The sequence below is a fragment of the Heterodontus francisci genome, chromosome 27 (genome assembly GCF_036365525.1).
Source record: "Heterodontus francisci isolate sHetFra1 chromosome 27, sHetFra1.hap1, whole genome shotgun sequence".
NCBI lineage: Eukaryota > Metazoa > Chordata > Chondrichthyes > Heterodontiformes > Heterodontidae > Heterodontus > Heterodontus francisci.
The window spans coordinates 23,981,013-24,125,191 of NC_090397.1; positions in this window are offsets into that span (position 1 = coordinate 23,981,013).

The following is a 144,179-nucleotide window of genomic DNA, read 5'->3' on the forward strand; positions in this document are numbered from 1 at the left end:
AAAGTGCGTCTGGGAAATTAATAAGGGAAAATAAAGAGATGGCAGATGAACTGAACATGTATTTTGCATTGGTCTTCACCATAGAGGATACAAGTAACATCCAAGAAATAGCTGTAAATCAGGAAATGGAAAGGAGGAAGGAATTCAGGAAAATTACAATCACCGAGGAAGTGGTACTGAGGGAAGTTTCGGAGCTGGGGGCTGACAAGTCCCCAGGTCCTAATGGACTTCATCCTAAGGTCTTAAAAGAAGTGGCTAGTGAGATAGTTGATGCGTTGGTTTTAACTTTCCAAAATTCCCTAGATGTGGGGAAGGTTCCATTAAATTGGAAAATGGCCAATGTAACTCCTTTATTCAAAAAGGGAGGGAGACAGAAAGTAGGAAACTACAGGCCAGTTAGCTTAACATCTGTCTTGGGGAAAATGTTAGAAGCTATTATTAAAAACGTTATAGCAGGGCACTTAGAAAAATTCAAGATAATCAGAGTCAACATGGTTTTGTGAAAGGGAAATCGTTTAACCAATTTATTGGAATGCTGTGAAGAAGTAATATCTGCTGTGGATAAAAGGGAACTGGGTCGATGTACTTTACTTACATTTCCAGAAGGCATTTGATAAGTTACCACATCAAAGGTTATTGTGGAAAATAAAAGCTCATTGTTTAGGGGGTAACATTTTGGCATGGATGGAAGATTGGTTAGCTAACAGGAAACAGAGAATAGGCATAAATGAGTCACTTTCTGGTTGACAAGATGTAATGAGTGGTGTGCCACAGGGATCAGTGCTGGGGCCTCAACTTTTTACAATTTATATAAATCATTTGGAGTTTAGAATGGTAAGAGGTGACTTGATTGAAACATATAAGATCCTGAGGGGTCTTGAGAGGGTGGATGTGGAAAGGATGTTTCCTCTTGTGGGAGATTCTCGAACTAGGGGTCACTGTTTAAAAATAAGGGGTCACCCTTTTAAGACAGAGATGAAGAGAATTTCTTTTTTCTTTCAGAGGACCGTGAGTCTTTGGAACTCTCTTCCTCAAAAGGTGGTGGAAGCAGAATCTTTGAATATTTTTAAGGCAGAGTTAGATAGATTCTTGATAAGCAAGGGGGTAAAATGTTATTGGGGGTAGGCGGGAATCTGGAGTTGAGGTTACAATCAGATCAGCCATGATCTTATTGAATGGCGGAGCAGACACGAGGGGCCAAGTGGCCTACTCCTGCTCCTTAATTTGCATGTTTGTATGTTTAAATCTGTGCCCTCTTGTTCTTGATCCTTTCATGAGTGGGAACAGATTCTCCTTGTACACTCTGCCAGACCTCTCATGATTTTGAATACCTCTATCAAGTTTCCTCTTAGCCTTCTTTTCTCCAAGGACAACAGTCCCAACTTCTCCAATCTATCTTCATCACTGAAGTTCCACATCCCTGGAACCTCTCTCATGAATCTTTTCTGTAATCTCTCCAATGCCTGCACATCTTTCCTAAAGTGCAGCGCCCAAAACCGGACGCAATACTCCGGCTGAGACCGAGCTAGTGTCTTATACAAGTTCAACATAACCTCCTTGCTCTGTACTCATGCCGCTATTAATAAAGTCTAGGATATTGTATGCTTTATTAACCGCGCTCTCAACCTGTCCTGCTACTTTCAATTACTTATACACATATACCCTCAGGTCCCTCTGCTACTGCACCCCCTTTAGAGTTGTACCCTTTATTTTATATTGACTCTCCATGTTCCTACCAAAATTAATCACTTCTCATTTCCCCGCATTGAGCTTCATCTGCCACTTGTTCGCCCATTCCACCAAATTGTCTATGTCCTTCTGAAGTTCTACACTATCCTCCTCACAGTTTACAATTGTTCAAAGTTTCATATCATCTGCAAATTTTGAAATAGTGCACTTTACACCAAGATCGAGGTCATTAATATATATGACCTCTGGGGAACTCCACTACAAACCTTTCTCCAGCCTGAAGAGGTTTGTAGGTGTTGTGGCTGCTTCCCAGGAAGTGGGCACACTCATGCAGGAAACTCTTTTGGTGGTCACAGAAGTCCCTCCTGTTGATTAAGGCAGCTGGCTGGTCCGTTGGAGTCTTGATGGCCACGTGCATGCAATTTATCACACCTTGCACCTGGAGATATTCAGCTATGGTACTGAAACCAATGGCCCTCTCGGCCTGATTGTCATGATCTGTCCGGTAGCACACATAGTTACTGGCGCTGTTGAACAGGGCATTGGTCACCTCCTTGAAGCAGCAGTGCACTGTTGCCTGGGAGACCCTACACATGTTCCCCGTGGATCCTTGGAATGATCCAGACATGTAAAAATTAAGTGTCACTGTGATCTTCAGGGCCAGTTAGCAGTATTTCTCTGCTTGCTGAAAAGAACAGGTAGTTCCTTTAAACTTCCTGGGTCTTGGTTCTTGCTGGGAAATGCACAGACATTTTGTCTCTCTCCTCACAGTCCCTTGCAATGTAGGTTACAGTGTTGCAAAATAGGCAATCATCTTAAGCTGCCAGCAGTTATCCCTTTTTTAAATGTTCTTTTTAAATTTCTTCAAAAAATATATAAATTCAGATCTCCTGTAAGTGGACCAAAGAAAATTATCATTCAACAAAACACATTGGCTTAACAATACTTAAAGCTGATAAAACACCAAGGCTGGATGAGATGCGTCCAAGGATACTGAGGGAAGTGAGAGTGGAAATTGTGGAGGCACTGGCCATAATTTTCCAGTCTTCCTTAGACTCAGGGGTTGTGCCTGATGGCTGGAGAATTGTAAATTTTACACCCTTGTTCAAAAAAGGATGAAAAGATAAGCCCAGCAACTACAGGCCAGTCAATTTAACTTCTGTGGTGGGAAAACTTCTAGAAATGATAATTCAGGATAAAATTAAGAGTCACATGGATAAATGTGGGTTAATTATGGAAAGCTAGCATGGATTTGTTAAGGGAAATCATATTTGATTAACTTGTTGGAGTTTTTTCAAGAGGTAACAGAGGGTTGATGAGGTCAGTGCTGTTGATGTGGTGTACATAGACTTGCAAAGGCATTTGATACAGTGCCACACAACAGATTTGTGAGCAAAATTATAGCTCATGAAATACAAGGGACAGTAGCAACATGGATACGAAGTAGGCTGAGTGACAGGAAACAGAGCATAGTCATTAATGTGCCACAGCTTTTCAGACCCCTCCCCACCCCCACTCGTTTTCAGGGATGGATTCTCAGGAACAAAGGCTACCCATTGAAGACATGGCTATTGACAGCTATGAGGAACCCTTGCATTGCAGTGGAGGAGAGGTACAACACTTGCCACGGCTTCACCCAAGTGACTATCGAGCAGGCCATTGGGCTGCTGAAGATGAGATTCCGTTGCCTGGATCGATCTGGTGGAGCTCTGCAGTGTGTTCCAGTGAGGGTTTTGCGTATCGTTGTGGTCTGCTGTGCTCTGCACAATCTACCACTGCATAAGCAGAGGGAAGCTTTGTATGATGAGGACATGACTGAGCACCACTCCTCCACCGATGAGGAGGATGCAGAGGAGGGAGATGAGCAAGCACTACTGGATGTCGAAGCCCTTGCACAGGAGGCCAGGCCATAAACTTTATTTTAAAGCTCCATTGTTCCATCCTCCCCATTTTTGCCTGCCACCTGCCAAGTATATATATTCGTATGGCTTAGCTGGGGAAGTAGTTATAGTGGCCTTCTGTCTTGTGCAAAATGGTATGACAAGAGTAAAAGACAAACAATATGTGTCAGTGAGAGAGATGGATTGTTGCTTATGGGACTGCTTTGATCTAGGGGCACAGTAGGCACAGAATTGGTGTGCCAGTTGGGTGCACTGCCTCAGATTAGCTGAAGCGTGCCTGCATCTATCCATCCTGGGCACTTGAATGAGGGGCTTCAGGTGCCCTCACTACATAAGGGTCTGCCTTCTCCTTCTGTCCCTCCTCCTTCAAAGATGCAAACAGCTCATCACCTTCCCCTCTTCAACTCCAGTCCTTGCCGCAGCACAATGCTGTTCAAGGCATAGACAGCACTATTACTCTGGAAACCCTGGCTGGTGCACACTGAAGAGTGCCCCAGATCTGTACAAGTACCTGAAGCACATCTTCAGCGTCCCAATTGCTTGCTCAATGACCGCTTTTGTGCTCATGTGGCTTCAGCTGTACCTCTCCTGGGTGTAAGTCAGAGAGCCCCTCGTCATCAGTTATGTCCTTGGAGGATAGCCCTTGTCTTCCAGTTGCCATCTATTAACCTAACTCTGCTTGGAGGTGCGAATATCTGTGGGAGACTTGACTGGAATAGGATGAAAGCATCCTTGCAGACATGCATGGTGATCTTTTGGTGGTTGAACACTAGCTGAACTTTGATGGAGCAGAATCCCTTTTGGTTGATGAATACTCCTGGGTGATCTGAGGGCGCCTTGATTACCACATGTGTGTAATCTTTAATTTCCTCTGCATCCTGAGGGAATCCAGCCAGAGAAGCAAATCAGAGGACCTTCTCATTCTGACTGGTCTCATCAGTGGCAAAGTGCACAAAAGTACCGACCCTGGCAAACATGGCATCCGTCACCTGGGAGATGCACTTTAGGTAGTAAATTATAGGATTCTAGAAATATCTCCTGCAGATTCCTGGAAGGAGACGGAGGCCAAGAAATTAACTGCTGTGATGTGACCTTGACCGCCACTGGAAATGCGTGCCCCCTTGGTTCACTTATCAGGAGGTCTTCTTCCAGGAGGCTGCAAATGTTAGCAACCACCTGACATCAGAGATGAGCCTCCTGTGGCACTGGTGCTGAGTCATGGCCAGAAAGCTAATCCTGTGCCTATGTACCATGTGTAGGGGGTATCGCCTCCTGCGAGCTGGATCGATGTGTTCATCCCCTCTGTCCTGTGGATTGGAAGATGGCTAAAGAGAAGGCTGCTGCTGGTGTTGCTGGTGCGGCTCCTCTTGTCCCTCATCAGAGGTCCAAGTTAGAGCTGTGTAAGTGACTCCCATGCTGCCTGAAGGCTGGTAGCAGAGAAGTGCAGATCAAAGGTAAAGAAACTTAAAGGTAGCAGAAATCACCTCCAAAGCAGTGAAAGCACACTCTCAGAACAAGTCTTCTGAGCAAAAGCCTTTCACTTAGGCAAGGAAGCAGCTCTTGTATCTCAGTATTTAAAGGCTTTTTTTTCCTGTCACTTGGTCAGCCCCTTCAATCCCCGTTTTCCTCTTGCCTTGTTCAGCCTGGTGACATTTCCAGGAAGCCTTAGAAACCCATGTGCTCAGAGTTAAAGACTGAATCCAGGGTTAAAACTCCAATCAATTGCCTCTTAACATATGTAAATGTCAGACCCATCCATCCCACGGGGGTTTCTCGTGTGCTAACAAACGCGCTTGAGGTAACTGCAGAAGTCAGCAGGTTCCTGCCAGCTTTCTGACACGCCGGCAGTTTCTGGTGTTTTAACATGCCACTTGCACAGACACCTACCCGCCCTGGCAGGTTAAAATTTAGCCCACTATCTTTCTATTTTTCAGATGTTAAACCACTCTCAGACACTCTTGGAAGAAGAGCAGGGGTGTTCCACGCAATGTCCTGGCCAATAATTATCCCTCAACCAAAATCACTGAAACAGATTATCTGGTCATGTATCTCTTTGCTGTTTGTGGGACCTTGCTGCATGAAAATTGACTGCTGCATTTCTCTACACTACAACCTTGATTACATTTCAAAAGTATTATCTTGGCTGTAAAGTGCTTTGGGGTATCATGAAAGGTGCTATATAAATGCAAGTACTTCCTTTCCTTTATTGTTGCAGTGTGCCAGCTGGAAGCCTTTCCTGCTAAAGACATTATTGCATGCCATGGGCTTAAGTTACTTTACATCATTAATTTTTTTGCACTTATTCACAGCATTTACTGCCCATCCTAAATTGCACTTGAATAGGCGTCAGTGAACCACTTTCTTCAACGTCTGCAGACCGTGTAGTGAAGGTACTCCCACAGTACATTTAGGTAGGGAGTTCTAAGACTTTGACCCAGTGACAATGAAGGAACAGTGATATATTTCCAAGTCAGGATGGTGTGTCATTTGGTGGGGATCTTGGAGATCATCTTGTTCTCATAAGCCTGCTGACCTTCTTCTTCTAGGTGGCAGAGTTTGCGGGTTTGGAAGGTGCTTCGAAAAAGCCTTGGTGAGATGGTACACTCTGCAGTCATGTTCTGCCGGTGATGGAGGGATGAATGTTTACGGTGATTGATGGAACGCTGATAAGACAGGCTCAATTGTTCTGGATGGTGTTGAGCGTCTTCAGTGTTTTTGGAGCTGCATTCATGAGCTGATGGTGAGTGACTCTATCACACTCTTGACTTGTGCCATTTAGATGGTGGATAGGCTCTGGAGAGTCAGGTGAGTCACTCGCCACAGAATACCCAGCCTCTGACCTGCCCTTATAGCCACAATATTTATGCGATAGTCCAGTTAAAATTCTGGTCAATGGTAACCCCCAGAACGTAAATAATGGGGAATTCAACGATGGTAATGCTGTTGCATGTCGAGGGGCGTGGTTAGACTCTATCTTATTGGAGCTGGTCATTGCCTCATACTTGCAAAAATAAAGAATTTGATAAGGTGGTATTTCCTCTGGTGGAAGAGTCCAGAAAAGGTATGCGTGTGGTGGTGGTTAGGTGTGGGGGTGGGGGGGGGAGCAGGGGGGTTGGGGTGGGGTATAACCTTAAAATTATAGTTAAGACATTCAAGTGTGTTGTCAGGAAGAACTTCTTCACATAAAGAGCAGTGGAAATTTGGTACTCTCACACTCTTTCCTCCATAATGCTGTTGATTCTAGGTCAATTAAAAAAATTCATACTGAAATTGATGGATTTGTGTTAGACCAGGGTATTAAGGGTTACAGAACCAAGTTAGGCAGATGGAGTTATGATACAGATGGTGGAGTAAGCTTGAGGGGACGAATGGTCGACTCCTGTTCTATGTTTCAAAGAATCAATTTTTGGACCCTTACTGTTTCAAATTTACAATAGTATCTTGGATTCTGAAATTCTGTGCAAAATGGTCAAATCCCAGAAGGGGAAAGGTGAGCAATCAAGTTTCGGGAAGTCGCTAAGCACTCCAGAATGAGTTAGATAAAATCTGTAAGTGGACAGAACTCTCTCAGATAAAATTCAATATGGGCATTTGTGAGATATTACACATTGGAAGAAGAGATGGGCAACATAAGTACCCTGTCAGTGGTGTTGACAGAGCTAAAGGTAACATTTTAAAAAATGTTTAGGGGAATTAGATGGTACTTAATGTGTCCTTTCTCTGGATCAACAAGCAACAAACCAAATAGAATGCTAAAGTATAAGCAAAATACTGCAGATGCTGGAAACCTGAAATAAAAACAGAAAGCGCTGGAAATACTCAGCAGGTCTGACAGCATATGTAAAGCAAAAACATGAAAAACAAGTTTAAGAACAGCTCATTAAAAAAATCAATCAAAATGGGGGTTATGGTCTGAAATTGTTGAACTCAATGTTGAGTCCGCAAGGCTGTAAAGTACCTATCAGAAGATGAGGTGGTGTTCCTCGAGCTTGCATTGAGCTTCACTGCAGCAGGCCGAGGACAGAAATGTGAATGTGAGAGCAGGGTGGTGAATTAAAATTGCAAGCAACCGGAAACTCGGGATCACGCTTGCAGACTGAGTGGAGGTGTTTCACAAAGTGGTCACCCAATCTGTGTTTGGTCTTCCCATTGTCGAGGCAACCGCATTGTCAGTAGCGAATACAATATACTAAATTGTTAGAAGTACAAGTAAATCGCCGCTTCACCTGGAAGGTGTGTTTAAGGCTTTGGATGGTGAGGAACAAGGAGGTAAAGCGGCAGGTATAACGCCTCCTGCAAGGGAAGGTGCCGTGGGAAGGGGACAAGGAGGAGTGGACCAGGGTTTGTGGAGGGAATGGTCCTTTCGGAATGCTGACAGGGGAGGGGAGGGGAAGATATGTTTGGTGGTGGCATCACACTGGAGATGGTGGAAATGGCAGAGGATGGTCTTTTGGATGTGGAGGCTGGTGGGGTGGAAAGTGAGGACAAGGAGAACCCAGTTGCAGGAAGGGATGAGAGCCAAAGTGTGGGAAATGGGTCGGACATGGTCAAGGGCCCTGCCAACCACAGTCAGGGGGAATCCTCGGTTGAGAAAAAAGGAAGACGTATTAGAAGTGCTGTTATGGAAGGTTGCATCATCAGAGCAGATACGACAGAGACAAAGAAACTACGAGAATGGAATGGAGTTCATACAGGAGGCAGGGGTGAGGAAGTGTAGTCGAAGTAGCTGTGGGAGTCGTTGGGCTTATCATGAATATTAGTAGACAACCTATCCCCATAAATGGAGACAGGGAAGTCAAGGAAGGAAAGGGAAGTGTCAGAGATGGACCAAGTGAAGGTGAGAGAAGGGTGGAAATTGGAAGCAAAGTTGATAAAGTTTTCCAGTTCCAGGCGAGAGCAGGAAATGGCACCAACACAATCATCAGTGTACAGGGAAAAGAGTTGGGGGAATGCTAAAGTATATTGCTAAATCAGTAGAGTGTAAGTGCTGAATGATCTGCTAAAACCCCTTCCTTAAATTTCTTTCTCTTGCAACATCTGCCCCCACATATAAAATCTTCCTTAAAGCCTACCTCTTTGATAGTGCTTTTGACTTTCTGACCTAGTCCCGGTCATCCTCATGTATTTGATCTTTACCCTGTGTACCCACTGAGGCCACTTTTCTGCATTAATCTCACTGTACTGGCTATTCGTGTTGTAAAACCATATAATACACTGGTGAAACAGCTGTGTCCAGTTTTGGTCGTGATGATCAAAGGTAATATTCAAGTATTGTTGGAGGTGCTCAGGAGAACCAATGGACTGATCTCTAGTGCCAGCAGAGTGTTTGAGAAAAGACTGGAAAAGTTGTGCTTTTTAACCTTCAAATATGGTGAATGAGAGGGAACCTTATTGAGTATTAATATGCTAGTATCACACAGTCAGATTTCACCCCAATTATTTCACTTTTATCTTCCTTTCATATGATTAATGATTTCCAAACATCATGTGAAACTACAGAGCCAAAGTAACAACTTTCATACTGAAGGGAAAATGGACCACGTATATGAAAGACCATTGGTATGTAATAAACTTTTAACTTTCAGTGTGGGTTACAGTTAGTTAAGGTGCTGGATATGGCAGCATGGATATAACTGCAGCACCCAACAGTGATAGATGCTGTCGTAATCTAACCAACACAGCAAGTCAAAACATTGTGAAGTTTGATGAACGCGAGAAAATAGCTTGACCTAGTTCACTACACATGTAAGTGCAAGAAATCTTCATATGCAGGTAATCAAACAATGGTTCCTGTCAATTTATTTTTATTTAGAGATACAGCACTGAAACAGGCCCTTCGGCCCACCAAGTTTGTGCTGACCATCAACCACCCATTTATACTAATCCTATATTCCTAACACATTCCCACCTGTCCCGATATTCCCCACCACCTCCCTATACTAGGGGCAATTTATAATGGCCAATTTACCTATTAACCTGCAAATCTTTGGCTGTGGGAGGAAACCGGAGTACCCGGCGAAAACCCACGCGGTCACAGGGAGAACTTGCAAACTCCGCACAGGCAGTACCCAGAATCGGACCCAGGTCGCTGGGGCTGTGAGAATGTAGTGCTAACCACTGTGCCACTATAAATATTAGGCTATAAACGGTCTAATGAATAAGTTCCCTCAGGGATTCTGAGCTCTTCACCTGTTGAAATCTATACGATATGGTCAGGGTGATGAATGCTTTTACTTTGTTTATATTTCAAAGTTAATCTATTTCTGATGTTTATCCAAGGGCTATTCTTTTCCATTTTGTTATTTTTCCAATAGCTTATCCTCACTTAATAATCTATTTATCATCTTTTAATGCTTGTTCGTGCATGCAATGAAAGATCAAACAAAACTGGAGATCAGAAGAGAAAATCACATCATTACTAGTATTCAGTCACTGAACTATATATATTTGCTTTTTAAGTTGCCTATTTTGTACCCTAAATCCAATGTTGTTATTTTTGTATAAACTGCCAATTTGTGAGCAGACTTATTCTGACTAACTGATGCAGATTAAGTCACAATAATGGGGCAGCAGTGATTTATTCACCATACCAGAGAAGAATGGCTATGGAGATAACATATCCTGTCCCAAAAATCCCAAAGAGTCCCTCTAAAGTAAATTAGTTCAATATTATGAATGTAAGTAGAGCCTCCCTCAAATGGCTCGGAACGCATACTGTCCATCTGACTGCTCACCACCTCTGGTCCAGTACACCTACTCAGCATCTATGCTCCAACACTCTGCTCCCCACCTGAAGCTAAAGACCAGTTCTACAAGGAACTCCATAACATCATTAGCAGCATCCCCAACGCCGAACACCTGTTCCTGCTGGGGGACTTTAATGCCAGGGTTCGGGCCGACCATGACTCATATCCTGCCTTGGGCGCTATGGCGTTGGAAGGATGAATGAGAACGGGCAGAGACTGCTTGAGTTGTGTACCTATCATAACCTCTGCATCACCAACTCGTTCTTTCACACGAAACCCTGTCACCAGGTTTCATGGAGGCAGCCAAGATCGCGTCGTTGGCACCAGCTAGACCTCATTGTCACAAGGCGAGCCTCCTTAAACAGTGTTCAAATCACACGCAGCTTCCACAGTGCAGACTGCGACACCGACCACTCCCTGGTGTGCAGCAAGGTTAGACTCAGACCAAAGAAGTTGCATCATTCCAAGCAGAAGGGTCACCCGCGCATCAACACGAGCCGAATTTCTCACCCACAGCTGTTACAAAAATTTCTAAATTCACTTGTAACAGCCCTTCAAAACACTCCCACAGGGGATGCTGAGACCAAGTGGGCCCACATCAGAGACGCCATCTATGAGTCAGCTTTGACCACCTACGGCAAACGTGCGAAGAGAAATGCAGACTGCTTTCAATCTCATAATGAAGAGCTGGAACCTATCATAGCCGCTAAGCGCATTGCACTGTTGAACTACAAGAAAGCCACCAGCGATTTAACATCCGCAGCACTTAAAGCAGCCAGAAGTACTGCACAAAGAACAGCTAGGCGTTGCGCAAATGACTACTGGCAGCACCTATGCAGTCATATTCAGCTGGCCTCAGACACCGGAAACATCAGAGGAATGTATGATGGCATTAAGAGAGCTTTTGGGCCAACCATCAAGAAGATCACCCCCCTCAAATCTAAATCAGGGGACATAATCACTGACCAACGCAAACAAATGGACCGCTGGGCTGAGCACTACCTAGAACTGTACTCCAGGGAGAATGTTGTCACTGAGACTGCCCTCAATGCAGCCCAGCCTCTACCAGTCATGGATGAGCTGGACATACAGCCAACAAAATCCAAACTCAGTGATGCCATTGATTCTCTAGCCAGCGGAAAAGCCCCTGGGAAGGACAGCATTACCCTTGAAATAATCAAGAGTGCCAAGCCTGCTATACTCTCAGCACTACATGAACTGCTATGCCTGTGCTGGGACGAGGGAGCAGTACCTCAGGACATGGGCGATGCCAATATCATCACCCTCTATAAAAACAAAGGTGACTGCTGTGACTGCAACAACTACCGTGGAATCTCCCTGCTCAGCATAGTGGGGAAAGTCTTTGCTCGAGTTGTGCTTAACAGGCTCCAGAAGCTGGCCGAGCGCGTCTACCCTGAGGCACAGTGTGGCTTTCGTGCAGAGAGATCGACCATTGACATGCTGTTCTCCCTCCGTCAGATACAGGAGAAATGCGGAGAACAACAGATGCCCCTCTACATTGCTTTCATTGATCTCACCAAAGCTTTTGACCTCATCAGCAGACGTGGTATCTTCAGACTACCAGAAAAGATTGGATGTCCACCAAAGCTACTAAGTATCATCACCTCATTCCATGACAATATGAAAGGCACAATTCAGCATGGCGGCACCTCATCAGACCCCTTTCCTATCCTGAGTGGTGTGAAACAGGGCTGTGTTCTCGCATCCACACGTTTTGGGATTTTCTTCTCCCTGCTGCTTTCACATGCGTTCAAGTCATCTGAAGAAGGAATTTTCCTCCACACAAGATCAGGGGGCAGGTTGTTCAACCTTGCCCATCTAAGAGCGAAGTCCAAAGTACGGAAAGTCCTCATCAGGGAACTCCTCTTTGCTGACGATGCTGCTTTAACATCTCACACTGAAGAGTGCCTGCAGTGTCTCATCAACAGGTTTGCGGCTGCCTGCAATGAATTTGGCCTAACCATCAGCCTCAAGAAAATGAACATCATGGGGCAGGACGTCAGAAATGCTCCATCCATCAATATTGGCGACCACGCTCTGGAAGTGGTTCAAGAGTTCACCTACCTAGGCTCAACTAGCACCAGTGACCTGTCTCTAGATGCAGAAATCAACAGCGCATGGGAAAGGCTTCCACTGCTATGTCCAGACTGGCCAAGAGAGTGTGGGAAAATGGCGCACTGACACGGAACACAAAAGTCCGAGTGTATCAAGCCTGTGTCCTCAGTACCTTGCTCTATGGCAGTGAGGCCTGGACAACGTATGCCAGCCAAGAGCGACGTCTCAATTCATTCCATCTTCGCTGCCTCCGGAGAATACTTGGCATCAGGTGGCAGGACCGTATCTCCAACACAGAAGTCCTCGAGGCGGCCAACATCCCCAGCTTATACACACTACTGAGTCAGCGGCGCTTGAGATGGCTTAGCCATGTGAGCCGCATGGAAGATGGCAGGATCCCCAAAGACACATTGTACAGCGAGCTCGCCACTGATATCAGACCCACCGGCCGTCCATGTCTCTGCTTCAAAGACGTCTGCAAATGCGACATGAAGTCCTGTGACATTGATCACAAGTCGTGGGAGTCAGTTGCCAGCGTTCGCCAGAGCTGGCGGGCAGCCATAAAGGCGGGGCTAAAGTGTGGTGAGTCGAAGAGACGTAGCAGTTGGCAGGAAAAAAAGACAAAAGCGCAAGTGGAGAGCCAACTGTGTAACAGCCCCGACAAACAAATTTTTCTGCAGCACCTGCGGAACAGCCTGTCACTCTATAGCCACTCCAGGCGCTGCTCCACACACCACTGACCACCTCCAGGCGCGTATCCCTTGTCTCTCGAGATAAGGAGGCCAAAGAAAGAAGCTTTTAAATAACTGCAAATAATCAAAATTTAGTAATTCCTAACTCTGTGTCTTGCAGACGGCAGAGTGAACTTAATTGCTACCCTCATAATGAAAATCCAAGTTAGTCATGGTAACCACATAAATAAAAACACTGAGCAAACAGATGCTGACTTTACTTCAATGTTTTGGAATTCTAACTATTCACACAGAATTTAATTCAATGTAGCCCTTCCTTCTCATCATTCTCTTTTATATGAAGCAGTTCCAATATACTGAGAAAATGCATCTGCCAATTTAGGTACTCCAACAATGGTGGTTGCATAATAGACAATCCTTTGCAACTACCCAATCCATAACAAAATCTGTGTATCTTCTAATATCATCAGCCACTCCGGATGGAGATATCTATGCTATAATTTTATAAGTGGTAAACCTATGCCAGAGAAACACTGGATATGCAGAAGCTGCTTCCCATGCGCTGTCTCACAGAGCAGGAGGAACACCTAAACTTGAAAAGGAGGATTGTGACAATGACTCCATGTATAATGGAATGGGAACCAGGATAGGAGAGCAGAAGAAAGAAGAAGTGGGGCACAAGGAGTAGGGGAAGGAGAAGAAAGGAAAGAATCAAGAGAATGAGGCGGAGGAGGAAGATTAACTGGAAGGATTGGAGACTCTCAACAAAAGGAGAAAAATGACCGTTAAGGAACCTGACCACACCAGATCATATCAATTACAGCAACTAAATTCATGGTTCACCAAGTACCAAACACTATAAGGGTTATTTTGGCCAAAGAGGGAAACTGATGCTATATGGGTGCAGTAATAAGGCACGCCTGTTTGAAAGTCCAGATTTAGCACACACATTTGGTCCTAATTGCTGATTACCATAATTTAAACTTGCCTGGAGGTGCTATTCAGAAACCTGCAGGCATGTGCTGTTTACATGCAATTTTCATGGAGCAGTCTATATGGGCTCCTAGCATTCACTTCCACTGAAGGTGTGGCGTGCTCTGACTGGCACATGTTGCAGGATTGCTCAGGGACAGGGGGAGAGGGTGCACAGCTTCTCAGACATGGTACTGGTGACTGGTGCTCCTGGTGGAGGAGGCTCAGGAGAGGAGGCCACCTTGCTCTCCTCACCCTCCTGTCCCTCTCTCCAGCAGCAGCTAGTGCTGCTCTGCCTAGCCTCATGTGCTCCTCCCATTTCTCCTCCAGTCAAGGGGGCCCCTTAGCAAGATGCTGATGACCAAACACTCCCTTTCCCCTATAAGGTGTCCAATAAGATGCAGTAGCGTAGCACTTACTCTTTTTAGGTAAGTCCTCTGAGAAATTTGGGAATAAACGTTGTTTGAGTGTTAGTGAAGGCTTAACAAAGTGTTCCAGAAAGTCTCCCGATGTGTTTCAGAGGTCCTGTTTACAATTAAAGCAGTAATGACCATGAAATGGTGAGTATGCTTTTAAGTAGCATCTGAAATCAACATCAATGCTGTTTATTCACAAACAGATGGTCATTATTAGGACAGGCCGTTATTTGAAGTGTTAGCCACCAAAAAGCAGTGCAGTCTCTTTAATGAATACTACACGGCATTTCAATTTGGAGTTAGCTGTTTGTCACTCAAAATAGCAAACAGCTGATGACCATTTAAAATGCTTGAGAGCCGCCGGGCAGCCATTCCTGATGTTGCCTTCAACTCCTTTACCAAGATAGGGTCTTGTGCTAATTGCGTGCTAAAGCTTAAGACCCCAATTTCACTATCTCTTTAGAACCTAAAGTATTTGGCAATAATCACTCTCTATAATCCCACCTATCTCAGACAATCACAGCATGATTTTGTTTTTGTGTTCACTTTTCTGGTATCCATCAGTATTTAACAGGGCAAGGATAACTTCACCGTTTGGTGAATCATCAATTCACTTCCTTTAAATATATGGTGTGAACTTGACATTGACACAGAGCCATCTTAACTCAAGGAGAAATATGAGGTCTCGATCATTTCTCCTTTCCAACTGGAAGATGTTATTTAATAATTCAAATTTTTACATCCAAAAGGAAATGAATCATACATGAAATCCTGAATTTCAAATCCTTTCACTATGCTGAACTTGATCACTTGCTTGTTTGAGTTATAGCTGAGTTAAACAAAAATTGTTTGAGTTATAGATGCTTTCAGAAAGCAATGAGAAAGATGACAGCTACCTTTAGGCATTCTAGTCTGCACAACCCAAGTCTGTGTGATGCACATTCCAAACATTTTCTCACAAGGAAGTCATTCTGTCCATTGTTTCCAAGTTGGCTTTTTGCAGGAGGAATTGATTGCTAATCTTACTGCCCATAGCTCTGTATCGTTGTTTGGATTTTAAGGAGTGAATGATTATGATGGAAATAATATTGAAGGAAAGCTGGACAAGGTTACCTCCAGACTGAATCATATTGCCAAAAGATTGGGCCTGGAATTGGGGTAAAGGCTTGTGAGCTGGAAACCATTATCTAACACTTGTAAGTTAAGCAATATAACAGAATCATAGAAACGTATAGCACAGCAGCACGCTATTACACCAGTCATGCTTGTGCTGCATCTTTGAAAGAGCAGTTGAACTTAGTCCCACGTCCCCGCTTTCTGTCCATCACCCTGTAAGTCCTCATCCTCAAGTACCTGTCCAACTGACTTTTAAAATTATTTATGGAATCAACTTCCACCACCTTTTCAGGTAGATTGTTCCAGATCCCGACAACTATCTGAGTGAAGAAATTTCTCCCCATCTCGCCTCTAGATCTTTTGCCAATGATTTTGAGTCTATGACCTTTGGTTATTCATTCACAACAGGGAATAGTTTTTCTCTATTTGAACAAAACCTCTCGTCATCTTGAAAACCTCTATTAGGTCATCTCTTAACTTTCTCTGTTCCAAGGAAAACAATCCTAATTTTTCCAACCACTCCTCATAACTGAAGTCCCTCAACCCTGGTAAACCTTCTGAATACCCTTTCTGAGGCCTTTATATCTTTCCTGAAATGTGGTGCCCAGAATTGTTCGCACTGCTCCAGATGAGCCCTAACCAGTGATTTATAAAGTTCTAGCATGGAATATTTTGCTTTTTGTTTATAAACCCAGGTGACCATCTTATCAACTTGCTCTGCCACCTTTGAGGATTTGTGTAGATAGACACCAAGTTCTCTCTGCTTATATACACTTTTCAAAACTGTGTCATTTATAGTATACTATCTTTGCAAATTAATCCTCCCAAAGTGCATGACTTCACACTTCGCCACATTGAACTCCATCTGCCATGCTTCAGCCCATTTCACCATCCTCTCTATGTTGTCCTGATACCTATAACTATCATCATCACTATTTACTACATTGCCAAGTTTCATTCATCTGCATACTTTATAATGCTGCTCCCGACATCCGAATCTAGTTCATTTATAAAAATGAAAAAGAGTAATGAACCCAAAACTGAAACTTGGGGAACACCACCACAAACTCCTCCCAGTCTGAAAAACATCCATCCACCACCAAACTTTGCTTCCTGCCACTGAGCCAATATGATCAAGAAAATCATAATCTAACCAAATGAAACATTTTCTGGAGATTTTAGATGCTCCAGAAGAAGCTGACGCATTTTTGACAGCACAACAGATGCATTTTCAGGATCTGTAATAACGATAATTATTTCTTCTTCTTCTTTGGCCTCCTTGTCTCGAGAGACAAGGGGTAAGTGCCTGGAGATGATCAGTGGTTTGTGAAGCAGCACATGGACTGGCTATAAAGGCCAATTCTAGACTGACAGGCTCTTCCACAGGTGCTGCAGATAAAATTGGTTGTCGGGGCTGTTACACAGTTGGCTCTCCCCTTGCGCTTATGTCTTTTTTCCTGCCAACTGCTAAGTCTCTTCGACTCGCCACACTTTTGCCCCGCCTTTATGGCTGCCCGCCAGTGCTGGCGATCGCTGGCAACTGACTCCCACGACTTGTGGTCAATGTCACAGAACTTCATGTCGCGTTTGCAGATGTCTTTAAAGCAGAGACATGGACGGCCGGTGGGTCTGATACCAGTGACGAACTCGCTGTACAATGTGTCCTTGAGGATCCTGCTATCTTCCATGCAGTCACATGGCCAAGCCATCTCAAGCGCCGCTAGCTCAGTAGGGTGTATATGCTGGGGATGTTGGCTGCCTTAAGGACTTCTGTGTTGGAGATATGGTCCTGCCACCTGATGCCAAGGATTCTCCGGAGGCAGCGAAGATGGAATGAATTGAGATGTCGCTCTTGGCTGACATACATTGTTCAGGCCTCACTGCTGTAGAGCAAGGTACTGAGGACACAGGCCTGATACACTCGGACTTTTGTGTTCCGTGTCAGTGCGCCATTTTCCCACACTGTCTTGGCCAGTCTGGACATAGCAGCGGAAGCCTTTCACATGCACTTGTTGATTTCTGCATCAAGAGACAGGTTACTGGTGATAGTTGAGCCTAAGTAGATGAACTCTTGAACCACTTCCAAAGCGTGGTCGCCGATATTGATGGATGGAGCATTTCTGATGTCCTGTCCCATGATGTTCGTTTTCTTGAGGCTGATGGTTAGGCCAAATTCGTTGCAGGCAGCCGCAAACCTGTCGATGAGTCTCTGCAGACATTCTTCAGTGCGAGATGTTAAAGCAGCATCGTCAGCAAAGAGGAGTTCCCTGATGAGGACTTTCCATACTTTGGTCTTCATTCTTAGACGGGCAAGGTTGAACAACCTGCCTCCTGATCTTGTGTGGAGGAAAATTCCTTCTTCTGAAGACTTGAACGCATGTGAGAGCAGCAGTGAGAAGAAGATTCCAAACAGTGTAGGTGCGAGAACACAGCCCTGTTTCACGCCACTCAGGATAGGAAAGCGATCTGATGAGGCACCGCTATGCTGAATTGTGCCTTTCATATTGTCATGGAATGAAGTGATGATATTTAGTAGCTTTGGTGGACATCCGATCTTTTCTAGTAATCTGAAAAGACCACGTCTGCTGATGACGTCAAAGGCTTTGGTGAGATCAATGAAAGCAACGTAGAGGGGCATCTGTTGTTCACGGCATTTCTCCTGTAGCTGGCAAAGGGAGAACAGCATGTCAACGGTCGATCTCTCTGCTCGAAAGCCACACTGTACCTTTGTTGCTGCTTTCGAAAAATTACAAAGCTGTAGCCTAATTTACAGTTATATCGGTTACTGTTGCATTTATATCAAGGTATATTTGTTTTTAATTGACAGCGAGTGTTAAGATTATTCATCTGTCACTGCACATATTGGAAAATAATTTGAGGGACATTGTTTACTTTGTTGAAATTGCTTGAAGGTAATTACAGTGCCTCTGGGGAAAAGCATAACATTTTAAGTTGAGATGGAGTTGAACTCGGATTTTTAAACCTGTCCTTAAAGGAGTTTCTCCATGTGATGCTCCTCCTTCCTGTTGCCCACAGCCACCCCCTCCAAACATGCAGTCGTGATTTCTGAAGTGACCTTTGGCACTGCATCAGAAGCAGGTGATGGAATGTAAATAGTTGTTCCAGCTCCAATCACAGGTCATATGTAAGCTGCCCTCATAAAAAGTGAGCACAGGAGATAACCTAAGAGCTGTTTGAGCATTTTGTGATCTGATACTGCAAGACTGGATAGTTGCATATGTTGGGATACTGGATTCTAATGTTCTTATGTTTAGTTTAGAGATACAGCACTGAAACAGGCCCTTCAGCCCACCGAGTCTGTGCCGGCCATGTCAACCACCCATTTATACTAATCCTACACTAATCCCATATTCCTACCACATCCCCACCTGTTCCTATATTTCCCTACCATCTACCTATACTAGGGGCAATTTATAATGGCCAATTTACCTACCAACCTGCAAGTCTTTTGGCTGTGGGAGGAAACCGGAGCACCCGGAGAAAACCCACGCAGACACAGGGAGAACTTGCAAACTCCACACAGGCAGTACCCAGAATTGAACCCGGGTCGCTGGAGCTGTGAGGCTGCGGTGCTAACCACTGCGCCACTGTGCCGCCCACATGTTTCTACATCTAAGTTCTCATATTGCTGCAGTATTGGGATAGTGAAATTTGTAACATGTTTAACCGTTACTTGGATTCGGACTCGAATGATGACACTAACGAAAAGTATAATGCTACAAAATTCTTGGACTAACTTTATTGAACTACGCTCCAAAACTTCAAGGATAAGAATAGCACACTGATAGCTGATGAACAGGCGAATGTCACTGCTCAGAACTTATCAATGATACAGACTGATCTGTCTCACCCAGTCTGTGTCTTTATTACTATCCCACGAAACTGACCTCCTTATGCAGCCCATGTGCTTACTGTAACTCAACCACAGAATACCAGTGTCTCTTTCTCACCCAACTCTGTATTTACTGATTAATCCACAGAGACTAAAAGTTGCCTGGTCTGATTCCACAAGCTTTTCTCTTTATCCAGTCCAGCTGAAGCCTTTTAATCTTTCTTCTGATTCCGACTCCATGCACTGATCTGATGCTGGGGGTGGGAGTATTGTTGCTTGATGCATTGGTCAGGCTGCACAACAATGAAAGAAAGGGATAAGGCTGCTTTATCCACTTATGTGCACAGCTTTCCTCGTGCTCAGACCTTGTGGTGATCAATAATTGTTTTTTCCCCCCCTGCATGATTGGCTCCATGAATGGTTAAATATGATCTCGCCCTTCATGCTAAGGGCCCCTTTCCCGGGCTGACACTTTACACAATAGGACAAGACCCCCGCCTGCCGGCTGTTACAAAAACTCAAAATGGGGCCCATCCTGTAATTGTTTTGGTGGGCATGCAGCCAGGATGGCTGTGATCAGGTCAAATACTTTAACAATTACTGGTCGACATTTTAATCATAAGTGTCTGGGAGACTGGTAGAATGCTTGGTGGTAAAACACATCGCCTGCCTCCACATACTGAGAACAAATATCCAAACAAAGGATTTCCTGTGACTGAGAGGGTTTGGTCAGACATGGTGTCTCATCACCTTTGGATACACAAATTCCACAATATGGAAGGCATAGTTCAGAGAGAGAACAGCTGATTACTTTAAGACACTTTAACATGTACAGTAACTCAGCTAATCGATCCTCCATGTGCACATTAATCAGTTCATCTATGTAAGAGATCACAACAGGTTGATTTTCCACTTGCTGTCCGACGTATAACAGGCATTACGGATTGGCCACCCATTGTAAAAACTACCCGATTTTCATTTCTATTCATTTCAATAGATTCAATGGCCGGTTGATTCACAATAGCAGTTTTATACTGAGCAGCACAGATTCTATTTCAGGAAGGAAGTAGTCATCTCCTAAGAGAGGACCTAAAACCTCATTAAAGAGAAGACACCAATGAAGATCACATAAGCACTAAATTTGGATACGATTGGAGATTTCCAGGGGCCACCAGGAATGTCTGCCATATATCCAGCAGTGTATGGATGCTTTGTTTGCTCGGGCAAAGCACGATTGTTTTCCTTATAGATTACCATGGAGCAACAAGTATGCCTTTCACAAACTTTCAGGCTTTAGGGAATTATAGAAAGAACCTATGTAAAGCTTACTTCGAGGGAGAAGTGGGTCCCTGAAACAAAGAGAATGGAGTACGATTATATAAATCTGCAGCTTGAGTGTGACCACTTGTATAAAATAATGTCAGGTTCACAGGCAGCTTGCACTATTTCTTTTTTCTTGGCAATCTACCTATTCACTACTGTTCGAAGAATGACAAAAATCAAAGCACAATTGCTGAACGATATTCCAGGAAATACTAGTTTCACTATAACGTGCTGCTTTACTAAATCAAATGATTCAATCTTAGCCAAATATACACTGTTATATTTTTCCTTTAATCATTGCTTTTCATCGTTCGTCACTGGAGTGCTATAAACCACAACAATAAGTTGCATTTTGTGCCTTTAACAAAGCAAAATTTCCCAAGGCACATGACTGATCCAGCTTAATCACTTTTTAAATTGGTAAATTTGAATAATAATCATAGAGTTATACTGCACAGAAACAGGCCATTTGGCCCATCGTGTCTGATGCCAAATAACTAACTACATTTCCTTTGGATGTCTTAAAATAATGCTGCCAATTGTAATGTAAGAGGCACTGGAACTGAATATTCCACTTGTTTACTGTTAACTGATCTCGTGAATATTGAATAATCAAGCTGTCAAAGTTTTTCATTCTGTCTACATCACTTCTTGTTGCTTCTTGGGGCTGCCATGTGGAATGTGGTGGTAGGCCCTGAGAAAAAGGAAGGAGATCATTTTGTAACAGCCTCCACTAGCTTCAGTTGGCCATAAACGCTTGCCTGCTGAAGGCCTTCAGTGAAAGACTTGATTTGGTCTTCTAGCTGCTCCTGGCCCTTTACCATCCATCGCTGCCAATTCTGATGTTGCAACACCACAAGACCTTGCGCTGGCTGGTCCCCTATTATGCCAGGAATCCCGACGGGAGCCCCCTATTTCATACAAGGTGGCCCATGGTGCAGGAACATAGATTGGGGATGGGATTGGGGGTGGAGCTGGAGGGGCAGGTCAAATTCCTACCCTGCACCTCAAAGTGTGGAATCTTGACAAATGAATTGATTCAACCTTGTTGCACGACCAATAAGGTACTGGGGATAGGTCATTTGTTCACCTTCTTCCCCAAAAACGGGTCTGATATTTCATGGTGTGGTCCAAAGGAGAAAAAAAATGAAATAACTTACAACTGGTTAAAGTAAATAATCTTCTTCTTCTTTGGCCTCCTTGTCTCGAGAGACAATGGGTAAGCGCCTGGAAGTGGTCGGTGGTTTGTGAAGCAGGCCTGGAGTGGCTATAAAGGCCAATTCTAGAGTGACAGACTCTTCCACAGGTGCTGCAGATAAAATTGGTTGTCGGGGCTGTTGCACAGTTGGCTCTCCCCTTGCGCTTCTGTCTTTTTTCCTGCCAACTGCTAAGTCTCTTCCACTCGCCACTCTTTAGCCCCGCCTTTATGGCTGTCCGCCAGCTCTGGCGATCACTGGCAACTGACTCCCACGACTTGTGATCAATGTCACAGAACTTCATAAAAGCAAAATACTGCGGATGCTGGAAATCTGAAACAAAAACAAGAAATGCTGGATTCACTCAACAGGTCTGGCAGCATCTGTGGAAAGAGAAGCAGAGTTAACGTTTCGGGTCAGTGACCCTTCTTCGGAACTCAGAAGGGTCAGAAGAAGGGTCACTGACCCGAAACGTTAACTCTGCTTCTCTTTCCACAGATGCTGCCAGACCTGCTGAGTGAATCCAGCATTTCTTGTTTTTCTCACAGAACTTCATGTCGCGTTTGCAGATGTCTTTAAAGCGGAGACATGGACAGCCGGTGGGTCTGATACCAGTGACGAGCTCGCTGTACAATGTGTCCTTGAGGATCCTGCCATCTTCCATGCGGCTCACATGGCCAAGCCATCTCAAGCGCCGCTGGCTCAGTAGGGTATAAATGCTGGGGATGTTGGCCACCTCAAGGACTTTTGCGTTGGAGATACTGTCCTGCCACCTGATGCCAAGGATTCTCTGGAGGCAGCGAAGATGGAATGAATTGAGACTTTGCTCTTGGCTGACATACATTGTCCAGGCCTCGCTGCCGTAGAGCAAGGTACTGAGGATATAGGCTTGATACACTTGGACTTTTGTGTTCCGTGTCAGTGCGCCATTTTCCCACAATCTCTTGGCCAATCTGGACATAACAGTGGAAGCCTTTCCCATGCGCTTGATTTCTGCATCGAGAGACAGGTTACTGTTGATAGTTGAGCCTAGGTAGGTGAACTCTTCCAGAGCGTGGTCGCCGATACTGATGGATGGAGCATTTCTGACGTCCTGTCCCGTGATGTTCATTTTCTTGAGGCTGATGGTTAGGCCAAATTCATTGCAGGCAGCCGCAATCCTTTCGATGAGTCTCTGCAGACACTCTTCTGTTGGGATGTTAATGCAGCATCGTCAGCAAAGAGGAGTTCCCTGAGGACCTTCTATACTTTGGTCTTCGCTCTTAGATGGGCAAGGTTGAACAACCTGCCATCTGATCTTGTGTGGAGGAAAATTCCTTCTTCTGAAGACTTGAACGCATGTGAGAGCAGCAGGGAGAAGAAGATCCTAAACAGTGTAGGTGCGAGAACACAGCCCTGTTTCACACCACTCAGGATAGGAAAGCGATCTGATGAGGCGCCACTATGCTGAATTGTGCCTTTCATATTGTCATGGAATGAGGTGATGATATTTAGTAGCTTTGGTGGACATCCGATCTTTGCTAGTAGTCTGAAGAGACCATGTTTGCTGACGAGGTCAAAGGCTCTGGTGAGATCAATGAAAGCAATGTAGAGGGGCATCTGTTGTTCGCGTAAAAGTAAATAATATTCTTATTTATTTCCCTGACTAGTGTTTTCTTTATTATCAAAGATAAGTTTATTATTTTAAAGAACAGATATTAGGTGATAAACCCAGTAGGTGATAAACCCAGAATATAGGCCCTTTCTACTCAATCTCTCCTCATAGGAGAGCCCTCTTATCCTAGGAATCAATCTAGTGGACCTTTTTTGCACCCTGTCTAAGGAAAATGCATTGTTCCTTAGGTAAGGAGAACAAAACTGCATATAATACTTCAGGTGTGATCTCACCAAAGCCCTATATAACTGTCGGAAGATTTCCTTATGCTAATATGTCAACCCCTTGCAATAAAAGCTAACATGCCATTTACCTTGCTAATTGCTTGCTGCACCTGCCTTTCTGTGATTCATGTACAAGGACCTCCAAATCCTCTGAATACCAGCAATTACCTGTCTCCCACCTTTTAAAAATAAATTCTGCTTTTCTGTTCTTCCTACTAAAGTGGATAATTTCACATTTCCCCACATTATGTTCCATCTACCACCTTCTTGCCCAATCACTTAAGCAGTCTATCTCCCTTCTTTGCATCCTCCTCACAGCTTACTTTCCTATATGCTTTGTGTCATCAGCAAACTTGGATATATTATGCTCAATCCCCAAAGCTAAGTCATTATCTTCATGATTTATGAGAAAAAGTTACACCTGTGCACACTTTTTTGTCAACTTTTCCCGTTATAACATCTTATGTCTGCAGTTATAAAACCAGTGAGCAAGAATTTAGAGTGCCCCTGTTTTTGGGAGAAGGGATAATGATTTGTGACCCACCAACATCGGTTCCAAATGAGGTGGACAGCATGTAAATTTGGTGCACCCACCTTATCCACAATGATTGTAGCTTCTGGCTGAGCAGGTCCTGCATTGCTTCCTTCCTCTTCATGCTGCCAGCTGCCTCTGCGCACAGCAGGGGGCTGAACAGCATTGTGCAAAAATTGTGTGGTGCAGCCAGCCTGCTATTTTTAAAGGCAGGCTGTCCCTCTAATTGCTAGATTTAAATGATGGAAAATTGAACACCGGAGCAGAGAGAGGATTCAAGCATGACGGATGCCATGTTGAATGCATTAGTGGTGGAAGTGGACATGAGAAGAGACACTGTGGTCCTGCTGGAGGCCAGAGGCCCTCAAGGACCATCCTTAGAAGGGTATGGAAGCAAGTGGCCAGGGAGGTTAATTCCCAGAGTCTGCACCCAGTGACATGAGGGCTGTGCAGCAAGAAGTCTAATGACCTCGTGCAGGTGGTCAAGTTAAATGAAAGCATTTTCACATGACATAAGCAGTGCTTCACCAACCTCTCATGCTGCCCAATATACCAGACACCATCACTCATTCATCAGCACTCACTGTTACTCAGGATACATCCAGATACTGCACCTCAGCCTCATATACCTACAAATGCTGCCAGTCTCACACCCACCTTTCACTGCCTCCACATGCCTCCAACTATTCAGCAATAGCAGGAACATCACCCAAACACAACCACTGACATTTTGCTCTCTCTCTTGCCAAACAAGAGAAAGGAAAAGAGCAGAACTAGTGGGTGGGGGGAACAAGGATGCCTGAAATCCCTCCGATGGAGGAGATGGCTCTCAGCATCATGGGGCAGGCAGCGACTGGGACCGTGGCATCTAACATCACTGAGAATGTTGAGGATGATGGTATGTTCCTGCCTAATGACACTTCTCAACTCTCAGCTCACGCTCATCCTGCTCTTTGGCATGATGTACAAGCTGCATGGGCATCTTGCTTCCATTACCACCACCTCCCCCCATCCCACTTCCCCTTCTGATTTCCTGCTTTCAGAAACCAAGAATTGCTGCTGGCCCAGCCACAGCAGGCCAGGAGAAAAACAGAGCAATGGCACTGCACTAATGAAGAGGCCCCATCACTTGATCTGACACTTGCAGCCACCAGCTTAGATACTTTCACTTCACGTAACTTGGAGGCTAGTATAGAGTTGGAATCAGTACGTGGTGAGATATCCAGGGCTGCAATTAGGCCAGGGTAAGGGATGGTTCATTTGCTGGGTCTCTGGAGTTTGAGGTGGCAGATGAGTTCTGCTGCAGGAGACTCAGATGAGGACCTGGATGGGGTGGCATACAGAAGAGTGCTAATGGGCCTGCATACCAAGATGCTGAGTGCATTGGCAAGCTTGTCAGGCAGCCTCCTGTGCCTGTCAAGGAGCATGGAGGAGTCCAGCCCCAACTTGACAGAGGGCATCATGCAGAGCTGCTCTACTCCCTGTCATGCTGCAGATTCAGGGAAACTGCCACTGCTTCCCCCATACCTGTTGTAGCCTTTGTGTGGACAGATCACCTACTCCTCTGCCATCCCTGTGAGAATGCAGGTACACTCTTTGACAACTCCAAGAACTCATCACAACACCTTGAGAAACACTCCAGAATACTTCCAGATAAGCTGCAAGCGGAAGTTCTTAAAAAATTACCTTACATGCAATTTGGATCCCTGGCCCTTTAAGGACTGCTAGTGCACCTTGCAGCTTCACGCTTGCTGTTTGCTGGGCAATTGACAAATCTGTTGCCTGAACCTGTGTGGTGCAAATTTGACATGCTGGTGTCACATCAGCCAGTTTTCCTGAGAGAATGCTGCACAGGCTTCACAGGAAGTGCCCAGCACTGCCTCATGCCCCAGCAAAATGGCACCAGACCTTCGTAGCAGCACCTTCAGTGGTGAAGGCAACTTATTTTGCACCCTGTGGGTTGGATTTTTAAGAGCCCGCTGCCGATCTCGGTGGCGAGATCAAAAAGTGGCGGCCCGCAAGCATGGGTCACACACCGAAGAGCCACCGCAATCTCCCAGACATGTGGAAGGGGTGGGCTGTGCGTGCCAGAAACAGCATCTGCTGACAAGTCAGCAGGTGCTGGCACATATTTAAATGGCAGTCAGCCCTGCATGCAACTTCTTGCACATTTAACCCTTTGATGCTGGAGCTGACCAGCCAGCAGTGAAGTTTGAAGAGCCCCATCTGCTAAGGAACTACCCCTGCAAGGCACCGGAGATGGCAGAGGTGCAAGGAAGGGTAGCCCCACAGTACAGCGATGCCTCCCTGCTGATTCTCTTCCAGGCTGCAAGGGAAAGGAGGGAGGACCTTTTCCCCAGCGATGGTAAGAAGAGGTCCTCCCGCCTGACCAAGCAAGCCTGGACAGAGATTGCAGAGGAGGTAAGCTGACGTCGGGTCATCCTCCGAGACTGGGTCCCGTGCCACAAGAAGGTGAACGAAGAAGGTACGCTTGAGGCCTTCCGCGACCGGTGGGCATCGCAGGGGCTGGAATGCATCATCGATGCCAAAAATTTAATTTTAATTTGAGTTTTGTATTATGTTTAATAAAGTTATTTACTAAAAAAAAAGTGGAAAATCTCGTGCTTGGCAAAGGTAAGTGGCACTTTTTGTATGATCCATTTGACCTGGGTGTCTCCACACAGAATGGCACATGGGTACCATTACCATGTCAAAGACAGGGAGGACAGGCAAGGACGATTGATGCCACATGAGTAGCTGCATGTGTGAAAGAACTCACCCTTGTTTGCTGCTCAGAGCATGGCACCTACATGTTAGGCTGAGTCCGTATAACAGACTGAGCTTCCCCCACCTTTAGTTTTAGTGCCCCTGTTGTGACAGGCGTCATGTTGTTGTTTGGCAATGTTGATTATCTGCATCCTTACTCTTCCAGACAAAGAGGGCCCACAATGTGCGGGAGGCCTCCAGGACCAGTGGAGGGGTGCGAGACCACGAACACAGGTTGAGCCACATAGGTCACCAGTGGGTTCCTGAAATGATGCGGAGGTGTAGAAGCTAAGAGTCGCTGTCACTTTGAGGGCCACAGGCATAGGGTGTCCACCAAAGCCCATCGGCTGCAGGTCATCAATCAGCGGTTCACAGAGATGTGTCACCGCCTCTCTGGACATCCACAGTCACCTCTGACACTGGCGCTCTGACATCTGCTGGTATGTCATGAAGGGCCTGTAGACCTGCTGTCTTCTGCGGCCTCAAATGTGCCTTGGTGGCTGCCGCTCCTCATGTCTGGGAGCTTCCACATGGGCTGCACCTGCCTCTTGGCTCCACATCTGGTGGATATGGCTCCTCACGGCATGTGGATCAAGAAAGAAAGGGTGGGCCAGCCCCATCTCCATGCTGCAGGTGAACTCGGTTCATTTAGTAGGACAATGGCACTTATCAGGGCAGAGAGTGATGTAAATTGGTGCTTCAGCTGCGTTCTGGCATCACCTATATGGTATGGCAAGACATTGCCCGTCCCAGCTTTAAATAACCGTAGGGCAGCAGGACCACAGTCATATTACTGCAGTTGCCTGGATTGGCCCACCGGTGACATAACCTTAAACCTGCTACCATTTGTGGACCCCATTCCACATAAAGGAGTCATGGGCTGCCATTGTTCCTCCCCTCCCCCAAACATTCACTAGCGCAGAGTGGCCCCTTTACAGAATAAGGGTATGGGGTACCTCCTTTCAACACTGCAGAGTTGAGACCCTCTTCAAAACACACACCCACCCACCTTCACAGGCTCCAAAGACCTCAGTGCCACCAGCTTTTCGCAGACATGAAAGTGAAGGCACGTGAGTGCCGCATGTCCAGATGAAGACCGTGAACTGATGGTTGAATCGCAGCGGCATGCATAATAAGGTATAATAAGCAGCTTTTTACATACTCAAATCCAAGTCCCATCGCCGAGCAGTGGGGTGCTGCCATGGAGCCTCACCACCACCAGGAGGATCGGGCTGGGCCCTTCCTGTATCGAGCTCTGTGGTAAGCCTCTGCCGCAACAATCTTCCGGCCCTCCCACCGCACCCCCCACCACCCCCCATGCCCCCCGCTACAGAGCCCAACGTCATGGGTTTGATAAATTCCAGCCCAGTGTATCTAAACATGTCACACTGCAATTATACTCTCATACCATGGAAGCACTGCATCCCCAACATTGGTGATAGAGTGACAAATTTATATAGGCAATTTCCATGTTAAATGTGGACATAGGACCTTATAATGGAAATATAAAAATAAGGACAGGATGCATGGCTTTAGAATGGGATTGAATAATGCCTAATTTTCCCCACCCTCTAGCTCCACTTCAATTCAGACTACACATAGCCTTGTGCAATACCATAGGAGATTGATCAGTAGCCAATCTATTACAACACAGCATGAAAAGTAACATGAAACCACAATTCAGACTGCCAACGAGTCCTCACTATCCCAGACACTCCCAATGAAACTGAGCTGTGGTTTCCTTTTTACAGGCATCGTCTGCCACATGGATTCATTTCCAAACTTTGTTGAAGCAGCAATGACTGAATGTCAATGAAAGCAAAACTGGAATCCATGAGACTGGGATTTCCTCAGGGCTGTTCCCGCTCCACTGCTCCAATCTTACTGGAAATGAGGTGGAAACTCTGGTTACACATGTAAATAGGGTTTCTACTACAATTCCGACAAAGTTACGATGGCAAAGAGGGACTGTAAGGAAATTCTGGGCCCTTGTAAACACTATGACAACTCTAATGAAATGCCATAACACATTAGTGTTATATGATATTTAAACTACACACTGACCTTGCAGCCTGAATCCAGTTCCTCAGTTCACCTTCATCGAGCGACCCTTAATTTGAGTGGTGGAAGAAGCCTCACTCTACTTAACTGGTTGGTGTCGGTTCAGGTCTTCACATCTGATTTACTCCCCGCAGCTTTGAAATTCCTAAGGCTCATTCTGCCAACTCAAGTACACCAGAGCAGAGCTCCCATCCACCCAACCTGATGCGGAGAACCCATTCTGAGGGCTGGATTTTACCAGCCCTTTGGAGATGGGCTGGGAGATGGGAGGGCTGGTAATATGGTGGGGGAAGCCATCAGGAGGGGAGGCCAACATCTTCCTGCTGCTATGGCATATTACCAGCGGCCTGGCCATCCACAGCACTGGTGTCAGGAGGGGCCGCAGATGCGTGTGGAGACCGCCAGGCTCCCAGCAGGATCTTGGGAGTTGGGTGCCCTCTTTGATGGTTGCTTCATAGCCCATGGAGCAGCCCCCCGGTGGCTAAGATGCTGCTGCTGAAATATTTGATTGGGCCGGCAGCTCTGAGAGGCACGTCGCCATCCTCTATTGGATGGCGGTCCCGGCAACGGCCTCTTAATTGGCTGCCACTGGTAAAATGTCACCCAAGGGTCCTGCTGCTTGCTAGCATGGGACCAGCCCCTACTTTCAGTCCCAGTGGCAAGACTTTTTCGCTCGTGGCAAAATTCAGCCCCATATCTAAGGAATGGGAATGGATACATTTGGCTGAAATTTATGAGTGGTCTTCAGGTGCGGATGCGCAGTCACTGTCCCCGCAATATTTCGCGTGGGGGCTCATTGAGCAGCCGCCCCTGTTGACGTAGAAGAAATTTTAATTGAAAAGCTTGATGGTGCTGCATTGTTTTTAAAAATGTAAATAAATGCTGGTGGCCCTTTCCCACCGCCACCCTCTCACCACCCCTTGCCCCTACAATGTTCACTTTTGGCCCTATATCACAGATTCGTTACAGTGCAGAAGGAGGCCATTTGGCCCATCGTGTCCGCACTGGCTCTCCGAAACAGCAATTCACTCAGTTCCATTCCCCTGCCTTCTCCCCATAACCCTGCATGTTCTTCCTTTTCATATTACTGTCTGATTTCCTTTTGAATGCTTCAATTGAACCTGCCTCCACCACATTCTCAGGCAACGCATTCCAGACCTTAACCACTTGCTGCGTGAAAAAGTTTTTCCTCATGTCACTTTTGCTTCTCTTACCAAATAATTTAAATCTGTGACCTCTCGTTCTCGATCCTTTCATGATTGGGAACAGTTTCTCTCTATCTACTCTGTCCAGAACCCCTCATGATTTTGAATACCTCTACCAAATCACCTCTCAGCCTTCTCTTCTCCAAGGAAAACAGTCCTAACTTCTCCAATCTATCTTCATAACTGAAATTCCTCATCCCTGGAACCATTCTCTTGAATCTTTTCTGCACTCTCTCTCATGCCGTCACATTGTTCCTCAAGTGCGGCGCCCAGAACTGGACGCAATACTCCAGCTAAGGCCGAAATAGTGCCTTATACAAGTTCAACATAACTTTCTTGCTCTTGTACTCTATGTCCCAATTAATAAAGCCCAGGGCACTGTATGCTTTATTGACCGCTCTCTCAACCTTTCCTGCCACCTTCAATGAGGTATGCACATATATACCCAGGTCCCTCTGCTCTTGCACCCCCTTTAGAAATGTACCTTTTATTCTATATTGTTTTTCCATGTTCTTCCTACCAAAATGAATCACTTCACATTTCTCTGCATTGAACTTCATTTGCCACCTGTCTGCCCATTCCATCAACTTGTCTATGCCCTTTTTAAGTTCTAAACTATCCTCCTCACAGTTCACAATGCTTCCAAGTTTCGTACCATCTGTAAACTTTAAAATTGTGCCCTGTACACCAAGGTCTAGGTCATTAATCTTCTTCTTCTTTTGGGCCTCCTTATCTCGAGAGACAATGGATACGCACCTGGAGGTGGTCAGTGGTTTGTGAAGCAGCGCCTGGAGTGGCTATAAAGGCCAATTCTGGAGTGACAGGCTCTTCCACAGGTGCTGCAGAGAAATTTGTTTGTCGGGGCTGTTGCACAGTTGGCTCTCCCCTTGCGCCTCTGTCTTTTTTCCTGCCAACTACTAAGTCTCTTCGACTCGCCACAATTTAGCCCTGTCTTTATGGCTGCCCGCCAGCTCTGGCGAATGCTGGCAACTGACTCCCACGACTTGTGATCAATGTCACACGATTTCATGTCGCGTTTGCAGACGTCTTTATAGCGGAGACATGGACGGCCGGTGGGTCTGATACCAGTGGCGAGCTCGCTGTACAATGTGTCTTTGGGGATCCTGCCATCTTCCATGCGGCTCACATGGCCAAGCCATCTCAAGCGCCGCTGACTCAGTAGTGTGTATAAACTGGGGGTGTTGGCCGCTTCAAGGACTTCTGTGTTGGAGATATAGTCCTGCCACCTGATGCCAAGTATTCTCCTTTTTTGAACAAGGGTGTAACATTTGCAATTCTCCATTTCTCTGTAACCACCCCCGTGTCTAAGGAAAACTGAAAAATTATGCCAGTGTCTCTGCAATTTCCACCATCACTTCCCTCAGTATCCTTGGATGCATCTCATCTAGTCCTGGTGCTTTATCCACTTTAAGTACAGACACCCTATCTAATACTTCCTCTTTATCAATTTTAAACCCCTCTAGGTTCTTACTTACCTCCTCTTTCAACATTGCCTGGGTTGCATCTTCTTCCTTGGTAAAGACAGATGCAAATTATTCATTTACTATCTCAGCTATGCCCTCTGCCTCCATGTGTAAATCCCCTTTCTGGTTCATAATCAGCCCCACTCCTCCTTTTACCACCTTTTAACTAATTATATGCCTACAGAAAACTTTGGGATTTCCTTTAATGCTAGCTGCTGGTCTCTTTTCATGCTCTCTCTTTGCTTCTCTTATTTGCTTTTTCACTTCCCCTCTGGACCTTCTATATTCAGTCTGCTTCTCGGTAGTATTTTCTACCTGGCATCTGTCATAAGCACATTTTTTCTTCTTTATCTTAATCCCTACCTCTTTTGTCATCCAGGGAGCTCTGGATTTGTTTGCCCTACTTTTCCCCTTTGAGGGAACATACCTTGACTGTGCCAGAACTATCTCTTCTTTGAAGTTGGCCCATTGTTCATCTACTGGTTTTCCTGCCAACTTTTGACTCCAATTTATTCACCCCAGCTCCATTCTGACCCCATTGAAGTTGGCCTTCCCCCAGTTAATTATTCTTACCCAGGATTTCTCTTTGTCCTTTTTCAAAGTCAGCCTAAACCTTATGATACAATGATCACTATCCCCTAAATGCTCTCTTAATGATACTTGATCCACTTGGCCCACATCATTCCCAAGAACCAGGTCTAGCAGTGCCTCCTTTCTCATTGGATTAGCAACATACTGTTGTAGAAAATTTTCCTGAACACATTCTAGGAACTCTTGCCCCTCACTGCCCTTTACACTATTATTATCCCAGTCTATGTTTGGATAATTAAAGTCCCCAATTATAACTACCCTATAATTATTGCACCTCATTGTAATTTCCTTGCAAATTTGTTCCTCCACGTCCTTCCCACCAGCTGGTTTCCTGTAGATAACACTGAACAATGTAACAGCACCTTTTTTCTTCCCTATGTCGTACTAGACCCCCACCTGTCAAGAATTTGACATATGCATTTTGTCATATGAACATTAATTTGAAAACTGATGCTGAATTGAAGAAAGGACTTGTTCAAAAAATCACCAGGCCCCTGGCTCGAAAGACATTTGCATATTAACAGACAGTGCTTGTGGAGACAAAGGGGTTACTTCCCTTATCCAATTTGACCCACAATGGACTTTGAGCACCAGGTATTGTGTGTAAGAAGAAATGTTCCAGGGTCGGCTAAGACCAGAGAATCCTCAAACAGACGTGGTCAGACCAGCTGGTCACGTGACTAGCCTGCTTGGCAAATTGTTTTTTTCAGAATTCCACAAACAGTTTGAACTGAGAGTGTTTGCTCCTGGACTGAAAAGACCTCTCCTGGCTGGCTTAACACAGCCTCCTGTTGTCGGCTCCCACTCTTTCCCACAGAACTCCTAATCCACTGAAGACACATGAAGCCCAAAGGAGAAAAGCCTCCTACAGTGAACAAGGTTTAAGAAGAATACTGGGCCCCAACGAAAAGCAAGATCTACCTACAATCAAGGACTCTACAGTGAGCTCAAAGATCCATAACAAAAACCCTCTTCAGAGATTGCCTCAAACTTTTTCACTTGATTTCTTCTGCTCTGTTCTATCTCTATCTGCATGTGTGTATCGCGTATATATGCTAGCGTGGGTGTGTCGTGTATCCGAGGTGTTAACCGAATTGGAGTTTAAGTTTAAGTTGAATAAATTTCAACCTTTCTTCTTCAAACCTAAGAAAACCTGTTTGGCTAGTTTCTTTGCCTCATAATAGTCAAGAGGAAGAAGGAAGCTTACTTAAGGTTAAGGAAGCAAGGATCAGACAAGGCTCTAGAGGGTTACAAGGTAGCCAGGAAGGAACTGAAGAATGGACTTAGGAGAGCTAGAAGGGGACATGAAAAAGTCTTGGCGGGTAGGATTAAGGAAAATCCCAAGGCGTTCTACACTTATGTGAGGAACAAGAGGATGGCCAGAGTGAGGGTAGGGCCGATCAGGGATAGTGGAGGGAACTTGTGCCTGGAGTTGGAGGAGGTAGGGGAGGTCCTAAATGAATACTTTGCTTCAGTATTCACTAGTGAGAGGAACCTGGTCGTTTGTGAGGACAGCGTGGAACAGGCTGATATGCTTGAACAGGTTGAGGTTAAGAGGGAGGATGTGCTGGAAATGTTGAATGATATGAGGACAGATAAGTCCCCGGGGCCAGACGGGATATACCCAAGGATATTACGGGAAGAGAGGGAAGAGATTGCTGCGCCTTTGGCAATGATCTTTGCGTCTTCACTGTCCACTGGAGTAGTACCAGATGATTGGAGGGTGGCAAATGTTGTTCCCTTGTTCAAGAAAGGGAATAGGGATAACCCTGGGAATTATAGACCAGTCAGTCTTATGTCGGTAGTGGGCAAATTATTGGAGAGGATTCTGAGAGACAGGATTTATGATTACTTGGAAAAGTGTGGTTTGATTAGAGACAGTCAGCATGGCTTTGTGAGGGGCAGGTCATGCCTCACAAGCCTTATTGAATTCTTTGAAGATGTGACAAAACACATTGATGAAGGAAGAGCAGTGGATGTGGTGTATATGGATTTTAGCAAGGCGTTTGATAAGGTTCCCCATGGTAGGCTCATTCAGAAAGTGAGGAGGCATGGGATTCAGGGAAAGTTGGCTGTCTGGATACAAAATTGGCTGGCCCATAGAAGTCAGAGGGTGGTAGTAGATGGAAAGTATTCAGCCTGGAGCTCGGTGACCAGTGGTGTTCCACAAGGGTCTGTTCTGGGACCTCTGCTCTTTGTGATTTTTATAAATGACTTGGATGAGGAAGTGGAAGGCTGGGTTAGCAAGTTTGCCGATGACACGAAGGTTGCTGGAGTTGTGGATAGTGTGGAAGGTGTTGTAGGTTGCAACGGGACATTGACAGGATGCAGAGCTCGGCTGAGAAGTGGCAGATGGAGTTCAACCTGGAAAAGTGTGAAGTGATTCATTTTGGAAGGTCGAATTTGAATGCGGAATACAGGCTTAAAGACAGGATTCTTGGTAGTGTGGAGGAACAGAGGGATCTTGGGGTCCATGTCCATAGATCGCTCAAAGTTGCCACCCAAGTTGATAGGGTTGTTAAGAAGGCGTATGGTATGTTGGCTTTCATTAACAGGGGGATTGAGTTTAAGAGCTGCGAGGTTATGCTGCAGCTCTATAAGGCCCAGGTTAGACCACACTTGGAATATTGTGTTCAGTTCTGGTCGCCTCATTATAGGAAGGATGTGGAAGCTTTAGAGAGGGTGCAGAGGAGATTTACCAGGATGCTGCCTGGACTGGAGGGCATGTCCTACGAAGAAAGATTGAGGGAGCTAAGGCTTTTCTCATTGGAGCGAAGAAGGATGAGAGGTGACTTGATAGAGGGGTACAAGATGATGAGAGGCAAAGATAGAGTGGATAGTCAGAGACTTTTTCCCAGGGTGGAAAGGGCTATCACCAGGGGGCATAATTTTAGGGTGATTGGAAGAAGGTTTCAGGGAGATGTCAGAGGTAGGTTCTTTACACAGAGAGTGGTGGGTGCATGGAATGCGCTGCCAGCGGTGGCAGTAGAAGCAGATACATTAGGGGCATTTAAGCGACTCTTGGATAGGTACATGGATGAGAGTAGAATGAAGGGTAGGTAGTTACTTAGATCTTAGAGTAGGTTAAAGGTTCGGCACAACATCGTGGGCCGAAGGGCCTGTACTGTGCTGTACTGTTCTATGTTCTATGTTCTATAATTGGAAGTTAGTGAACAAGGATTCACTAAGGGGGAGCTAAAAACACGGTGTGTTTAAAATTAAACCCTGTTATGGTAAGACTAGGTGAAGTTCTGAGAGGGACCCCTAGAGCCCTTTCTCACCTGGTCGTAACACTTAGCTCTAGCCAAATTGATTCTGTCCTCGACCCCTCTGGGACATCCTTTTTCTCCAGCACTGCATTGTTCTCCTTAATCAATATTGCCGCCCCTCCCCCTTTTTTCTCTTCCCTATCTTTCCTGAATGGCTTGTATCCAGGAATATTTAACACCCAGTCCTGCCCGTCTTTGAGCCAGGTCTCTGTTATAGCCACATCATCATATTTCCACATGGCAATTTGTGCCTGTACCTCACCAGTCTTATTAACGACACTCCATGCATTCACAAACATGCACATTAACCCTGATTCAGACTTTATTATTTTCTCCCTTACTCTGACCCCATGTAATAATGTATTATTCCCTACTCCTGTGCTATTTATCTCACCCAGTATTCTGCGCTCCTTGGTATTCTTCTCTGATGCTTGCTCCTGGTTCCCACACCCCTGACAAGTTACCAGTTTTGGTTCCCTCCAACCTGAGCTTCCTCACATGCTCCCATCCCCTGCCAATCTTGTTAAAACCCTCCCCAACAATACTAGCAAATCTCCCTGCGAGGATATTCGTTCCAGTCCTGCTAAGATGCAACCTGTCCATCTTGTACAGGTCCCACCTGCCCCAGAACTGGTCCCAATCTCTCAGAAATCTGATGATCTCCCTCCTACACCAGTTCTCCAGCCATGTGTTCAATCGCTCAATTCTCCTACTCCTTTCTTCCCTAGCACGTGGGACTGGGAGTAATCCTGAGATTACTGCTCTTGAGGTCCTGTTTTTTAATCTTCTTCCCAGCTCCCTAAAATCTGCTTTCAGGACCTCATCCCCCTTCTTACCTATGTGACTGGTACCAATGTGGACCACGACCTCTGGCTGTTCACCCTCCCCCAGAAGAATGTCCTGCAGCCGCTCCGTGACATTCTTGACCTTGGCACCAGGGAGGCAACACAACATCCCGGAGTCACGCTTACTGCCGCAGAAATGCCTATCTGATCCCCTAACTAATGAATCTCCTATCACTACTGCTCTTCTACTGTTCTTCCTCCCCTCCTGTGCAGTTGAGCCACAAACTTGGCTCTGACTGCACTCCTCTGAGGAACCATCACCCTCACCAGTATCCAAAATGGAAAACCGATTAGTGAGTGAGATCATATCAGGGGACTCCTACACAACATGCCTGGTTCTCTTAGACTGCCTGGCGGTCACCCATTCCCTATCTGCCTACATGCTCCTAACCTGCGATGTGACCACCTCCCTAAATGCGCTATTCACGTAGTCCTTCGCCTCACGGATGCACAACAGTGACTCCAGCCACCGCTTGAGTTCCGAAACCTGGAGCTCAAGCTTCTGTAGCCAGTGACACTTTCTGCAGATGTGTCTGTCCAGGACACAGGCTGTACATTCCACTTGGCAAAGCTGCCCTGCCATACCTTAACTTTACAGACTATATATTATAAGTAGAATAGCTTACCAGGTACTCACCAAACAGCTCCTTCCACTGCACCGAAGTAAGAATCAAATATTGGAGGATTAAAGAAGTAGAAAAGAAAGTAGAAAATGGAGCACCTCCTCCCCACTTCACTGAACTTTCTACTCACCAAAATTGAATCTCCATACTCAGCTTGCATTTGGCACTCCGTTTAACCCGAACTTTCCCCCCCAACCTCGTAACATTTGCCCATCAACCCCTTCCCAGCATCCCCACAGCCAATACAAAGTGTTTTCCCCGCTCCCCCTCCCGCACTGATAATTTCACTCCTCCACCCGCCCCCAACCAGTGTCACACCTCAGAACTCCGAACAGAGCTCCAAAGGCGCAGGAGCTCCAGCTGCCGGCCGGAATATCGGCATGGGATAGCCCCCGGGACAAGGTAAGTTAATTTGCATCTTTTAAACTTAATTTCAATATTAAAATGAAGGCCCCGCCACCGAGCGGCAGGGGAGCCGCACTGAGGCCTCGCTTCCACCAGTAAATTCTTGGCGTCAGACGTCGTGGTGGGCCTCTCCTGGAAGAATTTTCCGGGCCCCCCTGCCACGACTCTGAACCCAGTAGGGCTCATAAAATTCAGCCCATTGTGTCTACAAGGGATTTTCAACAGCACCTGCCTCTAACCACCTGCCAGAAGGTCACAGCACCTCTGTCTGAAGTGTCAAAGGCCAAAGATAAAAGTTGTCCAGAAACTTTTAAGCTCCCATTGGCCTGAATTTTACGTTGGGCAGGAGGCCCCGCCCACTGGTCAAAAAGTCGGGGGCAAGCCTGCCTCCGCCAGCTCTGGAACCCACACCAGGAATTTATGGCCCCCAGGCCCTTAATGGGTGTTGGGCAGGACATCTGCCCCTCTGTAACAGGAAATCCACCTCCAAGAGCTGCCGGCCAGCAGCTCTCAGTCCCAGCACTGCCACTGATCCCGGTGGCCACTGCTGGGACTGCACCCAGCCACTGCAGCAAGAGGGACGCCGGCCTGGAAACAAGGTAAGCGTCTGGGGCCTCGCTGGGGACAATCGGCCAGGCCCTGGTGAGGCAAGCGGTGTCAGTTGGGGGGTGGTGGGGTGGATGTGTTGTCTAGTGGGGGCAGTTGGGCCATGGGCGCCCATCTGTGGGGAACAGGGTGCCTAATCAGGAGGGCAGCCCCCCCCAGTCCATAAGGAGGCCGCCCAGTTTTACTGGGCAGCCTCCTGGGGGACCTCAGCTGCCCACCGGTCACTAGTTAAATACCAGCGGCGGTGGGAGAAGACCCTTAAATGGCAGCTAATTGGCCACTTAAGGGCCTTGATCGGCCTTGGATGGGCAGGCCATTTGTTGCCGTCACTGACCCGTATAAAATTGCAGTGGAGGCGGGAAGACATCTGGAAGGGCACCCCCCTGCCTTCCAATCAATTTTACAACGCCCACCCCCCACCCCCGCCATCAGCCTGCTCCTGTGGCAGGGGTGGCAAAAATTCCAGTCTTTGTCTCTGCAGACAAAGGTAATCAGTCTCGTAAAATTTTGGGGCATTTTTATAAATATCTCAGCAGCACCCACACCAGCTCTCTGCTGGTATGAATTCCACTGTGGTCTGCCAAGAGTGGAATGAGCAGAATTCCAGGACAGTCCTGGCACTTTTCCTCAGACATGCCACAGCAATTTTTTTATTTCCAAAATATACTTGATTCATAAAAATCTGTAAGAACTACATTACAAAACAGTTCCAAACAGCACCAAGTTAAAAACTCCAAACAGTGCAAAGGAGGGCAGTTTCCTTCAATACAGGAGTGAGTTGCCTCACCACCCTTCCATTTCATTTTTCATGCCATATACATTTTACAGCAAACAAAGATTTTCCGGATACAGTTCAAGGGGTTTTCCATGGATCCAGCCCCTCAGTTCAACTTGGTGGGGGGACCTTACACAGTGGTCTTTCCCCATTGAGCCTTTGCTGCAGCTGCCCCAAGTTTTAGTGCGTCCCTCAGCACGCAGTCCTGGACCTTGGAATGTGCCAGTCTGCAACATTCGGTGGTGGACAACTCTTTGCGCTGGAAGACCAGCAAGTTTCGGGCAGACCAAAGGGCGTCTTTCACCAAATTGATCGTCCTCCAGCAGCAGTTGATGTTTATCTCGGTGTGCGTCCCTGGGAACAGCCCGTAGAGCACAGACTCCTGTGTTACAGAGCTGCTTGGGATGAACCTCAAAAAAAAACACTTCATCTCTTTCCACACCTGCTTTGCAAAGACACATTCCAGAAAGAGGTGGGCAACCGTCTCTTCCCCACCACAGCCACCTCGAGGGCATTGTGCAGAGGGGTGAGACTTCGGGTGTGCGGGAAGGATCTGACGGGGAGGGCTCTTCTCACCACCAGCCAAGCTACATCTTGGTGCTTGTTTGAAAGTTCTGGTGATGAGGCATTCCACCAAATTACTTTGGCAGTCTGCTCGGGGAACCATCCAACGGGATCCACCATCTCCTTTTCCCGTAGAGCCTTGAGGACATTCGTGCAGATCACTGCCTGATGGATTGGTGGTCAAAGGTGTTTTTCCGCAGAAACTTTTCCACATGCCACAGCAGCATGGAAGAAGCAGGGGCTAGAAATTAGATAGCCATTTTATTTTGGGTTGGGTGGAGGGTCGCAATTTATGACCTGCCTGTGTCCATGCAGATCAAGGTGGGTAACATGCAAATTTGGTGTACGCACCTCATCAGCTTGACTGTAGCGTGTGTCCAAGCAAGTCCTGCATGGCATCCGAATCCCTCCACACGCTGCTTATAGCCTTTTCCATTTGGGGGAGGTGTGGGGATGGGGAAGGTATAAGGATTGATTCAGTTAATGTGCGGAGCATTAAATCCACTACGCAATGTGTTTCAACCTTGGATTACCTCGCCAAGGTCAAAGCCGACCTACTGTTTCTGTAGGAGTATGGAATACCACACCTCAGCACCTACAGGCAATGGTTGTGATGGTGGTACCACGGGCCATCGATCTGGTTAGGGGGTAATGATTCCCGTTCCTCTGGCCTGGGTATTCTGCTGCGGGAAGGTAAGTTCACCATCTCTGAAGTTAAGGAGGTGGTGGGCGGTTGCCTCCTCGTAGCAGATGTAATGGTGTGTTAGCTTTTATTAGTAGGGGGATCGAGTTTCGGAGCCATGAGGTCATGCTGCAGCTGTACAAAACTCTGGTGAGACCGCACCTGGAGTATTGCGTGCAGTTCTGGTCACCGCATTATAGGAAGGATGTGGAAGCTTTGGAAAGGGTGCAGAGGAGATTTACTCGGATAATGCCTGGTATGGAGGGAAGGTCTTACGAGGAAAGGCTGAGGGACTTGAGGTTGTTTTCGTTGGAGAGAAGGAGGAGGAGAGGTGATTTAATAGAGACATATAAGATAATCAGAGGGTTAGATAGGGTGGATAGTGAGAGTCTTTTTCCTCGGATGGTGATGGCAAACACGAGGGGACATAGCTTTAAGTTGGGGGGTGATAGATATAGGACAGATGTTAGAGGTAGTTTCTTTACTCAGAGAGTAGTAGGGGCGTGGAACGCCCTGCCTGCAACAGTAGTAGACTCGCCAACTTTAAGGGCATTTAAGTGGCCATTGGATAGACATATGGATGAAAATGGAATAGTGTAGGTCAGATGGTTTCACAGGTCGGCGCAACATCGAGGGCCGAAGGGCCTGTACTGCGCTGTAATGTTCTAATTCTAATTCTAAAATTCTAATGTCCAACAATACTCCGCTCCAGTTGATCAACGTATACGCCCCGGTTCAATGCAGCGAGCGGCTGACCGTCTTCCAGCAGCTCCCACTGCTGCTGGCGACGTCCAGGCCGGTCGTCCTAGGCGGTGACTTCAACTGCATCATCGATGCAGCTGGACGATCCGGCAGAGATGACAGTAAAGTGGACGCTACGTCCAGATTCCTAATGGAAATAGTAAAAGATGCCAAACTGCACAATATCTTCAGGAAACCTGCAGACGGAGCGCAGCGCAGATACACATGGTCAAGATCGGACGGGTCTGCCCGTTCCAGGATTGACTTCCTGTTTGTGTCCCGTGCTGTCACGGTCAGATCCACCAACGTCAAGCCGGTGTTCTTCTCCGACCACTGCCTCTTACTGGCTGTCACTGACAGGACGACCAGCGGGTTGGCAGGGGGATATGGAAGCTCAGTGCTACACTGCTAACCCCAGAGAACGTTGAGGAACTCAAAAGGGATTACAAAGGTTGGAGAACCATGAAACCCCTCTTTGAGTCTCCAGTTCACTGATGGGAGGCGATCAAGGAGAACATCAAGAGGTTCTTTATCTTCAAAGGTGTTCAGAGAGTGAGAGAGAGACAGAGGGAAATGTCCCAACTCCAGAAAAGTATGCAAAATCTGCTCCGGCTGCAGACGATGGGGGTCGAGGTCAAGGAGGACCTCCATGAGGTGAAGAGCCAGCAGGCCTCGCTGTTTGCCTTGGAGGCCTCCAAGATCATCTTCCGGTCCAGAATCCGCTCCATTGAGCAGGATGAGACGTGCTCGTGTTACTTCTTCCAAAAGGTACACAGAGAGAGCTCTGTTATCAGCAGCCTGAAGGAAGAGGATGGCTTGGTAACGTCTTTGCAGTCCGACATACTAAGGATCAGCAAATCCTTTTATGCTGGGCTGTATGACGCGAAGACAGCAGAGCCTGCCATTCCTTCTTGTCATCTATCACTGAGGTCTTAGATGACAGCATGAGGGAGAGACTGGACAAGCCGCTAACTCTGGACGAGCTGACAAAGGTCGTCAAGTCCTTCGAGACGAGTAAAACTCCCGGAAGCGATGGCTTACCGGTTGAGTTGTATTTGGCCCTGTGGGACTGGGTTGGCCCGGACCTGCTGGAAGTATACGAGAGTATGCTCCTGGCCGGCAGCATGTCAGAATCCTTGAGGAAAGGCATCAATCACCCTCATCTACAAGTGGAAGGGCGAGAGGGCAGAAATCAGAAATTGGCGGCCCATCTCACTGCTTAATGTTGACTACAAGATTCTATCAAAAGTCATAGCCAGTCAAGTCAAGTCTGCTCTGGAGTTGGTAATTCACCCTGATCAGACCTGTACTGTACCCGGCAGGAAGATCTCTGATAGTCTCACGCTACTCAGGGATATGATCGCCTATGTACGGGACAGGAGGGTGGACACCTGCCTCATCAGCCTGGACCAGGAGAAGGCTTTTGATAGGATATCGCACACCTACATGATGGACGTTCTCTCCAAAATGGGGTTTGGGGAGGGAATCTGCAATTGGATCAAACTGCTCTACACAAACATCAGTCGCGCAGCCTCAATCAATGGGTGGGAATTGGAAAGTTTCCCGATCCAATCTGGAGTCAATCTCTCCCCTGTCTTGTTTGTTTGCTGTATTGAACCCTTTGCTGAGTCTATTAGGAAGGATGCGAGCATAAGAGGAGTGACAATCCCAGGCAGTGGAGGCACTCAGGTTAAAACCTCCCTGTACATGGATGACGTCGCCGTCTTCTGCTCAGATCCACTGTCTGTGCGCAGACTGATGAGCATCTGCGACCAGTTCGAACTGGCCTCGGGAGCCAAAGTTAACCACGGCAAGAGCGAGGCCATGTTCTTTGGGAACTGGGCTGACCGATCCTTTGTCCCCTTCACCGTCAGGTCAGACTACCTGAAGGTGCTGGGGATATGGTTCGGAAGGGCCGGGGCATGCACCAAAACCTGGAAGGAGCGAGTAGCCAGGATAATGCCATAAACTGAGCAAGTGGGAGCAGCGATCTCTCTCCATTGTGGGTAAGAACCTGGTCATCAGGTGCGAGGCGCTCACGTTGTTGCTGTACGTGGCGCAGGTCTGGCCCATACCCCATTCCTGCGCTGTGGCGGTCACCCGAGCCATTTTCCGCTTCAGCTGGGGATCCAAAATGGACCGGGTCCGGAGGGACACAATGTTCAAACCTCTGGATAAGGGCGGGAAAAATGTACCCAACATCGCCCTCATCCTGATGACTACCTTCATGTGCGGCTGCATCAAGCTGTGTGTAGACCTCCAGTACACAAACTCCAAGTGTCACTACGTGCTGAGGTTTTATCTGTCCCCGGTGTTGCGAAGGATGGGCCTGGTCACATTGCCGCGGAATGCTCCGTGCAGTTGGACTGTGCCACTTATCCTTCGTGTTTTTCTGCGGAAAAACACCTTTGACCACCATCAGGCAGTGGTCTGCACGGAATGTCCTCAAGGCCCTACGGGAAAAGGAAACGGTGGATCCTGTCGGATGGTTCCCCGAGCAGACCGTCAAAGTCATTTAGTGGAATGCCTCATCACCAGAACTTTCAAATAAGCACCAAAATGTAGCTTGGCTGGTGGTGAGAAGAGCCCTCCCCGTCAGATCCTTCCTGCACGCCCAAAGTCTCACCCACTCCGCACAATGCCCTTGAGGTGGTTGTGGTGGGGAAGAGACGGTTGCCCACCTCCTTCTGGAATGTGTCTTTGCAAAGCAGGTGTGGAAAGAGATGCAGTGGTTTTTGTCAAGGTTCATCCCAAGCAGCTCTGTAACACAGGAGTCTGTGCTCTGCGGGCTGTTCCCAGGGACACACACCGAGATAAATATCAACTGCTGCTGGAGGACTATCAATTCAGTGAAAGACGCCCTTTGGTCTGCCTGAAACTTGCTGGTCCTCCAGCGAAAGGAGTTGTCCACGACTGAATGTTGCAGACTGGCACATTTCAAAGTCCAGGGCTACGTGCTGAGGGACGCACTAAAGCTTGGGGCAGCCACAGCAAAGGCTCAATGGGGAAAGACCACAGTGTAAGGTCCCCCCACCAAGCTGAACGGAGGGGCTGGATCCATGGAAAACCCCTCGAACTGTATCCGGAAAATTTTTGTTTGTTGTAAAATGTATATGGCATGTAAAATGAAATGGAAGGGTTGTGAGGCAACTCACTCCTGTATTAAATGAAACTGAGCTCATTTGAACTGTTTGTATTTTTTGACTTGGTGCTGTTTGGAACTGTTTTGTAATGTATTTCTTACAGATTTTTTTGAATCAAGTATATTTTGGCAGAATAAAAAGATGAGGAAGGCAGGCTAGCAGCATTGTTTGCAGATCATGTTGTGCTGCAGTCTGCTCTTCTTAAAGGTTGGCTGTCCCTCTTAAAGGGAAATTGCACTGAATAACATTGCTGCAATTTAAATTCTGACAAAGTGAACACCAAGGCACAGAGAAGGTTGCAGAGTGTCAAATGTGGCAGTAGAGGCATTAATGGTTGAGATGAACAGGAGGAGAAAGTCTGTGATTCCACAGGGGGCCATGAGACCCTCAAGGACCACACTCACAAGGGAGTGGGAGCAGGTGGTCAGGAAGGTTGCCTTCTGGAGTCTGGACCTGAGAGCCTAGCAGCAGTGCCACAAGAGGTATGATGACTTCATGCAAGTGATCATTGTAAGTAAAAGCATTTTCACATGATATCTCCTATCCAACATACAACCAACCTCTCCAGCTGATAAATGCATCACACCATCATCGCTCACCCAGCAGCACTCCCTGGCACTCAAGACTCATGTCCAACAGTCAGACCTATAAATGCTGCCAGCTCAAACCCACCTTTTGCTGCCTCCACATATCTCCAGTTATTCAGCTTTGGCAGGCATATCAGCAAACTCAGTGCTACACAACCACCGACATTCTGCCCTCTCTCTTGCAGGACAAAGTGATACATAATAGAAGGGAGCAGAGTAAAAACCAATGGGAAACAAAGAATTCCGCATCTTGTGAGCCCTCTCATTCTCAGCGGCTGTGATGGGGCCCGCGGCATCCGGCTTCACTGAGAACATTGAGGATGACGGCATCTTCCTGCCTTATTTCCTTCTCAACACTCAGCATACCCTCATCCCTCATCCTGCTATCTAGCATGATGAGCAACATGCTGATAGTGCGACCATGAACCTTTTGCTTCCCACCTCACCCCTCACCCTTCCCACCTCACCTCACCTTCCCCTTCTGAGTTCCTGCTTTCAGACACCCAAAAACTGCTGCCTGCTCAGCCACAGCAGCCCCAGAAGGAGGAAAGAGAGCAACAGCACAGCACTGATGAAGAAGTCTCATCATTTAATCTGACACTCGCAGGCACTAGCTCAGATACCGGCACCGAACGTAGCTTACAGGCTAGTATAGAGTTGCAATCAGCACGTGATAAGTCATCTAGACCTGAGTGGGTAAATGATGATTCGTTTGCCAGCTTACCGGAGGATGAGGTGGCAAATGAGTACCACTGCAGAGGGCTCAGATGAAGACCCTGATACCTCGATGGCGGCATGCAGGAGAGCGCAGATGGACATGAACACTGAGATGCTGGGCACATCGCAGGCCTGCCAGACAGCCTCCTTTCACTGCTAATGCACATGGAGGAGTCCAGCTCCAAATTGGGAGAGGACATGGTGCAGACCTTGCCGTCTCCGCAGCCTCTGCTCCATCTCCCTGTTGTCCTGCAGACCTAAAGGCACTGCCACTGTTGCCTCCATACCTGTTGCAATTTTTGTCTGGGCAGGTCATCTACTCCTCATTCCTTCCCTCTCCGCTCACCCTGCCACCACCACACCGCACCGGCCCCCACCCCCCACACCACTTTATACAGCTCCATCATAACCTCCCTGCTCTTATATTCTATGCTTCGGCTAATAAAGGCAAGTATCCCATATGCCTGCCTAACCACCTTATCGACCTGTGCTGCTGCCTTCAGTGATTTATGGACAAGTACACCAAGGTCCCTCTGACCCTCTGTACTTCCTAGGGTCCTACCATCCATTGTATATTCCATTGACTAGTTAGTCCTCCCAAAATACATCACCTCACACTTCTCAGGGTTAAATTCCATTTGCCACTGCTCCGCCCATCTTACCAGCCCACCTATATCATCCTGTAATCTAAGACTTTCCTCCTCACTATTTACGACACCACCAATTTTCGTGACATCTGCGAACTGACTGATCATACCTCCTATATTTACGTCTAAATCATTAATGTACACTACAAACAGCAAGGGTCCCAGCACCAATCCCTGTGATACACCACTGGTCACAGGCTTCCACTCGCAAAGCCAACCCTCGACCATTACCCTCTGCCTCCTGCCACTCAGCCAATTTTGGATCCAATTTGCCAAATTGCCCTGGATCCCCTGGGCTCTTACCTTCTTAACCAACCTCCCATGCGGGACCTTATCAAAAGCCTGAAGTCCATGTAGATTACATCAACTGCTTTACCCTCATTGACACATCTAGTCACCACCTCAAAAATTCAATCAAGTCAGTTAGACATGAGCTCCCCCTGACAAAGCCATGCTGACTATCCCTAATTAATCCCTGCCTCTCCAAGTGGAGATTAATCCTGTCCCTCAGAATTTTTTCCAATAGTTTCCCAACCACTGATGTTAGACTCACTGGCCTGTAATTACCTGGTTTATCCTTGCTACCTTCTTGAATAATGGTACCACATTCACTGTCCTCCAATCCTCTGGTACCTCTCCTGTGGCCAGAGAGGATTTGAAAATTTGTGTCCAAGCCCCTGCTATCTCCTCCCTTGCCTCACATAACAGCCTGGGATACATCTCATCTGGTCCTGGGGATTTATCCACTTTTAAGCCCACTAAAACAGCTAATACTTCCTCCCTTTCGATGTTAATATGTTCAAGTATATCACAATCCCCCTCCTTGATCTCTACACCTACATTGTCCTTCTCCATAATGAACACAGATGAAAAGTAATCATTTAAAACCTCACCTATGTCCTCCGGCTCCACACACAGATTGCCACTTTGGTCCCTAATGGGCCCTACTCTTTCCGTGGTTATCCTCTTGCCTTTAATATACTTACAAAACGCCTTAGGATTTTCCTTTATCTTGCCCGCCAGTGTTTTTTCATGTCCCTTCTTCGCTCTCCTAATTACTTGTGTGCATGGTAGCCTCAAGTGAACAATATGTACAATGCAATTCCCAAAATACTACATCTGGCAAATCCAAGAACTCACCCTGACACCTCCAAAACATTCCAGAATACTTCTCGATACTTGACAATAGAAAACATTTTGCAAAAAATTACCTTACCTGCAAGTTAGGTGCCTGGCCCTTTAAATAACGCTAAGCCTGAAAATGCGTTGCCCAATTGGGAATCCTAGCATGTCATCAGCTGGTTGGGCTGTGTGACATCAGATTAGCATCAATTCAAAGTCTTCCGCTGCATGCTGGACCACACCAGTGTGCGCCCTTCACTTTCAGCTACACCGTGTAGGCCTCGCAGAAAGCGACCAGCAGCGCATCATGCCTCCAGGAAGTGGCAGTGGGCCTCCATAGCGCCGCTCAAGGCGGTGCTCCATGAATGAATTTCTAGCCCCCGATCTTCCCACAGCCCTCTCACTGGAATTTAAAATACTCGCAATTAGGGTGGAATCACAAAAACACTGCTGGACATCAGATTTCAGGATAGTGTTGCAGCAAAGTCAAAACCATATCACACTTAGGCTAAGCTTGGAGTATAAATACATTCCAAATAGTTCTGTCTGCAATTTCATATGCTAAACATACCTCTTAATATAGTTTAACAAGGAAACTCCAGCACTCCTACCAAATCTTTCTTCTTCTTTGCCTCGTACACATGCTTCTAGCGCTATCTTTTTGCTGCAATAAAAATGTATATTATGTATAGCAGCCTGTCAGTTAAATGGAAAAAAAGTGGTTGAAAATTATTTATTGGAAGGGGCCATAACAGAATTCCTGAGATACCTGCTGCATCATAAAACCTCAACGGAAATCAGGGCTTCGAAATCAAATGCTACGATCATGGGCACACAGAGATGGGTTTCCTGGAAATGTTGCAAAGAGGTTACGGTAAATACAGCTGCATTTCATGATGATGTTCAGTGAATCATACAGCATCTAAGAGCTAGGCGGAAGTACTGCAGCAGAGTAAAATAAAACTACCGTGAAATATAATCATGTAACATAAGCTGTTTTCCTTCAGTGTGTATCTTGCATTTACACATGAAACATTGTTACATCTAAATTGGTAAATCTGATACATATAAATCCAATTTAAAAAATTAAAATGACTTTCATTCATTAGCAAGGGAACTTTTTTTATTTTAAGTGTTATAATTGATCTTGTCATGCCACAAATTAATTGCCTGCATCATATTATTTTATGAAGGCTTAGGGAGGTGCTACATGCTACCCAAGCAATAGGAAAATGGGAAGTTTGAAGTGCTGAATTGCATTCGGAACAGTTCCCATTCCCAGGTTGGGAACGTCCCACTCCCAAGCCCACACCCCCGCAAACTTTAGTTATATAATATATTACATCCGGGCATTCAGTAATTTACTTGACTTACTAACTAACTGGAAACTATGTGAAACCCTCACTAATAATGGTAAAAAAACACCAATGAACATTAATTAGGCAGCTGGTGACAGGCAGTATAGGTTAGAATACTGCACCAATATAACTCGGCACTACACTAACCAATAGAACTAATGGCTATATCTCGCCTTTGAAAGATTATGGGGCTGATTTTCCTCTGCTTTGTGCCCACGTGCATGTGTCTGGCTGTGTCATACAGAATAAAAAGAGCAGAGCCTCTTTGGGCCCAGTGTCCATCCCATTTGTGGCAACAGTTCAAGCATGCGCATGGACATTGTGCCTCAAACAAATGCTGGAAATCACACCCTTATGGCCAGTACCTAAATGAGTAGAGCATTCTGGTCTGCTACTGGATTTAAGTCAAAGGAAAATAGTTATAGTTATCGGAGGTCAATCATCTCAGCCCCAGGTCATCGCTGCAGGAGTTCCTTAGGACAGGCTCCTGGGCCAAACTATCTTCAGCTGTTTCATCAATGAACTTCCCTCCATCATAAGGTCAGAAATGGGGATGTTCGCTGATGATTGCACAGTGTTTAGTACCATTCGCAACACCTCAGATAATGAAGCAGTCTGTGCCTGCATGTAACAAGACCTGTACAACATTCAGGCTTACACTGGTAAATGGTAAGTAATAGTTGCACCACTCAAGTGCTGGGCAATGAGCATCTCCAACAAGTGAGAGTTTAACCACCTCCCCTTGACATTCAATTGCATTACCAACACCATTTCCTGACTTGGAAATGTATTGTTGTTCCTTCATGGTCAATGATGTGGAAGTTAGTGGGTTGGAGCTGGCTTTCTGACATGCTGTCAATTTCAATGTTTTTAACCTCCTACCCACACACAAGCCACTTCCAGATTAAAATTCAGACCAATGTTTCCACTTATGGGGAAGACCAAAACTAGCGTCATAATTATAAGAACTTATTTACCAAGAGAGTGGATAGAATGCAAAAATTCCTAGCACAGGGAATAGTTGAGGCAATTAACATAGACTCATTTGAGGGACAGCTAGATAAGCTCATGAGGGAGACAGGAATAGAAGGATATGTTATCAGGGTTTAAATGAGGTAGGATGGGTGGAAGCTCATGTGGAGTATAAACACTGTCATCAATCCGCTGTTGAGCTAAATGGCCTGATTCTGTGCTGTAAATTCTGTGTAATTCGGTTTAACCCAGAGTGCTAAAGGAGGCTAGAGAGGAGATGTGAGGCATTGACAATCATAATGAACAAATCACTGGACCCATGCCCAAAAAGGGTGACAAATCAGTCACACACAACTACAAACTCATTCCTTTTACTTCAATTCCATGCAAAATAATGGAATTGATTATTAGGTATAAGATCCGTACAATCTTAATTGACAATCCTGAAAATGGATTCAGAAGACAGTTCCTGGCTGAACAACCTTCAAAACTTCCAGAAGGCATTTGACAAAGTTCCACTGGAAAGGGTGTTATTTAATTTCGGAGCTGTGCAGATTCCGAGTAAACCTTGGAAATGGGTAACAGAATGGCTGAAGGGCATAAGACACCAGGTAATTGTTAGAGGAGTTATGCCAGGGTGAAGTGGCGAAGTACTGAGTGAGATGTCCCAGGGATCCATGTTGGAGCCTCAACTATCTCTAATTTATGTCAGTGTCTTGGACTCAGAAACTCAATACAAATTGGTCAACTTAGAAAATGATACCAAACAAGGAGGGGCAGTGGAATTGGAGAAGGCAGCTTAGAAATTACAGAATGAGCTGGACATAGGTAAATAAGCAGAACAATGGTGTGGGGAGGGGGTGCTACTTATAGGAAGGAAACATGGGGAACAAACATGCTGCATGAATGGTGCTGAAGTAGCGAAGGATAGGTTGAGAAAAGACCTATTAGCCATCATAGATTTCATGCTCAACTTGTCGGACCAATGCAGAGCAGCAACCAACAAAGGCAAGCCAAAACAGCAGAAAACGAGTCAAGGGAAATCATGATCAGTGTTCTTTACAGACCACATCTGGAACAATGTGTCCAGTTCCGGTTACTGAGATGCAAGGGAAAGATCAAGCACTGGAGGCAATGCAGAAGAGACCTGTGAGGTCAATCCCCATCTTAGGTGTCTCAGTTTAAAGATAAATTTGGGCTCTGGCCTTGAAGGGAGAGCTTAGAGATGTGATCTCATTCAGGCATACAAGTCTAAATGGTATGGAAAAGGTAAATCTGAATAATTCCTTTAAATTAACCCATGAAAGTAGAATAAAGAGTCACGGGTTTAAACACAAAAAGCACTACCTGAGCTTTGGAACTCTCTGCCTTAGAAGGTGGTGGAGGCAGGGACATTGAATGTTTTTAAGGTGGAGGTAGATAGATTCTTGTTCGGCAAAGGAATCAAAGGGAATTGAGGGTAGGTGGGAGTGTGGAATTCGAAACACAAACAGATAAGCCATGATCTTATTGAATGGCGGAGCAGGCTCAGAGGGCCGAATGGCCTACTCCTGCTCCTAATTCGTTTGTTTGCATCCTAGAACTACAGCAATAGGTTCAGGTCCATCTGAATTGAATGCCTTTGGCTAATCTATCAAGTGAGTAGCACTCAGTTGGGGAAGGAGGAAATTGACCCTATAATAGCTGTTTGAATTCTGTATAATGCTTGAATTAGCATATAATAAGGCGTTTTCACTTTAAACCACTTCTTCATTCTTATATTTAAGTCCAACCTTACTCTGTACTTCAGAGCTTTATTAGTAATTACTTAGAGTCGTTTGAGTCATAGAGTCATTATGGCACAGAAGAAGGCCATTCGGCCCATTGAGTCCATGCCAGATCTTTGTTGAGAAAACCAGTCAGTCTCATTCTCCCCTCTATCCCCATAGCCCTGCAAGTTTATTTCCCTCAACTGCCAATCCAATTTCCTTTCAAAATCATTGATCATCTCCACTACCATCACCCACGTAGGCAGTGAGTTCCAGGTAATTACCACTCAGTGTGTTAAAACGTTCTTCCTCAAATTCCCCCTGTATCTCTTGCCCAAAACTTTAAATCTGTGTTCCCTGGTCCTTATACCAACAGCTAATGGGAACAGCTTTTCTTTGTCTAGCTTATCTAAACCTGTCATTATCTTGTACACCTCTATCAAATGTCCCCTCAATCTCCCTTGCTCCAGAACAACACCAGCTTCTTTAACCTAACCTTGTAGCTAAAATCCCTCATCCCTGGAACCATTCTGGTAAATCTCCTCTGTACCATCTCAAGAACCTTCCTAATGTGTGGTGACCAGAGCTGGATGTAATACTCTAGTTGTGGCCTAACCAGAGCTTTATAAAGGTTCAGCATAATTTCGCTACTTTGTACTCAATGCCTCTATTTATGAAGCCCAAGATTCCATATGCTTTTCTAACTACTCTCTCGATATGTCCTGCCACCTTCAAAGGTCCCTCCGTCCTTGCACACACTTCAGAACTGTGCTATTTAAATATATATTGCCTCTTTCTATTGCTTCTGCCAAAATGCATCATCTCACACTTCTCTGTATTAAATCCCATCTGCCACTTGTCTGCCCATTCTGCTAGCCGATCTATGCCCTGTTGCAGTTGATTGGTATCATCCTCACTGTTTGCCACACCTCCAAGTTGGGTATCATTTTGAAATTTTACTCTGTATTCCCCTAATATCCTTGTTATTAAAAATGAAAGCCACAATCTTTGAGTAAGATTTTGCCTGACTGATCTCTCAGCAGAGGCTGGAATTCAATTTAAGTAAGTAACATTGTCTGTGGACAGTAAACCACAGCTCAGTTTAATCTGTGAGGGAGGGTCAGGGGTGACAGACCCTGTTAGTGCTCTTCGTTCTGGTGTCATTAAAGCTTATCATTTCAGACACTGGGTTCAGATATGACTCGTACATCAACAAATGCCCTATTTCCTCTAAAAATACTTCTACCTGAAGCTTAACAATGCAACAAATACAGCAGTCCAGTATCAGGCTTTAATTGCACTCAAATATATTTATTTCTCGGAAATGTAACTGAGTCAAGTTTTCCTTCTAGAAGCACTTGGTTTCACTAAAGATATTGAGAACTATATTATAGTTCAATTTAAGGCTGTGAAATGAAATAGTAATCAGTCAAATGGAATGGAGTGGGGTGGGATGAGGGTGGAGTGAATTGTGTGAAGTGCAGTGGCATGGCACGGATTGAATTGGAGTGGGGTGGATTGTGTGGGACAGAGTGGAGTAGGGATGGAGTGGAATGGGTGAAGTGCAGTGTCATGGCATGGATTGGATTGGATTGGGTTGGAGTGGCCTTCAGTTGAGTAGATGGAGTGGGATAGGATTGGATTAGTCTGAACTGAATTGGATTGGTTTGGACTGAATTGGATTGAAGGGACTGAATTGGATTGGTTTGGACTGAGTTGGATTGGTTTGGACTGTATTGGTTTGGTTTGCAGTTTCAGACTAGTTTTAGCCTAGAATAAGTAGCCAACAACTCCGAACTTGAATTAGCACAGTAGTCAAAAAAGGCTTTCCAACACGCGATCCATTTTTTGATCAAATCATTGCATCATGGCATTTGATTTGTTCAAAGAATGAATTGTGCTACAAGAATTGTGAACATTTTGGAATCTATTGTAAATAATATTGTTAGAGTTATGCAATGCAGTGTGTAATATGGAAACTCCTTTTTAGATATTAAGCAGGAGAGCTGAATTTGTTAGCAATAATTTCTAGGGAGAGTTATGCACTAGGGCTAATCTATCTGACAGCCATAAACTTTGACAGTGCACTATCAGTACACAAGAGACAATACTTGTCTGAAAGAGAGAATGTTGTGGCAGCTGAAGGAAAGTCAACTCCTTAAAAAGTATACAAATATGGTTAATGTTTTTTAAAAGAGATACAAAAGGTATATCAAAGGAAAAGCATAGGTAAATAGGCAAAAAGTGGATAGCACACAAAGATCCATTAATATAAGCCAGGAGCCAGAAGTAAATAGAAAGATTTGCATTTATATAGCACCTTCCATGATCTCAGGATATCCCAAATAGCTTTACAGCCAATGAAGTGCTTTTGAAGTGTAGTCACTGTCGTAATGTAGGAAACACAAAATGGTCGCAGCATGAAAGCAAAGCGGACAGTTGTGAGGGATAAAACTAAGTGAAAAAACTACAGAATTTTTTTGAGGATCTAGGCAAACAGGAAGTTTAAAAAAATCTTGCATTTATATATCACCTTTCATTCCCTCAGGCCTTCCCAAAGTGCTTCAGAACCATTGATGTACCTTTTAGTGTAGTCACCCTTGTAATTGCTTGGAAAATGGAAGATTGGGAGTGAAGAAGTTGGTTGAGAAGGAGCATAGAATGGTCAGAAGATCTCAGGAGGTGTAAAGATGAGGTGATACAGACAACAGAAATAAAGGGAAAGAACATAATTGTGTATTCATTCCAAAGCTGTATTAGCAATCCACTGTGAAACCAGAAAGAGATGGAGTGAATGAACTCATTTAGTCCAATACTGTGAAGATGGTGGTGTGAGTGAATTGATTATTTGAAATGAAGATGGAAGTGAATTGATTTACATTTGAACCCACTGAAGGGAGGGCAGTGGTTTTAGTAAATTAATTTACTTACTGTGCTGGAAATGAATTGATTTATTAACCTATTCAGGTGAAGATGGTAGCATTAGTGAATTGACAAATTGATTAAAAGTTACGGAAAGGAAGATATTGGTGAGCAGGGAATCAATTATTTGCTTTTACAAAGGACATGTCTCAGATACTGAAGAAGAATTTATTTGGTTAAATGTTTGGTGGCCTAACCTAGGAATGTAAATGAGGAGAAGTCCTGTTGGGAACTAATTTAATCACACACTTATGTAAAAGGATGTAGGGCAGTGAAAAACATTAGAATGGATTTTCCATTCTGTGTGGGCAGTTGAACGGTCATGGACAGGGCAGGCAGGGACTGGGAAAGCTGGTGTAAATTGTTCTTGTTGGATCTTCGCCAGTTGTGCATCACACAAAGTCTTCTGGGTGGCTTTTTGGATGAGCCTATGGTGCTCCTGCTTAAAACATTTGAGAGCCTCATCCAATATGATAATAATTAAAATAAAATTAAAATGAGAACAATTTCCTGATTTGTTTGCAGGGAATGTGCTGTTGTAACAGGGCACCAGGATAAAATAGGCAATCAGGATCTGGCTTTAGGAACATAGGAACATAGGAAATAGGAGCAGAGGTAGGCCTTTTGGCCCCTTGAGCCTGCTCCAGGCCTAGGGAAGTCTTTGCTTACCTGGACCATATATGGCAGTGACCTTTCCATTTAGGTTTGTGACAGTTGAATTGTTCAGTCTTGCTTTGTTGGAATTTTACACAGTTCTGGCATTTATTTTTAATCCTGGATTTTTGTCAGTTCCATTTGTCATTACTACAATCAGAATTCTTGAGATGAGGATTTTTTTAGTGTTATTGGAGGAGAAAGGAGTGGTTGACAGGAAGGATGTACAACAGGTTATTTGGGATAGAAGTGGAATACCCACATCCAACCTTACCATCTACCATCACATATGGAAAGAAAAATGCCCTCATAAACTGCAGGACAGAATTGTGCTGTCTGCTAAAAAATTAACATATAGATAACCTCCAGCATAGGGACAGCACTGCCAGGGACCGATAAGATCACCATAGCTTTCAACTTTTACATCTCAAGCTCATTTCAATCTACCACATGGGAAAGCAGCAATATCAATCAAACCTCATTGTATTTTTCCTTTGATTAATGATGGTATTAATATGGCCAACATTGCCATCCAGGCCCCTTGATACAATCCCATGGCCTTTCGATACACACTATAGGCATCTAGATGTCCTGAAAGCAAGGCTTACATAGTTAATAATAGGTCTCATGGTGGTGTGCTGGAATATATGCATGTGAGCAAATAGTGGATGAGTGAGTGAAATAGTGGAAGAAGAAGAATAGGAAAACTAGCCCTGAGTTTTGAAGAGCTTTGCATCTTCACATAGACTCACTCTTTTATATTCTCATGCCTCAGGTTATGAATGAAGGTCTGAGTCAAAGGCCTGAAATAGTGTGCCCTGCTTTGTTTTTATTGACTCTCTTGTTATGTGATGCTTTGCGCTGTACACTAAGCATTATTGTTAAGATCCAAGAAGTTTAAAGAACACATAGAGTGACAACCAAGTGTCCAGCTGGCATCTCAATGTCTGCATCAATGAAAGAATATATATTATGCAGGTAAGTTGGAGTGTACATTGGTTTCTGGGGTCACCTTTCCAACTGGTCAGTTGACAATAGCTCCAGTTAGCCATGGCTCACTTTTATCTCTGATAGAAGGTGGTGGGTTCAAGTCACACTACAAGGACTTGAGTATAAAATCTAGGTTAACACATCAGTGTAGTGCAGAAGGAGAGCTGCACTCTTGGAGGTACCATCTTTAGAATAAAACACTGTATAGAGGCCCTGTTTGCCCTCTCAGGTGAACATATAAACGATCCCATGGCACTATTTCAAAGAAGAGCAGAGGCGTTCTTCCTGGTTTCCTGGACAATATTTATCCCTCAATCAACATCATGAAAACAGATTATCTTATCATTATCATGTTACTGTTTGTAGGATCTTGCTGTGCACGATCTGGCTGCTCCTTTTCCTTCATTACAACAATGGTTATACTTCAAAAGTACTTAATTGGGACCTCCTGTGATTGGGAAGGGCGCTATATAAATGCAAATCATTTTTTTTGATGTGACAATAATAATAGAATATAGAATATATAGAATAATAGAATATACCTACTGCATAATGATCATGTGTGTTAAGCAGATCAGTCATAATTTAAGGTGATGGGAGAAAATGCAATGTAACATTTGCTCATCTTCTTGGTATGGTGAAATACTGGCTCGCCTAACTTGGCAGACTTCAACGGCCTGTTAATCATTTTTTTAAAAGGTTATTTTGCTGTTGGACAGAGCGTTGACTTGGTCAGCCATCTCAGGCCAAGCAGGGAGCATCAAATTGCTTTGGGAAGGTTGCTCTGCATACACAAACACTCTTTTGCTGCACTCGTTGTACAAGAACCTCCAAAGCAGTGTTAGAAAATGGAAGTGACCAACAGCCTTCACCAGCCATTTCTAGATTTGGTCCCAATAAGTACAATGGAGCCATTTAAGTATAAGCTATAGCCCTTAGAGCTGTTTGCATCCCTTACTGACAGTTGAATCCTGCTAGCAGGTTCAATCTAGGTGGAAGGTTGGCTTCTTATCATTAATGAGGCTGATCTTGTAAAATTCACAGAACCACTGTAGGCCAGCTTGATTTTAGCAAGCACATGTTTAACTGCATTCTGTCTGGTGGTGGGACTGAAAAATGTACTCTCTTTGTTAACTGATTTTAAACACATCGGTCTAGAAATAATGGTGTGAAAATATTACCACACGTATGCCAAAATACGGTGGCCAAATTAATGATCAAAGAAATTCAAAAACAATAAGCATTCATACACTAATATTTGCACAAGTGATATCAGGACCAAAATAAGGTAGGGGAAGTATTCAATTTAATTAGTTATTAGAAGGATTGAAAGGGCCCAGTAACAAAGAGTTCACCGACTAGGTCTGCCAGAGGTTAAAGCACAACTTGAGAGCAAACTGGAAATTAAGCTCAACAACAGCACGTCTCCAGACACTGAAACGGACCGAGGTGAACAGTGGAAGCAGCTGCGATCGGTTCTTCAGGCAACAACTGCAGAAGTGGTCAGTTACTCAGTGAGGAAGAACAGGGACTGGTTCACCGAAAACAACTCCAAAATTCATGATTTGCTGCAAAAGAAATGCTTCTGCTGCACAAAACGTCTTGCAAAACCAGGTGACCAATCTGCAAAAGCCACGTATAGGGAAGCCTGCAGTACTCTACAAACCAAGCTTTGAGTCACTCAAAATGACTGGCGGCAAGCACTGGCAGAGAAGACAATGAGTTACGCAGACAGCGGTGACATGAGATCTTTTTAAGAGTCCTTGAAGACTGTTTATGGACCATCCCACCTGACGCAGTCACCACTGCGATCTTCTGACTGCAGAACCCTGCTTACTGACAAAGAGGCCATCATGATCCAATAGTCAGAGCACTTTGAGAGCATTTTTGGAGAGGTAAGGACTGTACAGGAAGCTTCGCTAGCGAGGATACCACAAAAGGAAACAAAGTTTGATTGGATGAACCCCGACCCGCGAAGAGATCCCGAGTGCTACAGCACTATTGAAATCCCACAAGACCCCGCGTATCGATGGAATTTCAGCAGAGGTCTACAAGCAGGGAGGTAGCGCACTTCTTGACAAGCTCACAGAGCTGTTTACAGCTTGCTGAAAAAAAGGGTCAGTGCCACAGGACTTTTGCGATGCAGTGATTGTCGCCCTCTACAAAAAGCAAGGGGGAAAAGTCAGACTGCTCAAATTACAGAGGGATTACCTTGCTCTCCATTGCAGGCAAAATCTTAGCAAGAGTACTCCTAAACAAACTTGTACAAACAATCGCAGAAGAAACCTTCTCCGAGAGCCAGTGCGAATTTAGGCCAAGCTGAGAAACCACGGATATGGGGATATGGTCTTTGTACTGAGACAGATCCAACAAAAGTGCAGGGAACACAACATGGGTTTATATGTTTCCTTCACAGACCTCACAAAGGCCTTCAATACCATCAGCCGAGATGGACTGTGGGAAATACTGTCTAAACTGGGTTGCCCACCTAAGTTCCTGGAGATACTCCGCCAGCTACATGTAGGACTGAAAGGTCAGGTGAAACTGACTGGAGCCAGCTCTGACAGCTTCCCTATCTCCAGTGGTGTAAAACAAGGGTGTATTCTTGCCCCAACCCTCTTTTCACATGATGCTTCGGAAGCCAAGAGAGATTTGACAGATGGTATTTACATCCGCTTCCGATCAGAGAGCAGTCTTTTCAACCTATGACGACTCTTGGCACTTACAAAAACCACAGAAGTGCAAATCTTGGAACTCCTTTTTGCTGATGATTGTGCTCTTGTGGCCCACACACAGGAAGCACTACAGCTCAACGTGAACTGTTTCTCAGAAGCAGCAAAGGCATTCAGCCTTACTGTCCACCTGAAAAAAACAGAAGTGCTGTTCTAATCCCTCCACCCCATGAAATATTGATGACGGACATCTCAACACTGTTGATCAATTGACATATCCAGGCAGCTTTATTTCAAATGATGCCTCCAACAGCAAAGACCTTGACAATCACTTGCCCTAAGCCAACAACTCTTTTGGCTGCCTCTCTAAATGAGTCTGGAAAAGTCACTCCTTGCACACTTCCAGGCAAATCCACGTGTACAGAGCTGTTGTTATGCATACCCTCTTGTATGGCTCAGAATATTGGGTCCTGTACAGTAGACTAATTAACTACTTGAATGCTTCCATCAACACGGCTTGAACTCCATCATGAATATCAATGCCAAAAGCAGTGCTGTATGGAGAACTGTGCCTTGGGAAGTGGAATCGAGGTGCTCTGTGCAAATGTTTCAAAGACCAGCCGAAGAAACAACTCTCCTTGGCTGACATCGCACAATGGATGTGGGAGCAGGAAGCTGCTGAGAGGAACAACTTGTGCTCAAAAATCAGGGATGCTACACACTGGTTTGAGCACTTAAGACGTGAAGCTGTAGGAGAGAGACGTTGAAAACGGAAGGAAGCTGCTTCTGCCCGAGCTCCCCCAGCTCAAGAATTCCTGTGCCCCAAATGTTCCAGAACCTGCAGATCTAGAATTGGACAGTTTAGCCACCAATGAGTGTGCCAGCACCCATAGAGCCGAATCTTCCCTTGATCTTTGTCCGCGAAGAGCTAGCCATTATCATCAGAAAGATTGTCAACTGAAGAAATAATTTAGTTAACAGTATCTGAGAAAAACAGGCTAGTGTGAGAAGTGTTTCATTATTGGCATCAAAGTGGGAGAACAATTTGCTCCAACATTGATTGACTTGAAATCTGAAGGGTAGAGGCAAGATATTTATTGAAATGTTCAATTACTTATTACAATCAAATGGAGTAGAAGAGACGTTTATTCACTTGTTTATTGATGCCAAATTGAGTGAGGAAGCCAAAAGCAGCAGCTGATGAGTGACTGGTTCTAAAATGGCCATCAGCAAATGAGTTATTGATGCTCATTATTGCATGGAAAAATCATTAGTTATTTATTTATACAAATTATTCATCTAATAATGTATAATATAGACCAAGGCAGTTGGAAAGGTTCTCCTTCATAATGGTAGTGACTCCAGAAAAAACTGGCTACAGACACAAAGCATGGAAGATAAGTCACTGTGAGTGAAATATTGACAAGCTCCATGTGTGGCCTTGTGGATAATGGAAACAGTCTAAATTTATACTTTGCCCCTTTGGCCTGACTATTGCATGATCCACAGCACAGTAGTCAAACCTATACAGCTTATGCCATCCTTTACCTGGTTGAGAGACATAGCACCTCACAGGTGGGCTTGCCACACTCTTGGAGTGGCTCGTCCTGTATTGGTCTTCACCTTCACCCAGCTTTCACTTGCAGCGCCAAGCAGCTGGTGGCTGTCCACACCCCGATAAACCACTTCGACAGGCAGGCCAGACCAAGTGACGGTAGCCATCGGGTCTTCTACCCTTATCGAATTAGGGTTCGTCTACCCTGGCATGCGATGATTTATCCCAGCATATTGGGTGGATGAGACCAATCTATGGTCCAATGGCCATGAAGGTGGTTCAGCACTGTGTTGTGGAATGCATAGAGCTTGACAAGACACAGAAGACGTCCTGGTCACCCACTGCATCCAGATGTATCTCCAGCTGTATAGACTTGTCTTGCCATTGGACCAAGATAGGTCAGGAGGACAGAATGAGGCTGACAACTCTCACTCACTAAAATCCAATTCATGCGCAAGTCATGTTCATCATCTTTCTTTATCTGTCATCCATTAATATCTGTCACAAATTCTGTGGTGATGGGTGAGTGATGCAGCAGCAGGTGTGGATTCACTGGGAGCTGTAGCTGTAACAGGCAACTCAGGGCATAGGATGGTTTTTCACTAGAAGGAAGCAGTAGTGGAACTCAGCAGCTGCCTGAGTGACTGAGCAGCCCTTTTCAGGGACACACTGTTCACCTCCCTAGAATGAGGAAGGGGCTTGAAAAGGTGACCTAAACATTGTCTGCTTCACCTCCCCTGGGCAGCAGGCCACAGCTAGTGGGGATCCCATCAATGTGGTCGTAAATTAATCTCAAAAGAAAGTAAGGGTGACACAGGTCACCATTGGCACATGGAATGTGCGCACCCACATGGACAGCACCACAGCCGACAGACCTAAGAGCGTTGGCTGGGTACACCATCCAGATCACTGCTCTCAATGAGACTTGTCTACCTCAGCAGGGCCAGCTCAAGGAAATCAGCACAGGTTACACAATCTTTTGGAGTGGCTGTGGAAAAGAACAACGACGCAAAGCTGGTGTAGGCCTTGCTGTCATGAACCATCTCTTTAATAATTTGGCTTGCCTTCCCAAGGGTGTTAATGATCATCTGATGGTGCTTAGACTCCTCCTACAGAGCAACATGCAAGCAACTCTCATCAGTGTGTATGTCCCAATCATGACTAACCCTTATGAAGTCAAGGATAAATTTTAGGATGACTTTCACTCCTTGATTGTTGCGGTGCCAAAGTCAGACAAGCTAATCATTTTTTCAGGTTGTTTTTCTTCAGGTTTGCACTTGCTGATGTTCAATATTCAGTATATTCACACCTAATCTGTACTAATGCTTTGTCTTTCAACACACCATTAACATATTGTTTGCCTTTGCTCCGTGACCTTTTGGTCAGCTATGTGGCCTGGTCCAATCTGCACCTTCTCCTTTGTTATCTCTTGCCCAACCCCCACCTCACTTGTTTATAATCTGACTTTTCTAATATTTGTCAGTTCCGAAGAAGGGTCACTGACCCGAAACGTTAACTCTGCTTCTCTTTCCACAGATGCTGCCAGACCTGCTGAGTGAATCCAGCATTTCTTGTTTTTGTTTCAGATTTCCAGCATCCGCAGTATTTTGCTTTTATTTAAGCTAATCATTCTTGGTGACTTCAATGCAAAAGTTGGTGCAGATCACCAGGCGTGAGAAGGGGTCATTGGAAAAAATGGGGTTGGCAGTTACAACAGCAATGGTATCCTCTTGTTGAAGATTTTTGCTGAGCATGAGCTCTTAATCATCATCACAGTTTTCTGCCTCCCTAACCACAACAAGACATATTGAATGCACCCCGTTCAATGCATTGGCATCTAATCGACTACCTCATCATCAGGTAGACGGATTTTTAAATTTATTCTTTCATGGGATGTGGGCATCGCAGGCCAGGCCAGCATTTATTGCCCATCCCTAATTGCCCTTGAACTGAGTGGCTTGCTAGGCCATTTCGAGGGCATGTAAGAGTCAACCACATTGCTGTGGATCTGGAATCACATGTAGGCCAGACCAGGTAAGGACAGCAGATTTCCTTCCCTAAAGGTCATTAGTGAACCAGATGGGTTTTTACAACAATCGACAATGGTTTCATGGCCATCATTAGACCAGCTTTAAATTCCATATTTATTAATTGAATTCAAATTCCACCTTCTGCTGTGGTGGGATTTGAACCCATGTCCCAAGAGAGATACCCTGGGTCTCTGGGTTACTAGTCCAGTGACAATACCACTACGCCACCGCCTCCCAGGATGTGCATGTAATGAAAGCCATGTATGGTGCTGGCAGCTGAACTGACCACCATCTTATCATCTCAAAGCTAAACATCAAGATCCATCCCCCTAGATGCCCCCAGGGCATGACGATCCTAAAGCATCTCAATGTCTCAAGGCTCAAACAGTTGTGAAGGAAACTGTCCCAGAGAAACTCACTTGTGTTCAGCAAAAATGGATACTTACTCCATCGACGATGACTTGGCGACCTTCAGGGATATTGTATACTCCCCTATTCTAGAGGTCCTTGGCCCTACCTTTTGTAAGCATCAACATTGGTTCAACGAAAACAATAAGGTGGTCCAGAAACTGCTGGAGGAGAAACATAGACTTTGTCAGGCTTACTTCAATGACAAGCCATCGCTATTCAAGCATGATGCCTACTGAAACATCTACAGGACAGTCCAGTGCAAGCTCAGAGAGATACAAGGCACTTGGCTGAATCAGAAAGCAGACAAACTCCAGTCATATGCTAACCACAAAGACTGGAAGAGATTCTACGATGATCTGAAATCTATCAACAGGTCCTAGTCTACTGGTTCATCACCAATCTTCATTTTCAATGGGTCAACAATGCTCAAAGAAAAAGCTCAAATTCTAGAAAGATGGCCAGAGCACATTAACCACAACCTCAATCGGCCTTCACCCATCAATGAAGAAGCAATCTACAGGCTGCCACAGGCTTCCATCAACAGTTTTCTTGACGACCCTCCCATGCTGTTAAAAATAACAAAAGCTATGAAACTCCCGTCTAGCGGCAAAGCTCCAGGAGCTGATTCTATCCCAGCTGAGGCCTACATGGCTGGAGGTCAATGCCTGGTCAAGAGGCTCACTGAACTCCTTCAGTCTATGTGAGAGCAAGGAACCATTTCGCAAGAATACAAAATGCCTTCATTGTCCACCTGTATAAGCGGAAAGGAACTCGCCAATCTTGTGACAATCACAGAGAAATCTCGCTCCTCTCCATCGCTGGCAAAATCTTCACCAGAATCCTTCTGAACCATTTAGTTCAACATCTCGACCAGGATCTGCTGCCGGAGAGTCAGTGCGATTTCAGAACAGGTAGAAGAACCACTGATATGCTGTTTGCAGTCAGACGGCTCCAGGACAAATGCCAAGAACAGAACATGGACCTCTACACCATGTTTGCTGACCTGACCAAGGCCTTCGACAGAGTCAGTCATGACGGCCTTTGAAAGTTAATGGAGAAATTCAGCTGCCCTGAGACATTCATCACAATGGTTTGACAGTTCCATGAAGGCATGCTGGTGCATGTCCTTCCTGGCGTTGAGGCCCATGGCGAAATGTTTTCCAGGCCACCCCACCGCGACCCCTGATGTCGGGGTGGGGATGGGGGGGTGGGTGTTGCTGGTAAAATCCAGCCCACTATCTCCTTGTATGGCTCAGTATCGCATTTTGTTTGGTTATGCACTCGTGAAGTGCCTTGGGATGTTTTGCTACATTAAAGGCATTATTATAAATGCAAGTTATTATTTTAACTTCTGTAGTTTATGTATGTTCACTAAGGTAAATAATTTACTCCAAAATATTTTCATCCAATTGTACGAATAATGATATGATTGTCAGTCATCTTCACAAATTAGAATTTAATATAGATGCATAGCGTATTCATACAGGTTTCCTGTATTTCACAGGACTTCTGCAAACACCTTCAAACATATAAGTCTTGCCCTTGAGCACTGTGTTCATAGACAAGAGAAATATAAGGATGGAAGGTTTATGTGATCAGTATTGCTGCATGTTAGGAACTCTTCATGGTAAACGTTTTACTGTTTACAACAAAGACTTGCTGGACCCATCACTCTCAGGAAGAATCAAGACAGACACAATGTTCTTAAAGGTTAAATATTAACTGTCTCCCACGCAGCAATATTCCCAGCATGGTTTCCCTTGGTCTTTGGAATGATCAGTCATTTCACTGCAAATTCACATTATTTAGTTTAAAAGAAACTTCACATAGCTAATTACAATGATATGAAGGTGCAATCGTTATATAAATATATTTAGTACTGAAAAATTAAATTAATCCTATCAGCCTATACGTAGTGGTCTGAGGGATCACACCTATATCTTTGTCTGGGTAGTTGTTATGGATTTACTGTCACCTGGAAAGCATTCAGATTACTGTTGGAAGCATTTTTTTTTACATGCAGCCATTGTCTCAAGAATCATTCACCTTTTCTGCCATTGGCATTTTACTTATACAAAAAAAAATTGCTGGTAAGTTAAGGAGTGAAACACAGGATGGGTGCATTTCTAAACATGAATAGGAGCTCAATTCCTAAAACCTTTAAGATCTGGTGGAGCACTGATTCCATTCTTTGCATATTCCCTAATGAGCCAATGAAAATATATCTGCAGGATCATATTTCTAATCAATTATTGGTACCTATTTTGTGTTCTTTTCTCAATTAGCCAATAATTTTGAGCTTTGATGTTTGAACTATGGCGCAGTTGAAACAAGATCTGGAGAGAGAAACTGGCAGAAGCCACCCAATGCAAGTGGCAATGACATCTACACCACCCCCTACCTTTGGAGGAGAGGGTGGCATACTGGTCACGTCACTGGAGTGGTAATCAAGAGGCCCAGGCTCGTGTCCTGATGACATGGGTTCAAATCCCAGCATGGCAGCTGGTGGAATTTATATAGAATTAATGCATAAAAATCTGGAATAGAAAGCTAGACCGAGTAATGGTGCCATGAAACTATCATCAATTGTTGTAAAAAACAAATCTGGTTCCCTAATGTCCTTTAGCAAAAGAAATCAGCCATCCTTACCTGGTCTGGCCTACATGTGACTTCAGACCCACAGCAATGTGATTGATTCTTAACTGCTTCCTGAACTGGCCTAGCAAGCTACTCAGTTCAAGGGCAATGAGGATGAGCAACAAAGGTTGGCCTAGCCAGCGACACCCACGTCCCATGAAAGAACGTAAAAAAGTACATTTTCGCCCATCCATTAATCTGATCAAAGTCACCACCATTGTTCTTTGTGACTGAAACAGCTGTGTATTGTCCATTTTCCACCTCTCAACATCAAGTCTTCTATTATCTCTCTCCTGTGATATCACACCCACATTGTTCCATTCCAACCTATGTCAATATAACCAGGTAATTTTCTGAAATGGGTCATCTTCCATGCCCATTGGCTAGCTAACAGGAAGCAGAGAGTAGGCATAAATGGGTCATTTTCTGGTTGGCAAAATGTAATGAGTGGTGTGCTGTAGGGATCAGTGCTGGAGCCTCAACTTTTTACAATTTATAAATGACTTGGATAAAGGGACTGAAGATATGGTGGCTCAGTTTGCTGATGACACAAAGACAGGTAGGCAAGTAAGTTGTGAAAAGGACATAAGGAGGCTACAAAGGGAAACAGATAGGTTATAGAGTGGGCAAAGATCTGGCAAATGGAATATAATTCCCCTCGCAATAAATGATGACTTTCTATTAGCTTTCCTAATTATTTGCTGTACTTGCATACTAACCTTTTATAGTTCACGCACTATGACACCCAGATCCCTCTGCGTCTCAGAGCTCTGTAATCTCTCACTATTTAGATAATATGCTTCTTTTTTATACTTCCTGCCAAACTAGACAATTTCACATTTTCCCATATTATACTCCATTTGCCAGATTTTTGCCCACTCATTGAACCTATCTAAATCCCTTTGTAGCCTTCTTATGTCCTCTTCACAACTTACTTTCCTACCTATCTTTGTGTCATCAGCAAATTTAGCAACCATACCTTCAGTCTCTTCATCCAAGTCATTTATATAAATTGTAAAAAGTGGAGGCCTTCTGGAAATCTAAGTACAGTACATCCACCAGCTCCCCTTTATCCACAGCACACATTATTTCTTCAAAGAACTCCAATAAATTGGTTAAACATGATTTCTATTTCACAAAACCATGCTGACTCTGCCTGATTACCTTGACTTTTTCTAAGTGCCCTACAGGGCATTGGTGAGAGTACATCAGGGGTACTGTGTACTGTACTGGTCTTATTTAAGGAAGGCTGTAAATGCATTGGAAGCAGTTCAGAGAAGGTTTACTAGACTAGTACCTGGAATGGGTGGGTTGTCTTATGAGGAAAGGTTGGACAGGCTAAGCGTGTATCCGCTGGTGTTTAGAAGAGTAAGAGGCGACTTGGTTGAAACATATAAGATCCTGAGGGGTCTTGACAGGGTGGATGTGGAAAGGATATTTCATCTTGTGGGAGAATCTAGAACTAGGAGTCATTATTTAAAAATACGGGGTCGTCCATTTAAGACAAACATGAGGAGAAATTTTTTCTCACAGAGAGTAGTGAGTCTTTAGGCTGAATTTTATGCCGCCCCAGCAGGTTGGATGGCGGCGTGGGGGCAGATGGGGGCAACGTAAAATTGAGCGGGAGGCTCCGGGAAGCCTTCCTGCCTTACTTCCGCATCCGGCCAACTTTACAGCAGTCGGGCAGTGGGGGGGAATATGGTCTGCCCGTCCAAGGCCGATCAAGGCCCTTAAGTGGCCACTTAATGTCCACTGAAGGGTCCTCATCCACCTCCACGGGTATTTTACCGTGGCAAGCAGGCGTGCTGGGGATGTGTAAGGCTGTCCAGCGATCGCTGCCAGCCTTTTTGCACGCCGAGGAGTTGCCATAGCAGTTGGGCACAGGGTGCCTGATTGAGGGCCACCCCCACCTCCCAACCCACACCTGAGACCCAAGACACCACCCCCCCCAGCCAAATGACCACCCTAGTCTTACCAGGGCATGACCGATTCCCCTGTTGAGGCATGCCCAACATACCTTCACTCCTGGCTCCATGTCGTCGGCTGGGCTGCAGTCCCAGCAGTGGTCACCGCTCCCAGTGGTGCTGCTGGGACTAAGAGCTGCCGACCTGCTGATTGGCCGGCAGCTCACTGAGGCGGGACCACCTCCCTCAAGTGGGTGGAAATCCCACCTTGGGACAATTAAAGCCCATGGACCCGTAAAATGTGGGATGGATCCCCAGGCTAGGTGGAAGCGGGTTCAACACCGACATTGACGTCAGTGGCGAATTCCCGCTCGCCGAAGGTAAAATCCAGTCCTTTGGAGCTCTCTTCCTCAAAAGGCGGTGGAAGCAGAATCTTTAAATATTTTTAAGGCAGAGGTAATTAAACTCTTGATAAGAAAGGGGGTAAAAGGTTATCGGAGGTAGGCGGGAATGTGGAGTCAATGTTGCAATCAGGCCAGCCATGATTTTATTGAATGGCAGAGCGGGCTTAAGGGGCCAAGTGGCCTACTCCTGCTCCTAATTCATATGTTCATATGTCCATGTTGCCATATGTAGTGCACTTTAGGTTTTATTCTTGACTGCATGCTATTCATTATTCATTTATTGTCACTTGTTATTGTTCATATGCATAGATTCAATTTTCATACATATGTTGATAATACCTTTTTTTAAAGTTCATTATTGGTCTATGGACAGTGCTAGCAAGGCCAACATTTAGTGCCCATTCCTCGTTGCCCTTGAGATGGTAATGGCAAGCCATTATGTTGAACTGCTGCAATCCATGTGGTGAAGGTGCTCCCACAGCGCACTTAAGTAGGGAATTCCAGCATTATGACCCAGTAATGATGAAGGAATGACAATATATGTCTACTTTGGAATGATGTGTGACTTGGAGAAAAACTTGCAGATGATGTTGTTCACATGCACCTGCTGCCAGTGTCCTTCTAGGTGGTGGAGATTGCTGCTTTGGAAGTTGCTGTTGAACCTTGGTGAGCTGCTGCAATGAATCTGTAGATAGTACACACTGCAGCCACAGTACTCCTGTGGTGGAGAAAATAGATGTTTAAGGTGATGGATCGGCTGCTGACTTGGCTGTTGCTGTGCTTCCAACTACTTCCAACTTCAAAATTAAGCAGTAGTGGGACCAGAATTTTCTGGTGACTTAATAAAGGCAAGAGTAAATCCATCCTGTCTGCCTCTAACCAGAAGAACCAAGTAATATCTTTTATGGCACATTGACAACTTGGAAGCCATCTGGCAGTGGACAGAAAAAGAAATATAAAGACTGCTTAAAAGCAACTCCAAAACAGTGCAAAATAGGTATCTATAAGTGGAAAACCTGATCAACATACGAAAGCATGGAGAGAAACCATCCATGAAGGCAGCTCCTACTATGAGGCCCATCACATTGCTGATGCTGAATATTAACACCAGTTGAGAAAATTTTGCTTGAAAAATCATGATTCCCACTCTGGTGTATCTGGGATACAATCTTTGTTCAGTGGATGCTCATTCCTAGAAAAAATTGGTCTCATCTGCCATCATAAAACTCACTGCAGAATATGAGAAGGCATTCTGGCCCTCTTCTGCAAAGTCAAAGGATGAATAAATCCTGTAAGGAGTTCTACTCATCAATCACACCTATCCTCATGTCTTCCCCATCCAGCCAATGCATTGATTTCAGAATATTTTTATATTCGTTAGTTCGTAGGATGCGGGCGTCACTGGCTGGGCCAGCATTTATTGCCCATTCCTAATTGCCCTTCAGAAGGTAGGGGTGAGCTGCCTTCTTGAACCGCTGGAGTCTTTGGGAAGTAGGTACATCAACAGTGCTGTTAGGAAGGGAGTTCCAGGATTTTGACCCAGCAACAGTGAAGGAACGGCGATACAGTTCCAAGTCAGAATGGTGTGTGGCTTGGAGGGGAACTCACAGGTGGTGATGTTTCCATGCATCTGCTGCTCTTGTCCTTCTCGGTGGTAAGGGTCACATGTTTGGAAGATGCTGTTGAAGGAGTCTTGGTGAGTTGCTGCAGTGCATTGTAGATGGTACACACTGCTGCAACTGTGCATCGGTGATGAAGGAGGTGAATGTTGAAGATGGTGGATGGGATGCCAATCAAGCAGGCTGCTTTGTTCTGGATGGTGTCAAGCTTCTTGAGTATTGTTGGAGCTGCACCCATCCAGGCAAGTGAAGAGTATTCCATTATACTCCTGATTTGTGGATGGTTGACAGGTATTCGGGAGACAGGAGGTCTCACTGCAGAATTCCCAGCCTCTGACCTGTTCTTGTCGCCACAGCATTTATGTGGCTGGTCCAGTTCAGTGTCTGGTCAATGGTAGCCCCCAGGATATTGACAGTGGGGGATTCAGTGATGGTAATGCCATTGAACAGCAAGGGGAGAGGTTAGATTCTCTCTTGTCTGAGATGTTGATTGCCTGGCACTTGTGTGGTGTGAATGCTACTTGCCCCTGGTCAGTCCAAACCTGGATGTTGACCAGGTCTTGCTGCATATGGACACGGACTGCTTCAGTATCTGAGGAGTCACAAATGGTGCTGAATATTGGGCAAACATCAACTAACATGCCACTTTTGACCTTACAATGGAGGGAAGGTCATTGAAGCAGCTAAAGATGATTGAGCCTAGGTGACTACCTTAAGGAACACCTGCAGTGATGTCCTGGGACTGGGATGATTGACCTCCAACAACCACAACCATCTTCCATTGTGCTAGGTATGACTCCAACCAGTGGAATGTTTTCCCCCTGATTCCCATTGACTCCAGTTTTACTAGAGCTCCTTGATGCCATACTCGGTCAAATGCTGCCTTAATGTCAATGGCAGTCACTCTCACCTCACCTCTGGAGTTGAGCTCTTTTGTCCATGTTTGGACCAAGGCTGTAATGAGTGGCACTGGCGGAACTCAAACTGAATGTCAGTGAGCAGTTTATTGTTGAACAAGTGCCGTTTGATAGCACTGTCGATGACCCCTTCCATCTGCTGACGACCGGGAGTAGGCTGATAGGGCCGTAATCGGCCGGGTTGGATTTGTCTTGCTTTTTGTGCACAGATATACCTGTGCAATTTTCCACATTGCCATGTAGATGCCAGTATTGTAGCTGTACTGGAACAGCTCGCGGCAAGTTCTGGAGCACAGGTCTTCAGTACTATTGCCGGAATGATGTTAGGGCCCGTAGCCTTTGCAGTATCCAGTGCCTTCAGCCATTTCTTGCTATCACGTGGAGTGAATCGGATTGTCTGAAGACTGGCATCTGTGATGCTGGGGACTTCAGGAGGAGGCCAAGATGGATCATCCACTCGACACTTCTGGCTGAAGATGGATGCAAATGCTTCAGCCTTGTCTTTTGCACTGATGTGCTGGGCTCCCCCATCGTTGAAGATGGGGATATTTGTGGAGCCTCCTCCTCCTGTTAGTTGTTTAATTGGCCACCATCATTCACGGCTAGCTATGGCAGAACTGCAGAGCTTAGATCTGATCCGTTGGTTGTGAGATCGCTCAGCTCTATCTATCGCACGCTGCTTACGCAGTTTGGCACGCAAGTAGTCCTGTGTTGTAGCTTCACCAGGCTGACAACTCATTTTTAGCTATGCCTGCTGCTGCTGCTGGCTTGCACTCCTACACTCTTCATTGAATGAGGGTTGGTCCCCCGACTTGATGGTAATGATAGAATGAGGGATATGCTGGGCCATGAGGTTACAGATTGTGGTTGGATACAATTCTGCTGTTGCTGATGATGGCCCACAGCACCTCATGGATGCCGAGTTTTGAGTTGCTAGATCTGTTCGAAAACTATCCCACTTACCACAGAGGTAGTGCCACTCAACACAATGGTGGATATCCTCAACGTGAAGACGGGACTTCGTCACTCCTACTGATACTGTCATGAACTGATGCATCTGTGACAGGTAGATTGGTGAGGACGATGTCAAGTAGGTTTTTCCCTCTTGTTGGTTCCCTCATCATCTGCCACAGACCCCGTCTAGCAGCTATGTCCCGTAGGTCTCGGCCAATAGTGATGCTACCGATCCACTCTTAGTGATGGACATTGAAGTCACCCACCCAGGGTACATTCTGTACCCTTAGTGCTTCTTCCAATTGTTGTTCAATATGAGAAGCACTGATTCATCGGCCAAGGTGGGGGGTGGGGGTTGATAATCTGCAGGAGGTTTCCTTGCCCATGTTTGACCATGGGGTCTAGAGTCGATGTTGAGGATCAAGGGTAACTCCCTCCTAACTGTATACCACAGTGCCACCACCTCTGATGGGTCTGCCCTGCCAGTGGGACAGGTCATACCCAGGAATGATGATGTCTGGGACATTGGCTGTAAGGTATGATTCCGTGAGTATGACTATGTCAGGTTGTTGCTTGACTAGTCTATGAGACAGCTGTCCCAATTTTGGCACAAGCGCCCAAATGGAGGGCTTAATAAGGAGGACTTTGCAGGATCAATAGAGCTATGTTTGCTGTTTCCAGTGTCTAGGTCAATGCTGGGTGATCTGTCCAGTTTCATTCCTTTTCTTAGGCTGTATAGCAGCTTGGTACAACTGAGTGGCTTGCCAGTCCATTTCAGAGTCAACCCCATTGCTGTGGGTCTGGACTCACATGTAGGCCAGATTGGGTAAGGACAGCAGATTTCCTTCCCCTAAAAGACATTAGTGAATCAAAGGGTTTTTTAACAACAACCAACAATGGCTTCATGGTCACCATTTATTAATTGAATTCAAATTTCACCAGCTGCTGTGGTGGGATTTGAACCCCTGTCCCCAGCACAGCAGCTCTGGGTTACCAGTTCAGTGATATGATCGCTACGCCACTGCCTCCCTACTACACCACTGCCTCATACAAATCCCTCTTTGGCTCTACTCCACCTTATCTATGCAAACAGGTGTAACCATCCATCCCAACTTGCAGTCTCTGCTCTTCTAGGTCTGGTTTCCCATATGTCGCTGCCTCTCAGCTCAATCAACAGTGACAGAGCCTTTGGCCATCTTTGCTCTACACTCTTGAACTCCCTATTCAAACCCCTCTTAGCTTGATTCATCTATCCCCAAATTCAAAAGCCTCCCTAAAACCTACCTCTTTGACCATGCCTTCTTCTACCTTGCCTAACTTTTCCCTATGCTCATGCCAGGATCCAAACCCATATTTATGAAGAGCCTTGGAGAATTTTGTTACCTTCGAATTGCTGTTGCTTTCTACTGCAATTTTGAACCCGTGCACCATTCAACCAAACAACTTGCATTCACGAGTACTCCTCATTTCAGAGTAGTCTACAGAGTGACGAGAAGAAAAGATAACATGAGGTATCGGAAGCAAGAGGCAGTATTCATTGTTTAAAAACTGCATGCAGTGCTGTTATGTTCAGTGGAAAATTACAAACTTTGCTGCTATATTTTCAGGATTATATTATAAAGGTCACATTTCAACTGAATATTTTTGTAACATTCTTATCACCAGGAAATCAAGAGCAGAATTGAATGTTTGGATATATTAGAATTGCAAGAAAAAATATGTATATATTTGGACTTTTCATTTGATATCTGTCAATGCTGCTTCAGTCAGACTTATGGAAGATGCTTGAGAGTGACGAGAGTTGACAGGCTTCCCTTCTCAAGCTCATCTCTATTGACCCCCAGACATTATCATCAGGTTTAGGCTGACTATGGAAAAGGACAAAGAACAATCCAGACTAAGCATAATTAACTGGGGGAAAGCCAACTTCAATGGGCTAAGAACGGATCTGGGATGAATTAATTGGAGTCAAAGGTTGGGAGGAAAAAATAATAGCTGAACAATGGGCTACCTTCAAAGAAGACATAGTTCTGGCACAGTTGAGGTATGTTCGCTCGAAGGGGAAACTTAGGGTAAACAAATCCAGAGCTCCCTGGATGACAAAGGAGATAGAGATTAAGATAAAGAAGAAAAAATGTGCTTTTGATAGATGTCAGGTAGCGAGTACTATTGAGAACCAGACTGAATATAGAAGGTTCAGAGGGGAAGTGCAAAAGCAAATAACAGAAGCAAAGAAAGAGTATGAACAGAGACTGGCAGCTAACATAAAAGGGAATCCAAAGTTTCTATAGACATATAAACAGTAAAAGGGAGGTAAAAAGAAGAGTGGGGCCGGTTAGAGCCCAACAAGGGGATTTGCACATGGAGGCAGAGGGCATAGCTGAGGTATTAAATGAATTCTTTGCATTGGTCTTTACCTAGGAAGAAGATGAAACCCAGGCAACGATGAAACAGGAGGTAATTCAGACACTAGAAGGGTATAAAATTGATAAGGAGGAGGTATTGAATAGGCTGTCTGTACTTAAAGTGATTAAGAAACCAGGACCGGATGAGAGGCATCCAAGGATACTGAGGGCAGTGAGAGTGGAAATTGCGGTGGGACGAGCCATAATTTTTCAGTCTTCCTTAGACTTGGGGGTGGTGGCAGAAGACTGGAGAATTGCAAACGTTACACCCTTCTTCAAGAAAGGGTGTAAAGATAAGCCCAGCAACTACAAGCCATTCTGTTTAACATCAGTGTTGGGGAAACTTCTAGAAAGATTAACTCAGAACAAAATAAATTGTCACATGGACAAATGCGGGTTAATTAGAGAAAGCCAGCATGGATTCCTTAAGGGAAAACCACGTTTAACTAACTTGCTGGAGTTTTTTGAAGAGGGAACAGGGAGGGTTGATGAGGGTAATGCAATTGAAGTGGTATACATGGACTTCCAAAAGGTGTTTCATACAGTGCCACACAACAGACTTGTGAGCAAAGTTATAGGAATAAATGGGACAGTAGCAACATGGATACAAAATTGACTGAGTGACAGAAAACAAATGAGTAGTGGTTAATTAATGTTTTTCGGGCTGGATGAAGGCTTGTAGTAGAGTTCCCCAGGGGTCAGTGTTGGGACTCTTGCACTTCCTGATATATATTAATGACCTCGACCATGATGTACAGGGCACAATTTCAAAGTTTGCGAATGATACAAAACTTGGAAGCATTGTGAACTGTGAGAAAAATAGTATGGAACTGCAAAAGGAAATAAACAATTTGGTGGAATGGGCAGACATGTGGCAGATGAAGTTCAATGCAGAGAAATACAAAGTGACACATTTTGATAGAAAGAACATGGAGAGATAACATAAAATAAAGGGTACAATTCTAAGCATGGTGCAGGAGCAGAGGGACCTGGGTGTATATGTGCATAAGTCATTGAAGGTGGCAGAACAGGTTGAGAGAGCGGTTAGTAAAGCATACAGTATCCTGGGCTTCATTAATAGGGGCATAGAGTACAAGAGCAAGGAGGTTATGCTGAACTTGTATAAGACACTAGTTCAGCCTCAGCTGGAGTATTGCGTCCAGTTCTGGGTGCCGCATTTGAGGAAGGATGTGAAGGCCTTAGGGAGGGTGCAGAAAAGATTCACAAGAATGATTCCAGCATTGAAGAACTTCAGTTATGAATTATCAATTGGATAAGAGAAGTTGGATATCTTGGAGAGGAGAAGACTGAGAGGAGATTTGATAGAGGTATTCAAAATTATGAGGGGCATAGACAGAGTAGATAAGGAGAAACTGTTCCCACTCATGAAAGGATCGAGAACGAGAGGACACAGATTTAAAATAATTGTTAAAAAAAGCAAAAGTGACATGAGGAAAACCTTTTTCACGCAGCGAGTGGTTAAGGTCTGGAATGCACTGCCTGAGAGTGCCTTAAGCATTTAAAAGGGAATTAGACTATTATATGAAAAGGTAGAATGTGCAGGGTTATGGGGAGAAGGCGGGGGAGTGGCACTGGGTGAATTGCTTATTTGGAGAGCCGGTGCAGACACGATGGGCCGAATGGCCTCCTTCTGAGCTGTAACAATTCTGTGACTCTCTATGATTCTGTGATTATGACGAGCCTGTGAGCTTCTTTCAGTGGCACATTACAATTGGTGCATTACAACCTGTTCCATCAACAGCCTGCTTGAGTAGTGGAAACCTGAGATACAAAATTTCTAAGTGCTCTGAAATCATCATGTATGCTTTCCTTCCCTGGAGATAGTGAATACATCTGATGACAATTTATTTCAGATTCTTGCATATTCCTGGAAACCACGAGAATTGCAAGACACACTGATCTAATCAGTCAGTGACTAAGACAACCGCTAATTTCTTTCAAACAAATGTCAGATGCCTGTGCCATTCTGGAGCTGTACCGCAATGTAACACTCAGGAAATCTGTCAGCCCTGAACCTTATTAATTTCTTTGGTGTAAAACATTACATTCTGGTCAGAGGCAGATTACAGGGTGAGGGGGTTGGGGGGAGCGGTGTTCAGTGCCCAATTAAGAGAGATCCTTTCCCTTTCTTTCATTCATAACAAATTACTGGCTGATTTGGTGGTTAGTATATAATTTATCTACAACTGCAAGAATCTATCATATGACTTAACTTATGCATTTTCACTTTTATCAGCATTGACTGCAAGGAATGCCTGTGTGACCCTAGCATCCAGCATCAAAAAAGGCCTCAAAGAAGTGAGGATTTATATTCAAAAGGCTATTTTTGGCAATCATCACATGGTGGCCATACTGCATTACTGAAACTGGGAGAGCCACAGAGTGAAAAGCTTTTCAAAACTTTACCTGTGATCCCATGACCCCAGAGGCTCACTTACGCTACAGCAAAGTGGTGGATGGGTCAGGACCGGGGACCATCCAGAGCTGGGTGGAGGTTCCAAGCTGCCCAAAGATCCACGCACAAAAGTCCTTCTCCAGAATCTCAAGATTAGCTGCCTTTTCAATGTTATGTTAGTTAAAATGTTCGGTAAAAATTAAATGCAGCTCCAATCAATCTGGGGAAGAAATGAAAACAAAGCTTGTATTTATACAGCACCTTTCATGACCTGAAGATGTCCCAAAGCTCTTTACAACCAAAGAAGAGGAGTTAGTGTTGTAATGTAGGAAACATGGCAACTTGTGCACAGCACATACTCGCAAACAGTAAAGTGCAAATGATCAAATGATCTATTTTACTGATATTGGTTGCGGGATAATTATTGGCCAAAACACCGAGGAGAACACCCCTATTGTTCTTCCAATAGTTCCATGGGATATTTTATGTCCAAAAGAGACCACAGATGAGGCCTCAGTTTAACATCTTATACAAAAGTATCCAATGTTGGCATGTCTTTGCACACTTAACCTGGGAATTTGATTGGGATTCTCCTGTTTATCTGCTGCAACTTCAGTGGGCGATCATGAAATCCAAGATAGTTATATATGTGAGGTTTCCACTGATCTTATTGAAGATGATCTGGGTCTGTACATGTGGGCTCGACAGTCTAAGGCACAGTTGCACCTGCCCTTTCTTGTCTCCTCAAAAGCTGCTCTTCCTCTTTTAAATCCCCAAAGGAATTTTCACGCTGCCCGCTTTACTTGCTTCAAGTGAAATGCCAGTTGCTAATAAGATTGTTGTGAGATAAAGCTGGAATTGGAGTGTTGCAGTGTAAAATAAGTCAGTGCCAGCAGCAAGGAATGCACTAATTTTAATGCAACTAAAGCAATATAATACACAAATAAATATAAACTTTCCAGCCAATACTGAATGGTGCTGCTTGTCCATAAGGCCAAGTCATTCACGTACCATTGTGCTATTTTCGAAGACTGTTACAGGTTTCGGGCTGCTATGGATATCTTCTGAGGCACAGTGGGATGATTCATTCCTATAAGTCATCTAACTATTATTTTTGTGTGTTGGGGGGGGACGCGCGGAAAATGATGCAGAGAGAGGGCAGCCACGCACCCTGACGCCAGGAAGGTCCAGCCCGATTTTGCTGGTGGCGGTGAGGCCTTGTGGCGCACTCCCCACTGCTTGGCGACGGGAGCCCCATTTAAATATCAAAATTAATTTAAATGAACAAATTAATTACCTTTACACTCCCGCAGTATGGCCCGGTGCGATCTTCATGCCGGTGGCTGGCACTCCCATGCCTTCAGATCCCCGTCTGATGTAACTGACACCGGACACTGGTGGGGAGGGGGGAATAGGTAAGTTTTTCAGTGCGGGGGCTGGGGAGCGGGGTCAAAGTCAACTCATGGGTGTAGGGGATGGTGGGAAGGGTTATAGTGTAAAGTTTATGGGATTTTGAGGGGGATGTTCAGGTGGACAAGGTAAGTGTTGTGAGGGCGTTATGGTAAGTTATTCAGGGGATGGGAGGGGGGCAAGATAAATTTATTTAATTTTTTTACATCAATGTTTCTGTAAATATTTAAATATAATGGTAGGGCTGTAAGCCCTTTAAAAATGGTGTCAGCGCCTGCACACTGGCAGCTGACGCCATTGCCAGTGACGGACAGCCTGCCCCTCCATGTCATTCGGGGGGGACACACGCTCCACCTGGCTACCTAAATGAGCCACGCCATTGTTTTCGGGCAGCGGGACCATAAATTTCAGCCCTATATCTACATAGCCTATGTGTGACAGTCTTATGACCTGAATTGGATATTCATGTCTCTTGCGTGTGTACTTGTTCAATTATTTTGAAGGCTGGCTGAGATAACTCTTGGTAAGGTAAGGCTGAATATAATTTATTGAGCTGCATTAATCACGTTGAGTGATCATACAGAGAAACAGTAATAAACAGATTCATTTGTTTCAATTACTGCTACTCGTTATTTTTTATTTTTCAGATATCAGTAACACTAGCAAGGCAGGATTTGTTACCCACCCCATGTTTGCCCTGAGAGCAATAAGAGTCAACCACATTTTCATTAAGAAAACAAATGGTTCACGAATACCATGGGGGGTATTATAATCTAAAAAAGTGAGTGGGATTGGGAGTGGGCGGCTGGTTCCAGGGGCTGAAATTGGCAGCGCTTCATTAAGCCAGCTGCAACCTGGCAACTTCTACTTTTAACTTCAGCATGTTTGGCTGTGTGTGATAAACCCCCTCAGGAGAGGCACATCGCCAATTTATATATGCTAAAAGGCAATTAGCAGCTATTTTAACTTGGCATTTCAAATTTAACTCTGAGCGCGCAGGTTTCCCAGGAAGACAAGAGGACAGTGGGAATTGAGGGGGCTGAACAAATGGCAAGCAAAAAATCCTGTAAGTACTCAGACATCAAACCTGCTTCCTTGTCTAAGTGAAAGGCTTTAGTGCGCAGGACTTATGCTGTGTAGGAGTGTGCTTTCACTACCTTGGAGGTGATTTCTAATACTTTGGAGATAATTTCTCCGACTGTGGACTTTTGTGCGTCTGATCTGCGCTTTCCATCTATTGAACACCAGTTCAGCATGGGAGCCACTTATGCAGCTTTACCTTGCACCTCAGATGAGGAACAGGATGAACAGCAGCAGCAACAGCACCAACAGCAGAAGTAGCATCAGCAGGAGGCAGCCTTCTCCTCACCGACCTGCCACACCACAGGAGAGACGGGATGAGCACAGAGATGCAGCTTGCAGGAGGCGTATACAGTGTCATGGAAGTGGTTTTTTTTCTCCTGTAAAAACTAAAGGGGGCTGTGTACCTTTAAGACTGAGGAAAGCTTTTATATTCTCTGCGCACAATGTGTGCAAGCAGCAAGCCTGTTTCCTAGGCAACAGCAGGAGATGAGAGGCCGCCTGCTGTATTGTATCAGTTGACTGTGTGTAAAGACTGTCTGGAACTGGTTTGAACTGGCAGTCCAGCACAGCATGCTCCTTGAAGGAAGGAAGGATTTTGTCTCACTCAGCAGAAAATCTACATTGGCCTATAGACTGTGTTCGCCTGAAGAGGACAAAAACCCCTGAAACTGAATCTTTACATTGTTGGAGGCAGCAAATTCCTTTTTACTTGCAATCTCTAAGAAGTTTCTGCCTCAGAAGTGACTTTCTGTTGCTTTTTGTGTTTCTGGGAGTTCAGGAATTCTCACTAAAGTTTCGAATGATAGACTACCAATTTAAAAATCCAAATAGACCTGTTACTATACTCTTTGTTGAAAGATCTGTGTGATGCCTGCTGCAGCTGAAGTACTTTGAACGCCTATGCATTATAGACTGTTCGTCAAATTGGCCTGGAGACTTCGAGTGGCATCTGATTTTTGTAGTGCAGTTATAGGCAGCACTGTGGCTCAGTGGTTAGCACCGCAGCCTCACAGCTCCAGCAACCCTGGTTAAGTTCTGGGTACTGCCTGTGTGGAGTTTGCACGTTCTCCCTGTGACGATGTGAGTTTCCACCAGGTGCTCCGGTTTCTTCCCACAGCCAAAGACTTGCCAGTTGATAGGTAAATTGGTCATTGTAAATTGCCCTTAGTGTAGGTAGGTGGTAGGAGAATGTAGGGATGTGGTAGGGAATATGGGATTAATGTAGAATTAGTATAAATGGGTGGTTGATGGTCAGCACAGAATTGGTGGGTCGAAGGGCCTGTTTCAGTGCTGTATCACTCTCTGACTCTATTCGACTCTGGGACACACACTGAATTGGAAACGTTTCTCACCAGGACTTACAACCCAGTTATTTATTCCTAAGAAACAGCTCTAATTTAGAACCAGTTAACCATTGGATTTTGAATGTATGTGTGTGTGCATGAGAGAGGAGGAATAAGAAGTTATAAGAGCTTTAGATATAGATTTATCTCAATATTGTTTAAGATTTAGTTTATTAGTAAATAGTTCATCTGTTGTTGGTTAAAGGTACTTGGTTTGGTGCATTTTATCCTGGGGGTTAATAAAGTGTTTAAGTTGGCTAATTTCTGGTAGGTGGGAAAGTTTAATAATGTGCTGCGACCTGTGGAGTAATGGGACTGAATTGGCAGTGCATTATGCCTGCCTCAGTTATAACATTAATTGGCGGATCGATTGCCCGGGATCCAAATCCAACGCTAATTACGTGAATTATAAGAGGAGTAATAATTTGAAAGAGAAAAATAAAAGGAACCAGGTTTCTTGTATAATAGGGGAAAGGCTACATAATCAGAGTGGCATTGGCAGTGGCTGCAGAGTTTCTGGGAAACGAGAATGCGTCCCTCAGTGACTTGACAACTTTAACTAATGTCAGGCAAGTCGCCCACCTGCCAAGACTGAGGCACAAATTATTTCACCACATGAACATTAAAACTTAAAATTGTAAGCCCCTGACTAGAAAGACATTTGCATAGTAACAGCCAGTGTAAGAACAATGGGGACCCAGTCGTTGTTTCCCCAATACACAGAAGAAGTGGTCAAACCAGTTTTAGTCAAATGACTAACTGGCTGTTGCAGAGGTTTGAACTGAGAGTTTTAAATTGGAGAAAACAGTGTTCGAGATCAGAAAGCTCCTGGCTCCTGGTTTGAGAACATCTCTCTCCTGTCTGCTATCATCTTGCTCACACCAGCTTCGGAAACCATTGAAAACATGAGAACCTCAAAGGGAGAAAAGTATCCTATGTTGAACAAGGTTTAAGAAGAATACTGGGTCCCAACAAAAACTAAGAGCTGCCTACAATCAAAGACTCTACAGTGAGTTGGAACCACAAAACCAGTAACCAGAAATCCCCTTCAGAGACTGCCTCAAACCTTTCACCCTATATTTTCCTCTCCTCTTTTCTGTCCCTATTTGTATTTGTGTATCGCATGTGCATGCTAGCATGGGCATGTTATATATCCGTAGGCGTTAACCGTATTGGAGTTTAAGTTGAAGGATTAATAAATTTCACTTTTTTCCTTTAAACTGAAGAAAGCTTGTTTAGGCTCATTTCTTTGTCTTATAATTGGAAAGCTGCTCAAAATATACTGTGATTAAAAATTAAACCCTGTTACAATAAGACCAGGTGAAGACAGTAACAAACCCCTAGACACCTTTCTCACCTGGTCGTATAACTAAAAATAAACTAAAAGATTTGCCAGCAAAATCGGTGTTAGAGTTGAAATCAGGTGCTAAAAAAGCAGAGATATTTGATGTAATAGTCCAACATTTAAAATTGGAACAAGAAGATAGTAAATCAAAGAGTGATGCAGTGGTATTAGCTAGGATTCAGTTAGAAATAAAAAACATGAGGCTGAAAAAGAATTAAGAAAACTTGAACAAGAAAAAGAAACAGTAACAGAATTGGAAAGAATTTCAGAAAGTGAAAAAGAAAGCAAGGGATTTTGAATTAAGAAAGAAGGAACTTCTTTCCCTGCCTCCAGGGGAAATTCTGGTCAGGAAGAATCTGAATTCAGCTCATGACCCAGTGAAAAGCTATTTATATTCATACAAGCTCTTCCCAAGTTTGAGGAAAGGGATGTTGAGGCATTTTTCATATATTTTGAAAAAATAGCCAAACAAATGAAATGGCCAAAGGAAAGCTGGACACTACTTATGCAAAGCAGGTTGATAGGCAGAGCTCAAGATGTTTATGCCATGCTTCCTGAAGAGGCTTCTGCAGATTATGAAATGGTAAAAAAGGCTATTCTTGCTGCATATGTGTTAGTCACTGAAGCTTACCGTCAGAAGTTTCGGAACTTACAGAGATTGGCTGGACAGACATAAGTAGAATTTGAGAGGGTGAAGCAAACTAATTTTGATCATTGGATACAGGCATTAAAGATGGAAACCATGTATGAGAATCTGAAAGAATTGATTCTCCTGGAAGAGTTTAAAAATTCCATTCCTTCAGCAGTGAGAACTTATGTAGATAATCTGAACGTTTTAAAAACTAGGCAAGCAGCAGAAATTGCTGATGATTTTGAGCTTGTGCATAAGCCAAAACCTTTTGTCCGTCATCCCCATAAATCTGAGAAGGATAGAAAGTGGGAGAGTGAAAGGAAGGCATGTAGCCAGGGACAAGAAGGAACAGCTGGGAACGCCCCAGGATTACCTCCCCAGGCCAAAAAGGAAGGCGCTGAAGGTAGAAGTGAGGTCCACAAGCCGAAGTGTTATCATTGCCACAAGATGGGTCATATTCGTTCTGAATGCTGGAAATTGCAAGGTAAACCCATAGGACTTGTTTTGGTACACATAGCTTATGCAGAAAGTAGCTCTGACTGAGAGTACAGCAGACCAAGCTGTAGCTTTAACAGCAACTGTAAAACCAGACGCAAAAACTAAAGTGAGTGTAAAGGTTAAGAATAAGATACCTGAATGTTATAATGAATTCTTGTCAATGGGAAAAGTAACTCCATATCCTTTAAGTGAGGCAGGAAAACCTATCATTAAACTCAGGGATACAGGAACAACCCAAACACTTCTGCTGGGGAAAGGTACAACGTTTCCAAATCGGGCATAGAGAAACCATTAGCGTACTTTTCAAGAAAACTAAATCGCCACCAAAAAAAGTATTCCACTGTAGAAAAAGAAACATTAGGACTATTGCTGGTCCTTAAACATTTCAAAGTATATGTCTGCCAAGATTAGAAAGAAACACTGATATACACTGACCATAACTGATGAACGTTTGGAGAAAAATTTAAAAGCCAAAATACTAGAATGTTCAGATCGAGTTTGTTGTTGAAATCTTATCATTTGAAGAGTGTACATAGCTCGGGGAAAAACAATGTTATTGCTGACACTTTGTCATGAAATTAACCTTAAGTTATATGAATAATGATGGTACAAAGAAAAGTTCTATTACTTAAGTGAATGGGAGCATGAATGTGAAAATATGTTTAGAGTGGTTTTTTTTGTTTCTGTTTTGCATTGTAATGAAATGCATTTTTAGAATGGTGTTTCATTTCGCCGGGGGGGAGGTGTCATGGAAGTGTTTTTTCTCCTGTGAAAACTAAAGGGGGCTGTGTACCTTTAAGACTGAGAGAAGCTTTTATATTCTCTGGGCACTGTGTGTGAAAGCAGCAAGCCTGTTTCCTAGGCAACAGCAGGAGAGGAGAGGCCGCCTGCTGTATTGTATCAGTTGACTGTGTGTAAAGGCTGGCTGGAACCAGTTTGAACTGGCAGTCCAGCAAAGCATGCTCCTTGAAAGAAGGAAGGATTTTGTCTCTCTCAGCAGAAAATCTACATTGGCCTATAGGCTACGTTTGCCTGAAAAGGAAAAAACCCTGAAATTGAATCTTTACATTGTTGGAGGTAGCAAATTCCTTTTTACTTGCAATCTCTAAGAAGTTTCTGCCTCAGGAGTGTCTTTCTGTTGCTTTTTGTGTTTCTGGGAGTTCAGGAATTCTCGCTAAATTTTCTACTGATAGACTGCCAATTTAAAAATCCAAATAGACCTGTTACTATACTCCTCGTTGAAAGATCTGTATGATGCCTGCTGCATCTGAAGTACTTTGAATGCCTATGCATTATAGACTGTCAAATTTGCCTAGAGACTTCGAGTGGCATCTGACTATTCAACTCTGGGACACCTCACTGAACTCACCAGGACCTACAACCCAGCTATTTATTTATTCCTAAGAAACAGCTCTAATTTAAAACATCATTTTAGAACCAGTTAACCCTTGGTTTTTGAATGTATGTGTGTGCGCATGAGAGAGGAGGAATAGAAGTTATAAGGTCTTTAGAAATAGATTTATCTCAATATTTAGTTTATTAATAAATAGTTAATTTGTTATTGTTTAAAGGTACCTGGTTTGGTGCATTTTATTCTGGGGGTTAATAAACTGTTTAATTTGGCTAATTTCCTTGTCGGTGGGAAACTTTAACTGTGACCTGTGGAGTAATGGAACTGAATTGACCATGCATTACTCCCACCTTGGTCGTAACAACAGGCAGAGGATCAGCTTCCTTAGAGTCATAGAGCACTGAAACAGGCCCTTCAGCCCACCAAGTCTGTGCTGACCATCAGCCACCCATTTATACTAATCCTACATTAATCCCATATTCCCTACTATATCCCCACTTCCCTCAATTCTCCTACCACCTACCTACACTAGGGGCAATTTACAATGGCCAATTTACCTATCAACCTGCAAGTCATTGGCTGTGGGAGGAAACCGGAGTACCCAGCGGAAACCCACAAGGTCACAGGAAGAACTTGCAAACTCCACACAGGCAGTACTCAGAACTGAACCTGGGTCGCTGGAGCTGTGAGGCTGCAGTGCTAACCAATGCGCCACTGTGCCACCCCTTCCTGGACATGTCTGAGCACCAGTACCTCAAGAGGCTCAGGGTATCACTTCAAGTGATCACTGGCATTTGCAGCCTCCTGGAGGAAGACCTCCTGCCAAGTGAGCCTGGTGGGCATGCATTGTCAATGGCTGTTAAATTCACTGCTGCCCTGAATTTCTTACATCTGCCCCTTCCAGGGATCTGCAGGAGATATTTTCAGAATCTCACGAACCGCTGTCCACAAATGCAACACACAGGTGACTGATGTTGTTTTCCAGGGCCAGGAATTATATGCACTTTGCAATCAACGAGTTCAGTCAAAATGAGCCAGCACTCAGCTTTATGGCTCTGGATGGCTTGCCACAGGCCCAGGGAGTCATGGATTGCACACATGTAGCAATCAAGGTGCCTCCAGATCACCCAGTAGTACTTATCAACTGCAAGGGCTTCCACTCCATCAATGTGTAACTTGTGTGCAACCACAAAAAGATCTACAACATGTTTGTGCAAGATTCCCAGGGAGATGTTATGATGCTTTCATTCTGTGTCAGTCAACCCTCCTAAGCTCTTCACACCTCAAAGCAGAGTTGGCAGCTCACTCCTGGGAGACAAGTGTTACCCACTGAAAACCTGGCTGATGACACTTGTTAGAAGCCCAGACAATGATGCTGAGGAGAGATAGAATCGAAGCCATCTGACCATGGACGCTTTCATCAAGCTAGTAATTGGGATGTTGAAGATGCGCCTTAGGTGCCTGGGCAGGTCTGGGGGTACCCGTCACTATCGACCAGCCCAGGTATTGAGATTATTAGTGGTATGCTGCACCAATGAATGCATCTGATATGAATAGCAAGGGCTGGAGGTCTAGGAGGAAGATGCTGCCACTTCAGAGGAGGAGCAAGATGAAGTGCAGGAAGAGGAAGATGAGCTTGATGTGGCAAGGGCACCAGCAGCAGTGCACATAGCTGCCCGCGATGCCCAGGATGGCCTAATTCTGACGCTGTTCAGTTAATAAATACACCCATCTTACAACCAAATTCTGAACCCACTGCCCTCCCGCCCATCCCCCAACACAAAGCAGTCCTAAAAACAACAAAGCATCCCTGTCACAGACACCCATTGCTCATCTGTAACTCTTGACTTACCATTCATCACAAATGAGAAGGCCACTTGCAAGACAGTAGACAAAAATGGGCAATACGGGAGAATGATGCAAACAAATAATTTTAACGGTATTGAAAAACTAAACAGAAATTTAACAATCTAACTTCTGTTAATCACCCACATGCATACTCTTGTGCAGCTACGAATCTTTGCTCTTCCTTTTTCTACCTATGTGGTGTAACCTCTGTGGTTTCAGCAGAGGTACAAGCAGGCTGCTTAGATCCCTGCTCTGGCTGTTGAGATATTCTTGGCCGATGTCCTCTGGGGTTTGGAGCCCTGCTAAGGACTGTCCCACCTGTGGCTGTGCAGGGGCAGACTAGGCCATTGGGACAGGAGGCAGCTTGTCAAAGGCAATGGGTGAGGTCAAAGAGCTTTGAGCAGAGTTCCCACTTCCATTTGCCCTTTCTCCGTCCTTCCTGTCACTGCCCACTCACACTTCCTTGCCAGAAATGATCTGGAGAGCACTTTGCTGCACATCAATGGGGTGCTGAAGGGTCAAGGCCAGGTTTTCATCAATCCTGAATAAGATGACATTCATAGTGTGCAGGTCATTGGTGGTGGGTGGGGTGGAGTATTTTCTCGTCTGATTGCTATCTTTGATATTCTATGAGGGTGGCCATTCTTTCCATGAGTATAGACATCATCATGAAGGTCTGCAACATTATGACCCTCATGTTTGAGGCGGATTTCTTCAAACTCTCTCCAAAAATGTACATTGTGCCTGGAAAGGCTGCCAAAACCTAACACATTATCCTCTTGGTCAATGGCCCTCAAGAATCAGCATCAAAGTTCAGCTGAGCAGAGTTTGGAGTGTCATACATCCTCCAACAGGGACTCTCCACTACTGTTCCTGTCTCCACCACCTGCTCTTGCTCACTTGTGATGTGTATGATAAACCGGGTGAGAACCCAACTTCTTGCCTTTCTGGCCCCACCAAGGTGTGTGTATCTGGTGGACAGTCTGAATGAAGCCTGTGATGGTGCACCCGCAGAGTGAATGATCTCCTCTGAGGAGTCATCATTCTCCTCCTGCACCACATCCTGCAGGATGCTTGATGGGCCTGTGGGAGTTGAAAGAAATGACGTCGGACCAACGTTACCTGTAAGCAGCATGGCCACATGGTCACACAGCAACCCAAAAGTGACCATGCAGACCATGCACAAGTCGGCCCCTTTAAGTTACCATGCGTACGCAACCACACAAAAGATTTAAAGGGGCTAAGCACTTCAATAAATCCCTAAAATAAAATTAGAGGGAATGTTGCTTAGGACTGTCAAGGGTTGTCACTGTGCACATGATCAATTTCACTGGCTGCTGACATCATCAACATGTGTGTAAGTGTTGTTTGCCATGTGGATGTGTGATATTTAATTCTATAATCAGGTAGCTGGGAGACCCCTATCTCTCCATCCCGACATGCTGAGATTCAGCTTATCTCCAGCATCTCCTCCTCTGTAGCTGTTAGTATGGAGGTGGCTAGAGGCCTACCTCTCCTTCTCTGGTTCTCTGCCTCTTCCCGATGTGCTGTGCTCCCTTGTGCAAGGAGAGTCAAAAGAGAGCTGTTGAATGAGAGTAATGGAATGTGGTTGAGTGGATGGACGGGCAACATTCATTGAGGGTCACTGTGATGGATAGGCGTGACATTGTATAAAGATGAGGGTGAGTGGGAGGGTTGGGTGGTCAGCTGGGAATTTGAAAAGGCGCATGGACATAAAGGGATGGTGCATCTGCAAGGTAAGTCGCTATGAGGATTGATGTGCAGGAGTAGGTTTGAGTAAGCAGATTGAGTGGGGTTGGGATTATATACACATATCAGGATATACTTGACAGTGCCTTTGTACTTACTTTTCCTGACCTGATTAGGTAATTAAATGTCCTCGAGCATGGAGTGCAGCATCACACAACTGCTACTGGCCTCCTCTGCAATCTCCAGACATGCCTTCTTGTTCTCTGAAGCAGGCTTCTTCCTCCCGTCACCAGGGAAGGGAATCTCCCTGCAGGCCCTTCCAAACTGCAACATCAGTTCTAGGGAGACATCAATGAAGCGAAGTGCTGACTTGCAATAATATAAAAGCAAAATACTGTTGATGCTGGAAATCTGAAATAAAAACAGAAAGTGCTGGAAATACTCAGCAGGTCTGGCAACATCTGTGGAGAGAGAAGGAGAGTTGACGTTTCAGGTTCTGATGAAAGGTCACAGACCTGAAACGTTAACTCTGCTTCTCTCTCCACAAATGCTGCCTGACCTACTGAGTATTTCCAGCATTTTCTGCTGACTTTCAATGTTGTGAATCCATTTCTGCAGTTTCTTCCTCGACTGAAACACTTGGACAATACAACTTTAATCCTAGCAGAGTACCTTTAAATACTTCAGCTGAAGTAGGCTCATGTGAGGAGTCATCAGGCCAACTTGTATTAATTGGTCAGAAAACCTGGAAGAGAGATGCTAATGCAATGGCTGGGTTAAAAAGCCACTGACCCATGCACTGTTAAAACTTTTGCTGCCAGTGCATGGAACAGTTAAACTCCAGGTCCATGCTGAGGCATTTGCACAGTACTGTAAGAGGTGCTGTTTTCAGACGAGGCCCCATCTTCCTTCTTGGGTGTATGTAAAAGATCCATTGGCACTATTTTGAAGAAGAGCAGGGGAGTTATCACCGGCGTCCTAGCCAATATTTATCCCTCAACCAACATAACAAAAACAGATTATCTGCTCATTCTCACATTGCTATTTGTAGGAGCTTGCTGTGCACAAATTGGCTTCTGCATTTCCTACATTACAACAGTGACTATACTTCAAAAGTATTTCATTGGCTGTAAAGTGCATTGGGACATTCGGTGGACCTGAAAAGCACTATATGCATGCAACTCTTTCTTCTTAATAAACAAAATAATGGGCACTTTGTACATCTTGTAGGAAATTCTGTGGGTGACTTCCACTTTTCACCTTTCAATTGACCACAAATATTTTTTCAAAATACTGTTTTAGTCCCTTAGTATTTTAAAGGTCAAATAAACAGACAAATGAAAAATGTTCATATAGGTCTAGAAAGAAAGATAACTATTTATTAAACAATACTCGAAAATGTTCACAACCTCACCCACTCACATAGGCACACCCACAAGAAAAGACAGAAATTAGAGGATAGCATGCATTTAAGTCCGTGTTGTAGAAGAGTTCACTTTGAAATCTTCTTGGTTTTCCGGGAGGAATTTTTAACAGCATTATAGGCCTGATGTTCCTTGTCTTGGTTCACTGAAGTATTGCAGTTTCCTTTAAGACTCTGTCAAAGTTGATGGACAACCCTGTTAAATTTTCTCAGAAGGGGAGTTTTCAAGGTCACCTTTGGAGTCTTTGCCTTGGTAGTTTAAAGATGCACAGGCAGGATCTTTTTCTTAGCTGGAAAGGATGTCTCAGCTTTCCCGCTCACTGATTTTCTCTCTCTCTCCCAGAGAAATTTCTTTCTTTAAGCGAAACCCTTATCAGGCTGCATTTTGGTCAGGTGACCATAGATGATTTCTTCTGGTGTGTCTATTCAATGTCTTTGAATGTGGGGCCACTGTTTCACAATGGGATTGGGATGTGGTTTATCGTGATAATGTGGTGTTATTTCTGACCTATTATGTTGGCTTTGAATCTGGGGTTGCTCTGTCTGTGAAGGTCTTTGTCAGCCCAAGTCTTGAAGGTAGGAGCCACTTTGCATTGAATGGCCTGTTTAACATTTTAATGTGTCTTCCCCAGAACTAGTCCAGCCATATGATGTGTCGCGTCTCCAACAGTCATCATGTATATTTTCAGTACAGGGGTCACCTGACCTCTTACTTCATCGTGTCTGCAGCAAAAAGTGTCCTTTTTTTTGGAATTTAATTTGGAAGCCCTTCAATCCCTCCTCACTTGACTGTAACAGAAATTTGGGGGCTCACGTCTGGGATCAAACCCAAAGACAAATGAGAAATTGGAAGCAGGAAACCAAATTGATCCCTGGCAATAATTTAAAAACCTTTATACAGGTTTTCTTGTGGTTTTCAGTGATAGAGCACTAAATGTCCACATTCAAGGCCAGTACCTTCCTAGAACAAAGAACCGGAGACAGGCATAGAATCTGAAACAGACAAAGTAACATTAGATAAGATACCGCTAGAACAGAGGAGATTAGAATTAGAATTCCAGGAAAGGGAAAAAGAAAGGAAGGAAAGAGAAAAAGAAAGAGCTTTCCAAAGGGAGTTAAGGCGGTTCAAACTGAATAACGGAAGACCCAATATACCTAGTGAAGGCACCATTAGAGAGGGAACTACCCCTAGCTCAGGACCGGGTGCCAAGCTCTTAAATTTCTCCCATTTGAAACCAAAAGTTCAATGAAAGGGCTGTGGAAGCATTTTGCATCTGTTTTGAAAAGCTTGCAAAACAGTTGAAGTGGCCAGTAGATATCTGGACACTGTTATTGCAAAGCAAACTAACAGGAAAATCCCATGAGGTTTATTCATTGTTTCCTGATGAGAGTTCATCAGATTATGAAATGACTAAAAATGTTATCCTGAGTGCATCTGAGCTAGTACCAGAGGTGTACTGCCAAAAATTACAAACTCTCCGAAAGCAATCTGAACAAACTTACGTTGAGTTCAAAAGGGCTAAGCAACTCACTTTCAACCTATAGATATGGGCATTTAAGATAGAGTCCAGCTATGAAAACCTCAGAGTGGTAATCCGCTTCGAGGCGTTCAAAAACTCGCTTCTTCTTTCCATAAGAAACCACATGGAGGAACAAAAGTTTCCAAGAGCCAGGCAGGCAGTAATCCTGGCTGATGATTATACACTTATTCACAAGCCCTTGCCCCAAGGGAAACCCTTCCCTAGTCACCTCCAAAAACCTGAAAAGGATAGAAGGCGAGAGAGTGATAGGAGGATGAACAGCTACGAGTGAGAAGGGAGAGTGGAAACACAGAGGGCCCTCCTCAGGCCAAAAAGGAACATACTGAGAACAGGAGTGACACCCAGAAGCCTGTATGTTTCCATTGTAACAAGGCTGGTCATTTTCGAGCTGACTGTCGGAAGCTACCGGGGAAAACCCTTGGTTTAGTCAGGGTACACCAGACCAGTGCAGGAAAAGGGGCCCTGATGGAAAGCACAGCAGACCAGGCCAGAGTATGGGAAAAAAATAACAAAACCCCTGGGAGTTACCAGGGTTTTGTGTCCAGAGGAAAAGTGACCCCATACCCTTCAAGTGAGGCGAGTAAGCCCATAATCATACTTAGGGATACAGGGGCCACCCAATCCCTTCTGCTGGGAAAAGGAATGACCTTTCTCCCAGAGAGTGCAGTGAATGCTGGTGTGCTAGTAAACGGTATCGGAGAAAAGTATATGCCCATACCTTTATACTGGGTGCACCTGGAGTGTGACTTTGTTTCAGGACCGGTAACTATGGGGATTGTCCCTAGTTTACCTGTGGACGGGGTTGACCTGCTCTTGCGTAATGATCTGGCGGGGGCGAAGGTAGTAGCTTTCCCAGTGGTTTTCGAGAGACCAGACGAGGTTAGGGAAACTGAGCAGTTATAGGAAAAGGTCCCTGGCAATTTTTCTGACTGTGTGGTGACCTGGTCATGGCCAAACAAGCTCTGTCGGAGGAGGCTGAACTGGCACTGCAGACAGATGACCCTGCTGTCTGGTTATCTGAAACTTCTTTGGGAAGTTAGAGGACCCAAAGAATGGGTTAAACAGGTCTTCCTTGGTTGAGGCTCAGCAAGCCGACCTAGGATTAAAAAAAAGTTAGTACAAACTGCCCAAAATGAAGCTGAAGTAGAGGGAGTTCCTTTAAAGGATGAGGTGCTGATGAGGAAGTGGAGACCCCTCATAGACCTGCAGAGTGGACAGTGGACAGTGGTTCACCAGGTAGCGGTGCTGCTGAGGTACCTAAGGGAAATATTGAGAATAGCCCATAAGATTCCACGACGTGTCAGTATCAGAAAAAATCCAAGCCTGCATAAGGCAGCATTTTTACTGGCCATAACTCCACAAAGATGTGGTGAAGTTCTGTAAGACTTGCCACACTTGCCATGTTGCGGAGAAGCCTTTGGGGGACCATTCAGCAGAGAGCTGGTGGATTTTGTGGGACGCCTGCCAAAAACAAAACCAGCATCTTCTCACCATCATGGATGTTGCTGCTTGATTTCCAGAGGCTATTCCTCTAAGAACTATCTCTGCCAAGGTAGTGGTGGAGGGGCTAACCCAATTCTTCACCCGATATGGGCTGCCTGCTGTGATCCAGTTGCATGAGGGCACAAATTATGTCCAGTACTTTTCAAAACATCATGGGGAATCTGGGCATAACCCAGCTAAAGTCCTCAGCCTGCCACCCACAGTAACAAGGGGCTTTGGAGCGGTACACCAGACCCTGAAGACAATGATCAGGACATACTGCTATGCGTACCCACCATGACTGGGACAAAGGGCTGGGATTTCTTCTGTGCGCCACCAGAGACTCACCCAATGAGTCCACTGGCTTTAGTCCCTTTGAATTAGTTTATGGACATGAGGTGAGAGGTCCTCTAAAACTAATAAAGGAGAGGTTTTTGTAACCCAGGGACAAATCTTCCCTGTTAGACTACATCTCCATGTTATGAGAACGGCTCAGGAGAGCCCGTGCAGTGGCTCAGAAACACTTAAAAACTTCCCGGACAGTTATGAAAAGGCAGGCGGATAAACATGCCAAGGCCAGAACATTTCAGCCTGGAGAGCACGTGTTAGTGTTACTCCCTACATAGGGTGAACCCCTGAAAGCCCGATTCAGTGACCCGTACAGAGTAATAAAGAGAATTAGCCAGGTGAATGATATAATTGATACCCAGATCATGGGGAAAAACAAATGTTGTGCCACATCATTATGTTAAAACGGTATTACAGCTGGGAAAGGGAACAAGCAAGCACAGGTCTGTCAGGCAGTCAGGAAAGAAGAGGACAAAAGAGACAGTAAGGACGAGTTAGAGGGAGGCCTGGAAGATTCCCAAATCAAACCCCCTACCTTCCAATGAGCTAACACTGAAATGTCAGGGAAATTATACACTGTACTCTCCTATTCAAACGCAGGAGCAAGAATAGACCTAACAAGGGTGCTCACAGCGTTTAAAGGGTTTTGCAGGGGCAAACCGGGATGCACAATCCTAACCCTATACGATGTGGATGTAGGACAGACCCCTTCCATAAAACACAATCCCTATCGCCTAGGTCCTAAGAAACTGACCCAGGTTCTGGAAGAAGTTCGTTATATGCTGGTGCACAAGCTGATTGAGCCCAGTATGAGCAGTTGGAGTTCCCCACTTTGCTGGTGCCCAAACCTGACGGCTCAACAAGGCTCTGCATTGATTACAGAAAGATTAATGCAGTGACCAGATCTGATTCCTACCCAATTTGCTGCCTGGAAGACTGTATAGATAGAGTAGGAAATGCCACCTACATAACCAAAATAAACTTGTTAAGAAGGTACTGGAAGGTTGCTTTAACCACCCAAGCTAAAGAGATCTTGGCTTTTGTCACCCCAGACAGTTGTTTCCAGTGCCAGGTGATGCCCTTTGGATTCACCTAATGCCCCAGCCACCATCCAATGTCTCATGAACCACGTAGTGGCTGGATGGCCCAACTGTGTAATGACACCTGGGGGAACTACCTGGACAGGTTAGAAGGCCTCTTCCGAAAGTTACAGTCGGATGACGTCATGGTAATTCTTGCAAAATGCAAGTTCACTAAAGCTCAAGTAACCTACCTAGGGCATATATGTGTCAAGGGAGAGTGTTGCCCAGAGAAGCAAAGGTACAGACACTGATAGATTTTCTCGTCCCCACGACCAAACTGGAAATAATGCAATTTTTGGTGATGTATGTGTTTTACTGCAAGTTTGTCCCAAACTTCAGCACTGTAGCTGCCCCACTGACAGACATATTACACAAAGAAGCAAAGGTAGTGTGGTCAGGGAGATGCCAAACAGCTTTCAAGAGGCTGAAAGACATCTTAACCAATGAACAGTGCTGGCAGCTGCAAACTTTAACAAACCATTTAAAGTGGCAGTGGATGCTAGTGACCTAGGGGTAGGTGCCATCCTGCTCCAAGATGATGAATTAGGCATTGAGAGACCAGTTGGATATTTCTCCAAAATATTAAACAGACATCAAAGGAGATGCTCTACTGTGGAGAAGGAATCCCTGGGACTGTTGCTGCCTCTCAGAAATTTTGAGGTATATGTCCACAATTCATACAGAAAGACTATAGCTTATATCAACCACAATCCTTTGACCATTATAGAAAAATTCAAAAGCCGTAATGCGAGGCTTTTTCATTGGAGCCTGTTTCTACAACTCTACCACCTAAAGATTATTCACATTGCAGGAAATAAACTATGTGATAGCGGACGCTTTATCTCGGGATCAGCTCAGCACAGAACCATCCCGGATAAAAAGAAAATGAGACTATGGCTTTGACAGTGAGACTGATGAGTGTGTGTGTAAAGTTTTTTTAAAAATTTGTGGCCCCATAATGAAATGTTCTTGTCACATTTCATTTCGCATGGTGGGGAGGTGTTACGCCAATGTATTTTGTTGAATGATAATTTTCTTTGGTCTACTGACTGGAATTCTGAATTTATATATATTTTTTAAAGACATGGGAAATGTACATGGGATACAAGTTAAATTGATAACAAATGCACATGGGATACAAGTAACTTGATAAGGTGGATTCAAAATTGGCTTAGCTGTAGGAGACAGAGAGTGATGACAGACGGCTGTTTTAGTGACTGGAAGCCAGTGTCCAGTGGCGTAACACAGGGATCTGTGCTGGGTACCGTATTGTTTGTCATTTACATAAATGACATAGATGACTATGTGGGGGGTAGGATCAGTAAGTTCGCGGATGACACAAAGATTGGCCGAGTGGTTAACAGTGAGGTGGAGTGTCTTGGGTTACAGGAAGATATAGACGGGATGGTCAAATGGGCAGAAAAGTGGCAGATGGAATTTAACACTAAGAAGTGTGAGGTGATACACTTTGGAAGGAGTAATGTGACACGGAAGTATTCAATGAATGGCCTGACACTCAGAAGTTCCGAGGAACAAAGGGACCTTGGCGTGTTTGTCCATAGATCTCTGAAGGCAGAAGGGCAGGTTAATAGGGTGGTGAAAAAGGCATATGGGACACTTGCCTTTATCAATCGAGGCATAGATTACAAAAGCAGGGAGGTCATGTTGGAGTTGTACAGAACTTTGGTAAGACCACTGCTGGAGTACTGTGTGCAATTCTGGTCGCCACATTATAGGAAGGATGTGATTGTATTGGAGGGGGTGCAGAGGTGATTCACCAGAATGTTGCCTGGGATGGAACATTTAAGCTATGAAGAGAGGTTGGATAGGCTTGGGTTGTTTTCACTGGAGCAGAGAAGACTGAGGGGTAACCTGATCGAGGTGTACAAGATTATGAGGGGCATGGACAGGGTGGATAGGGAGAGCAGCTGTACCCCTTAGTTGAAGGGTCAGTTATGAGAGGTCACAAGTTTAAGGTGAGGGGCGGGAGGTTTAAGGGGGATTTGAGGAAGAACTTTTTTACCCAGAGGGTGGTGACGGTCTGGAATGCCCTGCCTGGGAGGGTGGTAGAGGCAGGTTGCCTCACATCCTTTAAAAAGTACCTGGATGAGCACTTGGCACGTCATAACATTCAAGGCTATGGGCCAAGTGCTGGCAAATGGGATTAGGTAGACAGGTCAGGTGTTTTAACGCATCTGTGCAGACATGATGGGCCAAAGGGCCTCTTCTGCATTGTATTATTCTGTGATTCTGTGACATTTTTAAAAAGACAAACTGCCAGGAAAGTCATCTTTGCAGTTTAAGATGATCACCTAATTTGCTAAACAGTTTCCTACACTGTAATGATTGTGAGGAGAGAGACAAAATGTCTGTGCATTTCCCAGCAAGAACCAAGACCCAGGAAGTTTAAAGGAACTACCTGTTCTCTCATCAGGCAGAGAAATACTGCTAACTGTTATATTTGAATCACTGAGTGACTGTCATGTGTCAAGCCCATCCCGATCTGAAGTTTTAAGTTAGTGTTTTTCTCTGCAGCAGAGGAGAAGCAACTGGACTCTGACATGAGCAGACCATTAGTGGGGGTCCCTCTCTCTCTCCAGCTTGAAAGCTTTCAAATCCTGCTTGTTGACTGACAACCTTTGCATACTCTGGCTACAATCCGAAACCCCATTGGAGGAAATCACATCGCTGTCTCCAAGAGACTCACTGAACCAATCATCTACCTCTTCAAACTAAAAGCCTCAGGACCACTGAATTCAGCTAGAAGCCAGCCAAATCACCAAACTCCACAGACTGTATACCTTTTTTATGGACTCTAACTCAACCAATCTACCTTTCCTCACTCTGTGACCTATTTGTGTGTGTGTAAACATCTAGTGTGAGCGCAAGAATGAAAGTTGGTGCGTTGTTTATTATTTTTATTAGTTTGGTTTAGGTACAATAAAGTTAACCTCTTTCTTTGTTAGCTCAAGAAAACCTGTCCAATTGGCTGTTGTCATGATCATAGCAAGTAAGTAATCAAACACCTTATTTCTTTTGGGTGGTGCAGTGGTTAGCATTGCAGCCTCACAGCTCCAGCGACCTGGGTTCAGTTCTGGGTACTGCCTGTGCGGAGTTTGCAAGTTCTCCCTGTGACCGTGTGGGTTTCCGCCGGGTGCTCCAGTTTCCTCCCACAGCCAAAGACTTGCAGGTTGATAGGTAAATTGGCCATTGTAAATTGCCCCTAGTGTAGATGGGTGGTCGGAGAATTGGGGGAAGGTGGGAGGTGGTAGGGAATATGGGATTAATGTAGGATTTGTATAAATGGTTGGTTGATGGTCGGCACAGACTCAGTGGGCCGAAGGGCCTGTTTCAGGGCTGTATCACTCTATGAATTGGCCATTACATCCACTTTAAGAAAGGATTGAACCTGTTGTGGTCTAACAAGGAGAAGAAAAAGAGGGAAGCCCTTTAATCCCTCCTCACTTAACCATAAAAGGTACCTTAATGAAAGCCTTCTGAAAATCCAAATACACCACATCCACTGGTTCCCCCTTATCTATTCTGTTAGTTCAATTCTCAAAAAACTCCAACAGATTTGTCAAACGTGATTTCCCTTTCATAAATCCATGTTGACTCTGTCCAACCCTACCATTATTTTCTAAGTGTCCAGTTATCCCATCCTTTCTAATAGAGTTTAACATTTTCCCTACTACTGATGTCAGGCTAACAGGTCTGTAGTTCCCAGTTTCTCTCTCCCTCATTTCCTAAATAGTGGGGTTACATTTGTTACCTTCCAATCTGCAGGAACCATTCCTGAATCTATAGAATTCTGGAAGATGGCCACCAACACATCCATTATCTATACAGCCACCTCTTTCAAAACTCTGGGATGTAGATCATCAGGTCCAGGGGATTTGTCAACTTTCAGCCCCATTAATTTCTCCAGTACCTCTTTTTTACTAATACTAATTTCTTTCAGTTCCTCATTCTCACTCGTCCCTTGATTCTCTCGTGTTCCTGGGAGGTATTTGTTGTATCTTCCTCCATGAAGACAGACACAAAGTATTTGTTCAGTTTCTGTGCCATTTCCTTATTCCCCATTATAAATTATCCTGTCTTTGCCTGTAATGGGCCCATATTTGTCTTTACTAATCTTTTCCTTTTTACATACTTATAGAAGCTTTTACAGTCTATTTTTATGTTTCTCACTAGTTTACTTTCATATTCTAATTTTCCTTTCTTTATTGATTTCTTGGTCCTCCTTCGCTGAATTCTAAAATGCTCTCAATCCTCAGGCTTACTACGTTTTTGGCAACTTTATAAGCTCTTCCTTTGATCTAATACAATCTTTAACTTCTCTTGTTAGCCACAGTTAGATCAATTTTCCTGTTGGGGGTTGTGCCTCAAAGGAATGGATATTTGTTATAATCCATGCATTATTTTTTTAAATGCGAGCCATTGCCTGTCTACCATCATACCTTTTATGTAGTTTCCCAATCTATTACAGTCAACTTGCCCCTCGTACCTTCATAGTTTCCTTTGTTTAGATTTGACCCTATTTTTGGATTGCACTATATCACTTTCAAACTTAATGTAAAATTCTGTCATATTATGGTCACTCTTCCTGAAAGGCTCCTTTAAAATGAGATTATTAATTAGCCATTTCTTATTGCACAACACTAGATCTAAAATAGCCCATTCTCTAGTTGGTTCCTCAACATACTGTTCTTGAAAACTATCACCTACACTTTTCAGGAATTCATCCTCCACAGCATTTGTGCTAATTAGGTTTACCCAGTCAATATGTAGATTGACGTTCCCCCATGATTACTGTATTACTCTTATTACATGCACATAATGTATACGATGCCCTACATTACCACTACTGTTTGGTGGCCTATAAACAACACCCACCAATGTTTGAGAAGTTAAGAAGATCCAGAATTCAGTGGAACGGCCTTACATACCTCTGCACCAATTCTCTAACCAGCTCTCTGTCCTGTGAGATTCTGTAAACAGACTGGTGCTACACAATTTTAGGTGATATTTGATATTACATTAAGTGCACTCTTCTGCACTATTATCCCATTGATGAATTCACCTATTGTATCCGCTTATATAGTTTTGCATTTACAGCACATGTATATAGTATCACTACTCTTCTACTGACCAGCATTAGGCCCATGATATTATTAGCCTTTTATAGTTCTGCATAGACCCATGACGTAATAACCCTTATACTGTTGTACATCAATCCCATCAATACCCTCATACTTCAAAAAATATTGATATAATTCTGTATCCATAGACACTTTCCCATCTATTTCCTGGGATTTGGAAGGGATTGTATGATTAACAGTTGAGTATAATGTAGTTAACGTGGTGATGAACAATGTTTTCAAACTCTGATGTCTTTCAAAGGAACTCAGTAAAAATAAACTATACAATGCTGGAATGGAAATAACTCAATCAAAATCTACCAAAATGTTTTAGCGAAAGTTGTAGAAGAAAAAAACTTGAAGTCAGGAAATCCAGTTTCCAACAGCATGTGATTTCCACCAACATCCTCTAAACTTATTGTTATGACCAGGTGAGAAAGGGGTCTAGGTGTTTCCTCTCAGCCTTTGCCTGGTTTAACCGTAACAGGTTTAATTTTTAAAAGACTGTGTTTTAGTTTCCCTTCAGTGAATCCTTGTTCACCCCGTTCCAATTGTAAGGCAAAGAAATCAATCAGACAAGCTTTCTTAGATTTAAACAAGAAAGGTTGGAAGTTTATTAACCTTAAACTCTAATCCGTTTAATGACTACGAATACGCGAAACGACTACACTAGCATGCATATGTGATAAACACACACACAGATAGAGACAGAGAAAGTAGAAAGAATAACGGGGACAAGTTTGAGGCAATAGCTGGGTGTATTTACAGTCCTTTGAGTTCAATGTAGAGTCTTTGGTTGCCGGTAAGTCTTGCTGTTCGTTGGGGCCCAGTGCACGCTTTAACTTGTTCCGATGTCGGAGTCTTTTCTCTCTTGAGGTTTAACCGACTTCAGTGGGTCCAGACGTTTGTGAGAAAGCGAGAGAGAGCCAGCCAGGAGAGAGGCTCTCTTGTTCCAGTTTCAGTTGCAATCTGCAGTCTGTCTTTAAACTGTTTTGTGAACACAATTCAAAACTCCAGGTTGGCCACTGGGTTAGTCATGTGACTAACCCCTTATTTGGGAACAACTGCTCTTGCGGTTTGTGGATTTTCTACCTTGGCAGACATCCTGGAATGCTGTGCTCTTACACATTCAATGTTGGGTGATCAAAATCCATTCAGGTGAATTGGATCAGGGAGTAGTTGCTTTGTCTCTCCAAGCACCGTCTCTTAGTATGTAAATGTTCTCCAGCCAAATGTCTGGTGATCTCTTTTAGCAAGTCATTTCTTCACTCCAGCAACAGTTTAAAATTAATGGTCATATGACAAAACTAATGTGCCTCATTCTTGGCAGTTGGGGGCCTTCATGACATTATTCTAAACTCATTGATCTGATACTTAAAATGAGACATTAGGGCTGATATTATGATATTGCTCCTGATATTGCACCTCACAGGATAGAAATACAGATTGGAGAATTGAGTGGCGGTGTGCATGTTCATTTCATTTGCACGTTAGATCTTGTGAGTCTCATTAACTCCTCAAATGCCATGTGAACAATTCGCCCACAACAACCAGAAGGTCTCCAGGCCTGAAGAACTGTTGATCTGCTGCAAGAGAAATACTTGTGGCCTCCCTTGCCTTGCTGCCTGTCCATCACAGGGCTTCAAATTGCAGGGATCCCAGGCATAAGGCCCACCATCAGCTTCTTTGAGTAATCTTCCAGGATAATAATAGGAAAGTGAGGCAGAAGAGCCAGGAATGCCCCTTTATACCTCCATTTTATAGAAACATTTTGTCTCCATCCATTGGATTGAGCCACTCCTATTTAGTCATAAAGTCATAGAGAGATACAGCACTGAAACAGGCCCTATGGCCCAACGAGTCCGCGCCGACCATCAACCATCCATTTATGCTAACCCACCATTAATCCCACTTCCCTCTCACATCCCCACTTTCCCTCAATTCTCATACCACCTACCTATACTAGGGGCAATTTACAATGGCCAATTTACCTATCAACCCACAAGTCTTTGGCATGTGGGAGGAAACCGGAGCACCCAGAGAAAACCCACGTGGCCACAGGGAGAACTTGCAAACTCCGCACAGGTAGTACCCAGAACTGAACCCAGGTCGCTGGAGCTGTGAGGCTGTGGTATTAACCACTATTTCCTGGGGAATGAAGTGCAATACTTAGAAAGGGAAAAGGAGAAAATGATTTCAGATGTAAAGTCCAAGAAATGTTAGAAAACTCCTGAAATAGATTGGAAATACTATGTACTGGCAAACAGAAATAAGTCTGTTCTGTCTTTGGTTGGAATTAACATACATGTACAGCACTGAACCATTTCTCAGTTAAGGTTTCAAAGTCCAATTATTGGAACAAAGGGAGGCAAGAGCTACATACTGTAGATGAAGCTAATTGTGACTTAGATAAAGCACTTGTCGGACTTAAAACTATTGGATCTGCGGAAGACCAGTATATGAACAATTATCTGCCAACATGCTCGTAAACAATTGGCGAGTAAGATTTCAGCTAGGCTATAGTGATATTGTTAATTTTCTACCTGAAAACAAATACCTGAAACTGATGATACAATACGGAGAGGTTCAGAGCTCACTTTCAGAAAAATAGAAATGAAGTTGTGAGAAAAAGGATAAAAACAACAAGAAATGTAGTATGGTGTTTCAAGTAGGGTCACATGAATGTAGATCTGTTCTAGGTGGTAGAGTCATTCAACGTATGCAACTTGCACATTATGATGACGAAGGCTACATAAAAGTTCAGAAACCAAGATCCAATGGAAAACTACCAAGGTGTGTACAAAGGAGATAGGGGTCATGGTGATTAAAGGCAAATTGATCTCAAGGTCCTACCTATACAGTTGCTAGCCAGGAATCTCCAGCTATAAAAGAACTTGTTAACAAACATGTGATAGGAAGGTCTTGTACCAGTCAGTGTCCCAACCTGCAGTAACTACTGGTAAAGGGACATAGACATATGCATATCAAGGTGTGGATAATTACCAGCAATTTAAAGCCAGATAACAAAAGAATCAATTATAGTCCACCAGATCTCAGACAGGCTCTGAGAAAATAGTGTGTGAAGCAGCTGGCAGAAGCCCTTTTGTATATATTGAGTATTGCTCTGTTTTTTTTTGAAACAGACAGATTGTCAGACAAAAAGGGAGTAAAGTCATAGCTAAGACAGAAGCTTGTTTTGGAATGCTATTCCTAATAATGTTACATCAAACAATGGGCCGTTATTTCACTCACAGTAATATCAAGTTTAAAAAGACAATATAAATTCAGTAAGGTCACCGACTCTCCTTCGTATCCACAGTCAAATGGCAAGGCAGAAAACATGCTTTAAATTGCATAGGCACTCACAGAATAAGCACGGGTCTGGCACTTTACTTTTTCCAGCATTATACAATGCGCCACAAAATCCTGGATCAGAAACAGAAAATGCTGGAAATACTCAGCGGGTCAGGCAGCTTCTGTGGAGAGAAAAGTAGTGTTGACTGGCAAAGGCTAGAAATCTAATAGGTTTCAAGCAAGTGAAAGTGGGGGGGGAGAGAGAAAGAAGAACAAAAGGGAAGGTCAGTGATAGGGTGGAAGGCAGGAGAGATTAAATGACAAAAGATTACATGGTACAAAGCCAAGTAAAGAAACCTTTTGTCATTTAATCTCTCCTGCCCTCCACCCGATCACAGACCTTCCCTTTTGTTCTTCTTCCCCTCCACCCGCAACCACCCCCCCACCCCATCATTGCACAAAGCCTATTACATTTCTAACCTTTGCCAGCTCTGATGAAAGGTCACGACCTGAAACTTTAACTCTCTTTATCTCTCCACTGATGCTGCCAGACCTGCTGAGTATTTCCAGCATTTTCTGTTTTTGTTTCAGATTTCCAGCATCTGCAGTATTTTGCTTTTGTACAAGATACTGGATAGCTGACTAGCTCAAAGACTGTTTGGATTTTGATACACTTTCCTAAAGCATTCATAAAATCACAGAATCACAGAATAGTACAGTGCAGAAGAGGCCCTTCGGCCCATCTGGTCTGCACCGATGCATTAAAGACACCTGATCTGTCTACCTAATCCCATTTGCCAGCACTTGGCCCATAGCTTTGAATGTTATGACATGCCAAGTGCTCATCCAAGTACTTTTTAAAGGATGTGAGGCAATCTGCCTCTACCACCCTCCCAGGCAGGGCATTCCAGACCGTCACCACCCTCTGGGTAAAAAAGTTCTTCCTCAAATCCCCCTTAAACCTCCCGCCCCTCACCTTAAACTTGTGACCTCTCGTAACTGACCCTTCAACTAAGGGGTACAGCTGCTCTCCCTATCCACCCTGTCCATGCCCCTTATAATCTTGTACACCTCGATCAGGTCACCCCTCAGTCTTCTCGGCTCCAGCGAAAACAACTCAAGCCTATCCAACCTCTCTTCATAGCTTAAATGTTCCATCCCAGGCAACATCCTGGTGAATCGCCTCTGTACCCCCTCCAATGCAATCACATCCTTCCTATAATGTGGCGACCAGAATTGCACACAGTACTCCAGCTGTGGCCTTACCAAAGTTCTGTACAACTCCAACATGACCTCCCTGCTTTTGTAATCTATGCCTCGATTGATAAAGGCAAGTGTCCCATATGCCTTTTTCACCACCCTATTAACCTGCCCTTCTGCCTTCAGAAATCTATGGACAAGTACGCCAAGGTCCCTTTGTTCCTCGGAACTTCTCAGTGTCAGGCCATTTATTGAATACTTCCGTGTCACATTACTCCTTCCAAAGTGTATCACCTCACACTTCTCAGCGTTAAATTCTATCTGCCACTTTTCTGCCCATTTGACCATCCCGTCTATATCTTCCTGTAACCCAAGACACTCCACCTCACTGTTAACCACTCGGCCAATCTTTGTGTCATCCGCGAACTTACTGATCCTACCCCCCACATAATCATCTATGTCGTTTATATAAATGACAAACAATAGGGGACCCAGCACAGATCCCTGTGTTACGCCACTGGACACTGGCTTCCAGTCACTAAAACAGCCATCACTCTCTGTCTCCTGCAGCTCAGCCAATTTTGAATCCACCTTATCAAGTTATCTTGTATCCCATATGCATTTGCTTTCTTGATTAGTCTCCCATGTGGGACCTTGTCAAAGGCTTTGCTGAAATCCATGTAAACTACATCAACTGCACTACCCTCATCTACACACCTGGTCACATGCTCAAAAAATTCAATCAAATTTGTTAGGCATGACCTCCCTCTGCCAAAGCCATGCTGACTATTCCTAATCAAATAGAGATAGATTTTCTCCTTCAGAATTTTCTCCAATTGTTTCCCTACCACCGACGTGAGACTCACTGGTCTGTAGTTCCCTGGCTTATCTCTACAACCTTTCTTAAATAGTGGGACCACATTAGCTGTTCTCCAGTCCTCTGGCACCTGCCCCGTGGCCTGAGAGAAATTAAAAATTAGGGTCAGAGCCCCTGCAATCTCCACCCTCGCCTCCCACAGCATCCTGGGACACAAATCGTCCAGACCTGGAGATTTGTCCATTTTTAAGCCTTCAAAAACCTCCAATACCTTGTCACTCCCTATGACAATTTGCTCAAGAACCTCACAGTCTCTCTCTTTAAGTTCCATATCTACATCTTCAGTCTCTTGGGTGAAGACAGATGTGAAGTATTCGTTCAACACCCTACCAATGTCCTCTGGCTCCACCCACAAATTTCCCCCTTGGTCCCTAATGGGTCCTACTCTTTCCCAGGTTATCCTTTTCCCATTGATATATTTATAGAATATCGTGGGATTTTCCCTACTTTTACCAGCCAGAGCTTTCTCATATCCCCTCTTTGCTCTCCTAATTGCTTTCTTAAGCTCCATCCTACACTTTCTGTACTCCACTAATGCTTCCATTGATTTGCTCTCCTTGTATTTGCTAAAAGCCTCTCTTTTCCTTCTCATCGTACCCTGAATATTTCTGGTCATCCATGGTTCTCTGGGCTTGTTGCTCCTACCTATTACCCTAGAGGGAACATGTTGGGCCTGTACCCTCCCCATTTCCTTTTTGAATGCCCCCCACTGCTCTTCTGTAGATTTCCCGACAAGTAACTCTTTCCAGTTTACCTTGGGCAGATCCTGCCTTATTTTACTAAATTTGGCTCTCCCCCAATCCAAAATATCTTCCATCTATCTGATCAGGCTATGTATGTCATGCCATGTTCGACTAATTTGGAATATACATGAAAAATTATTTTTTTTATAACATTAGAAAGATGTAATTCAATAATTTTTCAAAAGTTGTTTACCATTACTTATTATTTTAATAAAGAAGTGGCACAGATATTGTATTTAAATATGTTTTCCTGAAGCGGATGCACACAATGGTTTCAATTAGATTATCAGTAAAATATCTAAAACTTTATTATCATTTAGCTCATAGTTTGAATGTTTGTACAAATGGAAATGGTATAAATTCTTTGATTCAGTCAACCCAAGACTTTTCATTGGCCTCAGGACAATATTTAAGAGTCTAATTTATTGCCTATCATTCCCTTTCCAAATAAATTTTAAAAAGTGCCAAACCAATGCTTTTTAAGTAACTGAAATTTGGTTCATGATTACATTCATCATGACAGGGCTTCAACAAGAAGCAATTGCCATTATAAGCAACCCCAGATGTCATCATTCAGTTGCGTTGTATAGTCATAAATAAAACAAAATCTCAAAACTTCCCATGTCTGCATCATTTCACATCAAATGAACAACAGGCTCAAGCTGCAGTCAATAGGAATATGTGTCTGTTAGAAATATGCTTGAGATCTTCGCTGGTGCGTCTCCTTTGGTGAGTGCTCCACATATGTGAAATTGTTCAGCTTTTACTTGATGATAGAAGAGAACAGTCAAACAGAAATTTAAATTGTCAATAGAATTATTAGATTGTGAATCTGAGCAGTGCTTATATAAAGAACTAACAGAAATTGAAAATAATTGCTCTACCTAAGTTTCAATTACAGCCTTCTGCTGTAGGCCCGACCTTGGAAAGGGGTGGGGTGGGGAAGGGGTGAGTGGAGGGCGGGTGGTGTGTGTTGCAGGACAGGGAAACCTTAAAACAAAGGAATTATGAGTGCTGCCAGGACTCTGGCATTGATTTGGTGGCAATGGTCACACCCAAGTTGGTCATGTGTTGAATAGGAGCCCTTTGTGGTGTATGTAAAAGGCACTCCTTTTGGTCGTACGAAGGCAAATATGGATGTTATCCGTCAACTTTATGGACCTTGGGAAATCTAGGCATTCTAAAGAACTCTAGAGCCAGGCCTATTGGTTGGCTTTTCTGATGAAGGCATTAGGGTTGGGGCAAGGGTTGCAGTTTGTTGAATAGGAGGCTGCAATGCCAACTAACTAGTGTTACATCAATGTGGTTTGTTGAATGATAATTTTCTTTGGTCCACTGACTGGAATTCCGAATTTATTTTTTTTTGAAGAAATTTAAGAAGAACATTTTAAACAGGATGACTAGTAGCAGCTTAAGATGACCACAGGGTTTGCTACACTGTATCCTCCATTGCAGAGGACTGTGAGGAGAGAGACAAAATGTCTATGCATTTCCCAGCAAGAACCAAGACCCAGGAAGTTTAAGGGAACTATCTGTTCTTTTCAGTATGCAGAGAAATACAGTTAACTGCTACGTTTGAATGACTGAGTGACTGTCATGTGGAAAGCACCCCCCATCTGTGGTTTTAAGCTGGTGTTTTTCTCTGCAGCAAAGAAAAAGCAATGGACTCTGACATGAGCAAACCCTAAGCAGGGGTCCCTCTGTCTCTCTCCATTCCAGCTTGAAAACTTAAAATTCTGCTTGTTGACTGACCACTTTTGCCTACTCCAGCTACAATCAGAAACCCCGTTGGAGGAAATCATTCACATCGCTATCTCCAAGACACTCACCGAACCAGTCATCTACCTCTTCATACTAAAAGCCTCAGGACCACTGAAGTCCGCTTGAAGCCAGTCGAATCACTAAATTCCGCAGACTGTATACCTTTTGTTATGGACTCTAACACAACTAATCTACCTTTCCCCACTCTGTAATCTATTTGTGTATGTGTAAATATCTAGGGCTGAATTTTACCGGCCCCTCGACACTGCGAGTCGCGGCGCGAGGGCCACTAAAATTCTGCGGGGACAGGCCTGCCTCGACTTTTCTGCAGCCCGGCCACTCGGTGGTGGCACCCCAATTTGAATATGTAAAACATTACATATCTGTGCAGATTATGCATTCCATCGCCTCTCACTCCACACTTCCGCAAATTATGTAGAACGGGCAACCGTCACATGCCGTCCCATTCATGAACAGAAAACCAGACAGGACATCAGACGCAGGAGTACTGGACAGTGACAATAAGTGCAGATTTACAGGGGTCTCAGCTCTGCATTCTGGAAGGATGGGGGGGGGGTCTGGGATTGCTGGAGGGAAAGCTCTGCAGGCATGAAGGGAGGTGCTGTGTACCCTCCCTCCGCAAACAGCGTATGCTCTGCATTTGTTTGTGTGTGTGAAGGAGCAATGGCACTCTAGTCACCCTATGTGTTGGGAGGGTGCCAGAAAGGGTAGGAGCGCTCAGGTTATATGGATAGTGGGGTCAATCAATGCAGCTGGTAGGATCTTGATGTGGTCATGCTGTGCCACTCTGAGTGTTGGCCAAGATGAGCAATGCCATGCCATGCCACATAGTTGATCCATGAAAGCATCTGATGTACCCGTCAACACCAATCCCTGCCCTGTTAGGAACCTTCAATTAAATGAGGGGTTCAACTTTATTTATCACATGGAAATGGATATGGCTCATCCTGCAGTGTGTGATCCTCTGCTCCTGAGGCTCCATATGTGCCAGAGCCAAAATTAACAGGCAGGTGCGATCCACATACAGGCCCCCGGTCGTGAGCAGCATCCCCAAGGGGAGTTAGCCATTACGGTCGCCGTGCATCTACAGTCCCCACATGACATGCCAGCGGATGTCAGAGCACCAGTGTCAGAGGCAATTGCACATGTAGAGAGGGTGGTGACACCTCTCTGTGCCCGGCTCAAAGATGACCTGCAACCCATGGGCTTCGGTGGACATCCATGCCTGCAGTCCTCATAGTGGCAACGGTTATTAAGCTTGATGCCTATGCAGCTTTTCAGGGGCTCACCAGAGACCTTTGTGGGGTCACACAGTTAGCAGTGCACCACTGCATCAGGAAGGTCACCGATGCCCTGCACTGGAGGGCCAGTGAGTATGTCTGCTTCAGGACGGACTCTCATAGTCAGGCCCAGAGGACCATTGGTTTCGGCACCATTGCCGGAGAACCATAGTCCTCAGGGTTCATAGACTGCACCCATGTGGCAATCAGGCCTCCCGCCTGGCTGCCACCTGCAGATGTTACCATTAAAGGAATCCTCTCAATCTAGGTGCTGCTGGTATGTGATCACCGGAGATGCTTCATGCAAATCTATGTCCGTTTCTCAGGTAGCTGTCATGACACCTGGGCCCTGAGCCAGTCCCAGCTGCCACCACTGTTCACTGAACTGGCTCAGATTGAAGAGTGACTTCTTGGAGATAAGGGCTATCCCTTGCAGACATGGCTCCTGACACCAGTGACAGACCACACCACTGCGGCAGAGGAGATATGCAACACCAGCCACTGAGCTACAAGAGCCACCAGGCAATCGGCATGCTGAAAGAGCACTTCCAATGCCTGGATGGATAGGGTGATGCCCTGTACTACAGGCTGAAAAGGCCAGTTCCTTTCTTTGCTGCCCACTGTGTTCTGCACAACTATGCACCCAAAAGGGGGCAGGCCTGGCATGATAAGGAGAGATGTCAACAGGATTCCTTCTCAGACTATGAGGGTGCTGAGGACCGACAGCAGGAAAGGCACATGGGAGGGGAGATGGCACCCAGGCTCTGCATACAGGGCCAGCAGTGAGGTAGGGATGTACGGCAGTGGCTTATCAGATAAAGGCTCTCTGCTCCATAGGAACTGACATGAGCTCTGCAAGCCACACATCACCCTCGCTCATCTGCTGTGCATCAGTCCACATCTGCGACATCCCTGTGTAAACCATTACAGGCAGCAGCTGACTGAGCCAATGTCCATGTCACTGCATCCGTGGAAATGCTCATGAGTAATGGTAGCGTGGCAATGATGTTATTGCATATGTTGGCTCTTCTGGAGGGCCAACGGTGAAAAGGGATGTGACATTGGCGTTACATGCTGGCACACATCATTCACACAGAGAAAAAGACATACATGTTGGTGAATAACATTTAGTGAAAGATATATTTACATTGCTGTGACACCCGTGCATTCCCATTTGTGTCAGTGTGTTCTCTATAAATGCTTGCAACTGTCCCTTCTCGGTACAACATTTGCGCTAGCAGCCTGACTGGAGGAAGGCTGCTGATTTGATTGCCCTTTGGCTGTGGATGAATTTGGCACTCGTACCCTATGTGAAGGAGGCCTGGAGGGCCCCGACTGGCTGGGGGAGTGCTCGTTGATTCCCTTCCGGCATTGGACCCTTTGATGCCGGTTGGCCCGAAGGTGACTTACCTCCTCTGCCATCTCCAGCTAGGCTGCCTTGTTCAGCCGGGAGGGCCTCTTCTGACCATCGCTGGTGAAAAGGACCTCCCACAAAGCCCGCACAGCCTGGAGGAGAGTGAGCAGGGAGGCTTCACTGAACTGTGGGGCTACCCTAGAGTATGCCTCTGACATCCTCTACTTTTGGTGTGGTTGTTTAAATGCAAAATCCACCGTGTAACTGCTCCAACTTCTCGCTGCAAGGTTTGTCTTGCACATGTTTGAAAAAAATGCAGGACTAGTGAGGAAATTTGTGCTGTTGTCATGGTTTTTCAACTACTACACATCAACACATGTTCACGAACACTTTGCTTCTGCAGCAGCTGATCATAGTTATTGTTGGAATATTTCTAGTTGGCAATGCAGCTAGAATATGAACGTATTTTCCTGTTTTTTAATAAAGATCGTTTAATTGCACTGACATGTCTTTTCACATAACAATTAGAAGAGAAATTAATACAGATTCCAAATGCATTTAGTCTGTGGCTTTTCACAGTCAGATGATTAGAAGCCCATAGTATGTAAATATTCTTCAGTTATGGTTTTATTTCTGTTGTGTATTTGCCTTTTATGGTATATTTCAGTCTCACGTCCTGGATAGTGCAAAATTAAGATTATTCACCCAGGTGTGGCACACTTACAAGAAGGAATGTTACACTTGAGTGGAAGAAGAGGATCGCAACTTCACAGGACACTGGGACACAGCAGGGTAAGTATGTGGCAGCAAAGCAGAAACTGCTGGGGAAACTCAACAGGTCAGGCAGCATCTGTGGAGAGAGGAGCAGAGTTAACTTTCAGGTCTGTGAACTTGGTCAAGTTAACTCTGCTTCTCTCTCCACAGATGCTGCCTGACCTGCTGAGTTTCTCCAGCACTTTCTGCTTTGCTGCCAGATTGACAGCAGCCCCACTCTTCAATAGTGAAGTATTTTGTTCGCTGCTGTCAGGAATCAGGTGCTGAGGCACTTTAAATAGGGCCCCAGCACCTGCTGCACAGCTGTCAAAAGGTTCCTCACTGCGTCAGATGTCCCGCCTCTCCCCACATAAGATGGTGGGGTAGCACGTCGCAGTGATGCTAATGATCCCCTGAATGTAATGTCATGGGGGCTTGGCAGCAGCTGCTGAATGCAGGCACGCTGCTGAGTTCAAAGCGCGCCACCGTGGAGCACAGCACACAAATAAAATTCAGGCCCTAGTATGTATAATAGTGTTTATTAGTTCAGTTTAGGTACAATAAAGTTAGCCTCTTTGTATGTTAACTCAAGAAAACCTGTCCGATTGGTTCTGGTTATGATTATCGCAAGTAAGTAATAAAACACGTACTGAACTGATCTTAAGAAAGAATTAAACCTGTTGTGGTCAAACAAGGAGAGGGAAAAGAGGGAACCCCTTCGTCCCTCCTCACTTGGCCGTAACACTAATATTGGTAATTTTGCCAGTTGCCCCCTGGAAACACCATGATACAAACAAGTTCAAGGTGATGATGTCCTTGACAGCCACTGGCAGCTCCATACTTGCTCTGGAGTGTGGCTGCCAGCTCTTTTGTAGCAAAGAACAAAGAACAGGACAGCACAGGAACAGGCCATTCGGCCCTCCAGCCTGCGCCGATCTTGATGCCTGCCTAAACTAACACCTTCTGCACTTCCGGGGCCCATATCCCTCTATTCCCTTCCTATTCATATAGTTGTCAAGATGTCTCTTAAACGTCGCTATCGTATCTGCTTCCACCACCTCCCCTGGCAGCATGTTCCAGGCACTCACCACCCTCTGTGTAAAAAAGCAGGGGGCATAGCACTTGGACTACTTTGTTGTTGAATACATTGTTGCTCCACAAGGTCCTGAAACATCCTGTAGTGCTCCTAGTGTCACAGTGTCATGACTTGGCAGTGGCCACAGGTGGAACTTTGGAAAGGTCTCCAGCATGAGCTGTTGCTGCAGATGTTTCATAACTGGGGCTCATATGAGATATTTGCTTCTTCTACTTTTTCCTCCCAAGTTGGCATTTGGTGTCTTTCTGAAGCGTCAAGTTTTAATGCAAATGTGGATCATCAGAATCTAAGACACCTAAGTAAGATTCTTCTGAAGATCTTTCCTGGATCTACTAAGGCACCTGATGTATGCTTCACAACCACAACTGTCTATTACATGACAAATCTCGTGAGAATTAGAGTTTTGCTATTTCGGTGCTCATTTGGTGCACAACAGATCCAAACAGGTATTATTAGCCACAGGTGCTTCTATCTCCAGAGAGCCATCCAGATACCTGTATTTCAGCAGGAATGAGTTGAATCATGGTGGAATCATAGCTACCTGAATAATGAACAATATGATGTGATGTTGATCATTAACTAGATGGACATTGAAGAAGTGAAATTATTTCTTGTTCAGGAAGTGTATGGCATTTTGGCAGTGACACATAAGCACTCAATGACCTCTAGAACCTGTGGAAATCTTGCTGCACAATTCAATTGGACAGTGTCTCCTACTGAATAATAATATGCTACTTATGTCATTTCCCTGGGGATTACACATGTCTCCTCTTGGATTTACACCGGAAACTAGTAAAACACCCATGGAATTTCAGGAGCTACGTATTATTTTAACAATTCCCATGCTGCATCTTTTTCTCACAAACAGGGTTTACCGATAAGATCTGGGATTTCCCACCTAAGGCATAAGTTGAAGATATTGGGCCATCAAATAGTAAGAAATATTGTTGTTGGGGTTTTCTTTTAGGAGAATAGGTTCAGATGTGATTATCATGAGCGTGTGTAACATTTCCACTTGGTGACAAATGGCACACAATGCTTCAAACAGATATGAAATAAAACTTATAATGAGTTCACCGCTGACTGAGCATCGTAGCTGTTGCTGAAATCTTTTGGCAGGAAGTCAAAAAGCCTTATTTGATCTTATAAGAGCTGGCATTGGTTTTTATTATACCAATAACCTTCAGCCCAGGTCATCTGTTTTAACACAGAGGTTTTTGAAAGGTTCTGAATCTGAGTAGATCACAAGACCACAAGATAAGATAAATATAGATGCTGAAGGCCATTCAGTTCAACTTAGCACATTTATCCACACAGACAGTGCAGCCCCATACAGTTTCATCCAATTGTTCCTTAAATAATTCCAGAATTTTAAGCTCATTATTCTAGGTTAAACCCCAGTCCATGTGTTGATCATTCTTTATGTGAAGACCTTTTTACATCAGTCCTAAATTTGCCTTTTACTAGTTTTAACCTTGGTTCCCTTTTTCCTACTCCAGAAGTTTAATGCGAAGCAGTTTTTCACAACATATACTATCATATTTACACTTGGATGGGGTCATTTTTCAGTCTCTTACTTTTTAAAAAGCCCAAGTTTCTTTCATCCTTCCTTACATCTCAGTCTGGTGATGGTAAGAATCTGTCTCATGGCTCTTCACTACATTGCCTCCAATGCTTGAATGTCTTCTTTGTGTCTCAATGACCAGAACTAATAACAGTGCTCAAGATGTGGTTTGAAAAGAGGGCTAATAATGCTGCCCTCGTGCACTACAGGAATTTGTGAACCAAGCAAATGCAATGAGTGTGGAATATGGATTAAGAATGAATGTGAAGAAAACCAAGACAATGGTGATAAGCAGAGACCTAACTCCGGAAGTGAAAATTGAAGTAAATGGACAAGTCCTGGAACAAGTGAAAAGGTTTACATACTTTGGGCAGATTGTCACAGATGATGGAAGATCTGAATGTGAGATCCGAAGAAGAATTGAGATATCCAACACCAGCTTTGTCAGAATGAAAGACTTGTTAACATCAAGGAAAGTGAACCTGAATCCTAGGAAAAGAATGCTGAGGTGCTACATTTTGTCATCTATGTTATATGCCTCAGAGACATGGACAACAAATAAAGGGACTATTGATAAGCTGAATGCATTCGAGATGTGGACATATCGGAGGATGTTCCATATATCCTACAGAGACAGAAAGACTAATGAGGAAGTGCTGGAAATGGCTGGAGAAAAGAGGAAATTAGTGCATAATATCAAAGAGAGAAAGATATAATACTTCGGTCAGATCATTAGAGCAGAAGATAGACAGAGACAATTATTGGAAGGAAAGATCAACGGAAAACATAGCAGAGGGAAGCAGAGGAGAAAATGGATGACAGATGTAATGGACCGAATGCAGTTGACCTTTGCAGAATGTGTAAGGGCAGCAAAGGAAAGGCAGAGGTGGAGATTTATGGCAGTCAACCCTCTGGGAAGAAGATGACACCAACGAACAAAATATGTTTGAATGTGACAATCCCTACCTTGTGCTTCTCCAAATTGCTTCCAAGATCTGAATGTTTCCCTTGTGTTTCAATAACCAGGATCGAACATTCAAAGTGTTACCTGACCAGAGCCATCAACAGTTTGATCATAATGTCCTCAAATTTACTCTACTGCTGTGGCCATTTGGTTCAATAATCTTTCTTGAAATCTACTGAGATATCCAGATTTCTTTCCACTTCACCCTCAGCTGTTTTGACACCATTCATGAAAAATTGACGCCACACATTTGTATTCCTATATGCAGTCATTTACACTCATTCATATTAAACTACATTTGCTTTTGTTCTACCCACTTACATATAGTGGTCATCATCCCTTGGATGAGTAATCTGCCACCAGTGTGAACTTGAAAAATCATCCCCTCTTTTGTTCAACTGACTTTGCAATTCCTGAGCTGCCCTTTTCTATTCTATTCTTCTTCTTCTTCTCGAGAGACAATGGGTAAGTGCCTGGAGGTGGTCAGTGGTTTGTGAAGCAGCACCTGGAGTGGCTATAAAGGCCAATTCTAGAGTGACAGACTCGTCCACAGGCGCTGCAGATAAAATTGGTTGTCGGGGCTGTTACACAGTTGGCTCTCTCCTTGCACTTCTGTCTTTTTTCCTGTCAACACCAAAGTCTCTTCGATCGCCACTCTTTAGCCCCGCCATTATGGCTGTCCGCCAGCTGGCGATCACTGACAACTGACTCCCATGACTTGTGGTCAATGTCACAGGACTTCATGTCGTATTTGCAGACGTCTTTAAAGTGGAGACATGGACAGCCGGTGGGTCTGATACCAGTGACGAGCTCACTGTACAATGTGTCCTTGGGGATCCTGCCATCTTCCATGCGGCTCACATGGCCAAGCCATTTCAAGCGCCGCTGGCTCAGTACAGTGTATATGCTGGGGATGTTGGCCGCCTCGAGGGCTTCTGCTTTGGAGATACGGCCCTGCCACCTGATGCCAAGGATTCCCCGGAGGCAGCAAAGATGGAATGAATTGAGACGTCACTCTTGGCTGACATACATTGTCCAGGCCTTGCTGCTGTAGAGTAAGGTACTGAGGACACAGGCTTGATACACTCGGACTTTTGTGTTCCGTGTCAGTGCGCCATTTTCCCACACTCTCTTGGCCAGTCTGGACATAGCAGCGGATGCCTTTCCCATGCGCTTGTTGATTTCTGCATCGAGAGACAGGTTACTGGTGATAGTTGAGCCTAGGTAGGTGAATTCTTGAACCACTTCCAGAGTGTCGTCGCTGATATCGATGGATGGAGCATTTCTGATGTCCTGACCCATGATGTTCGTTCTATTGACGCTGATGGTTAGGCCAAATTCGTTGCAGGCAGCTGCAATCCTGTCGATGAGTCTCTGCAGACACTCTTCTATTACTCATCCTAATTTAGTATCATAAGTCAAATTTGACCAACTTGCATTGAGCTTCTGGGCTGAATTTCATGAGTCCTACAGCATCACGGGTCATGGTGGGGGGCCCAGAAAATTCTTCCAGGCGAGGCCCACCACGACCCCCAACACCAGGAAGGCCCCTCCACCCCCGTATTTTACCGGCGGCGGTGAGGCCTCGGTGCAGCCCCCTACCGCTCGGCGGCGAGGCCATCATTTTCATGTGCAAATGATATTAAAATTAAATAATAATTACTTACCTGGTAGCTCCGCCCCCTCCATTTAAATGAGCCCCCACGCAAACTGTCGTGGGGGCTCAGTGACGGCCACTTCGTGTGGGTGGGCTGGCGAGAATAGAGCTCCCGCTGCAATTTGCGGCGTGCTCATAAAATTCAGCCCTCTATATCCAAGTCAATGAAGTAAATTAGGAATAATATAAGGCTGCTTTTCAAACACAATCTGCCTAATTTTTAGGTTTAAAAGGATAGGTGGCTGGATAGTTTTTTTTGAATTACTAACTTACTGTTTGAACTTTGGGTGGACCTTGGTATAGGCGGCCAGCACTCCTTCTGGAAACAGTGGGAGCCTCATCAACATGTTTAAACAGGGGTCAAATAATAGTTATGGTTCCAATGCAATTTATATGTCAATCAGCACTGCCACCATTGCTTCCTCAAACCAGTCACAAACCATGAATGGGATAGGTTTGGAGCTAGTTATTCGCAGTGCTACTTAAAGGGATCATAAGCTACACACAAGCAAAATACTGCAGATGCTGGAAATCTGAAATAAAAACAGAAAATGCTGGAAACACTCAGCAGGTCAGGCAACATCTGTGGAAAGAGAAAAAGGTGAATGTGGTTTAAGACAAGTTTGTTCAATGTAAGAACAAGGACAGCCAGGCAGAGGAAGGTGATGATGGATGGGAACTAGGTGGGCCAAGAAAGAAGCAAAGGGCCTGCAGGCCATCCTAATGGGGATGGAGGTGCAGAGGGACTGGACGTTCATGGAGAATAAGCAACAGCCAGAGAAAGCTGGAAACTTTTATATCTTCCTGAAGTTTAATTCCTTGCTGCTTGGTGTTCTTTTCCTATTTTACTGCTTAACCTATAGTAGGTTTGCCTTCTTTTCCTACCCCTAATATTAGCTTGTTCTTTGTATCAGTGTGGTCCAGAATCTCTGAACCATTGGATGCAAGAAACCAGAAGCAGCTTACAATTATATAATGCTAGTAACATAGCTATCTGCTCCAAGGCACTTCACAAACTTAGCAAATGGAACCCCAAGGGGTTGGAAGAAGAATTAAGAAAGGTTCAAACGTCTAGATTCTGAGGTTCCTTTTGAAGATTGGTAGAGACATAGCAAAGGTTAGAGCATTAGGGAAGTAGTCCGGAGTGAAGGGTTGTAATAGCCTAGAGATGGCTCTTTACCATCGTCTCTTCTGCAATCAGTTATGCTGATATTGCACTTATTAACTAGAGACGGGAATGTAGTTTAAAATGTCTAGTCAATCATCTGTACAATATAAGTTCTTCCAAAGATAATTGCATTTCAATGGTTTGCATAGGAACAGCAGTAGGTCATTCAACTCCTCAAGCCTGCTGAATCATTCCATCTTTATCTTAATTCCAACCACCTGCCTTGGCTCTATATCCTTTTAAGCCATTGCCTAATAAAAATCTATCAATCTCCGTTTTGAAATTTGTAATTCACCACTAGCCTCAACAGCTTTTAGGAGGAGAGAGTTCCAGATCTCCGCTACCCTATGTGTGAAGAAGTGCTCCCTGACATCACCCCTGAACATCCTAATTTAAAGATTACATTTTCCTGTGCTAGACTGCCACCATTAGAGGGGATATAGATATATTTTTAAATGTCACTGCTCTAATAGAAATTTATTATTGCATCATTGCTTTATCCATTGATGACTTTCTCCTCTATGGAAGCTCCATGGGGTTAAACTTTTATAAATCAGTGCTCCCAACACAGAGCTACATCCGACAGGAATTCAGCCATGAAGATCTGTGCACCCTGTCTATTTTCCATCCATTATTTTTGATGGAAGGAAGGGTGTGTGGGGCTTGCTGATCTCTGTTGTGCCAAATTACTGCCATGCACTCTCATCAAGCAGACTTCTGCACCTGGAATGCAATTTTGTCAAATCTGTTTCCATCATAAAAGCTCATTAGTTTACTTCATGACAAGTGAATTGATCTGTTTCTGACATATAAAAAGTGCTGCAAATTACATGGAAAATACAAGAAAAGTATCAATTTCATATATTGTGCATTGAAGTAATACATTACCCTATGGAAAAGAGCTAATAAAATGTGTAACCAGAAATTATCATGCACAGCTGGACCCTTAATTCGAATATCTAAAATATACTTAAATTGATACCTGAATTATTATTGAGCACACACAACTAGCTAGTCTCAAACGCTGGCAGGACTGTGGCAATAATATCTGCTGCCTCTTTAGAATATTTATGGCTCCTTTTTATACACTTAGCAGCATAACAGTGGAAAAGCTTTATGGATCAGTCACTTCCACCAGTCTGCTCTTTATTGGAATACAGACTTTCCATCTTGTACAGTTCAATAACGATAAAAACATACCTTGACACTTCATTCTGTTTTGAACCCAGATCTCAGGAAATACAATCATGTTGTTCACAAATAATATAACAATTGGAAACCACTAGTTCTTGCGAGGAAACTTTCCCTTAAATCTGGTTGGGGTGGAACGTCGAACATTTGGCCTGCAGCATCTATGATTTATCATTCCAAATTCCATCGACTGGCATCATATCTATCCCATCTGTCTAGTGAAGCTGATGGGTAATGCCTCAACATGAGTTAAACACTTTGCACAAACTTGCAGCACCATTTCTGTGTTATGCAAATATGACAGGAGTTATTTGAATCAAATGTTTGCTTGCATAATCATAAATGGAAGAATAAATCAACACACACAAACACACATTGAGATACAGAAAAAGGACAAAGTGAAAGCTCACTACTGTTGTAGCCAATGAGAAATTCTTCCATGCAGCTGTTGTTTGTTGTGTAATGCCAATGGACATATGACGATTGGTTGTTTAATGTAATGATAGCAGTCAACATCATATTGATGGCTGTTAATTTTCTCAAAAGCGATCAATTTATTTTTAAAAAAACATCAATACTTCTATATATTAGCAAAATTACTCCCATTAAAAACGCATAAGCAAACAGTTCCTATGGATTTTTGCATGTTAAATGTGCCTATCCCTACCCATAATGTGTTTGATATAAACCTTCTCCTGTGAAGCCTATCATCTTTTTAATACAGTTTTCCTAGGAATGTGACAGTCAGTAAAGTCAGAATACCTTAAAAGAACCAGGTCCCTCCTGACCCCTGGAGTACTTTAGGGCCTCAGCCATCACACCATCAGTCAGCTTCTATCCTATCCTCCAAACCTCTTTCCAAACTCCTCCTTTCTTCTTTGCCATAACAATAGTTTAATGCTTCAAAATTTCATAGCCTCTCCTCTCCTCCTCTTCCAGTCTCCCCATTTTCTTCCCCCTCAATATCACTGGGTCTCATTAAAACCTCGTCTTCCAGAGCCAGAGTTTCATCTTCAGGACAAAGAGCTTCATGTCAGGAGAACTGGAGATAAAATCTTACCCCAAAACTCTGACACCTATTTTCTGCAGAATGCAGGGAAACTATTCTCTCTGCTCGTGTCCCTTAGTAATAATGGCATTTTTTGCTTCAAATTTTGAACTGAGTGTTTTTTTCATTTGGATTAAATTCAGGGACTTTAAAGTTGAGGGAATGAAATTTTTGTTTCCAATTTTGTCATTCATTATCAGCATCCAGCAGTTTCAGACCAGGCCCAGCATAGCCAGATACAAAGTACAGTTTTTTTTTTAATATGCTGTAAGCCCAAACTCATAAGTGTTGTATGATTGCCTTTAAGAGTGATGTCCCTTTAAGATCTTAATCTTAGTATGCTAATGAGCTAAGTACCAGGATGTAGTCATGTGACTCCAAGCCAGAATCACTCTGTAACTGTAATACCCAGAGTAAAGTTCTGCAAATAGTTAGCTCTGTACTGAATAGAATATTTAGCTGTAATAAACCTGTCTGAGATCTTCAGCAACCTGGACTCCATGCATCTCATTTATGTTGCATCAGATAACATAAAATTAACTCATTATATGGTGGCATTTCCTCATTACATGGTGGCAGCTGTGGTGAAAAGACAAAGTCTGAGATGAAGATCACAATTAAAACAGCTCTGTAAATGACCTTTCCTACAGCCAATAGAGAGAAAGTTCAAGAAAAATACTGGCTCAGACAGTGAAAAAGGAAAAACTTACCACAAGCTACAGAAGACAGAGCACAGAGCAACAGGTTACATGTAAATTGGGTGAGTCGTGCCAACGGGTGAGGGATACTGCTTTAAAAAAAGCTTTGAAATCCTTCAAAAGATCATTATTTTTCAAAAGTTCCGTATAGAAAAAAAATGGGGAAAACCCGACTCCCCTATCAGACTGATCAAGGTCGGCACCATTACAAGAGGTGTCCATTAGAAAAAATCCATAAAACCCAGATCACTGCAGAGCGTTCAAACACGCAACCAAAATTTTAAAAATCCATTAAACCACTTGAACATGAATAAGAGCTTCGATTTACAAAGCCACTAAAAAATTCATAAAACCACTCGAGCATGAAGAACATAAACATACTCTTGCATCTGGTGAACAAGCAGTGTAAATGGACCATCTTAAGTGCTGCAAAAACAAACTCTAAAAAAAGCCTTGAACTGCTAAGTGCTGAGTGCTGGAAGCAAGATAAACACACAGCACTGGCAAACACCTGCTCCTGTCAATCAAAGTAGCTAGTATAAATAACAGATAGTTTCTTAAAGGGGAAGCAGTGCAGAATCATAGAACAAGTCTTAAAGCAAGCTTTAAAGCAAAAGCACAGCAGAAAGATGGATACCAAATTTCCCAGCATGAACTAGAAGGCCATGGATATCCTATGCGAGTTCCAACTGTTCAAACAAAGAATGCAGTTATTCTTCACAAACCAAATAATTGTAGATCCAGAAAAAGCTGCAAAAATATTAATAGCAGGTGGAAATGAGAGATTACACAGAATCAACACCTCTGGACTATCTGATGAGGACCAGAAAGAACCCTCAAAGATATGGAAAGTGCTAGAAGTTCAGCTCCGCTAATGAGTGAATTTTAGAATTCACCACCTGGAATTGATGCCCTATAGGCAACAGCCACAGGAATCAATAGACCAGTTCTCCAGTAGATGCTGTAGTAAGGGCAACGAATACGACATCTCAGAAACTGAGCTGCCGGACCGAGCTGATTGTATCAACACCCATTGAAGGTCTCAGCAAGACCTCTTGCAGAAAAGGAAAGGTCACAGCATTGATACGTTGATGGAAAATGGCAGGTAATATGAAGCCAGTGTAGCTGGACAACAGCACCTGCAAGCGCTAGGTGCAACTAACAGTATTGGCATGATAACTAGGTCGAAAATGGCAAGCAAGCTGTGTGGTAAGTGTGGCTGATCCCACTCACGGTGAAGTTGCCCTGCATTTCAAGACCTGTGCAAGGCATGCAGTGTAGAAGGACACCGGGCCCACCTAGGCAAGAAATCTGGCTCTAAAGATGCAGCCAGAAGTCACGGTAGAACACAAGCAAACAGAAAACAGGGCAACAGCAGCAAAGAAAGTGCCAGAGACCTGCATAAACGCAAGCCAATACACGAGGTCCACAGTGAAACAGACCTGAGAGAAGGTTCAGAGAAGTATTTCTCAGCCAAAAGACCAGCAGGCATTCCACATTGTGAACCTGACACATCATGTTGATGACGTCAAACAACTGGAAGTTTTCGCCACTATTAACATCACGTTCCCAAAGAAAGCTGGCAAACACACACTCAAGGTTAAGATTGACACCGGCACTGGTGCAAATATCCTACCAGTCCAAATCCTCAAAGATATGTACTGGAGTTATTGGAAATCAACGATATAACCAACAATTGCCAAGTTATCAGCATACAACGGGTCACCCATCCCTTGCAGTGGCACATTAACAATGCAATGCAGATATGACAAGTCGGCATTGAAACCGCAAACATTCTACCTAGTAGACATGAGCGGACCAGCAGTGGCAGGACTACCTGCGTGTAAGGACCTTCAAGATCGTAACTATTCACAAGAGCATTGCCAAGAGGAAATCTCCACATACCGGAACCAGCTTGCAGAATTTGACCAGCATCAAACAGTGCAATCTGGAAACCCAGCAACAGCACAAATATGCCCCACCTTCACTTCTGCTCTCTAGAGAACAACCAACACCACAATGAGCCAGAATGGACAGTATCTCCATGAGACCAAGTACTCTTCCCCCAACAAGTCCTTGATCATGTTCCCCAAGCCTTCAGACGCAGAGGATGAGGAGGCAAAGGACACGCAATGTCCTGAAGAGGCAGAGGAGGAATGAGTTGAACCATTGTCTGTTGGCTCTTCGAGATGAGCTGCCAGAACGTTTCAAGAATGACAAGGCCTCAACAATGGTCATCTTGAGAAAAGTAACAGTGGTTAGCACTGCAGCCTCACAGCTCCAGGGACCCAGGTTCGATTCTGGGTACTGCCTGTGCGGAGTTTGCAAGTTCTCCCTGTGTCTGCGTGGGTTTTCGCCGGGTGCTCCGGTTTCCTCCCACAGCCAAAGACTTGCAGGTGATAAGTAAATTGGCCATTATAAATTGCCCCTAGTGTAGGTAAGGAATATGGGATTACTGTAGGGTTAGTATAAATGGGTGGTTGTTGGTCGGCACAGACTCGGTGGGCCGAAGGGCCTGTTTCAGTGCTGTATCTCTAAATAAATAAAAATAAATAACAGAGTATGTTCGCAGGCTGAAGACAGAGCAACAGAAACTGAATGCAGAGAGGGAGAAACTTCAGAAAGAACAGCAACAGATGAGACACAAATTCCCAAGCAACAGGTGCCAAACCACTTTGAGCCTCTAGATTTGTAAATTTTACAATTTCTATCCGCGTGTAAATAATTTTAATGTTATCTAATGTTATGTATTTTTACTTTTAGCATTCAAGACTTATCTTTAGAAAGAAGGGAGATGTTGTATGATTGTCTTTAAGAGTGATGTCCCTTTAAGATTTTAGTATGCTAATGAGCTAAGTACCAGGCCAGAGTGACTCTGTAACTGTAACACCCAAAGTAAAGTTCTGTAAATAGTTAGATCTGTACTGTATATAATATTTAGCTGTAAACAAACCTGTTTGAGATCTTCAGCATAACTGAACTCCATGCATCTCATTTCTGTTGGATCAGACAACATTAAAGAACTCATCATAATAAGATCATACTAAAATAAGCCAGTCAACCTGGTGACCTGCCAGAGTGTGACTGATAAGTAATGAACATTTTTTTGGCAGCTTTTTACTGTGAGCATGTTCCAACAAGTTTGAGAGCGCTGTGTCACACTAGGCAGTCTCAGAGATTAATTTTGGATTTGCAGTGGAAAAGCTGGCACAGGCTCAATGGGGGGCGGGGGGGGGCGGATTTTATGTAAGCAATGAGTGGGTCTCGACCACTGGCTGTAGAGCCAGCGAGAGCCCCGTGTTGCTTCCTTTGTGGAAGGCCCGCCACATCACGTGCCAATTAGACAGTTAAGTGGACAGCAGCCGGCCTTCCCCAGGATTAAGGACCCTGGCAGTGAAAGTTCCGCCTGCTGAAAGCTGCCCGTCAATCAAAGGCCAGCAGCTTTTTTATGGAGGAGTGCCACTGTGGAGGTGGTGGCTACTGCCGGTAATGCATCCACCCAAGGCCTAGGATCATTGTGGGACCCAGCCCACAGGTAAGTCAGGGCAGGAGGGCTTTTGTGTGGGGAAGGGGGGGGGGGGAGGGTCGCAGAGGAGGGACTTGTAGGGGGGTTGGCAGCAAGGGCATGGGGTGGCTTTCAGCACCCCGACACCCAATGCCAGGACCCTCGATCAGGCTCTAGGTTCCTTCGAATGAGCGACCCCAAACCACCACCCACTGGGAACCGAAAAGCAACCCACATAGGTTTGCTTGGTATGCTGCCTGCGTGGTGACAGGCCTGCCCGCCACTGGGCTAACACCAGTAGAGGCAGAATGAGGCCCTTAATTGGGCATTAATTGCCCACTAAATGGCCTCAATTGGCAGCGGGGCGAGAAGGCCGTCCATAGGCATTCCCGCCACTGGCTGAATTGTGGAAAGGCGGAAAGATGACGGGGTCATCACCAGCTGCCTTCCTGCCCGATTAAATGCTCTCCCCACCTTCAAACTCACTGTGGAGAAGAGCATAAAACTCCCCCCAATGGGTCAGATGGTCCCCTTCTGTGTTGTAAGCCTTTATGGTGCTACCTCATGTTGAAATTTCAGGGCTTTTATTCTTTTACTAATGTAAAAGTCAAGCCTGAAGACAACTACCCATTGCAATGTTTTAGTTTATTTATTTATTTAGAGATACAGCACTGAAACAGGCCCTTCGGCCCACCGAGTCTGTGCCGACCATCAACCACCCATTTATACTAACCCTACACCAATCCCATATTCCTACCACATCCCCACCTACCACCTACCTATACTAGGGGCAATTTATTTCTTCCAAATATTAGCCTTTTGGAAGAATTCAAGTGTTGCCATATTTCAGGAATGTGCAGGTTATGTAATCATACCACTGATTCCGATGGCTGACAGTGGCCTTACCCAAGAATACCCTTATCTCATAGTTCAGACTTCATTTCAAATTAGATAAATCTTAGCTGCAAATACTTCCATATATGCAAGGAGAAAATGTTCTTTTTGATCAAAAATAATAATTTGAGGATATAGTACAATACAGAATTTAGTCTGCTACCAAAGTATATCGGTAGATTGTAGGCAAAATTTAGGCTTCAGTAAGGACTGTGGGAACTCTTTTGAAATGCAGATACCATCAGAACTGAGTAACCAGCATTCTGAAACCCTCACAATAATTTGTGTGCAACTCTAATTGGGATTTAATGGATGTTACTTGGAGAATTTGCCTAATGGCCTCAGCTATTAAAAGTTACCAATAAAATATTTAAAGGTGGACAAGCAGACTTTTTTCTTTAGTTAGGACCTTGTGTGCCTTTAGAGGTCTCATATTTAGATTTAATCTTGGCCAACTGAAAAAAGTAAATTTCACTATAATTTTTGCTGCAACTACTGATCCACCACTGATTTTCAGGAATCATATAATTTAAAGAGGAGCCCTCCTGAGATTTATTGGTGTGTCATTAATTACAAAGCAAAACAGACATTCTCTCATGTTTCCTTAAAAGTGGAATTTCCTCCACTTTGTGTCCATTGTTTTTGGCCAGAGGTCCTCTTGCATATGCCAAGTTTTCATTATTCACTTTGCAATCCAAGGCCTGATTGGGCCTAGAAAAGTATTTGTCATCAGCAAGGTAAAGACAATGAGGCCAAATAGGGGTTAAATGTTGTAGCTCTTACGAATACATGGATCTTTCTGGCAGGGGGATGGGAACCGGAGCTACGGAACAGTGGATGGGGTAGCTGTTGAACAGGCAGATACAGAGTGCAGAGAGTCTGTGAGGAAGGTTAGACAGTTGACAGGGCAAAGTTGCAGCCAGTATGATGGGTTGAAGTGTCTCTATTTTAACGCAAGAAGTGTCAGGAATAAGGGTGATGAACTTAGAGCATGGATCAGTACTTGGAGCTACGATGTTGTGGCCGTTACAGAGACTTGGATATCATAGGGGCAGGAATGGATGTTGGATGTTCCGGGGTTTAGATGTTTCAAAAGGAATAGGGAGGGAGGTAAAAGAGGTGGGGGAGCGGCATTGCTAATCAAGGATAGTATCACAGCTGCAGAAAGGGAGGTCGTCGAGGAGGGTTTGTCTACTGAGTCATTATGGGTGGAAGTCAGAAACAGGAAAGGAGCAGTCACTTTATTGGGAGTTTTCTATAGACCCCCCAATAGCAACAGAGACATGGAGGAACAGATTGAGAGGCAGATTTTGGAAAGGTGCAGAAGTAACAGGGTTGTTGTCATGGGTGACTTCAACTTCCCTAATATTGATTGGAACCTCCTTAGTGCAAATAGTTTGGATGGAGCAGATTTAGTCAGGTGTGTCCAGGAAGGTTTCCTGACTCAATGTAGATAGGCTGACTAGAGGGGAGGCTATGTTGGATTTGGTGCTTGGCAACGAACCAGGCCAGGTGGCAGATCTCTCGGTGGGAGAGCATTTCGGTGATAGTGATCACAACTCCCTGACCTTTGCTATTGTCATGGAGAGGGATAGGAGCAGACGGGATGGGAAAATATTTAATTGGGGGAGGGGGAATTACAATGCTATTAGGCAGGAACTGGGGAGCTTAAATTGGGAACAGATGTTCTCAGGGAAATGCACGACAGAAATGTGGAGGTTGTTTAGGGAGCACTTGCTGCGACTGCTGGATAGGTTTGTCCCGATGAGGCAAGGAAGGGATGGTAGGGTGAAGGAACCTTGGATGACAAGAGATGTGGAACAGCTAGTCAAGGGGAAGAAGGAAACTTACTTAAGGTTGAGGAAGCAAGGATCAGACAGAACTCTAGAGGGTTACAAGGTAGCCAGGAAAGAACTGAAGAATGGACTTAGGAGAGCTAGAAGGGGACATGAAAAAGTCTTGGCGGGTAGGATTAAGGAAAATCCAAAGGCGTTCTACACTTATGTGAGGAACAAGAGGATGGCCAGAGTGAGGATAGGGCCGATCAGGGATAGTGGAGGGAACTTGTGCCTGGAGTCGGAGGAGGTAGGGGAGGTCCTTAATGAATACTTTGTTTCAGTATTCACCAGTGAGAGGGACCTTGTCGTTTGTGAGGACAGCGTGAAACAGGCTGATATGCTTGAACAGGTTGATGTTAAGAAGGAGGATGTGCTGGAAATTTTGAAAGACATGAGGATAGATAAGTCCCCGGGGCCAGACGGAATATACCCAAGGTTATTACGGGAAGTGAGGGAAGAGATTGCCGCGCCTTTGGCGATGATCTTTGCGTCCTCACTGTCCACTGGAGTAGTACCAGATGATTGGAGGGTGGCAAATGTTATTCCCTTGTTCAAGAAAGGGAATAGGGATAACCCTGGGAATTACAGACCAGTCAGTCTTACGTCGGTGGTGGGCAAATTATTGGAGAGGATTCTGAGAGACAGGATTTATGATTATTTGGAAAAGCATAGTTTGATTAGAGATAGTCAGCATGGCTTTGTGAGGGGCAGGTCATGCCTCACAAGCCTTATTGAATTCTTTAAGGATGTGGCAAAACACATTGATGAAGGAAGAGCAGTAGATGTGGTGTATATGGATTTTCGCAAGGTGTTTGATAAGGTTCCCCATGGTAGGCTCATTCAGAAAGTAAGGAGGCATGGGATACAGGGAGATTTGGCTGTCTGGATACAGAATTGGCTGGCCCATAGAAGACAGAGGGTGGTAGTAGATGGAAAGTATTCAGCCTGGAGCTCGGTGACCAGTGGTGTTCTGCAGGGATCTGTTCTGGGACCTCTGCTCTTTGTGATTTTTATAAATGACTTGGATGAGGAAGTGGAAGGCTGGGTTAGCAAGTTTGCAGATGACACAAAGGTTGCTGGAGTTGTGGATAGTGTGGAGGGCTGTTGTAGGTTACAACGGGACATTGACAGGATGCAGAGCTGGGCTGAGAAGTGGCAGATGGAGTTCAACCTGGAAAAGTGTGAAGTGATTCATTTTGGAAGGTCGAATTTGAATGCAGAACACAGGCTTAAAGACAGGACTCTTGGTAGTGTGGAGGAACAGAGGGATCTTGGGGTCCACGTCCATAGATCCCTCAAAGTTGCCACCCAAGTTGATAGGGTTGTTAAGAAGGCGTATGGGGTGTTGGCTTTCATTACAGGGGGATTGAGTTTAAGAGCCATGAGGTTATGCTGCAGCTCTATAAAGCCCTGGTTAGACCACACTTGGAATATTGTGTTCAGTTCTGGTCGCCTCATTATAGGAAGGATGTGGAAGCTTTGGAGAGGGTGCAGAGGAGATTTACCAGGATGCAGCCTGGACTGGAGGGCATGTCTTATGAAGAAAGGTTGAGGGAGCTAGGGCTTTTCTCATTGGAGCGAAGAAGGATGAGAGGTGACTTGATAGAGGTGTACAAGATGATGAGAGGCTTAGATAAAGTGGATAGCCAGAGACTTTTTCCCAGGGCGGAAAGGGCTATCACCAGGGGGCATAATTTTAAGGTGATTGGAGGAAGGTTTCGGGGAGATGTCAGAGGTAGGTTCTTTACACAGAGAGTGGTGGGTGTGTGGAATGCACTGCCAGCGGTGGTAGTAGAAGCAGATACATTAGGGACATTTAAGCAACTCTTGGATAGGTACATGGATGATAGTAGAATGAAGGGTATGTAGGTAGTTTGATCTTAGAGTAGGTTAAAGGTTCGGCACAACATCGTGGGCCGAAGGGCCTGTACTGTGCTGTACTGTTCTATGTTCTATAAGCCTTTTTTTCCATCTTGTGCTGCATTAAACATGTGTTTGTGATGCTTCAAAATCCCCCACTATCATTTATTTTATTACAACACCAAACCCTGTGGCCATCATCACCCCCCACCCCCGCACCCCACCCCACACATTTGGCTTTGCTGCTGCCACAGGTCTCTTCACTTAGACGTTTTACTGCTCCCTGAGCTCCTTTGAAAGTTAGATTGTCAGAGTGCCTTTTTCATGTCACCTATTTTGACTGCTATTTCTGTTCTGCTGAAGTCTTGTAAATGTTTCAATGGCTGGTTGGTCTATGGTGAACTCGCTTACAACATTTCACTATTTTGGATTACAAGGAAATATTATGTACTGTCAGGACAAAGAACAAAAAAACAAATCAGACAAAAATGCCAGAAGCCAGTGTTAAACATGTAAGGGATGAATTTGTGCAGGGGTTTTCCCAATTGTCCACTGTAACATTAATGGAAGGGTCCCCAGAAGAATCCCCTTTGGAAATTCATTCCCATACTGTAAAACATAAAAATAAAATACCATAAACTTTCAGACCTTTTAAGAGCTCCATCCCTCATGATGCATTCTTTCCCAATGGGGGAGGGGCCTGTCAAACCCAATCCCATTTGACATAGAATTTACAGCACAGAAACAGACCATACAGCCAACAGGCCCAAGCTGCTGTTTGTGCACCACACAAGCCTCCTCACACTCTACTCATCTCACCCTGACAACAAATTCTTCTATTTCTTTTTCTCTCATGTATGAATTTTAAATGCATCTCTGCTATTCATCTCAGCCGCTCCATATGGCTCTGAGTTCCACATTCTCATCACTCTCTGAGTAAGTAAGCTTCTCCAGAATTCCTTACTGGATTCATTAGTGACTATCTTCTATTTATGGCTCCTAGTTTTGGACTCTCCCACAAATGGAATCACCTTCTCTGCATTTACCCTATGGAATCCCTTCTAAAGCTCGCTATCAGATTTCCTCAGGGTCTTCTCTTTTCTGGAGAAAAGAGCCCCAGCCTGTTTAGTCTTTCCTGACAGTTGTATCCTCAAGTTTTAAGCAGAAAGAAAATCACACGTGAATGCTCTTAAAACTGTTATTATATTTAAATTAAACTAAAGCTCCCTTTTGGCAAGACAGCTGTAGGCTGGTGTAACATGTGTGCTGGAAAATCAGTTGGCATTAATATGGTACTGATCCCACTTGATGGATCTGAGTCACATCTTCCAGATGCCCCTAGTTCTCCTGTTCTACTTCTACACCACTGACCATAGTAAGTGGAATTCCCCCGCACCCATCATCAATATTTATTAAACTAATGCTTTGATAACAACTTTAAAAACAACAGGCCTACAAGGTACAAAAACAAAATGCTGCAGATGCTGGGAATGCTCAGCAGACAGCATTGGTGGAGGGAGAAATAGAGTTACCGTTTCAGGTCTGTGACCTTGCATCAGAACGGAGAAAGTTAGAAGTGTCACAAGTTTTGAGCAAGAGAAAGGGTGGTGTTGGGAAGGACAAAACGGAAGGTCTGTGGTAGGATGGAAAGCAGGAGAGATTTAATGACAAAAGGTTTCGTGGTGCAACACCAAAGGGAGTGGTAATGGGACATGTAAAGAAACAAGAAATGTGCCTGGAGGAGGTGTGAATGGCAGGATCCTGAATACCTGCCGTTTGAAAGCAAAGTAAAAGAAATAAGAGATAAACAAGGAAAAAAAACAGCAAAGAGGAAAAAAACAAAATGGGACAGAGGTTACGATCTAAAATTGTTGAACTCAGTGTTGAATCCAGAAGGCTGTAAAGTGCCCAGTCGAAAGGTGAGGCACTGTTCCTTGGGCTTGTGTTGAGCTTCATTGGAACACTGCAGCAGGCCAAAGACAGAAAGGTCAGAGTGGGAGCAAGGTAAAGAATTAAAAGGGCAGGTGACTGGAAGCTCAGGCCATGCTTGCAGACTGAAAGAAGATGTTCCACAAACTGGTCACCCAGTTTGTGTTTGGTCTCCCAAATATAGACCACATCATGAGTGGGGAATACAGTATACTAAATTGAAAGAAGTAGAACTTAGTCGCTGCTTCACCTGCAAGGATTGTTTGGGGTCTTGGATGGTGAGAAGGGAGGAGGTAAAAGGGCAGGTATTGCATCTCCTGTGTTTGCATGGAAAAGTGCCATAGGAAAGGGAAGGAGTGGACCAGGATATCGCGGAAGGACAGTCTCTTTGAAATGCTGAAAGGGGAGGGGAGGGGAAGATGTGTTTGACAGTGGTATCACGGTGTCAAATCCTTCAAAATGAGAAATATAATGATTATTAGACTTGTGATGGGAGCTTTCTTTCCCGGAGGATGTGAACTCCATCAAGTGGACCATGAGATCAAAATTGGCAAATGAACCTGCCTAAATCGTGTTAGTCAAATATGAAAAACGTGACCCCACATCCAGCAGATGGAATAGCTTAATACTGGACAAATTCTTACAATATATAATGCTTTCTGCACATTTCCACATACTACATGGAAACCAATTGAATGCAAGAGGAATAACTGCAGGGATACTCTGGCAACCACTTCTGAAATAAGACAGTTGTCAGTCCCTAGAATATTTACTATTCAAACATGTACATTTATGAAACCTGAACTATCTCTGTTAAGCAACTGTAACGTATTATTTACTCCAAGTACACTTTGATAAAATTCAACTGTTTAACCTATTCAAACTCAAATTATAACAACTTTTATATTCATTGTCTGTTATAGATTTACCAGGAAGATACCACGGATGAAAAAGTATAGTTATGAGGACAGCCTTGAGGATATTAGAGCTTATTTTCCTGTCCATTGCACCCAAGAAATTATTGTCCCATCATCATAAGGAGAAAGTAGTGGCGACCTGGATGACCATCCCTTTCATCCGACATGCCTAGAATTCCCAGGGCTGCCCCACAGAGCCAGATTCCAGCTTCCAGTTGTAGAAGGCACATACCAAATAGTTAAATATAAGTCAGGTCGCAGGTACCATTTCTGGCCTGCTACCTTTATTTCCATTTGGAATGCTAGTGAGGTGCTCAATCCTAGGGTCACCCAGAGAAAGCTGCACTGTAACATGTCTCCAATCTCCGGCTGACCAGTGGGCCCTGGTGAGGCAGACAATCTGAACACATGTAAGTCACAATTTTAGTTTCTGATTCCATCTATATATTTTCATTGGCAGCTAGAATATCCCAATTTCTAAGTCCAGAACATAGGAACGTTGGAGCAGGAGTAGGCCATTCAGCCCCTCAAGCCTGCCCTGCCATTCAATAAGATTATGGCTGATCGGTCCCAGGCCTCAACTCCTCTTTCAGGCCTGCTCCGCATAACCCTCGACTCCCCGAGATTTCAAAAATCTTTCTACCTCCTCCTTAAGTATATTTAGTGACCTAGCCTCCACAACTCTCTGAGGGAGAGAATTCCAGAGATTCACCCTCCTCTGAAAGAAGAAATTCCTTCGCATCTCAGTGTTAAATGTGTGACCCCTTATTCTGTAACTATGTTCCCTAGTTCGAGATTCCCCCACCAGTGGAAACATATTCTCAACATCTACTCTGTCAAGCCCCCTTAGAATCTTATATGTTTCAATAAGATCACCTCTTATTCTTCTAAACTCCAATGAATAAAGGCATAACCTGTTTATCCGTTCTTGATAAGATAACCCCTTCATCCCAGGAATAAGCCTAGTGAACCTTTTCTGAACTGCCTCCAATGCTAGTATATCCTTCCTTAAATACGGGGACCAAAACTGTACACAGTACTCCAGGTGTAGCCTCACCAACACCCTGTACAGTTGTAACAGGACTTCCCTAATTTTAAACTCTAACCCCTTAGCAATAAAGGCCATTTGCCTTCCTAATTACTTGTTGCACCTGCATGCTAACCTTTTGTGTTTCATGTACAAGAACACCCAGATCCTTCTGTACAGCACTATTTTGTAGTCTTTCTCCATCTAAATAATAATCTGCCTTTTTATTCTTCCTACCTGACACTTTCCCACATGGAACTCCATCTGCCAGGTTTTTGCCCAGTCACTTAACCTATCTATATCCCTTTGCAGATTCTTTGTGTCCTCATCACAACATGCCTTCCCACCTATTTTTGTATCATCAGAAAATTTGGATACACTACATTCTGTCCCATCCTCTAAGTCATTAGGTTAGATAGTAAATAGTTGAGGCCCGAGGACCGATCCTTGTGGCACCCCACTAGTTACGGCTTTCCAAACTGAAAAAGACCCATTAATCCTGAGTCTGTGCCTTCTGTGTGCTGGCCAATTCTCAGTCCATGCCAACACATTACCCCCAATACCCTGAGCTCTTATTTTGTGCAATAACATTTTATGTGGCGCCTTATCGAAAGCCTTCAGAAAATCCAAATACACTACATCTACTGGTTCTCCTTTATCCACTCTGCTTGTTATATCCTCAAAGAACTCTAACAAATTTGTCAGACATGATTTCCCTTTCATAAAACCATGTTGATTCTGTTTGATTGCATTATGTTTTTCTAAATGTCCTGCTATTTCTACCGTAATTATGGACTCTAGCATTTTCCCAATGACAGATGTTAAACTAACTGGTCTATAGTTTCCTGCTTTCTGTCTCCCTCCTTTCTTGAATAGGGGCGTCACATTAGCGGTTTTCCAATCTGCTGGTACCCCACGGGAATCCAGTGAGTTTTCGTATATTACGATCAATGCCTCCACTATCTCTGCAGCCACTTCTTTTAAAACCCTTGGATGCAGGCCATCAGGTCCTGGAGACTTGTCTGCCTTTAGTCCCATCAGTTTGTCAACCACCTTATTATGTGATTGCACTGGAGAGGGTGCAGAGGAGATTCACCAGGATGTTGCCTGGGCTAGAGCATTTCAGCTGTGAAGAGAGACTGAAAAGGCTAGGGTTGTTCTCCTTGGAGCAGAGAAGGCTGAGGGGGGACATGATTAAGGTATACAAAATTTTGAGGGGCATTGATAGGTTAGATCGCAAGAAACTTTTTCCCTTAGCAGTGGAGTCAATAACCAGGGGGCAGATTTAAGGTAAGGGGCAGGAGGTTTAGAGGGGATTTGAGGAAACTCTATGACTCTATGACTCTACATCTTTTCCCTTGTGATAGAGATTGTTACAAGTTCTTCCCTCCCATTTACACCTTGCTCATCTATTATTGTTGGAATGTTTATAGTGCCCTCCACTGTGAAGACAGATGCAAAATATTGGTTTAAATTATCTGTCATTTCCCTGTTCCCTGTTATTAATTCCCCAGTCTCATCTTCTAAGGGTCCCACACTTACTTTAGCTACTCCTTTCCTTTTTATATAGTCATAGAAGCTCTTACTGTTTATTAATATATTTCTTGCCAATTTACTCTCATAATCAATTTTCTCCCTCTTTATTAGTTTTTTAGTCATCCGCTGCTAGTTTCTAAAAAATTCCCAATCCTCTGGCCTATCACTAGCTTTCGGCACATTGTACACCTTTGTTTTTGATTTGATACTCTCCTTAACTTCCTTTGTTATCCACGGGTGGTTCATCGTTCTCATCGAAACCTTCCTTCTGACCGGAATAAATGTTTGCTGAGTGTTATGAAATATCTGCTTAAAAGTCTGCCACTGCTCATCTACTGACTTCCCCTGTAGTCTATTTTCCCAGCCTGCTTTAGACAGCTCTTTCTTCATACCTCTGTAATTGCTCTTGTTTAAGTTCAAGACACTGGTTTGAGACCCGAGTTGGTCACCCTCAAACTGAATGTGAAATTCTACCATGTTATGATCACTTCCCCCTAGAGGATCCTTAACTACGAGATTTCTTATTAATCTACCTCATTACACATTACCAAATATAAAATAGCCTGTTCCCTGGTAGGTTCTGCAACATATTGTTCTAAGAAACAATCCCTGATGCACTCTACAAATTCGTCTTCCATGTAACCTTTGCCAATTTGATTAGTCTATATGCAGATTAAAATCACCCATGATAACTGTAGTGCCCTTTTTACACGCCTCCATTATTTCCTGATTAATACTTTGTCCTACAGAGAGGCAACTCCTCGGGGGCCTATAGACCACTCCCACCCATGATTTCTTTCCCTTGCTATTCCTTATTTCCACCCAAACTGATTCTACATCACAATCTATTACACCTATATCATTACTGACAACTACGCTGATCCCTTCCTTTATTAACAAAGCTACCCCACCTCCTTTTCCATTCTGCCTATTCTTCCAGAGCGTCGTATATCCTTGAACATTGAGTTTCCAGTCCTGGTCATCCTGTAACCATGTCTCTGTGATAGCTATCAAATCATATTCAGTTATTTCTATTTGTGCCATCAGCTCATCTATCTTGTTACAAATGCTACGTGCAATCAGATAAAGAGACTTAAGCTTTGACTTTTTACCATTTTTACCTACTCTGGTTCTAATTTCTGCTCTACTCTTATGCTTGTATTCTCTGTCCCTTCCTGTCAAGCTCTGATTAATGTATGCCCCTTCAGTACCCTGCACCTCTCCTCTCTCATTACTTTTCGACTTTTTAAACTTCCCTTCAGTTGAGGGAGGGCAGTAGGTGGTAATCAGCAGGAGGTTTCCTTGCCCATGTTTGACTTGATGCCATGAGACTTCATGGGGTCCAGAGTCGATGTTGAGGACTTCCAGGGCAACTCCCTCCCGACTGTATACCACTTTGCTGCCACCTCTGCTGGATCTGTCCTGTTGGTGGGACAGGACATACACGGGGATGGTGATGGCAGTGTCTGGGACATTGGAAGGTATGATTCCATGAGAATTACTATGTCAGGCTGTTGCTTGACTAGTCTGTGGGACAGCTCTCCCAACTTTGGCACAAATCCCCAGATGTTAGTGAGGAGGCTTTTCAGGGTCGACAGGGTTTGTCATTGTCATTTCCGGTGCTTAGGTTGATGCCTGATGGTCAATCCGGTTTCATTCTTTTTTATTGACTTCATAGCAGTTAGATACAACTGAGTGGCTTGCTAGGCCACTTCAGAGGGCATGTAATAGTCGACCACATTGTCATGGGTCTGGAGTCGCATGTAGGCCAGACCAGGTAAGGACAGCTGATTTCCTTCCCTTAAGGAAATTCGTGACCAGATGGGTTTTTACAATAATTGACAATGGCTTCATGGCCATCTTTAGACTAGCTTTTAATTCCAGATTTATTAATTGAATTCAAATTCCACCTTCTGCTGTGGTGGGATTCAAACCCATGTCCCCAGAGCAATACTTGGGTCTCGGGGTTACTAGTCCAGTGACAATAAGGTTAATCTCTCAAGAAAAAAGCATGCAGTTGCCCTTGAAATTCCAAGACCTCTTACTGGTGCTGGGGCCTTCCCAGTGGGGTCTATGCCAGAGCTGCTGCTGGGCTATTCATAGAGGCATAGAGTCATAGAGTTATACAGCACAGAAACAGGCCCTTCGGCCCATCATATCTGTGCTGGCCATCAAGCTTAGTCCCATTTTCCAGCACTTGGCCCATAGCCTTGTATGCTATGGCGTTTCAAGTGCTCATCTAAATACTTCTTAAATGTTGTGAGGGTTCCTGCCTCTACCACCACTTCAGGCAGTGTGTTCCAGAGTCCAATCACCCTCTGGGTGAAAACATTTTTCCTCAAATCCCCTCTAAACCTCCTGCCCCTTACCTTAAATCTATGCCCCCTGGTTATTGACCCCTCCACTAAGGGAAAAAGTCTCTTCCTATCTAACCTATCAATGCCCCTCATAATTTTGTATACCCCTTATCCTTCTCTGTTCTAAGGAGAAAAACCCTAGCCTTTTCAGTCTCTGTTCATAGCTGAAATGCTCCAGCCCAGGCAACATCCTGGTGAATCTCCTCTGCACCCTCTCCAGTGCAATCACATCCTTCCTATAGTGTGGTGCCCAGAACTGTACACAGTACTCCAGCTGTGGCCTAACTAGCGTTTTATGCAGCTCCATCATAACCTCTCTGCTCTTATATGGGCTCTTTTATGCTCAAATGGGCCAGGATAGGAATTAGGGCTGACACTGGGCAATGCCATCTCACTTCAGGTTGTCTGCTTCTGGCTAATGCCAAGGCAGAGGGAGGCCAAGGAAATTGGCCCTATTAAGACTATCTTCACTAGAGGAAAGAGGCTAAGAGAAGATTTTATGAAAATTATCAAGATAGCAGAGAAAGACTAATACCTCTTGTTGCTGACACAGTTATGTGAGGTCACAAATATAAAATTGTCATTCAGAGAGTGACAAGAGAGATGTGGATAAACGTCTTCTTGCTGAGGCCTGTTATACCATATAATGCTTTGCCACAGGGAGGTGTTGAGGCAGAGACCATAGAGGCACTTTTAGTCATTCCAGATCAGTGGAAACCAGGCGGGTTTAACCGCCATGTTAAAATTGGCTAAGTTAGTTACCCACCCTGGAGCTGTGGGGGCTCCTGTTTAACATATTCACTTTGTGCCCCAATGATATCATCAGAACCCAACAGCAATTTTTACCAGTGTTGGAATTCAGAATAACAGTCAATTAATCCTTTAACCCCTCCACTCTCAAGTTTTGAAATGATTTGAAGTGATAACCTTATTGGTGATAGTGGTTAAATTTTATTCAGCATAAGTAAGACTTGACACAAGTAAATGTCTGAACAGTAGTACCAAAGCGCAACAGCATTGCTATTATGCCCTGGGTAAAATCACGATCTCCACGAAACTACTCCCTGGTTGTACCTCAGGTACTGTCGCATCAGTCAATGCGACATGTAGTATGTCTACAATCTCTGTGCTCAGGGAATCCCTTCTTATACTTTGTTTACACAGCAAAGTCTATGGAGACCGATTGAACCCAATCATTACCTTGCTATTATTTGAATGTCCCAATTACAAAAGATGTCATTTACCCATCTGCCCACCCAAGGCAGGTCAGACTGTCAAGATCTCTTAATTTCTCACACTCGGACTCCTATCAACTCAAAAACATTTCAATGCCAGTGCCTGACCAAAGCATGGAAAACATGATGGTCTTGGCAACCAGTTATTTTGTTTCAGCTCTGACTGTATCTAGGCCTCTGAGGTGTTTATCTTTTACTTCTCATGCAGAAGCATGCCTGTTTTCATGCTCTGCTAGATTTCTGCTGAAGTTTACCCTTTTACAATTCAGTCCTTTTCAAAACCTTCAGGGTCACAAATATTTGGTCAATGAAGGCCCAAACCGCAATTCCCCATCAAGTCACCTCTCAACTGTTTTTACCCAGGTCATATTACAAGCAGGAATATAAAGAGAAATCCGTATAAGAATGAGTATAACAATTAAATTAAAGAAGTATACAGTCAGTGATAGTATTTATGGTGGTGTCATGCAGGTCCCCACCTGCCAAGAATGAGGCATATTACTTTCACCACATGGACACTAAATTTCAAATTGTTGCTGGGAAGAAGAGAAGGCCTGTTACAAGGGGTTGCCAGGCCCCTGGCTGGAAGGACACTTCTGCATATTAACAGACAGCATTTGTAGACAAAGGAGCTATCCCCTGCTCCAATATAATCCACAAAAAGACATAATCAAACCAGTTAATCACATGACTAACCTGCTTGGCAGTTTGGGTTTTTTCTGAATTATAGAGTTTGAACTGAGAGTTTGGGCAGAAAGCCCTTTGCTCCTGGATTGAAAAGACCTCTCCTGGCTGGCTCACCACAACCTCTCCTGTCTGCTCCCATCTCTTCTCACAGAACTTCAAAAACCGACTGAAGACCCATGAACCTCAAGAGAGAAAAGTCTCCTACAGTGATCAAGGTTTAAGAAGAAAACTGGGCCCCAATGAAAGTCAAGACCTACCTACAATCAAGGACTACAATGAGCTCGAAGAATCGTAATAACAACTCTTCAAATATTGCCTCAAACCTTTCCACTTTAATTTTTGTTCTGCTCTTTTCTGTCTCTATTTGCATGTATGTATCATGTATGCATGCTAGCGTGGGTGTGTCGTGTATCCGTAAGCATCAACCAAATTAGAGTTTAAGTTTATGTTTAATAAAATTTCGCCTTTCTTCTTCAAACCTAAGCAAACCTGTTTGTGCTTGTTTCTTTACCTTATAATTGGAAAGCAGTGAACAAGGATTCACCAAGGGGGAGCTAAAAACAGTGTATTAAAGAATAAAAATTTGTTACAGTAAGACCAGGTGAAGGCTAAAAGGGAATCCTAGGCCTCTTTCTCACCTGGTCATAACAGTTAGTTTAATTAATTAACAAGAAACGCCGATGTAGGGATTTCCCAGGGCTGTTACACTAGGCGGCCAGAGCAGAATGCAGTGTTGTGTTCCCTGCTCAACCTCCTCAGAGGTGAAGGGGATCAGGGACAAAAGTGGTACAAAAAGATGTTTTTTTTTAACCTTCCTTGTGGGCCCAGAAAAGCAGGAGTACTCCTCCAAGCCCGCAAGGGAAGCTTAAACCTTGTCTGCCACAAATTCTTCCCCAACTACTACAGCAGCAGCAGTTCCAGCCAGTTACCTGATGTTGATCAGCAGCCTTAGAGCTAAGTGTTCTTCTGCAAATTCCCACTGACTCTTGCCTGGAATGGGCAAGAAATTGGATGGCAGGCTTTATATGAGGCCAGAGCATTAAAATACACCTAGCCTCATTTCTGAAGGAGCGGGTCAGTTTCTAACACCTGCCAAAAACTAGTCCCGAAATAAATTGGGGCCATTGTGCTGTTTAAGGGAAAAGTGTATAAGCATTTCAGGCAGAGGAAGACACAGGGCTATGGGAAAAGAAAGGAAGACAGTAGGATTCATTTTGGACTGTTCTAGCAAGAGCCAACACAGACATAAACAGGCTGAATGGCCTCCTCGTGTGCTGTAAATTTCTCTAAACTTCTATGTCTCTATGATCTCTAATTTCTGCCATGGCTAAGCTTTAGCACTCTTTCCTCGGAGCCAGAGGTTGTGGGCTCAAGCTCTACTCCAGAGACTTGAGCACATAGTCTAGACTGACATTTCAGTGCAGTACTGATGGTTGGATATGGCGGAGATCTCAAACTAAATCCTTGTCCGCCTTATTTCGGATGGAGGTAAATAATTCCATGAAGTTATCTGAAGAAGAGTCGGGTAGCTTTTCTTGGTGTCCTGGCCAATAATTATCCCTCACCCAACATCACTAATCATTATCTCATTGTTGTTTGTGGGAGCTTGCTCTGCACAATTTGACTGTCACATTTCCTATATTACAGCAGTGGCAACACTTCAAATGTACCTCATTGGCTGTAAAGTGCTTTGGAATGTCCTGTGGTCTTGAAAGGCACTATATAAATGCAAATCTTTCTTTCATTGTTTCTTACTGACCTTGTTTTCACTTATTGTTACTAGTCTATATTATACATATAAATCCCTGATCCAGAAATCCCCAAACCATTCATATATTATCTTTGTTTTATCAGTATCCCTGTTGGATTTTGGCTGATGTTTTAGACTGACATGTGTCAAGGTGATAATAACAGGCTACAATACCTTGATTCATGCAGTATTTGAAGGTGCAGCATTCAAATTGTCTGAACATGTCAGATTAAAACCCAGTTGAGTGCGATCAGGGATGATTAAAGTTCACCTCAGGAGATAACTCGATTTAATGAATGCACAGGTTTGCAAGACATGATGTCAGTTAATCACCGACTTCATTGTAGCAGCTATAACAAAGAGCCACGCACTACTGTCTGAATATGTTAGTCACATTTGAGAGGACAGGAAAACTACTGCATTAGTTCAAATATTAGCAGAAAGTTTGGACTCTGTCTGCACTGCAGCAAATATTGAAGATGGTGGCTGATTCAACACTATTTCCTCTGGAAGTGCAATCCATGCTTGATCATGGGGCTTCAACTTTTAGCATTAGATCAACACGTACAAGGGCAAACCAGTGCTGAGATGACAAGACCAGAACAAAGTGAATTTAGCATTGTCAAGAATCTCTCCAGACTAACTTCATGCCAATCAGTGTAATCAGCTGTTCTGGAACTTGGTGAGAGGTTTTTGACCTGTTGTAAAATAGTGATCAGATTCACAGAATCGGAGAATGCTAAAAGTACAATAGTTGCAACAGAAGTTAAGTACAATAAAAAAACAACACCCAAGGCAAGTGTTTTGCCACTGGCATAGATTAACCCTTGTGAGTACTTGCACATCTGTTAACTAACAAAAATTATTTTTCTTAATGTCATCCGTCGTAAATCATACATGGCAAACTCTTAACACAGACTGTGTTTGAATTTGCTAAAGAGGAGTGGGACAGAAAATTACACAGTCAAAACCCCAGTCAGAATTTAATGGGGTTTAGCCATTTTAAAGTTGCAAGTGAGGAATGAATAAATTAAGCCTTTCTAAAAGCTGCAATCATTTTTAATGTAATCTCTGTCCTTCCAAAGGTAGTGTGGAGGAAAAGAATAGGCTGGAAAAACATGAGAGAAGGTGAACTAAATGTAGGGGCAAGAAATAGAATTTGAGACTAACTGATAAGAGTGGCACTCAAACCCTGTTTGATGGCTGGATGCCATATTATGTGTGCAAGGAAGGTTGAGGAGATGAGGAGATGGGAGATGTAGGATGAGGAGATGGGAGATGAAGGATGAGGAGATGAGAGGATGAGTCAAATGGTCATTCATCTCATTGCTGTTTGTGGGTATTCTTTTTGCAAACTGGCTGTCACATTTCCTACATTATCAGTATATTAGCAAGGAGGCAGACACAGATAAGGTGAGAGAGATGACTTTGAATGCCATAAGCAGTGCTGCCCCTTGGGGTCAGGCTGGCTGCAGGTATCCCTGCAGCAGATGGCACAGACTCTGTAAATGTTTATGTACTGGCCAGCAACTTGACGAGTGCACCACCCCCCCCCCCCCCCCACCCCCAGTCCCCCACCACCCAACCCCCATTGCAGGCAATGCTAAGTAGGTGTGCAGAGCCTGGAGATTGGTGTTATAATTGGGACAATTCATCTCTGGCATCGGCTGATGTCCTTGCACTACTTTTCAACCATTTTGTACCATTTCAACCATGAAATGTTGCATTTGGATGCTTTAAAACAGACCACCTGCGTTAATTTTAACTTGATTTGCCAACTACCATAAGGCTCTCTATCTTGCACTTTGAATCTTTGTTGTTCCCTGAGCTCTTGTGAAAGTTTGCATCGTAAAGGCTCCTTTTTTATGCCTTTTTTTCTAGCTCTTCCTGTTCTGCTGAAGTCTTGTAAATGATCACAGGTGGCTTTCCAGGGAATTAACAGACAATATTCAGCTAGTTTAAATTACACATAAACACAATGCACTGCCAAGAGAAACGAAAGGATGAAAACGTTTCATGAAATTGCTGTGCAACTGAAAAGAAAAAAGAACTAAAAAGGCCTTTGCCACTTTAAGGACTCCATCATACATGGAGTCTCCAGTTAGCATGATCTTGTACTAAACAACTAGGAAATCACATAACACTTAATGTATTTATCATATTGAAATTGAGTTCTCACTTCTTTTAGGACATGACCACTTTCAGCTGGCCCAGCAGGCCAACTGAAAGATCACACTTAGTGCAAAAATGACACAAAACTGGCTGTAAGGAGCTGCCCTTGACAATGCAACTCCCGTAAGCTATGCTATAACATGTTTAATGCCCTAATGGCAGCATGAGCAATGCACACTATGATTTCACCTCTGGAATATGAGTTCAAATCTAGCCCAGGGTAATAGAATGAAAATCTTCTCAGTGTTGGCTGGGTGGGTGGGATCCTGCATACATTGGCCTGGAAAACTCTGGGGCCCAGCTCTGCCAATGTACAGGCAGTGGAGCAAATCCCTGCCTGTCCCTTCTCCAAAGCTGGAATCCTATGCCAAATATCAGGGATGGGCCCATTTGCGTAGCGGGGACAGACTGCCCAATCTCAGTTGAACTATCTTCATAAGCTGGGGCAGAGTTCCACAGAGGCTCAAATGGGATAATGAAAGACTTTTAAAACGTTTTGCCTTCCGCAGAAGCTTCTTCGACAAGAGGAGGTAATTAACCAACCCCCTCCCCCGCACCGCCGCACCCTCCCCCCCCCCACCCCCCACCCACTCTCTGCAGTTGATTCTATTAAAGGTTTGTGCTTTCCAAAAGGCCATGAAAGTCTCAACTGGAACGAGTTTCAATAGCTTAAAGCAAGGGATTTTCTGACATAACCCCTATACTTGTGAGAGAGGTGGGGTGAGAGGGGGGTGAGGGCAGATGGTATGCCACAGCCCCTCTGAGTGTAATTTAAAAGGTCAGTCCAAATGGGACAGCATCCTTGTGGAGCTGAGATTTGGCCCATATTCTGTCCCCTTCTTCTTGTGTAATTGTGACTTACCTCAGACTCCAACTCCAGGAATGTCACAGGAATTTGGGCCTTTTCAATCCAGTCCCAGTTTCAGGAATTTCTAATTTCTTATTTGGTGCAATTAGCATTACATTATTAGTTATTCAGAGGCCACAGGAGTAGCTGGTTTGAAAACTAAAAAAAGAATCACACTGATTTAGGAGGGGATGCAGGGTTCAGATGAAGAGTCACTGACCTGAAACGTTAACTCTGCTTCTCTCTCCACAGATGCTGCCAGACCTGCTGAGTATTTCCAGTGTTTCTTGTTTTTATATGCAATTGTGGGGTTGGGGATAAGTCTCACTATAAGGATCAAGTTGAGGAGGCTTGACTCTGCATCTGGCCTTTGCTAGGAGCGTTCAATACACAATGGATACTTCATCAGAAACTATTCCATTCTCCAGAACTAATATCACCTAACGTGCTTGCCACATAAGCAGCTGAAGGCACAGCCGTAAATGGTCGGGATGCACAACAGGCCAGAATTGGAGGAGCACAGAATTCCTTGATAGTGGCAGGACTGGAGGAGGTTATAGAGATAGGGAGAGGTGAGGCCACAGAGTGATTTTAAAACAAAGATGAGAATTTTAAAATTGAGGTGGACTGGGAGCCAATGTAAGTCAACAAATAAAAAGAGTTGATGGGTGAGTGAGTGAGGATATAGGCAGCAGAATTTTGAATGAGCTCAGGTTTATGGTGGGTAAAAGGTGTGAGACTTGCCAGGAAAGCATTGAAGTAGTCGAGTCTGGATGTAACAAAGGTATGGCTGAGGTTTCAGCAATAGATAAGCTGTATGAACAAATGCAATGTAATGTCCATTATCCACAAAATGGCTCAGATTTTGCGGTAGTAACAACAGCAAAATTGTCAGTGATCGCCACCATTACTCCTCTGAAACCAACAGCAACCTTTCGAGTCAGAACATGCTCAGTTAAACGCTGAACTCCATAAGCTGATGTTAGTGTTCTATGTTTCCCCACAGGAAGCGTTGTTGAAATCCCCCAAGACTGCAATTAATTAGAAATCACTGAACGGGTGAGAACATCCTCTTTTACACTATGGGGGGAAATTTTATGCCCTCCCCCGCAGCAAGTTTGGAGGTGGGGCGAGCATTAAATCATGTGGCATAGTGGCAGGGGTGGGTCCCTGCCACCTTCCCACATCGGCCAAAATTCAGTCCAAAGCAGGAAGGCCTGTGAACGGCCTACTGCCAATTGAGGCCCTTAACTGGGCAATTAATGCCAAACTAAGGGCCTCATCCTGCCACTACCACAATTAACCATGTGGCAGGCAGCCCTGTCACGCATGGGAGGCACGGCACAAAAAACCCTGCGGGCTGCTTTCCAGCTCCAGGGCTGGGGTGGTCCCTTATTATAAGGCACATAGTGCCTGAACGAGGGACCTGCATCGGGAAGGGGGGCCTGCTGAGAGCCACAACCCTGCTCTTGCCACAACATTCGTATAACACCCTCCCCCTCAACCCCCACCCCACAAGACCCCTCCCGTCCTGACCGACCTGTGGGCTGGGTCCAACGCCGCTCCTGGGCCTCGGGTTGGCGTTCCACTGACAGCAGCCACTGCCTCCGCTGTGGCGCTGCTCAGTGAAAGACCTGCCAGTCCCTAATTGGTCGGCAGCACTCCAAGAGCGGGACTTCGATCGTCGGGGTCTTTGATCCCGTGGAAGACCCGCTGCTGTCCACCTAAATGCCTAATTGGCATTAGATTTGGCAGGCCTCCCAAATAAGAGGGGACGTGGGGCTCTCGGTGTCGCTTTTTCCAGAGGTCGAGACACCACTGACAGGATAAAATCCCGGCTTATTAGTGTCACTGTAGACAGGTGAAACTCAGTTCTCAAAAAGCAAAATACTATGAATTCTGGAAGCATGCAGCAAGTCAGGCATCATCAGTGGAGAGAGAACAAGTTAACGGGCCAAATTTTCAATCGGCTCAGAAGGCAAGACTGGAGGGGCGGGGGGGGAGGTGGCGGTGGGTTGCAAATGTTATACCTTGTTGAATAAAGTGTAACTGCACACTAAGTTTATAATTACTCCTGAGAAGCCTCTCTGGCCCTGGAAAACTAATTTTATGTTTGTAGTATGTCTAATTCCCTTATTATGTTAAAAAAAAATCACATTTTTAACACATTCTTTTCAAGTTTGTTGTGACATTTCAGCATCTAATTTCCTTCCATGTGTATGACCCAATCATTTATTTTGTTCTCTGTAAAATTTAATTAAAAGTGAATGATAATCTGAATTACTTACTGGTTTGCTGTCTGTGAGAATACTTCAATATGATTATCTGCTTACCCTGCTTGATGACATCACTGTTGCTAGATGCCTGGCGATCCCATTGACTTGGCACCAGATTCAAACTGACATCGGAAAAAGGGAAATCAAACGTAAAGAAATCACTAAATCTTTGTGGGCACCTTTGTTTGGAGTCAACAAATGCCGTCGCTTTGCTGCTGACCATGAAATTCGGGCCCATAATTATTCACCACCCCAACAACCGGCCAACATTATCTTGAATCCTCTTTCAAAACAGCCCACTAACTCTTATCTGTTATATATTTAAAAAAAATGTTATTTCTATTGTATTTGACTTTGTACCCATGCCCTGAGTATTGACAGTGCACGTGTTATGACCAGGTGAGAAAGAGGTCTAGGGTTCCCTTTCAGCCTTCACCTGGTCTTACTGTAACAGGGTTTTATTTTTAAACACGCTGTGTTTTTAGCTCCACCTTGGTGAATCCTTGTTTCTAATTATAAGGCAAAGAAACCAGCACAACAGGTTTTCTCAGGTTTAAAGAAGAAAAGTGAAATTTATTAAACATAAACTCTAACTCGATTAATGCCTTGGATACATGATGCACCCACGCTAGCATGCATATGTGATACACATA